Source organism: Cupressus sempervirens, chromosome 11, assembly GCF_028749045.1.
Source record: "Cupressus sempervirens isolate cs-2001-9-10 chromosome 11, ASM2874904v1, whole genome shotgun sequence".
Classification (NCBI taxonomy): Eukaryota; Viridiplantae; Streptophyta; class Pinopsida; order Cupressales; family Cupressaceae; genus Cupressus; species Cupressus sempervirens.
In genome coordinates, this window is record NC_143128.1 from 533,590,134 (window position 1) to 533,712,029 (window position 121,896).

At 34.3% G+C, this 121,896-nt stretch overlaps 1 pseudogene; it reads left to right on the top strand.

The window, feature by feature from the left end:
- Positions 1–57,645: 57,645 nt before the first annotated feature.
- On the top strand, positions 57,646–121,486 carry LOC149530732 (serine/threonine-protein kinase Aurora-2-like; annotated as a pseudogene).
- Positions 121,487–121,896: the final 410 nt, after the last annotated feature.

The window sequence follows — 121,896 nt, forward strand, 5'->3', positions numbered from 1 at the left end:
AATTAATTTTTCTTATGAGTTATTTGAGATAGTCAAAATCTTTTATTTTATCAAGGGTAAAATTTATTCTTTTCAAGAAAATTAAATTTGCCCTAAGAGTGAAAAATATTTTTACAATGAATTTATAAGAGGATATTTTTATTTTTTATTTGTTATTTTTTTACCTTATGATGATTATTGAAAATATTTCTTGAGTTGAGTTTTATAATTTTAGAGTTACCTTTTAATATGCTTTTACTTTATAAAGATAAATATTTAAAAGCATATGTTGAATAAAATGTTGTCGATGTTTATAATCCCTAAAATTGCTTAGTGATGCAAATATACTTTTATTATATCTTTTTAATATTCTTATTTTAATAAAACTATATTATGAGGAAAACTTTCTTTATGCTTTATTTCTCCCTAGGAATAAAAGATTTGGATTAAGTTCTCATAAGGGTTAAATATTTTTTTATCAAAACTAATTTTTCAAATAAATGTATATGAGGTATATGTTATCAACAATGTTTTTTTTATAACCCTAAAATGATATAATATTTAGTTATTCAATATATTTTAATTGCATCACTTTGTATGCAAGATATTATATACATAAAATACAATGATTTAAATACCTTTGGATGAAAAAGATTTTTCAAAGAAGGATTATTTACCAAATATCCAATATCATGCCAAATGAAGGATGAATAGGCACTGGGAGTAACAAGGAATGTCGATCTAGAGATGAACAGGACAAGCAAACAAATTGAAAGAATGATTAAGATGGAAATCAAGGCTCATGAGGTGATCATAGATGCAAACCTACTTGAGGATGATAAATACCATGAGCATATCAAATAATGCAATGATTTTATTGAGGAATCATCATCAGAATCATCTCATTAAACCTTTTCTCTTAAAATCTTATTTTTCTAAATTGATAGTTGTTATTAGTTGGTCAATTAGGATAAATTTGTAAACAAAGGGACACACCTTTTCATTTTGTAACCAATTCGCCGTCTATAATTATAAGGACCAAATTCAGAGAATCATCATAATCATCATCATATATATTCATACATCTATTATATAGAGAAGGTCAATCCTTTTTACATTGGATTGTGTTTTCTGCATGCACTAGCAACACATGTATTTGTGGTGAAAGATTTCAAGTTCAATACAAGGGTTTCCTATGCTCGATTGATCTTGTGATGATATCATTTCTGTCTCATACATTTTGTTTCCTCAGATCAAAATTTAAAGTTTCTTTAATTGAATTTTCAAAGTAAGTTATTTCAATGTTTGTAAAATAGTAATATTGTATTGATTAGTTGATCAATATTGTTGTCTTGCTGGACTATTGAGGAGAGTTAAATTCAATAAGACTTAATACTAAAATTTACTTAAGTATTCAACATTTCATACATCATTAAAGTGATAACAATTTGTCTTGAAGGGATTTATTTTCTATCTCTAAGGGTTACTTTAAATATTGTGAATGATTGATAGAATAATGGAAAAGAGTCCATTGGTTAAGGCATTGATCTTTTGATTATTGTTTTGAGTTTTCATGCTAATTGCAAAAAGGATACATATCAAAGTAACAAAGATCATCGATCCACCATACATTCATTTATCACACCAACAAGTATTTATCAACTTCATAATCAATTTCCTAAACACCCAAGTCCCCCAATTTATTTACTCTAAAAAGCCTCTACAGTGTGAGGTATAGGCCTACCAACCTTGGTTTTGCAGAGCTAGAATTGTAGAGGTTCACATTCATTTGGAGTGGAACTTGTCAATAGGAAAATTTCTATTAGGAGTTCCCATAATTGGATCATCATTCCACAGGAAACCTAATCTGCTAATTTGGGCACCAATAGACTAGTTGTTTGGTCCAACAAGAAGCATAATTGCATATGCAGTAAATAGTAGAAGTAGAGTACATTGTTGGTGTAATGAACTATACTCAAGTTGTTTGGATCACAAAAAATCTTGAAGCAATTAGAGAGAAGATGGAGGAACTAGTGGTTATCAACTGTGACAACACTAGTACAATCATCATATCCAAAAATCTAGTGATACACTCAAATGCAAAGAATATCTCGATAAAGTATCATTTTTTCATAGAGAAAGTGCAAGAAAATGAGGTCGGGTTGGAATATGTACCAACCAAGGAGAAACTAGATAATATATTCATAAAGACTCTTTAAAAGGATACTCTTGAGCATCTGAGAGAGAAGATAGAGGTCTTATCCCTATCAAGCCTAAACAAAGAACAAACAGGCAATCATCAATCTATGATCAAGTAGAAAAGAAATTAAATGATGAATTGATGAATCCAAAGGGACTACTCCATAGAGGGAGAAGTTAGAGAGTGAAGGTTATACACCTTTGAATTCTTGTCAAAGGGGAGAAGTGTTTGAAGAAGCAAAAACCATTAAAGAAAAGAGGGAGAAGTGTGAAGAAGCATAAAAAGAGGGAGCAAGATTTAGAAGAAGCAAAAGCCTGACATAAGGAAGATAAACAAGGAGAAGAAGAGGAATATCACATAGAAGTTGACAAAGATCACTAAACGAAAGTGAGGTCAAAGTGTACTCACAAAGAAGGACTTAGAGTAGTCAAAGTAATGTGGATGCATCATCCGATGGGGAGATGTTGAGGAAATGCAAAGGAGAAGGCACAAGTATGTTGAAGTTAAGAAGGTGAAAATGTCAAAGTGTTTCCATTAATAGAAAAGGGGGATATTGTTGGAATAATTTTCTCAAACCCAGAAGGATGATTGGTGGAATTAGTTATGATGATGTTGTTATTGATATCAATTCACAAGAAGGAACCAATACTATTAGGGAGCAATGACCTCCAAGGAACATTGATCTAATGTGCATGACTCTAGTTCAAAAGGGTGATTAGAGAAAGGTAAAAGAAAAGCACAAAAGAGGTGATAACAAAGGTTATACACTTAGATAGAGCTATATTAAGTGAAGAGAGAATGTGCAAAAGGTTGACAAGTAGAAAGGAAGATAGAGCAGCCAGTGATCATTCAAGATGGAGTGGTCAAGCCATAAAGGAAAACATAAAGTAGGATACCCATGATTGCTATGTCACAAAGAAAGTAGTGGTACACTCATCATTGTACTTAATGGAGATGGAGTTGTCACATCAAGCAATAGTCAAAAGAATTCAAAATTAAATTATTCCTAATGATGCAACACATTAAGAAGACATAAAACTTTTGATTCATGTAAAAACATTCTACATCTAACAAGAGTGATGCACAATAGCAATAGGAAGTCAAGATAGAAGTAGGCTTGAGAATTCAAAGTTTTAATTCAAAAGTTAATGCTCCAAAGAGGAACAAGAGGAGGCTACAAATAGAAATAGAGACGAAAGAGAAAAGGTTAAATTTTTGATTGATTAGCCAAAGAGCCAAGAGAGATGAGCTAAGTGTAATCTCAAAAGAGTGAAGAAAGTGACACGAGGAAGTCACATCTAAGGAGTTAGATAATATGTTGAGGAGAAGCTAGTAAGTGAGAACAACATAAGTCACTAGAAGATATAGCATAGTTCGAGACAAGTCAAAGAGCTATAAAGGGATCTATATCCAAGCTAAGTGAAGTATCTATATTTTAGATAATTCCTTGTTGTTTACTAATACACACAACATTAAATTCCATCGAGGGTGAACCCTAATAGATTCTTTGTACTAAATCCCCTAATAAGGTGACACATTAACTTGTTCTTCAAAGTCCTTTAAGAAAACTTCTCCCAATAGGGAAAGACTTTGACAGGACTTGTCTAAATCCATTAGCCAAGTGACACCTAATAATGTCTTTGCAATATTTTATTAGAGATAAGCTCTTGATCAAGAAAACTTTAGAAGAGTGCAATCTTTGTGAGGATTGACTCACAAATTTTAGTTTTAAACCTAGCATAGTTTCTAAACTGGTTGAGTTATTGCTAGCACTAACATATTACCTAACACTAAGTAAAGCATATGAAGAAAAGTTGAAAATAATAGGATACACTAATTCCCCCCTTCCTCCCATCCCATTATATCAACTTGTGGTTGGACCAACATCACTTGAGTAGTAAGTTATTTTATTTTTAAAAATATATGTTTCTTGAATTTTAAAAAATTGTCTAGGTTTTGTAAAACTCGAGATAGAAAATTATCATCAAATTTAGAGAAACATGACCACATCCAAATATTTACATGATTTTAAGCTAAAAGTTGTGGTTTTTTCTACTAGATTAATATAGTATTTCATTATTAATTAAATCATTTTGATTTAATTATTAAGTCACTTATTATCTCTAGTTTACTTAAGCTAAACTTTAGACATATAGTAATTAATTCTTTTATTAATTATTATCATACAACCTAGGTTAGTTACATTTTAGGGTTTAGATCTCCTTTATAAGGATTCATCTCTCTCTTTTATAAATTATTCATTCAAGGTAACTCAATATACTTTTGATCTAATTTCAATGTCTCCTCTTCCATGGATATACGAATTCAATCCTCTATAGCTTTTGTCTTTTCTTTCTATGCTAGGTGTTTGCATGCAAGTGATTCTTGGGATTTGTGGGTTGAGTTTTCCTCTGTTGAAAACAGATTAATACAAGTATGAGAATGTGTTTCAATCATTGTTTTGTCACCGATGTAAAACTTGCTACTTGCTGGTAAGACAATTGCTTAGATGATTTGAGTAATATCATTTATTTTATTGATGAAGAGGATTTGATAAAATGAGCTAACAAGAGCACCTAAAGGAAAGGTTGAGTTATGGTATGTAAAAGGATTACAAAGATCAATTAAGACAGTGATATTACAGTGCATTGATTATGTACTTAAGGTTGCAAAGGATGAATACACTAATTAAGTTAAGAAGAACAAGTAAAATGAATTAAGTCTACCAAGCTTAACAATCTACATAGTAGGTGCAAGGAAATGTTAGTGTAAGTTGAGCAAAAAATTAATTGGAGCTGAGCAAAGTCAAATTTTAGCGTATTTCGAGTGATACAGTGTAAGCCAAATAAAGTTTAGTTGATGTCGACCATTAGTAAACTTTAGTTCGTGCCAAGTGATTTGATAGTGGATGTCGAGCAACATAATATGTGTCAAGCATTAGAAGCAAGTTAATACTAAGTGACAACATTATAAGAAAAATTGTGAATTCGATGAATCCGAGCTCACAAGTTTGATTTCTTGAATTGTGTGAACTATGTGGAAGATAATCTTGATGAGCTAGTGCCACAGAATTCAAGATGAACTATTTTGAGCCAAATTCAAAGAGGATTGAAGGAGAAGCTTTTTTAAGGGACTGAAATGAAAAGATGGATATTCATTAAATCCTACTTAATCCTACCTAACCCTAAAATGGATGATAGAGGATGTACATCAAAAGATCTAAATTTTCTATTTATAGAGATGGTTAGTTAGAAGCAAAGGTTGTCATGTGCGAGAACCTAAGAAAGACAAGGATTCTAAGGTATTGTTGAACATTCAGTGACCAAAGAGAAGAGACTTCTATTGGAAAGAAAAGCAAGAAGGCTAAAGGGTATGGATGCTTGAAGGGTGAACAAGATATCATAGCTAAAGTGTGTGAAAGCCAAGAAAAATGGAGGACTAAAACAAAGATCTATATTCTACAAGTGTGTTGTAAGCTGTTATCAAATCAAGCCTTACTGTTATTTTCTAATCATTGTACTAGTCTATGGTAAATCCTTTGGATTAAGGTTGACCTAATAGTCATTTGTAAATCCTTAATCCGGTGACATTCCAAGTGAATGATCTGAAGTCCTCTAACAAGGCTCACTCGTAACAGGGTGATTAAAATCCTCTAACCAAGCCACATGTAACAGTGTGCATTGTAACCTTTAATAGGTTTGGCCTTGCACAGGACATCACTTCAGAAGAGTGAGAATTAGTAGCATGTTACTAATGGTTTTTCCCAAATTGGATTTCCATGTAAAATCATTGTGTCAAATGTGTTATTGAATCTGTTATGTTTCATGCTTACATTTCTACAAAGTTGATTTGACTATAACCTACAAGTTTAAGTAATTGTATGATCTAACAGATACATACATGATGAATATATTTTATGGTTATGGGTTCACTAAGCTGTGAAAAGTTTTATTGGTACATCTAGACCTTGGATAACTAATTCACACCGCCCCCCCCCCCCCCCCCCCCCCCAACCCCCATTTATTCTAAAGAATTCCAACATCCTCAACTTCAACATGGTATCAGAGCTTCATAATTTGATGCCTCTGATCTTTATGAGAGGTTTGGCAACAATTTTTTTAAATCTACATTTTTTAGAGGTTTTTTGTTGGATCTTGGGGACTTTTGTTCATATTCACTTTGAGCTCAAATAAACATCATCGCTAAGCTCAGAGCATAAAAAATCCCTCATTTTGATATAAAATATGTCTAGTTTGGATGATGTTGACTTCTAAGGCGAAAACAATTTTGTACCCAAGTTGTATGACTTGGGAATGATTTAAGAGCTAATAACTTTTTATTTTATTTTATATATTTGTAAAAAAAGAGGATATAGATTATTTTTTATGTGACAAAGGTGCATGTCACAAATAAAAAAGTATTATGTAAAAGTGTTTTTTAAGCACTAGTTTTGGGTGAAGAGCACTTTTGTTAGTCAAAGTACTATGCATGTCATTGATGTTTTTGGGCCTCATACTAATGTTTCCATCCTATCCTTGCAAGTTCTACCATCCTATCCATCCTTGGAGGCCCCACCTATGATGTTAGTGCTCCTCTCTTTGACTACTTGCAACTCTCCATGGCCCCACACACGCTTTGTATTATGATGCCTTTTGTTTGGGGTGCATGGGCTTTGCAGCCCTGTAGGCCTTGTCCATATCTATGCTAATAGTGTCAATGTTGGCTCCATCTTGCACCTTAGGCCTGCACTATACTTTTCTCCCCCAATGATAACTCAATCTACATCAGTGCTAGACCCTTTGATCTCCATGTCAACACCACTCACGCATGTCATGTGCCTATCTCTACAATCGCCAACCCCTAAACTTGCCTTAGGTTTTTGCCCATTCCCTACCAACTTTAGCATACATTGTCTCTATTTTTTATGCCCATATTTGGTTTCTCCACCCCATCCTCTTATGCAAGGTCCAAGCTTGCTAACAGGCTGCCTGTCCCTATGGTCTTGACACGTAGCATCATCTGTGATATCCAATGACTAGACCTTTGTTTCAATAGTTTTATCTATTCAATAATGGTTTCCACTATCTTTCAATGGTTTTCACTTTTTATCAAGTCATTTCATGGTGAAAGTAGTTGTTTTTCATTTCCTAAGTTGTTTTGCAATGGATGTTTGGTGGTTTGGCCACATTTTTATGGTGTGTGCATGATTTTTTGGGACTTCCATATGTGGGGCCTGCATTGGATTTTTTCAGGAGATTTTTTTTTCTAGTGAACAAAAATTTTTTTTTGGCCACTGAGATAATTTTTGACTTTGACTATTGATTTTTCATTGAGAGAAAATTTCTCAGTGATTGGAGTATTTTTCTCACATGCATTTATTAGCCACCAAAAATTTTTCCATCACCAACCCATGCTTTCTTATATTCTAGATTTTTTTCAAACACCTTCATTATTTTTCTGGAATATTTTTACCTCGACAACTATTTGACCATCAAATTTGGAGGCATCACTTGCTAAAGTTTATCAACATTCCTATTATCCCTTCTTGCACATATTGGACCTACCTTTTGGTTTTTTGCTCGTATCTTGGGCATACAGACTCCATTTTCTACAAACAAAATATCATCAAAAAGTTGGTTCTAAGCTCCTCACAATAGTATAAATATTTTTTAATTTTTATGTTTTTTAGTGGCATGTTTTGCTTCCAAAGTTAAGAGTTATTTTTTACAGCCTGGAAGACATATCTTGAGCATCTGATCTCCAATTTGGGAATACTTTATATAATTGGAAATCTTGTTTTGTACTCTTTCCATCAATGTTGGTTATTTTTCAAATTCCACTCTAGCTACATTCTATTTAGAGGGATGATTCATCTTGTGTTGTACTAACCTTATATCTCTTCTAATTTTTAATAGCATCTTTTGTAGTATTTTTTTTGCAAATGCACTAATATAAAGTGTCTATTAGATTTCAATATCTAGCACATCGTTGTGTCTTATTGTACACACACTACATTATAAAGTGCCTTGGGAGGGTTACATGTTGACCATTTTTTATGCAGGAGCATCTTGGGCCTTTGAGGAATCTTACATCAACCAAAAATATATCTTGTTTCTCTATACTAACCTATTGTTCATAAAGTAGTTATTTTTGTTGTTGGTGTTGCATAATGAATAGTTAACATGTTTATGAGGACCTATCCTTGATCCCCCTCCTAAGAGCGCAAAATTTGATCTTTTGTATTTCTTGAGTTGTGAACCATTCTTTATGGTCTCTATTTTAGCGTGTTTCCTTCTTGTGAGGCATGTTTTTTTAATTTGGCATGGCTTCTTATGTTAACATAATGTGTTGCAAAGTTAGGAGTTGACTCCTAGGACACATATGGATTCACCTTCAAGTGGGCATTGCCTTATGTTTCATTTAGCATTGGTTTTGGTTTACTCTTCCTAGGTTGGACTTATAAAGTAATTAAATGCTTGACTAGCCGACTTGTGGCTTATTTGGCTATATAAGAAGCTTGGTTAGAGATAGAAGAGGTAGAATAGGATGAGATGATATTGTGAGAAGCATGATAGGATTTGAATTTGGATTCTAACATCATAAATTCATTATATATGGCTAAAACCTAGAAGGCTTCATAGTTGGGCATGTTGATAGATGATCTTTGAAATGGAAAAGTATTTTGAGTATGAAGGTACTCTTGATAATAAAAAGGTTAAGATAGAAGTTAAAAAATTGAAAGGTCATGCATCTCTTTGGTGGGATCATTTTCAAGATGATAGACAAAAGAGAGGGAAGGAAAATATCAATACATGGATGAAAATGCATTGGGAAAGATGAAAAAGAAGTTTCTCCCTGTAGATTACCAAGTTAGTTTGATGAGAAAGATGCAAATTTGAGACAAAAAGACATGAGTGTGAAGGAATATACTAAGGAGTTCTACAAACTAGATATCAAATCTAGACATGTAGATGATGAAGTAGAAAAGGTGGCCAGATACCTAAATGGCCTGAGAATATCAATTCAAGATGAGATCAACTATGTTAAGATGGATAGTGTGGAGGAAGCATATAAATTTTCTTTAAAGGCTAAAGAAAATTTTACAAAGAAATGTGATAAAAGATAGAGAGGAAGAGGTGGTATTTATCAAAGAAGTAGAGGCAAAACTTATGGAGAAAGTAGTAGATCTGACAATATAGTGCAAGATAAAGGATGGAAGGATGAACCTATTGGTAAAAGGGGAAATTACTCTAGAGGAAACTATATTGGTTACGCTAAGAATAACAATAATGGAAAAAGGGAAGAAAGATCTTGGTTTAAGGGTACTTGTTACAAATGTGGAGAAGAAGGTCATAGAGCTTTTGAATGTAATAACTCTAGAAAGAAAGTTGGAGGTAATAGTAGAAATACTTTATCTTTTAAAGAAGTTGATGAAACATCTAATGAACTTGAGAAGGGTGAAAAATTTATGGTGAGAAGAGTCTTATGGAATGAATAAATTGATGAAGAACCTGTTCTAAAAAGAATTTTATTCAAAACCAGATGTAAGATCGTTGAAAAATGTTGCAAGTTAATCATTGCTAGTGGAACATTTGATAACTTGGCATCTGAAGAACTAGTTAAGAAATTTTAGTTGCAAAGGTTGAGACATCCTAATCCATACCGTGTTGCTTGGATCTAGAAGGAGCATAAACTACTCATAACTGAACAATGTCTTGTCAAATTTAAAATTGGAAATTATCATGATGAAGTCTTGTGTGATATTATGCCTATGGATTGTTATCATATTCTTTTGGGTAGACCTTGGTAGTATGATAGAAAAGCTTTGCATGATGCTAGATTGAATTAGTATACTATTTGGGTGAATGGAAAGAAGCAAATATTTCATTACCTTTGGTAGAGAATTTGAGTGAAAGTCACTATACTACAGTCAGAGTATGTTTAGTTGAGGGTAATAAGTTTTCAAGAGAGATTAAATAAAAAAATGTTTTCTATGCTTTGATTCCAAGAAAAACTAAGAAAGAACATTAATTAGAACATGCACTTGAGATTGAACCTTTGCTAACAAAATTTTATGACATCATTTCTGATAATGTTCCTGATGGTTTTCCTCCTATGAGAAGTATAAGTCATTGTATGGATTTGATACATGGAGCCAGTTTTCCTAATAAAGCACCACATAGATTAACACCTGATGAGAATATTGAGCTGAATAGACAAGTGCAAGAATTTCTAGAGAAAGGGTTGATCAGGGAAAGTTTGAGTCTATGTGTTGTACCTATGTTATTACCACCTAAGAAGAATGGGGAATGGAGAATGCACACTAATTCTAGAGACATAAATAAGATAACAATGAAATATATATTTCATTTGCCTAGGATGGATGACATAATGGATAGTTTGAGTGGAGAAAAATATTTTACAAAGATTGATTTGAAAAGTGGATATCACCATATTAGATTCAAAGAAGGAGATGAATGGAAGACTTCTTTTAATACTAATGAAGGTTTTTATGAATGGTTGGTTATGCCCTTTGGTCTAACTAATGCACCTAGTACTTTCATGAGGTTGATGAATGAAGTTTTGAATAAGTTCTTGAGTAATTTTGTGATTGTATACCTTGATGATATTATGATATTTAGTAAAAGTAAGAAAGAGCGCCTTGAATATATCAGAAAAGTAATGCAAAGATTCAAAGAGGAAAATTTGTTGGTTAATTTGAAAGAATGTTCATTTATGAAAGAGGAGATTGTGTACCTTGGTTTTGTAATTTCAGCTGATGGATTGAAGATGGACCCTGTGAAGGTGAGAGTAATTCTTGATTGGCCTACATTTGAGAATATTGGAGAGGTAAGATCATTTCATGGATTGAAAAGTTTTTATAGGAATTTTATTAGGAATTTTAGTTCTATTTGTAATGCTATGACTGAAACTATGAGAGGAGATAAAAGGGATTTCAAATGGACAAATGGAGCACAAAATAGTTTTGAAACATTGAATTGTGAAAGATTGTAGAATTGCCTAGACTTTCTTTGCCTAATTTTAGTAAAGTTTTTCAAGTTGAATGTGATGTTAGTGGAGTGCAATTGAAGTTCTTTTGAGTCAAGAAGGAAGACTTGTAGCTTTCTTTAGTGAGAAATTGAATGATGCTAAGAGAAAATATCCAATTTATGATAAGGAATTCTATGTTATTGTTCAAGCCTTGAAGAAATGGAGACATTATTTGATGCCTAAGGATTTTGTATTGTACACTAACCATAAAGCATTGCAGTATTTGGGAAGTCAAAATAAGTTAAATCAGAGACATATTAAGTGGGTTGAGTTCTTGCAAAAAATTTCCTTTTCATTGAAACATAAGAGTGGAAAATTAAACAAAGTTGTTGATGCATAGAGCCGAAGAAGAAACTTGCTAACAAAGATGAGAGTTGAGGTACTTGGTTTTAATGACTTGAAGTATTTGTAAGAGACTGGTCTAGATTTTGTAGAACCTTGGAAATTTTGTAATGAACAGATAGTGGGCAATAAATGGACTAATTATTTCATACAAGACGATATGTTGTTTAGAGGAATTCAATTATGCATACCTAGAGAATCTATGAGAGAGAACATAATAAAAGAGAAACATAATGGTGGACTTGTTGGAAATTTTGCGATTGATAAGACTGTTAAACTGATTTATGAGAGATACGTTTGGCCACATATTTACAAGGATGTGTAGCAAATGGTTAGAGGTTGTAGAATTTGTTAAGTAGCAAAAGGAACTAGTAAGAATGTGGGATTGTATTTACCTTTACCTGTACCTAATAGACCTTGGGAAGATGTGAGCATGTATTTTATTCTTGGATTACCTATAACTTAGAGAGGTAATGATTTTACTTTTTAGTGGTTGAATTTTTTTCAAAAATGGTACATTTTATACCTTGTAAGAAGACCTCTGATGCATTGCATGTAGCTGAGTTATTTTTCAAGGAAATAATGAGATTACTTGGTTTGCCTAGGACCATTGTTTCAGATAGAGGCACTAAGTTTACTGATTATTTATGGAGAACACTTTGGAAGAAGATGAATATAGAGTTGAAGATTAGTTCTATATTTCACCCTCAGATAGATGGACAAACTAAAGAAGTGAATGTAAGTTTGGGTAACTTACTAAGATGTTTAGTTGGAGATAAGCCTGCTAATTGGGATTTAATCTTGGCACAAGAAGAGTTTGCATACAAAAATTTTGTGAATAGAAGTACTAAGAAAATATCTTTTGAGATTGTTAGCTATATTTCATCTGAAAGGAATCATAAAGTTGAGAAAATTACCTACTGAGATAAGAAGGAGTACTGAAGTTAAGGACTTTGCAATTTTCATAAAGACTTGTCATAAGGAGTTAAAATAAATTTGGAAGATAGTAATCAGAAGTATAAATAGAGAGTTGATAAAAGGAAGAGACGCAAATATTTTGAAGTTGGTGATGAGATTATGATTCATTTGAAGAAGAATAGATTTCTAGTTGGTACCTACAGTAAACTAAAAATGAAGAAGTTTGGACCTTGTTAGATTTTGAAGAAGTTTGATAGTGGAAATGCCTATGAAGTGGATTTACTAGAAGATACAAATATATCACCTGTATTTAACATTACATATATCTCTGAGTACTATGAATTAGAAGATGAGAAAGACATGTACTTGGATTATCCTAGAAAGAAGAAAGAAGACATTGAAAAGATTCTAGATAACAAAGAAAGAATACCAGAGGAAAAGACTACATGGAATACCTAATTCAATGGAAAGATAAACTAGTTGAAGATAGTTCCAGAATTACTCGAGCTGAATTGGATCTTTATGATTCAAGTTAGAACATGAGTAGTACCTGATGTGGACATCAGTTCTTTATTAACCCCAAATGTCTGATGTAGGAGCATCTTGGGCCTTAGTGCAATCTTGCATCAACCAAAAAAATATCTTGTTTTTGTATACCAGTCTATTGTTCATGAAGTAGTGATTGTTTTTTTGGTGTCATGATATGTATGATTAACATGTTGATAAGGACCTATCCTTAATCCTCCTCCTAAGAGCACAAGCCTTGATCTTTTTTCTTTCTTGAGTTGTGAACTATTCTTTATGGTCTTTGTTTTGGCATGTTTCATTCTTGCAAGGTGTGTTGTTTCATTTGGCTCAATTTCTTATGTTAACGTGATGTGTTGCAAAGTTAAGAGCCAACTCCTAGGACATGTGTGGATTCAACTTCAAGTGTGCATTGCCTTATGTTTCATTTAGCATCAGTTTTGGTTTACTCTTCCTAGGTTGGACCTATAATGTAATTAAATACTTGACTATCTAACTTGTGGCTTAGCTAACTATATAAGAATCTTGGTTAGAGATAGAAGAGGTAACAGAGTATGAGATGATATAGTGAGAAGTAGTACAAGATGAAAATTTGGATTCTAACATCATAAATTCATTGTTTATGGATGAAACCCAGAATACCTCACAATTGCACATATTGACAAAGTTCTTTTAATTATTACATCAATATGGCTTCTAATTGTGTAGCCTTATATGGTTCTTGTTCCCATTGTTTCATGTGATATTTATATTGCTTCTGTGTGTAACTTTGAGCAGGGCTTGTTGTATGTTTAAGTTTGAGTGTTTCTACTTGAATATACACTATCCCTACATCAATTTTTGCCATCTTTCTTTGTCAAGTGAGTGTTCCTTCCATGACATAGCCTCATGATGTGTCAATGACATGTTCCTTTGTAGGTGTTTTGTACATCTTCTACACTCTCGATGTTCCTAGTTCTTCTTTCTATAGTAGATTATGCATTTAGCTTCAATGTACTTGTCTTATGTCTTAGCATTATAGTGGGGTTATGTTGATTCTAATATTTTCTTGGTTTAATAGAGTGAGCTATGTATTCAATATGTTTTCCTATGTACTAGGCGGATGTAGTATCTGGATACCTAAGCATTTGGGTGAGATGGATCATTTACCATATGGACATTTTTTCATTACTATTTTTTTGGAGGCTATGAATATATCTTTCATTTTTTATTGATTAGCTCTTCAGACTCAATCTTCTCTATGTGGTCATGTTCTATTCAATGGAGGTTTTAGATCAACAGTTTGACATTGTTTATAGCTCCATGCTTCAGTCATGTTCTTCATGATCATCCTTTTGTTCCTATCTACTAGGACACTCTCTAGTTTGGAGGCTTTTGTAGTCCTTTACTAGTTCTTTTAGCATTATTTCCATCTCTTCTTGGAATAGACTTTTCCCATGTGGTTTTCTCTATTTCTGCACTTTATAGATATTTAGTTGGCTTGGATACCTCACCAGGCCTTATTGTCGAGACCCACATTTACTTTCAGCATTAGTTTCTAGGTTTTTAGCTACTCCCTAAGTTTATCATAAGGGGGGTATTAGAGTAATAAAATATTTCCTTAAATTAATTAAACCATTTTGATTTAATTATTAAGTCACTTAGTATCTCTACTTTACTTAAGCTAAAATTTAGGCATATAATAATTAATTCTTTTATTAATTATTATCATGCAACCTAAGTTAGTTACCTTTTAGGTTTTAGATCTCCTTTTATAAGGATGGATCTCTCTCTTTGTAAATTATTCATTCAAGTTGATTCAATTTACTTTTGATTCAAGCCTCCATAGATTTGCTTCTTTCTTTCTGTGACATGTATTTTCATGCAAGTGATTCTTGGGAGTTGTGGGTTGAGTTTTCCTCAACTTCAACACTATCCTAAGATAATGTCCCAAAATAGTGGTTTTTTATTTGATTCAAAACTTGAAAATTATGTCTAAATGCATATATCTTGTGAATTATTTTTTAATTTTGATTATTTTTAATAAATATGATGATTGTGAAAGGAGATTGATTTTTTTGTTTCATGTGTTAAACTATGTAACCTTGCATTACAAAGAGTTCATATGGTGGTGTATGCCAACTATTAGTAGAGAGAACTATTGAAATACAAACCTAGAGATATGTAAGTGTTGTCATTGATGAATTTGTATTAAGAAATGTTCATGACGACATTAAAGAGATGTGACTCAAAAAAATGCTCTTTTAATCTGCAAACAAGGTTAATATCACTCCAAATGATTCTTGATACATCTCTAATCATTAGTGCAAGACCAACACATTTCTTTTGATTGAAGGATTATCACAACCACAAAAAGGAATGAGCAGGAGTGTTGCACATAGTAAGTTGGAAATGTAAAAAGATTAGGGACTAACAATAAGATATCATGTAAGGAATTTTTCATGTGTACACAAGCATATTAGGATTGTTGTTTTGGCACCCTTGAATGAGAGAGGGGTGATATTAAGATACAACACTAATTACATGACTAGAAAAATAGAGTAAATTGTATAGTCATGGAAAAGTATAATTTGTTTTGTATCTATCATGATTTGTATTAGTTTGTAATTGGGTATGAACACGTTATTATATGACAAATACATGTTGCTATGGTGTTTGATTTTCAAGCACATTATAGGAGGCCAAAAAGACTTATATTAGACAATTAGATGATGTTACATATGTACAATAGTGGAACATGCATATTTTTAGGAAGTGTAGGGTGTTATGTTTATAGTTTATGAGGTGTACACTTGATAGATTATGAACCTACACATTGTTTGGGGACAATATTTTTCTATTGATGTGGTAAGTGAACTAAATGTAGCAAAGGCATATTTAAGGCACTCTTCCTATGTAGGGAAATAGTTACGCCAATTTGAGTTCAACAAAATCGAATGAAATATAAGAAGCTTAATGTATTTTTTCTCCTTATTTTAGTTTCTATTTCTCATTAAATAAATAAAGACACTTAAGTAGAAATTATTAACAATAAATATAAAAGAATTGAGTCATGGAGACGATGTAAAAATATAGTTTATTTGACAAGGGGGAAGAGATAAGAAAACACTAAGCTATCTTAATGTATACTAACATGTTGTGATCTAGATGTTAATTATCACTATATTAGACACTAGAAAATTTGGCACATGGTTACGAAAGATTGATCCTACTACTCTTTGTTTTTTAATATTGTGATCTTTTCCAACTTTTGTGATGGCACCTTTCAGCCCTAAAGATTACATGTATTATAATTTATCTAAAATGATTGTCTAAAATGGGGAATTAGTGTAAACAAACTCCTTTAGTAGTTTGACATGATAGACTTCTTTAAGTCTTAGTCATGCCTCTTGTTTATTGTTCACAAGATTGGCCATGAGATTACTGGAGTATGATTGGATAACGATTGGCATGTTACATTTGTTCTTAAATGTAAATGGGGGTCTAGATTGTATAATGATTCATCTCATTTATCCTACTGCACGTCCTCGTATATGAGAGCATGTACTCCAATTGGAAAAAATAAATTAAAAAAATTGCATGCAAGATGAACAAGAATAACTAGATTTTTGAATTAGATTAACTTGAAAATAAGGGGGATGTGATTGCCCAAGCAAAATTGTTCAAAAACAAGATTGCACTAACAATTTCGTGGTCTGAGAGCCTTTAATCAAATAAACTGTCAAATCTATGGATTTTATAAGGGATTAAGTGAGAGATATAGTGTTGGAATTCTGCCGACCTTTATATCAAGTCAAATTATAAATCAACACATCATAAAACATAACTAAAACAAATGAACTTTTAAACAAAATATATACTTTCCCCCTCTACAATACTGTTCATGAAAAGCTCAAAAACCATAAATTATTCCTCTTTCTTATGCAACCATGATCTAATACTTGTTAAACCCAATCATCATGATTTCAGCTGGATGGATGAGACTAAGATGAAAAGCAAGACGATCAACCATACTTTATGGAACGGATCCACTGTAGAATACAAGGTCTTGTGAGTGGTAAATATCATTTCAATGGAAACTTAAAGAGACAGGCCGTAAAATTAGGGAGCAGTGTGCTATCCTCCGTAGTGTATGTGAGGTGGATACCATGAAAGGTCAAAGAAAGGTAAGAAAACGATGATCACAGTGGGGTCTAGATGTATTGTATTGAAGTCAAATTCACAAGGAAAAAGGTGGTAAAGTGAGTGAGAGAGAATATGGGTGTTGAGGCCGAGGAGTAGAAGGCGAACTACACCCATTGGGAGGGGTCAATCTACTCATGTGGAGGGGTCAAAATACCCATTTGGAGGGGTATATCTGGGTGGTAGTGGGGAGACAGCAGAGCAGTGAAATTTGAAATAAAGTATACGTAGGAATCCAAGGTGAGGAGGAGAACGACAAAAGGGAGGCTTGAAGTGGACAAGCACCTTGAAGCTCATGAATGCTTTGTCTTCCTCGGGAGGAAAAGGAAAGACAAGTAAAACACACAAACCTAAGCCAGGGTTGAACCAGAACATGGACTCATTATGTCAAATAAGGACTATGGGGTCATGGTACGAAAGCTTCACTTAAAGAGTTCCTCAAGTGACTCACACACATCATGCATCAAATAAGTGGAATAAACAGGAAAATTGGGACCATTTTAAGCTGTCAAATGGTGGTTTGCTGCTGCATAAGAACTATTTGCAAAAGCATACCGTAACTAATTATGTATTCTTGACTTAAGTAGGAAACATTACAGAAAACATAATGTTCCTCTTGGGAATCCTCTTTTACCCTACACTTTTTATCTCTACAAAATTCTTACCTTCACAGAATACAATGTTTCTTTTCATTGTTCATGAATAGATTCGTTTTACATAAAATGAAATGAGTATTTTATGTGTTTATTTCGGTGAAAATTATGTGGTCATAAATAAATTCTTTTTACATAAAGTGAGTATTCTATGTATTTATCTTGGTGAAAATTATGTGGTGATATTTTTTTCTTTTATGTTTTGGGTCTATTATGATTATAGTGATCTTTATGTAACTACAAGCATAGGGAAAATATATTTTAACTTAAAGATAGGTACACAATTCAAATTGTTCTTGTTTCTATCTAAATTTATTTCTAGGATCGGTCTTACCTTTTGCTTGTTCATGTTTACCTATGGTTAGATTTTTAGACTTATAAGTAATCTCTACCATTCTCGCACTCACAAAAATGACCACTTTATTCTTGAAATTAATTCAATCACGAAAGTCTCTCTTTTTGAATATTGTGTGTTATCTTAATGTGCGAAAGTGTTTTGTTTGACTCTTAGTATTGGCGTTGAAGGAGAAACCCTAACTCGTTTAATAAGATCTAAGCTATTTATTAAGAAATCATTCAATTTTATCAATATCACAAATATTCTTTATGACTTGCACACATTATCAAGAGTGTTTACTGTGAAATTTTCATTGAACAAGCATAAAAAAAATCTCGATTCTTTGAGTGTGTTGTCCTAGATGGTACATAGTTCTTAGACCAATATTTCTACATGGTTTGCACAACAGAAGTGATTATCCCTTCCACTTGCAAAGCATAAAAAAAACTAGATTTGTTTTTGGTGCAAATATAGGCTAAAAATATCAAGGTTAGGGGGAAAGTACCAAACTATGAAATTGTAGAAATAATGTTATACTCAAATAAGATACAAGATATATGAGATAGGGTGAACCTGCATTTACAAGATTGAATCCATGGTTATAGCAATGACCAAAAGCAACACATAAACCTTTCATTGAATTCAAAGATTTTCTCTAATTTTTGCAGTAGTGAGATACCAAATTATATGATGTAGATGTGGTTAAAGGTTACAAAAATGGGATACTTGACCATCTAATCATAAACACTTACATTGTGCATGGTAAAAATAAACATGCATATATACAAAATATAAGATATTAATTTTTTTAACTTGAGGGGTAAGGTTATAGAAAAATAACGGGAGGCAACCTTAACTTACAATAGTGCTCTCAAGTCCAATACATTCCCACATTCCCATCAACATGCTTAGAATAGTCTTTTTCTTCCTCTAGATATAATCTCATCCTCACTCTAAACCAACTTTCAAACAATATCCATGAAATTTAATGTGGGCTTTTGGATAAAAATTGTATAATTTTTATTTTTAAATTTATTTCTTCTATCTTCATTGCTTTATAAGGCTATGCATCAACTTTCTAAATCATTTTTTTCCTATTTCTGTGAAGGGTCATAAAGTGCAATCCAAAATATTGAAAAGAAAAGAAAACACACACACCTTTTATCCAAAATCTTGCATAAAAATAGCCATCCTTGGTTTTTTGTATTGTCATTTAGAAATAAAAATTTTCCACTCTTTTTCTTTTGTCTCAAAAACCCTTCTTGGTCACTTATATTCAAATTTATCAAATGCATAATTGGTGGTAAGTCTCTACGGATCTATATATACTTTTTTATTTGAATTTTGTAGTATCTTGAACTACTACATTAATGTCTTTGGTTCTTCCCATAGTGCATATACTCAACCACTTTATTATTAGCATCTACACAAATTTATCCTTACACATTTTCTTCAAGATCCACCTCTTGTAATCTCCGACTTCGTGTTTCCTTACACTTGGTCTTTGTCCATGTACATCACTCTCCAATTACTTTATTTTAATTATTTGTGTCCTAGCTAATACACCTCCTTGCTTCTTCTTCTTGCCTTTTTACTCCTATTTTTTGCATCCCATATCTATTTTTGATACTCAATTTTACATTGCTTTATACCTTTATTTTTCTTCTCTTAATGCTTTTCTATGTGCCCATGTCAAAACATGCATTTTCACTCTAGCATGCAAATTGGCTTTTTATATAGAATCTATAAACTACAGGCTTGAGGAATGACTTAGGATACAAATGTATTATTAGTTTACCATCCTAAAATTTTACATGCACAATTTTTATTTTAATAATATCCTAAATAATTTCATTTATTTACATTTTTTATACATTTCAAAAAAGGAATTATTATCCCTATTTTAAAAAGGATCTAGTTATTTTTCATATATATTTTGAAAAGTTCTTATATTCTTGATGTTGGAAAATTGGATATGTTATCATTGATGTCAACATGGAAATTATTTGATGTCAATTTGTTTTTCATGAAGTGTGAATGTTTATCATACATTATAAATGTTTGTTATGCAATTTTACAAGTAATAGGGAATGTTGAGCTAAGCGGTGTAGGAAGGTTACTAAAGATGAGGATTCCGACACCTTGTGGGTTGATAGAAATGTTGTTTATATGGTACATGTCAAGCTTAAGATTCTAACATGATCATCTGGATAAGTTATGGCATCATAGATTAAGACTATTTATTTTATTATTTGACAATGTGATAGAGTAGAAAAGTTTGAGTTCACATAGAAACACATGAGAAGATATATGGTTACATAGTTGGGAATGTGTTAAGGAGATTGCAATATTTCTACCATTAAAGTGGTTTATGCTTCTGAATATGTGAGCTAGTTATAAGTATTTTAGTGGGGATGACAATGTTCTTTAAGGTTTATTGTAAGATGTTAGAAGATTGAGTGATTACAATGTATTTGATTGCTTGTTTGAGATTAATGATGCCTTGGGATGATATGGGATTATGTACCTAATGAGTTGGTAGTTTACATCGATTGAGGTGACCAAGTATAATGAATTTGAAGAATATTTTTATGTTCTAGGATAACACACTAAAATAAGATTGTAAAATAGAATGTGAGATGAGTGCAACTTTTTAGGGTTATGGTTATGATCTGGAGATAATAGAGATGGATCTAAGATATGTTTGGAAAGTACATAGAGATCATGATGATTTATTTTAGCATTAAGAGATGGATGCTTAGAGATTAGGTTTTGATGACCTAACTCTTGATAATTGTGATGATTGAGGGTTTGAATCCATGTGTTGTGCGAGGGATATTGTTTGTATGTGCTAGGGGTTTTTAAGAGTTTTTTTATAGATCCATTTAAGGATGAATTAATTATGATATAAATTCATTATCATTATACATAAAGTATTTTGAGGATGGAAAGATGATAGGCGAGACAATTTTAGGGTAGAGTAGGTGATCGATGAAGCTCTAACAGACAAGTTAACAAAGAATGAGTTCTTCACAATTGCAATGACTTGTAATGAGTCATATTTAATAATATGACATGGATATACATATGGAGATGATTTCATCTATCATAGTGATCAAGATCAAGTATTATGGAGAAGATCCTAGAGGAAGCTCATGATAGGTCAAAACATATTTGAACTATGGCATAGAATATTATGAAAAAATAATGTGATCATGAAAGGTAACTTATGAAAGAAGGTAACATCTAATGGTGATTGGATTTGAGTGGGATATTTGAAATGTCCAATGATAATACAATATGGATTGTATCAAGTTAGTGGAAGCCCAAAAACTAGTATAATAAGTGGAAGAAGAATAGGTTTTGTTGTTGTTGAGCATGATCTAGTTGGTATGTGAAGAAGTGGAGAGTGAAATCCAACCTAACACAAGAAAAGGATGAATAACTAGGGCCAAAGGCTCACCTAGCTATCCAAACCACCCTGCAAGAGTTAACAAAATGGAAGCAAGCACAAAGAACAACAACCAAAGGAGGAAGAAGAGTGAACTACTTTTATTGATTCATAAAAATATCTTCATACATGCCTAGTTGTAAGGCCTTCTAGATTATGACCAAATAAATACATTCACATTCAAAGATCCAACATAAAATTTTCACTTTCCAGTTCTGCTCTATAATCCTTTCAAAAAAAAACTCCCTAACTTTAAGCCTAAACACTCTATATATATTTGCCAAAATGGCTTACAGATCATTCTCGAACATTACATAAGAGGAATGCCAACCCAACAATGGTCTAGACACATCCCAAGAAAAGATCTTAACATAAATATTGCGGTTGATATAAATCTCACAAGTCAGCTCTCAGAAATCACGTCCAAATGTTGACACTCAACACATATAGTAACTTGGTACCAAGTGTTATAGTAACTCAACACCAACTAAGTACTACAATAACTCGACACCAACTAAGTGCTATAGTAACTTGGCACCAACTAAGTGCTACAATAACTTGGCACCAACATGCAGAATGAACAAAATGAGCAGGATAAAAAGGCAACCCAGGATGCTCCTACATCAGACAACTGGGGTTGAAAGAAATGATTTTCCTGAATCATTGAGATGTCACAATCTGAGTTGAATCTAACTCAAATTGAGAAATCCATGAAGAATCTTCAATAGGCCTATTCTTCCACTTCACCAAATATTTATAGTAATCTTTTCCTCTTGTGCTCTTGCGAACTCTGATCCAATATCTGTTTAACTTCTTCAATTTCCTTCTTAGGATAATCTTTTGATACAACAACTTCATCATCTGACTCATGATACTTATACAAATTAGGAATATTAAATATAGGAGATATATTGATGTCATCAGGTCACTCAACTTTGTAAGCATTACCACTATCAAACTTCTACAAGATCTTCCAAGGTCTAAATTTCTTTATCTTTAGTTCACTGTATGTTCGGACAGAAAATCTTCCTTTCTTTAAATGAACCATCACCTCATCACCAACTTGAAAATCATGATGTCTTCTAAACTTATTAGCATTCTCCTTATACTTTTTATTACTTTGTTCCAACCTCAACTTCACTTCCTGATGCAAAGACTCCATAAAATCAACAAATTTTTCTCCTATAGTGCTTCTCTTTTCTTCACCAACAACATCTCTCAAATCTGATATACCTCTAGGTTGCATTCTAGTAACAATCTCAAAAGGTGTTTTCCTTGTACTCCTATTCATAGAATTTTTATATGCAAACTCAGCTTGTGCCAACACTACTTCCCAATTACTTGCCTTATCTCTAACTAAATATCGCAAAAAATTACCCAATCTTTTATTCACAACTTCTTTCTATCCATCTGTCTGTAGATGGAATGTAGAACTAAACTTCAACTCATTATCTATCTTCTTCCACAAAGTCTTCCACAAATAACCAACAAACTTACTATCTCTGTCAGAAATAATACTTCTTGGTAATCCATGCAATCTCACAATCTCTTTAAAGAAAAGTTCAACAACATGCTTTGCATCTGATGTCTGCTTACATGGTATGAAATGAGCCATCTTAGAAAATCTATCCACTACAAAAAAATATGGAATCATACCCCTTCACTATCTTAGGTAATCCAAGAACAAAATCCATACTGATGTCACTCCAAGGTTTCTCAAGAACAGTAATAGGTGTATACAAACCAATATTTTGACCTACTCCTTTTGCAATTTGACAAACTCCACAACTCTTTACAAATTTATGAACATCCTTATACATTTGTGGCCCATAATACTTCTCTTTCAACAAATTCCATGTCTTATCAATTCCAAAATGTCCAGCCAATCCACCACTATGCATTTCCTTAATCAAATTAAACCTGATAGGACTTCTAGGAATACACAACTGAATGTCTTTGAACAACATACCTTCTTGAATGAAAAACTCATCATACTTATGCGATCTGTTAGATTTGGTACTCTGCACTCTCTCCATGCCTTACAAAAATTAGGATCAACATCATACAACTCTTTCATTTCATCAAAACCAAGAACTTCAACTTTCATTTTAGTCAACAAAGAACGTCTTCTACTCAATGCATCAACGACTTTGTTCGTAACTCCACTCTCATGCTTAATAAAAAATGTGAAGCTCTACAAGTGCTCAACCCACTTCATATGTCTCTAATTTAATTTATGTTGACTTCCCAAGTATTGTATAGCTTTATGATCAGTATACAACACAAAATCCTTAGGAATCAAATAATGTCTCCACTTCTTCAATGCTTGAATAATAACATAAAATTCTTGATCATACACATAATACTTCCTTTTGGCATCATTCAACTTTTCACTAAAGAAAGCAATGGGTTTACCTTCTTGACTTAATACAGCTTCTATATCATTACCACTTGTATCACATTCAACTTGAAATACTTTGTTGAAATCAAGCAAAGCCAATACAGGTAATTCAACAACCTTTTGTTTCAAACTCTCAAAACTCTTATCTGCTCCATGTGTCCACTTGAATTCCTTTTTATCTCCCCTCATTGTTTTAGTCATAGCATTACAAACAACACTAAAATATATAAAAACTAGCCAAACCATCAAATGATCTTACCTCACCCACATTCTTAGGTGTAGGCCATTCCAAAATTGCTTTAACCTTCTCAAGATCCATCTTCAATCCATTAGTTGAAATCACAAATCCCAAATACACAATCTCCTCTTGCATAAAAGAACACTTTTTCAGATTAATTAGCAACTTTTCCTCTTTCAACCTCTACAATACTTATCTAATATGCTCAAGATGTTCTTCCTTAGTCTTACTAAATATTAGAATATCATCCAAATAACCAATCATAAACTTACCCAAAAATCTTTTTAGAACTTCATTCATCAACCTCATGAAAGTACTAGGTGCATTAGTCAAACCAAAAGGCATAACCAATCATTCATACAAACCATCTTTTATCTTGAAAGCAGTCTTTCATTCATCACTTTCTCTAATTCTAATCTGATGATAGCCACTCTTCAAATCAATCTTGGTAAAATACTTTGCTCCACTAAAACAATCCATTATGTCATCCATCCTCGGCATATGAAACCTATATTTCACTGTTATCTTGTTAATAGCTCTAGAATCAGTACACATTCTACATTTTCCATTCTTTTTAGGTGCTAATACAACATTTCCAACACATGGACTCGAGCTTTCTCTAATCAAACCTTTCTGCAACAACTCATGCAGTTGTCTTTTAAGTTCTTCATTCTCTATAGGTGTCAATCTATATGGTGCTTTGTTCGTAAAAGTAGCTCTAGGAATCAAATCCATACAATGACTTATACTTCTCATTGGAGGTAAACCATTAGGTATATCCTCTACAATAGTCTCTTTATACTCATTCAGGAATTCAACAATTTCTTTGGGTACTTAGTCAATACTACCAGCTATGCCTTGGTCACCACTAACTAGCACTTGGTTAACACTATTTTCTAGCACTTGGGTACTATTTTTATTTTATTTTTATTTTTTACGAAAAAGGGGTAAAAATTTATTTAGTAAAAGCCAAATTACAAAGCCCTTAGGCCCAATCCACCAAACCAAAACCCAAAAGCCATTAAGTTCTATTCTTTTCCACTAAATGCTCAAAAATCCCCACATAATCAACAGGAAGATCATCCCTATTAGAAATATCCCAACCAGCTCCCTTCTTCGATGCCCATTTTGCCAAGACATCAACTACTCCATTCCATTCCATGGGAATATGAAAAGAGGAGATCTCATACACAAAGCTACTCAAGTGAAGAATCTCTCTAACAAGAGAGGCAATATGCTAGTTACAGTCATCTATTCTCTGGTTACTTATCATGTCCACAACAATCTGAGAGTCTGATTCACACACTATTCTCCTCCATCCAAGAGAGCAAGCCCACTCCATAGCCACCTTAATGGCCAAGGCCTCCATCACATTATTGGAATGAACTCCTTTGTGAACAGAGAATATGAAACAAACCTTGCCATCTGCATCTCTCCCAATCCCCCCCACACCAGCCTATCCAGGATTCCCATGGGAGAAGCCATTAGTGTTAATCTTTAGGACATCATCTGGTGGAGGTCTCCATCTCCCCATCCTATACACTCTTCTTTTTAGTGGCTGAGATCTCTTACTACTTCTAATTCCCAATCCTTTATCCACCAATCCCAAATTCCTAACTATCCTGAAGTCATCAAGATCCACTGGCTCCATCATATCACATTTAGCATAGATAGTCTCCTGAAGCCTACTTAAGATCAACTGCCATAATTTAGTGACTCATAGGCTGGAGTTACAAAAAATCTAACAATTATGCTCCAGCCAAAGATTCCAAAGAATGAAAGAAGGTCCAACAGCCCAAGCCACCTAGAGGAATGAAGTTTTCACAGGGGGTCTACCAAGGCTATCCCAAAACTCAATAAGAGATTCAACATGAATGCATCCATGACACCATGCCTCCCACCAGTTATGCCAGATTTCTCTAGAGAGAGGGCATAAGAAGAATAAATGAGAAACATCCTCTCCACGCAACCTATAGAGGGGATAGAAAGAAGGACCCTGAAACCCTCTTCTCTAGAGGTTATCCCAAGTAAGACACTTTTTTTGAGCAACCAGCCATAGAAAAAAATTACATTTAGGTCTTGAGAACCTATTCCAAACCTTCCGCCACCAGGGAATCTCCTGAATTTCATTACATTGACTATCCAGCTGAGCATACCCCTGGGCCACACTAAAAATACCTTTAGAGTTGGGACCCCAAGCTAGGATGTCTTTGTCCTTAGAAGAGCTACACAACCTAACAGAGAGAAGATTGGTTAGCTCAGCCCGAATCTCCGAGGAGCCCCCCAGGGGCCAATCCTAAGGATCCTTCCAACTATCCACAACCATCAAACCACACCTCTTCATAGTTTTGAAGTGAACTACTTTGGTCCATCCTACAGCTGAAAAAATTTGACATAGAGGCTGAAGGTGTGGATAGCTGGAGAGAATGGGAGGATAGCCATCCCAGGAGTCCTGCCAGAATAACACACATGATCCCTCATTATATATCTAGAAGAGGCCATCCTTGATGAGAGGAGAACCTCTTTTAAGAGTGTCCCAAATAAAGGATCCCTTACCATCTAGCTCTAGTCTAGGAATATCTTGAAGTTCCACTCCTGGCCAAAATTTTAGCCCAATCTCGTTCTTGATTCTTGCACCACCTCCAATATAACTTTGCCGCCAGAGCCTTGACACCAAGAGCCATACATTTAAGGCCTAATCCCCCAACAAACTTAGGAAGGCAAATAGTGTCCCACATGACCAAGCTCCATTTAGAAGAGAGGATATTGCCTGATTAAAGGAATTGTCACGACAGAGCATCAAAATCTTTCATAACTCCAATGGGAGGTGTTTGCACCAGACACCTATAAATGGGAAGAGCCTGAATCACAGTCTTGAGGAGGATGACCCTTCCAGCAAAGGAGAGCCATCTATGAGTCTAGTGACTCACCTTGCTATGAAATTTGTCCAATAGGACTTGCCAATATTCTTTCAGTTGAGTCCCTAGGGCTAGTGGTACTCCAAGATAAATCAAAGGAAGGGATCCAACCTGAAACTTGAGAATTCTAGCAATCCTGACCTGAATCAACTAAGAAGTATTAAAGAAATAAATAGATGATTTACCTTCATTAATTTTCTGTCTAGAAGCTTTCAAATAAGTATCCAAATCATTCTGAAGTTCTTGGCTTCATTAATGGTAGCCAAACCCATCAACCCAATATCATCCACAAATTGGAGGTGTGTGTATGCTGGAATATCATTGTGCCACTTCCACCCTTGAACAAGTCCCTGTTCTGCTTGAGATTTTATAAATCTGCCTAAAACCTCTACCATAATGATAAATAGATATGGAGAGATAGGATCCCCCTGCCGAAGCCCTCGAGAAGTAGAGAATAGATCAGTAGGTTCTCCATTAATAAGAACTAAAAAGGATGTGGAAGTCACACAACTGAGAACCCAATCCACCCATTCCATATCAAATCCAAAAGCAAGAAACACATGACCCAGGAACTTCCAACTAACTCGGTCGTAAGCTTTAGCTAAATCTAGCTTAATAAACATAGCCTTTTTGTTGGACGTGGCCATAGAATGAATAGCCTCCGAAGCAATAACCACTCCATCAATAATTTGTCTACCACCAACATAACCTCCTTGTTCCTCGGATATCAAAGAGGCAAGAAAAGGCTTAAGCCTTTTAGAAATTAATTTTGTGATAATTTTGTACGTGACATTACATAAAGAAATAGGTCTGAATTGATCCAACCTGTTAGCTCCATCAATCTTGTGGATGAGAGTCAAGAAAGTAGCATTCAAAGACTTGAGCATTTGTTTATTTTGATATGATTCCCAAACAACTTCTAGAAGATCAAATTTAATTATCTCCCAAAACTCTTGGAAAAATTCAATGGGAAATCCATTTGGGCTCGGGGCTTTACCTTTCTTCATACCAAATACCACCTTCTCTAGCTCTTCAAGCATAACAGGTTTTAATAGATCTCTATTCATACTGCCAGACACAAGATGAGGAATGCAATCTAAAATAGCCCTTGTCTCCACCAAGGAAACAGGTTCCTCCTTAGAGAAGAGTTGAGAGAAGTAATTAGTGGCCTCTAAAGAAATTGCCTCCTTGAAAAAGAGATGATCTCCAGAAGAAGAAACAAGAGAAGTAATGGAATTTCCAAACTTGCAAGCTTTAATAGAAAAAGAGATGATCTCTAAAAGAAGAAACAAGAGAAGTAATGGAATTTCCAAACTTGCGAGCTTTAACAGTGTTCTGGAAGAAAGCTGTGTTTCTATCTCCCTCCTTCAACCAATCCACCCGAGACTTTTATTTCCAAAATATTTCCTCTCAAAGCTCCCATTCTTCAACCTCCCTCAAATTTGAGGATTCTTCAGACATTAAATCTGAAGTCATTCCTTGGTCCCTGATCTGGTGAGTGACACTGTCCAACCTGGCCTGGGCTCCTCTTAAATGCTCTTGAAGGTTTCCAAAGCACTGTTTATTCCACTATTTCAGCCTAAATTTGACATGTTGAAGCCTCTTCTCAAAGGTGTACATGGAAGTACCATGAGGAGGCCTACCCTCATACCACCAGGCTATTATAAGATCCTGAAGGGAAGGATCCCTCAACCACATTAGCTGAAACTTGAAAGAGGGATTCTTAGAAGTCTTGAAAGGAGTAACAGAGAGCCTAATAGGCCAATGGTCAGAGCCTCTCCAATCAAGAATTTCTAAACTGGTAGACCATCTAATATTCATCCAAAAACAAGATACCAGGAACCTATCAAGCCTTTCAGAGATAGCCTCCAACCCACTCTTTCTGTTATTCTAGGTGAATATATCAGAACTAGGTTTAACATCAATAAGATTCAAAGAACTAATATTATCTCTAAGCATACTAGAAGAAGGACCCAATCGAGAAGTCTCGCCCCTCTTTTCCTCTAGATTAGTAATAGCATTAAAATCTCCAAAAATAATCCAAGGAAGGAAAGGATCTAAAGATCAAACAAATATAATATGTGACCACATAAGAGATTTGCCTACCAATGTTAGATTGTGGTGACTGATCAGGAAAGTACTGTACATACTTCATAATAGTGGGGTTCAAAATTTTTTTTTTGGGAAGTAGCCGACATGGTAGCTGACATATTATGGCCGACATATGGTCGACATGTAATAACCCTAAAGCGGTTTAATACTTGTATAAAAAGGGCTTAGGGTTGGTTATTTTATGTATGTGGTGATACAAAATTGGTTCTTGCGGTGGTATTGAGCTGTAAGGGATTACGGATTGTAATCAAGTTGTAATCACTGGATTGTAATAAAGATCGGACTTGTTGTTTGGTGGACGTAGCCTAGGGATTGGGTGAACCACGTTAAATCTTGGTGCCTTGTGTTCATTTTTGTGTGTTCTATTATTTTCTGTTATTGGTTATATTTGCATGTAGTTTTTATTTTTGTCCGTGGTTTATCCTAACAAGTGGTATCAGAGCAAGGTTGTCTTTCAGTTATCCTCTGTAGGAAAGTCTCACGGTTAAGTGGGAGTCTCACAGTTGAGTGGGAGCAATGGTAGATGAGGGTAAGTTGAGGGTTGACAGGTTTAATGGGTAGAACTTCCAGTTATGGAAGATGCAAATGGAAGACTATTTATATCAGAAGGATTTATGGAAGCCGTTGGAAGGAAAAGCCAAGAATCAGGGAACTATGTCAGAGGTTGAATGGGATCTTTTGGACAGAAAGGCACTCGAAAGCATTTGGTTATGCTTGGCACCATCGGTGGCATTTAATATTGCAAAAGCAAAGACGACAGAAGATTTGATGAAAACCCTAGCGACACTGTATGAAAAGCCCTCCGCTTCAAATAAGGTATTTCTCATGAAGCGTTTATTTAATATGAAAATGGCAGAAGGTGGATCTGTTGCAAATCATTTAAATGAGTTTAATACTATTACTAGTCAATTATCTTCTGTGGGTATCAATTTTGATGAAGAAATTAGGGCTCTCTTGATTTTGTGTTCTTTGCTTGAAAGCTGGAATGGCTTGGTAATGGCAGTGAGTAATTTTGTTCCTGGATCTAGTACCCTAAAATATGATGATGTGATCAGTGTTATTTTAAGTGAGGAAACTTGTAGAAAATCCTCAGGTGGATCTACATCAGGAAGTGCTTTAAATGCACAAAGCAGGGGCAGAATGACTAAAAGAGGAAGTAACTTTGGAAATCGTGGGAAATCAAGAGGAAAGTCAAAGGGGAGGAGGTCTCAATCGAGAGGACCAAATGATTGCTGGTACTGTGGGAAACCAGGGCACAAAAAGAAAGATTGCTGGACTCGAAAGAAAAATGAAGGAGATAAATCAGATGGAGACAAAGAGGCAAATGTGGTAAGTAAAAAATCCGAAGAGGATGCTTTGCTTCTGTCTTTAGAGAGTTTTGATGATTCATGGGTTTTAGATTCTGGTGCTTCTTTTCATGCTACACCTCATAGAGGTTATTTCATTGATTATGTCCAAGGGGATTTTGGGCTTGTTTATTTGGGGGATAATGAACCCTATCAGATTGTTGGAAAGGGAAAAATTAAGATTAAGTTGCAGAATGGGAATCATTGGCTACTACATGAGGTAAGACATGTTCCAAAACTAAGTAGAAATTTAATTTCAGCAGGGCAACTCGGTGATGAGGGTTGTGTAGTTACTTTTAATGATAAAAATTGGAAGGTTTCAAAAGGTTCCCTTGTAGTAGCAAAATGTGTGAAAGTAGGCACCTTATATCTTTGTACAGGTCATATTGTTCCTTCTACTTTGATTGTTTCAGAGAACAATGAATATTTAGGAACAATTACTGCAGTTGAGCAGGGAGAACAAATAGCTGCTGTAGATTCTGATACAGCGCTGTGGCACAATAGACTTGGGCACATGAGTGAGAAAGGTATGAAAGTACTTCATTCAAGGAAAGTTTTACCAGGTCTAAAATGTGTGAATATGGATTTCTGTGAAAGTTGTGTGTATGGAAAACAAAAGAAAGTGAGTTTTGTAAAGACAGGGAAGGAAAACAAAAAGGAGAAATTAGAGCTTGTGCATACAGATGTATGGGGACCGGCTCAGGTATCTTCCCTTGGTGGCTCTCATTATTATGTTACATTTATTGATGACACAACTAGAAAAGTATGGGTTTATTTCCTTAGACAAAAATCTGATGTATTTCAAACTTTTAAGAAATGGAAATGCTTGGTTGAAAATGAGACTGGTAAGAAATTAAAATGTCTCAGATCTGATAATGGTGGTGAGTATTGCAGTCATGAATTTGAAGATTATTGCTCCACTAATGGTATTTGTAGACAAAAAACTGTTCCAAGGACTCCACAGGAAAATGGAGTGGCTGAACGCATGAACAGGACTATAATGGAGCGCGCAAGGAGCATGAGGTTGCATGCTGGGTTGCCCTTACACATGTGGGCGGAGGCTGTCAATACTGCAGTATATTTGATTAATAGAGGTCCCTCTACTCCTTTGGGCTGTGGTATTCCAGAGGAAGCATGGACTGGTAAGAAGGTGAGTTATTCTTTTCTCAAGACCTTCGGTTGTGAAGCTTTTTCTCATATAGACTCTGAAAATAGAACCAAGCTAGAAGCTAAATCAAAGAAATGTGTCTTTGTTGGATATCGCATTAATGAATTTGGCTATAGGCTTTGGGATTTTGAAAATCATAAAATTATAAGAAGCCGGGATGTCATATTCAATGAAAAAGTGTTGTACAAAGATCTGTTGCAGCAACATGAGAAGAAAGAAGATGATTATGTAGTTCTGGATGATACTCCAAAAGCTGATGCTCTAGCCATTCCTCATGATGTGCAACAACTGCAACAACAAATACCACACACACCAGTGAATGTTCGACGGTCAACAAGGCCAATTAGACCTCCACAAAGGTTTTCTCCCTCTTTGTATTCTATTTTACTTACTGATGCTGGTGAACCTGAAAGTTATGATGAAGCTGTGCAGGTGGATACTAAGATTCAGTGGGAGTCTGCAATGAAAGATGAAATGGACTCTTTGCTGAAAAATAAGACCTGGGGTTTGTGCAAGTTGCCTGCAGGTAAAAAAGCTTTACAGAATAAATGGGTTTACAGGTTGAAAGAAGAGGACGGAGGTAAGAAAAGATTTGAGGCCAGGTTAGTTGTAAAAGGATTTACACAGAAAAAGGGAATTGATTTTGATGAGATATTTTCTCCTGTTGTTAAAATGACTTCTATTTGTACTATTTTAAGTCTTGTGGCTACTGAAGATTTGCATTTAGAGCAGATGGATGTTAAAACAGCCTTTCTTCATGGTGATTTGGATGAAGAAATATATATGGCTCAGCCACAGGGTTTTGAGGTCAAAGGTAAGGAGAACTTAGTGTGCAAATTGAAGAAAAGTTTATATGGCTTGAAGCAAGCACCTCGGCAATGGTATCTGAAATTTGACAGTTTTATGCATGAGCATGGATATAATAGGTGTCATTTAGATTACTGTGTTTATTTTAAGAGGTTGGATGATGAGAGCTACATTATTTTATGTTTATATGTTGATGATATGCTTATAGCTGGGTCTAACATGGATCATATTAAGGGGCTAAAATGCCAATTAGCACATGCATTTTCTATGAAGGATTTGGGGGCAGAAAAACAAATCCTTGGTATGAAGATTTGCAGAGATAGGAAGAACATAACATTGATGCTATCTCAAGCTGATTATGTTGAGAAGGTGTTGCAACGTTTCTCTATGGAGAATGCTAAAGCTGTCAGCACACCTTTACCTGGTCATTTGAAATTGACTAAGGAGATGTGTCCCAAGACACAGGAAGAGGAGGATAAGATGTCCAAGGTACCCTATGCTTCAGCTGTAGGAAGTTTGATGTATGCTATGGTATGCACTAGGCCAGATATTGCACATGCAGTGGGAGTCGTTAGCAGGTATATGAGTCATCCAGGATTTGAGCATTGGAATGCTATCAAGTGGATTCTCAGATATTTGAGAGGAACATCAAATAAGTGTTTACACTTTGGGGGCTCTACTACTGATTTACAGGGCTATGTTGACTCAAATTTGGCTGGGGATATTGATACCAGGTGGAGTACTACAGGTTATGTCTTTACTGTTGGTGGGGCAGCCGTGAGCTGGGTTTCTAGGCTACAGAAGATTAATGCTCTCTCCACTACAGAGGCAGAGTATGTTGCTGCTACAGAGGCAGCCAAAGAGATGATATGGCTTCAGTTCTTCTTGGAAGAATTGGGACATCCTCAGATGAATAATTATTTGTTCACAGATAGTCAGAGTGCCATTCATCTTGCTAAGAATTCAGCTCTGCATTCTAAGACCAAACACATACAGTTGCGGTACCATTTCATTCGGTCAGTTTTGGAGGATGGACAGTTAAAGCTGGAGAAGATACATACCAATGAAAATCCAGCAGATATGTTGACAAAGGTTGTAACAAGGGAGAAGCTGAACTCCTCTTCAGCTTCAGTTGGTCTTTTAGACTAAATGTGAATAGAAGAAAAGCAGAGTCCAGGGTGGTTTGATCCAGTGGGAGCCCCATGCGGTAGTTGTATTGCTACAGGATCAATCTCCAAGTGGGAGATTGTTGTTTAGTGTGGAGCCTGATCAGTCCCCAAGTGGGAGATTGTTAGATTATGGTGACTGATCAGGAAAGTACTGTACATACTTCATAAATAGTGGGGTATTTTTTTTTGGGAAGTAGCCGACATGGTAACCGACATATTATGGCCGACATATGGTCGACATGTAATAACCCTAAAGCGGTTTAATACTTGTATAAAAAGGGCTTAGGGTTGGGTATTTTATGTATGTGGTGATACGAAATTGGTTCTTGCGGCGGTATTGAGCTGTAAGGGATTACAGATTGTAATTAGGTTGTAATCACTGGATTGTAATAAAGATTGGACTTGCTGTTTGGTGGACGTAGCCCAGGGATTGGGTGAACCACGTTAAATCTTGGTGCCTTGTGTTCATTTCTGTGTTCTATTATTTTCTATTATTGGTTATATTTGCATGTAGTTTTTATTTCTGTCCGTGGTTTATCCTAACAACCAAATCACTAGGAGCATAAATATTGGAGAACAAGCACCTTTCACCTGTCTCAAAGTGAGAAGCCATAAAAGAGATGGAAGACCTGCTCATAATCCACCATAGGGGAGTCACCTTCTTAGGATTCTAGAGACAAGCAAGACCACCTAAGCTTCCATGAGCACCTACTCCCTACGAGCTACAATGGGGCCATAACTTTGGCCCATAACTATTCAATTCATCAACTGAAAGTTTAGTTTCCTGAATGAAAATAACATCTGGAGAGTGAGAATCTATCAATCTATGAACAACCTTTTGTCTAGGGATACTGTTCAACCCCCTAACATTCTAAGAAATAACAATCATTTATAAGATTGTGAGAAGTGGGAGTCAATGGGCTTCATAAACTCGGCCTCAACCAAAGTCTCACCCATCATCTTAACTTTCTCTTGATCCGTCTTCCTTCCACTCTTAGCAAACTTCTCTGAGGTCCCTTTTTAAAAGGGATTTTGCTGTAAGCCCAATGTGGATGCATCTTTAGAGCCTTTTGTGTTGTTGGTCACTCCTTTATTGCCAGGATGGGTAGAGGCTATGATATTTGGACCGTCACGGGGATGTGACCTACCAGGAATATCACAACTTAACTCCTGAACCAATCCATCTAAACCAACTGGCTGGCCTTGTACTTCCTTAAGAATCTGGGCTAGATTCCCAACTTCTTCTAGCTGGGGTTCCAAAAGAGAACCCTCACCCAGGGATATCTCAACAGGTATACCTTCCTCCTGTATCAAGTTCTCTAGCACATTAAACCTGTTGAAAGTGTCATCACTTTGTCTATTCGTCCAAGTTCTCTTTTGCCCCTTTCCTTTATTATGCAGCTTCACTAAGATAAAACCCTCCTTATCCCCAGAGGGACTAGTTGGCATAGGGGCTTTACCCTTGTCATCCTTAGGGGTCAGCATAGTGGTTTTTGATGATTGAGAAAATTTATTCCGAGGGTATTTGCATTGCAAGTGCCCATACTCATGGCAAATCCTGCATCTGAAGGGTAGAGTCTCATAGTCCAACTATTGAATCCATGAAGAAGGGCCTAAGAATTTTTTCATAGAATGAGGCAGCAAATTAATAAGATCAACCTCCACACAAATTTGTGCATATGAAATTACCTTTCGATCTTGGGTTTGGGTGGCCAACCCAACTAGTTTCCCAAGCAAAAGAGATATCAAATTAAGAATATCCTCTCTCCAAAATTCCAATGGCAGACGTGGAAGCCAAATCCACATAGGGACCCGAGATGGGATCTCCTTATTGGAATTGAATCCAGTGTGCCAGGGTTTGATGAATAGCCCAACTTGGTTAAAGAAGTATGAGCCTCCTTCAAATACTTTGTTCCTGTCTGACATGCTTGAGAAAATAACCATAAAATAGTTGTTAGCCACCAGTAGAATTTCCATATCCCCTTCTGGATTCCAAATCTGATGTGCCCACAATTCCAACATAGGGAGAGAGAGTCAGAGACCCAAAAACTTACATATGAGCGCATGCTTGCTCCAATACTCCACATCTTCTAAAATTTGCTCTGGTTGAATAATCAACACTGGTTGATCATTAGATCTCTCCAAACACCCATTCATCTTCTTAATTTGAATAGAACCTTTTGATGATGCCACGTTCTCTCCAAATGGGATATTGTTCATCTAGCCTTTAGCCCCCCCTTGCATCTGAAAAGATGTATCAGCCATTTCCAAATCATCAAACAAATCTGAGCCCCAGGGGCCTCCGATTGCCCCATGTTCAGACTCAACGACATTATCTCCAAGCTAAAACCTAAAACCAAACCCGCCAGTTCACTTTTGTGCCCCACACACCATAGTAGAAAGAAAACTCCCTCTGTACACCTAACTCCAACCGGCCACGACTCCACCCAAACATCCAAAGCCCTCACTGCAGCTCCCCCACTCCTCCTACATAGACACCCACCCCAAGACACAACCGAATCGTAGAGACAGCCACTCCAGACATAGCAGCGAATGCTCGAGACCAGCAGGCTTAGGGCATGCAGGCCCTAGCCTTGCAGGATGCAAATCCACAGTATAGAGCCATCATTCGATCATTATTCAATTGTTGAAGCATATGACTAACCGACACTTGGGTACTATTGACACAACTTGGTTTCTTTAGAATTATAGCAAAACAAACTTGATTCTTTTTCATTTCCTTTTCAAATTGTTTCCCATTAACCATGTAAATTTTTGCATTAGTACAATTAACCTCATCTTAACTTTCAATCAAAGGCAACAATGTTTGTTTCTTCCCATTTACCCAAAGATTATATTGATTCAATCTTTCGTCATGCACAACACATATATCATATTTCCAAGGTCTACCCAACAAAATATGACAACAATCCATGGGCATAATATCACACAAAACTTCATCAAAGTAATGTCCAATTTTGAACTTCACAAGGCAGTTCTCACTTACCAATATCTTATGCTCATCTTTGATCCATGAAACATGATAAGGTTTGGCATGTTTCAACCTTTACAACTACAACTTTGCAACCAGCTCTTTCGATGCCAAATTTGTAGAACTTCCACTATCAATGATTACCTTGCAGCATTTTTCATTCATCTTACATCTTGTCTTGAAAAGACTTCTCCTTAAAATAGGTTCCTCATCGCTTCCCTTATTACATAAGGTTTTTTTCACCATCATATTTTCTCCAGCCTCAAGTCCACTTGGTGAACCCTCATCATCTCCTTGAATCATAGCATTTCTATCACCTTGCCCACTTTCAGAGGATCTACATTCAAAAGATCTATGTCCCTATTTACCACATCTGGAACAATTACCATGAAGTCCACCTCTAGAATAGGAATTACCTCTTCCTCAGTAAGAATTAGTAACTCCTCAGTAAGAATTACTACTTTTCCATTCAATTTTTCCTTTGTCATCATTCTTCCATTCAAATTTTCCTTTATCTTGCACAAAACTTTTAGATATGCTACCTTCACCATAAGATCTATCTCTACCTCTCTGGAATCTACCACCTCTACCTCTTTTTCTTTGTTCATGCTTCTTTGCTAAGATCTCCTCATCTTTCAAGGCATATTGATATGCTTCTTCAACACTTTCCAACTTCACAAAACTTATTTCATCTTGAATTCTAGATCTCAATCCATTTATGTACCTTGCAATTTTATCAACATCATCATCCACATGTCCAGATTTGATGTCTAATCTATAGAATTCCTTGGTATACTCTTTCACAGTCATGTCCTTTTGTTTCAAATTTTGCATTTTTCTCAACAAGCTAACTTGATAATCAACAGGAGGGAATTTTTTCTTTACCTTGTTCACTATCTTTGGCCAAGTTCTGATCTTCTCCTTTCCTCTTCTTTGTCTATCAGTTTTCAAATGCTCCCACCATAGTGAAGCATGACCTTTCAACCTAGTGACTGCAATCTTCACGCTTCTATTATCAGGAGTGTTTTCATACTCAAAGAACTTCTCCATATCTGAGATCCAATCTAACACAACATCGGTATCCAATTTTCCATCATAAAAAACAACTTCTATAGAAGGCTTTGAATTTTCCCTAGACAACACTCACAACAATGTTTCCTCAGATCTTGATCTTCTTCAAGTTCTAGATTATGGAAGATGTGCTCCTCTCCTCTAGGTTGTCTCCATAGCATCTAATCTAGCTGCAATTTGTCTCAATTGATCCAATATAGCATTATCAACATTATTTCCTCTACCACAAACCATCTTTTCAAATCAGGTTCCTACAAGATTGTAACCCTCTACAAGTTATAGATCAAATCCATAGATCTACCACCCTACAACCAAATCCAAATTAGGGTTCTACATGGTCCAATCTCCACAAGGATGAACCTCAAGCTCTTATACCACCTAATGCAAGAAAAGGATGAATAACTAGGACCAAAGGCTCACCTAGCTATCCAAACCACCCCGCAAGAGTTAACACAACGAAAGCAAACACAAAGAACAACAACCAAAGGAGGAAGAAGAGTGAAATATTTTTATTGATTCATCAAAATATTTTCATACATGTCCAGCTATAAGGCCTTCTGGATTATAGCCAAATATAAATACATTCACATTCAAAGATCTAATAGAAAATTTGCACTTTCCAGTTCTTCTCTGCAATTCTTTCAAAAAAACTCCCTAACTCTAAGCCTAAACACTCTATATATACTTGCCAAAATGGCTTATAGATCATTCTAGAACATTACATAAGAGGAAGGTTGACCCAACAATGGTCTAGACACATCCCAAGAAAAGATCTTAACATAAATATCATGATCAAAATAAATCCTACAAGTTGGCTCACAAAAATCACTTCCAAATATTGACACTCGACACATACAATAACTCAACACCTACTAAGTGCTATAGTAACTTAGCACCAAATAAGTGCTATAGTAACTCGGCACCAACTAAGTGCTACAGTAACTCGGCACCAACATGTAGAATGAACAAAATGAACAGGATAAAAAGGCAACCCAAGATGCTCTTGCATCACAACCATAGAAGAGAGAAGTGATTTGAGAAGGGTAAAAGAGATGAAGAAGATCTTAATAGGAAAAGGGGTGTCATTTCAAAAATCATTATCTTTTTTGTTTCCTAACAGTTACAATAGGTTAAATCCCTTAACCGGGTGGATCCTCAAAAGTCCTCATTGTAAATCCTATAACAAGATTATACTTTAATTTTTGTTTAAATTCCTCTAACAAGGCTACTCCTAACATGGAAAAGCTCTCAATAGGGATATAAGTAAATCCCCTAATAGGGTGACAATTAAATGTTTCCTTGTAAACTTCTGATAGGATGTGCTTCAAAAGAGTTCAAATAATTTGTGGATACTAATCCCCACCATGGTTTTAATCTAAGTTGGGTTTATGCATGACCAAAATATTAGCATCAAATTTGTTGATGATTTCATGTGTTGCATGTTTCATTTGATGATTTAAGTTTGATTACTAGTTGCATGTTTGAAAGGAGAAAAAGTTTTTTGATTTATTGATTTCTAACTCACCATCCCCACCCCCACCTACTAGTAATATAATAACCTAGGACCAACAATTGATATCAGAACTTTGGCCCTTAGTTTTGGTGAAATCTTAACATCTTTAGGAAAAGATCCATGGTCATGAAGAAGGAGGCTCCTAAGTTATCAAGAGAAAACTATCCACTATGGTGTGTAAGGAAGAAGTTATACCTTAGAGGTATAGGAGAGCAATACTAGAATTATGCTTTCAAATGACATATCAATCTGACAAGAATTCTTCATGTGGATCAATTGAGGACACAACAAGAACATAAAGTTGCAAATGATGTCATTGCAAGTACTCTTTTAGATGTAGAATATCTTGATATAGATGCATCTAATGACATGTGGGATGAACTAAATAGAATTAGTGCATAGCCAGACATGTGTTTAGAAAGAAATGGTGAGTATGATGAGACGAGGATGATAGAAAATGTGAACATTGAACAATACAACCAAGGGATCAAGGATGTAATTTCTACTATCAAAGGTGTCAGTGGAATGCTTGTTGAAGATGATGTATTAAGAAAAATTCTAAGAACTCTGAAACCCAAGTATGTTATTAGAGACTCTACCATTCAAGAGGTTAGATCTTTAGGCATTGGCATAGTTACATTGGATTCATTAATAGGCAAGTTAGAAACTTTTGAGCTTAGTAACTTTTATAATAGTATGCCTAAGATAGAAGCTACTTTAGATGCATCTATGGCTCTTACTCCTACAAGAAAGGGAAAATAAATTTATAGTTATGCATTATCTTCTTATGATTTAGATTATTTTTTAAATGAGGAAAGAGAACATGAAGAATTAGATGTGGATTATTTTAATGAATTTTCTCTTATTGTTGGTCATGTGTTGTGAAAAATCACTTTTGATTATCCACTCTTATTCTGGAGATCAAAGTTTTTTCTTCACTTTCTATAGAGTCTTCCTTGAATACAACAAACACAATTTCTTCTTCATATTATCCATTAGACTCATCATCGATAACACCTTCTTCTACAATATAGCATGTCTTCCTATTTTCATTGTATTTCTTTTCCTTATCCTTCCTTCCTTTTTAAAGATAATTTTCATAGAGATGTACAATCTTCCTACAATTAAAGCACTTTAAAGGTGTTTCCTTCAAAATAAGAAACATGAAAGTAGGAAGAGAATTTCCTAATCTAGAGAAACCAAATAATATTATGTGCAAAGAATGCTAGCTTAGAAAGTTAACCAACTCTAGCTTTATCAATAAAAATTATACTTTTGAAGGTATTCTGGACATAGTTCATATAGATCTATATGGTCTCATAGGAACTCACAATTATCATGGAGATAGGTATTTCATGCATTTGTAAATGATTATTCTAAAATAATGCGGGTTTCCTTTTTCAAGTAAAAACCATAAGAATTCTACATGTTCAAAGTCTACAAAGCCATATTTGAAAGGGAAATTGGTACGAAGCTAAAATGCTTGAGATTGGATGGAGGAGTTGAGTTCACTTCACATAAATTCACTACATACAGTGAGGAATATGTCATTATAAGACAAATGTTAGCCCTCAAAACAACACAATAGTATGGAATTGTTGAATGAAGGAACATGTCAATCATTTCCTATGCAATAACTTTGATATTGCAGAAAGGTATAGTTCAAACCTTATGGAGAGAAGTGGCAAGCACTAGAGTCTATACACTGAACTAGGTACAAGGGAAGAAAGGTATAGATAAAAAACCCTGTGAGTTATGGTATGGAAGATCCCCCTACATGAGTTATTTCAAAGTATTTGGGAGTAGATGTTACATAAAAATAGATGACTGCTTAGGTAAGTTCAACTCAAGAGAAGATGAAGGAATATTCCTATGTTATTCCACTAAGAGAAAAACCAACAAATTCTTTAATGAAATAAGAAATATGATGATAGAAAGTGTTAATGTTAATTAAGATTTATGAGTAACCTGAAACATGAATGATGAGCCTTGTAACAAAGAACCAGAATAGTATAGAGGATGTGTCTACATACAATGTATTGAGAATAATGATAAAGAACAATCAATGCTAGAACATAAAAACATATAGGAACTAGTTCAAGTGGTTAAGGAAGCTCCAAGAAAAGAACTAGTGTTACCAAGGTATGTCAAGATTAGTCATATTCTAAATTAGATAATTGGTGATAAAAATGTTAGTTTATTAACTAGAATAAAAGTAAGTGAAATTACATGTTTGTTATCTCAGTTTGAAACAAAGATGGTAAAAGATGCTTTAAAGGAAGAAGACAAGATAATGACCATGAAGGAAGAACCATAACATATTGAAAAGAACCAAACATGGACTCTAGTATCGAGGCCAATGGAAAAGAATGTGATAGGAAAAAAATCAAATTTTAAAATAAGATGGATGAAATATGTGAAGTGGTCATAAACAAAGCAAGGCTAGTTTGAAAAGGCTTACACAAGAGGAAGGACTAGATTATGGAGAGACCTCTGCACATGTAGCAATATTGAAAGGAGTAGATTATTAGTTACATTTTATACTTATAAAGGATTCAAAGTATATTAGATGGATGTCAAGTTAGCATCCTTGAATGGTATATTAGAAGAAGAGGTCTACATAGAAACAACATAAGGGTTTTTTAATTCATAAGGAAAGATGTGGTGTGAAGATTATAGAAGGATTTTTATGGAATAAAAAAAAATCCCAGATCATAGTATGAGAGGTTACATTCATACAGAATCAATATTGGATTCACAAAGATAAGTGATGATAGTAATGTATATATAAAGGTAGAAAGTGAAGACAAGGAACAATTTGCAAAAATCTTTGTTGATGATATTATCTTTGTAGGAAATGTTGTGATGATTACTACATTCTCAAAGGAAATGAAGAAGGAATTTTAAATGTCAATTTCTGATGAGATCAAATTCTTCATATGTTTGCAAATTTACCAACTCAAGGATGACATACATCAATCAGACCAAGTATATCAAGGAAATATTGAAAATACTTGGATTGGAAGATTAAAAACCAGTTGGTAGTCCTATGATTATAGGATACAAGTTACCCAAGGTAGATGATATAAAGATAGTGGATGAGACACTGTATAGATCTATGAACACTAAGCTACAAATGATTGGATATAGCACATGCAATTGGATTAGAAGAAAGGTTTTACTTTAATCTAAAAGAATCACGTTTGATTGCAGCCAAGAGAATCTTCAATTTTTTCAAGGGGATTGAAGAATATGGATTGTGGTATGGACATAAAGGATATCTTTTGTGAAGTGAATTTACTAATGTTGATTGTGCAAGCAATGTGGATGATAGAAAGAGAATAGGTGGTGGTACATTCTTTCCAGGAGAAATACTTGTTTCATGGACAGGTAAGAAACAAAAATGTGTATCTCACTCTATAGATGAAGCAAAATATGTTGTCAATGCAATAAATTATACATAGGTAATCTGAATAAAGAAAACTCTAGAAGGAATTTGGTAAAATGTTGATGAACTCATGATTATCTACTATGATAATACTCAATAAATATTTCAAACAATCCGATGAATTTTAATACCAAGCGCATAGCCATCAAGTATCACTATCTTAGAGAGAAGGTTTAAGAAAAGGAAACAAGGTTGGAATATGTGCTAACTAAGGAAGAGTAGTAGACATATTTAGAAATCCACTACCCAAGGATATGTTTGAGCACCTGATAGGTAGGTTAGGGGTAATTCCCTCACATGAATATTCTAAAAGAAGATGCAAGTTACATCAATTCAAGTGCAATTATTGAACATATTGAAGATTTGAATTGATGTGTGGATGTTACTCCTTTGGAGGAGAAGTTGCAAAATGAAGAGGTATGTACTAAATAAATAGATAATAGTTTAAAAATAGGTAGAAATGTAGTAGATTTGGAGAACATGTAGAAGCAAAAAAAATAAAGCAAAAAAAAGGTACAACCAGAATAAATGAGTGGTGCACACTTACATATTTGGCATTGTTGTCAAAATTAGGAGAGAGTGCAAAAAAGAACATGGGAGAGAATGAAAAAGAAGAAAATATGTAGGTACAAAGTTTGAGATGAAATAAAACAAGAGAACCTATACAAAAAGTGTATAGAGAAGTGTAATAAAAGGGGGAGACTCATAATAGAAAATGATTGGACTAGTCAAACTGAATATAGAATTCAAAATCATGTATATGTTCTATGTGTCTTCATCAATGCCAAAGGAGGATATTGTTGGAATAAGTAATGAATATTGATAGAATAGTTGATGATATGATGATGTGAAGAACAAGAAATGATTTGATTACACAATGATCAATTATTGTGTTTTAGTTGATCTCAACTATTGACCTAGTGTTCTTAGTATATTTCCAAGTATAATTGATTAAATAAAGTTTGAATGTCTTAATGGCTTATAAAAGAATGAGAGGATCAGTGAAGTAATAGTGTATGTACTATGAGAAGTTAGTGACAATGGATATGTGATTTCATTGGTTCATAAAATTCATGATGAATAGAGTGGATCAATCATTAGAGGATGTTCATTGGTTAGTGATAGTGATTTAGTTACGATAGTAACTCATTATCATTAAATGTAAAGTGTTCATGGGATGAAAATATGATAAGTGAGATAATTTTAGGGTAAGATAGGTAACTAGTGAAGATGTAATAGGTATATTAAAAAAGAATGATTTCTTGAGTAATGATTGGTTAACTACAATCAGTGATAGGTGTTACAATTATAATGTGTCAACTGTAATCATATGATATGGATATACATTAGGAGGTGATGCTATCTATCACAATGATTGAAATCAAGTATTATGGAGAAGATTCTAAAGGAAGCTCGTGACATGTCAAAATATGTTTGACCTCCAGCATGGAATACTATGAATTAGTTGTGCAATAATGAAATGTGACTTATGAAAGAAGATAACATCTTATGGAAGTTGGAGTTGGGTGGGATATCTGAATTTCTCAACTGTAATATAGTTAGGGCTTTTTCAAGTCAATGGAGGAAGAAAAAACTAGTATAATAGGTGAAAGAAGGATAGGTTTTATTGTTGTTGATCATGATCTAGTTGGTGTGTGGAGAAGTGAAAAGTATGATCTAGCTAGAGAAAAGAGAAGTAATTTAAGAAAGTTAAAAAAGTTAAAGTGGATTTGAATAGGAAAAGGTATTGTCATTTCACAAATCATTGTTTATTTTGTTCCCTAATAGTTACAATAAGTGAAATCCCATAACTAGTTAGATCCTAGTAGGTCCTTTGATAAGTCCTTTAATAGGATGGCACTTTAATTAGTGTTTAAAGTCCTCGAAAAAGGATACTCCTAATAGGGTAAAGATCCTAATGGGGCTAAGATAAATCCCCTAATAGGGTAGCCCTTAGTCATGTCTTTTAAATTCCTAACATGGTTAAGCTTTTAACAAGTTTTACTTCAGAAGAGTGCAAATAATTTGTGGATGGTAATCCCCACCACATTTTTAATCCAAGTTGGGTTTCCAAATAACCATAATATTAGTATCAAATGTGTGGATAATTTCATATGTTGGATTTTTCATTTGATTATTTAAGTTTGATTATCAGTTAGTTGTTTGAAAGGTGAAAAAGTTGTCTGATTTATTAATTATTGATTCATCCCCCCAAGTAATCTAATAGCTTCGAACTAACAACTTCTAAAAAAGTAGAAAATTGATTTTAATACTTCTTATTGATGAGTGTTTTATGACCATACAACATAGAATAGAGTGTCATAACAATCTATACTCCATCAAAATCGTTATATATGTTAAGATTGCATAGAAGGTCATAAAGGAAACTCCAAGGTCCCAAAGATGAAGTTGTGAGTTTAATGGGAGATAATCTCATTTAGCTTGGTTTATGTTGTTTATGCAATGGGAATTGTGCTACCTCATTTAAAATTTAAAATCTTACTGGTGAATGGTATGGAAATATGAGTGTAACAAATACCTCTAAATTTTACTTGAATCAAAGTACAAATGGGAAATGGGTTTAGAAAGCTAGACTACTACTACTATTTATACTAATGAAAGACAATATTGATGATGTGGTGAGAAAAAATGGGTTCCATATTTTCTAAGTCAACCATGCTTAGGAGGGTACTATTGGAGTTCTTACTAGTAAGGAACATATCAGGTGGGTTTAAACCTAATACCAGGGAAGAATAAGATAGGGACAAGCCTAAGGATCAACTCAGTAGGGCTAAATCTTAGTTCTGGGCCAACATTAATAGAGTCATAATGACTCACTTCACTTTAGGCTTTGTGGGGCCAAGGTGGGAAAACCTTAGGGATTTAATCTTACAAACTTGATACTCTTCTCTTCAAAACTATCCCCTATAGCAGAAATGGTCAATGTTCTTCTATGATTTTCTTATTAACTTCCTGATCCTAGTAGCTAACTATAATCAAAGGGAAAGGAAAAGAAAATAAGTAATGACTAGCACTTCTAATTAATCAATACATAAAATGGTAAATTGATTTGTTTGTTTGTTATGTGTATTCTGAAATTAGGTGAATCATCAATGTGTTCTTGAACTTATTTGATTAGTGTCTTATCCATTGATATAGAGTCAAAACCAGAAAAATTGGACCTATTTAAACAGCCTATAATTAAATTTGTCAACGGTGAGCTCTAAATTTCATTCTTACCATATCCTTCTTATAAATCCTAAACCCTATCAATTACAAAGAGTGATTATCTAATTCTTTGAATCATCAACAATCAGTAAGAGATATACAATTTATATGAATTGCATTAAACTGAATGAAACTTGTTCATTTCAAAATCAAGATTATTGATAAATAAGAAAGGAGATAAAACTCAAAGACACAGATATAGAGAGAATTTTCTTCTTGTATTTGTTTCCTTTGAAAATGCTTACAATACTAATAGAGACTCAAAAATAACTCAAAACTTGACCATTGATCAGTGTTCACTGTATATATTTAAGTATACTAAAAATTGATTACATTTGTATAGCTACAGAAAAAGGGAGATACTATAAAAAAGACATAAGGATAAGAAAATTCTAATGATAGTCAACCCCAACTCCACATCCTAGAAATCCTTAAATAGGATTGCAACAAGCTACAAATGGGAGGAGGACACATGTCAAGAAATGAATGGATGCAAAAAGTGGCAAGACATAAACAAAAAGATATACAAGACATTCCTCGGTGTTCGATCCAAAACAAGAGGTAGTTGAAAAAGTCAGCACGTGAAAATTTATGTCATGTTCTTTGACTTTACTCCCTTTTTTATTTTATTGTCTTCAGCAAGTAATATATCAACTACCTCCTACCAGTAGGGCTTTGATCTCTCCCACCACTTCCCAAACATAGATCTCCCTTTTGGTGGGCCAATCTATAGTTCTAACCTCTTCTAGGTCCCGTGTGGCTTTATTCCACCTAGCATTTGTAATGGATTTAGACTCAACATAAAATTTGTTCAAGTCTATTTCTGCTCTAAATTAGGAATCAATTTATTTATTATAAGGGACATCAGATATGTCTTCAAAAATTGCCACAGTGGCCTCTTCAGTGAAAATGACACCAAAGGAATCAAACCATTCCTGCCAATCCCTCATTGTACTAGTGGCATTCAAGATTGGTGGTATACAAGGCTGAATTTCCTGAGATAAAACTTTCATCTTCCCTTGTATAATTTTAAATTTACCAATGAAGAAGCCAATTAGTTCTTTGACTACCTCTAAGCCCTCCTTCATTGTGATTATCTTATTAGACAAATCTGGATTTTTAGCCATCAATACAATAAGCCTCTCTAAGAACTATGTATATGGCCTTCATAGATTGAATGTGTGTGATAACCATGAAAGTGCCTCATTACAAAATTGATCAAAAATTTGTAAAGAAACATAAAAATTGTGAGCCAGTTATGATATACTCTTCAGAGTTTCAACCCTGTGGCTCATTAAACTTTTAAGGATAGTTGTCCTTATGTCATCTCCTTGATGAGTAGGTGGAGCATCAATGATCATTCTCTTTGATTCTATTATATCCTCTACCTCCAAACCATCTATTTGTGTTGGGGCCTCAATTGTGTCCCTAGCTGGTTGCTCCTAATCTTTTTGTTCTTGGTTTTGTTCTGCAGCAACCACTTGTTCTACATTTACAAGTTTATCTCTGAGAGATGCAACCTTAGCCTCTAATGCTTGGACCTTAGCTTCAAGCTCTTCAATTTTCTCTTTGTATACATGGCTTTTCCTAAGATCATCCTCATAGATCTTCCTCACATCAATGTAATCATGTATAGACTTAGAAATCCTAGTCTCTATCTCCTCTACCTTGTCCTTATTCATGAATGAGAAATGCTTCATGGCCTTTGAGATTTCTGTATCTGAAGTACCTTGCAAAGTCCATACAATCATATTGCCATGTTCTGTGCTTTGCACATCCATCATCTTTGGTTTATTTGATGATGGAGCCATGCTCCAAACTGCCATAGATTTGGTATCTATGTTAAATCTTATTCCTCTCTGTAGTCCATCAGCACCAACAACATACCACTCCTTTGCATAAGGTCTCTTGCCTCCTCTAGAGTCATGATTTCAGTCTTAGGATCATATGCCTATAGCTTCTCAACTAGTTCTAAATTTTTCTCGTCTTATTCTCCTAGTTTCATTTTTAACATCAATTTACTTTGTTTTACCTAATACAAAAAGCTCTTGAACTTAGCTGATTTGATGAATTCATCATGCTCTATGAATTGTTAGGCCTGAATGATCCTATCATCCAGCCTTACTGCTGCTAGTTCTAAATCTATGAGTGTGCTTTCAGTTGCATTAATTATATCTTGAAGATAGCTTTGCCTTAGGTCAAAAAAATACTGACTATTTCTTGGTAAAATTTGTAGAGTCCTTTATTTTACCTTTAAAAGGATATGGACAAATTTTTTTCTTTTGTTCCCTTTTATGACCCATGATGCTCTAGCATGCTCATCTTCCTCTTCTTTATCATCTGGAAATCACAACAGGCTTAGGCTTGTTAGAACATACCCTCTCTTCTTCTCCCATGGGTTCCTCTATCATTTGAGCCATGATTTCAGTATGGTTAGTGACTATCTTCCTAATCCTATGAGGATGGGGGACATCCATATAGAATCCCATGAAATTGGAATCTATTCTCTTCATTCCCTTTCTACCCTTAACACATCATCAAGCTTGGCCAGTTTATCTATTGCCTCCCCCTTTACAAAAATATTAGGAATAACATCCTTATGGGGTAGCTCCTTGGTGTTAGGAAACACATAATTCTTTATCTCTTTAAGTGTGTTCTTCATCCAATTATTAGGATCATACATCTTGTAGGGACCAATTGATAGGTTGTAGTGGTGGAGGAAAGAGTGAATTTGATCTAGGGCCTCTTTCCCAATTGAAAAGTCCCCCACCTTAAAACATCTACATAAGAAAGTTCCTTTATGCACTTTAGGCCCTAGATACTCCCTATTAACCATAAATAATTATCACTTTAATTCAATTATACCCAACATAGGGGGAATAAACTTTGGTAATATGTGGGGTGGCTAGGGACAACCATATACTCTCATTAAGGAAAAAGTTGGAAAAAGGAAGATGGCCCCCCAATTATGATCTAAAATTTTACCCTCAAGGAGCAAGGCTGGTTGCAATAGACTTTTCAAAATTTTAGGTGCCCTAAAGTAACCTGGATTTAACATTCTGATTATCATAGCACTAAAATTATTTAAAAATGAAACATAATCAGAAAAATAGTAATTACTATCCCATACCCATGTCCATAGTTGAATTGGTAGCTCTCCATTTGCATCTGAGGTGTGGTCAATGAAATCATAGCTCATATATGCCACATTTCTATAGAGGATGAGGTGCATCAACAGTGAATAGTGATGGAACTTCAAATATTTTAATTCTCCACTCTGAGCCAGGGAAATGTTTTCCTTCATCACCTCCAAAATGTATTCAACATAATCATACTCCCCCCCATGGTAGGAATATTTCACATCTCTAGCTATGACCATGCACCATATCAGTTCCATCTTTTCCAACTACCTTATGGACACCACATATTGTTTTCACAAAGTAATTCTTGAATTTTTCCAAAGGCATCATCTTCTCCACCTTCTTAGGTTAATCACCCACATTCTTTAGGTCCATAGGGATATGCTATAACATAAAATTCCCTATATAAGCCTTTTTATTTCTTTCAAATTTCTTCTGCAGATCCTCCAAATCTACAGGCTGGCCCATGGCTCCATCCAATCCAAAAGCTTCAATGAATGAAGCACGGTCAAGAGTACAAAGTATGGTTTCATCTCTCCTATGGAAGGATTTGTTGGCCAAATTTTATGATCAAATTAGGGCCTTCATCAAGTCCACGTTCTTTTTCCATAGATTACACTAGGATCTTCTTCTCTTTGTTATGATAAAAATATTTGAAAAGTTCAGAACCCATGAACCCAAGGCATGTAACATCTCTACATAGAGCATATGGGTCCACAAAAGAATGGTTGTTTGTAGTATTAGCATTTTTGGAAGCTGGGAAAAGCTTAATCCATTCTTTCAAAAACCTATTATGTTTTCTTTGTCATGTTTTCCCTCCTTTAGAAGTTGAAGTTTCCACAAACTGCATGTCCAACACTTGAATTTCTTCTACCTCTTTATCAGACATCTTGAAAGTATGTTGGAACATACTATATAAAATCTATTCTTAGGCACTGAAAACAATTATCTACACACACTGAAAAAACTATAATAGCATGGATTTCTTTCTCTCTATGAACAATAAACTATAACTGATCAATAGAATGTCTTTATAGCTGAATGTACATCAGCAACATTCACTTTGCATTGATTTTAAGCATGCTCGAGCCATAAAATTAGCTTATTTTGTCACCTAAGGGGAGCATCGCAATTACTATCCAATAATGCACTTTTTGTTCCATACTTAAATCTCATTGGTTGAGAAGTTTGTTGTCATTTCCAGCTTAGAAAAGTGAATAGCACACGTCATGTCAACTTAGGGTTTATGATCTTACGATCATTAAAGAAGTCAAACCCTTCATAACATCTCAGGTGGGGATCAAAAGCTCTACAATCTTATGGTACCTTGAAATGAGACCCTTATCGCACAATCATAAACCATGGGAAAAACCCTTATGGTTTCATGACACACAAGTTATCATGACATCGGATTTGACCTTTAAATCCTTTATGATCTCACGATAGATGGTTTACATTGAACAGTGTAGCATCTTATTTCAACTCACCTTACCTTAAAATCTTATTATTGTGGTTTATCTATCATTTTGTAACATTGGCAGTTACCTTGCATACCCTTACAATACTACAAGAAACTATTTCCTTCCTTCATCATAGCATTGTTGGCAATATCTTTTAACTTTACAATCTCAAGTACACTCTCCCCATAGCATCGTAGCATTTTAACCATTAACTTGAGATCTTATAATACAATGTTTATCATAAGATCGAAGATCATAATATGCTGCATTAACATATAACTTATGTAGAATAAGTTTCTAGCCCCACCAGTCTAGCTTGGCATCCACCTAGTATACGTTGCACAATTGACCAATCAATATTGGACACCTATCATTCATCTAACATTGTACTACCACTTTGCCTTGTCATTAGCCACCTTATGATCTTATGATCATAAATCTCAACCCATAGCATCATAAACTCAAAATATCTTCTTCACAACCTTATGATACCCATTGCTTCATAGCATCATAGCACCTTTAATCTCACTTTTTGATCTTACGGTTGCCTATAGAATGAATTTTATGTGTCCCTCATGCCATGTGGAAGCTTGTTGCTTTGTCCCATTTTTTAAACACTATGCAATTTCTCTTAGCAAGAAAGCAACATCCATTGATCAATGACATTTATGAGATCACAAAAACCCTCATCCACTTCAGCAGATTCAACCAATCGAAAACTTTTAGTACACTGACTCATTCTAACACATTTCAAATTTGTGGCCCAAGGCTAACCCATACGATCTAATGATTGTCCTTTTATTGTGTCATTAGACACTTCAATTTTTTCATCCATGATCTTACAAAGAAGGATTGGTGTAACATCTTAGAGCTTTACAAAGACCTTCTCACTGTCTCAATTTCCTCCTTGTTGTAGATCGAAAAAATTAAAATTCTTCCTTGTGCTTCATACTTCTATGATACTATGGAAAACTGCTTATTGCCTAGTCGTAACCTTTGTCAAATATCTTTATGATTCCCCAATCACCTATTTTTCGTGACATCATACATCGGGCTTAGAAACTCTTCAAAATGGCATATGATCATATGATACAAAGGGAATCGTAAGATCATGAACTTTATGTTTTTTATCTGTGACACTATGACACATGTATATCTTATGATCGGGGAACCAAAAACACCACTCTACGATCCTCTTCTAACCCTTATGTCATAACATCATAAGAGATGATTTGAAAGACAAATAAACACCTTTTTAAATATAAAACATAGGTTAAGGGCTAGACTTTGATTTTTATGAAATTTCTTGTAAGATCGGATGAGGATATAACCCTAGGGCATTATTTTCCACACTAGGGCAAGGGAAAATATAAATGGATTAGGCCAAAAAATACCATGTTAGGGCCATCCTCTGAAAATAAAAACAAATAACACATGAACCCTAGCATCACAACAAACTTTTAAAATATTTTCACCATAAAATTTTCAATTTTAGTTCAGTGAAAATAGAGGCTACCAGGTACAATCTACAATGAATGCAATTATGATGTTTGAACTATCATTGCTCATAAAAACCATAAGAAATGCAAATAAATGTGTATACATGAAAACCTAACCTATTAGGAGCATGCATAAACAATAAAATGTTAGTTGTACATGTGTTTATCAAGGATTCAAATAAAAAAAAAATACAACTAATCTTATGCTTGAGTTTTACAACATAATACAACTGAAAAGAAAGATCCTCATGCAACCTCAAAGCAGCTCAACAAGGGTGCCCATAAGAGGCCTTGTTGGTGTGCTTAAGTTGGAGGGATATGGATGTGCTCTCCCAAAAACAACTATTGAATGAATCCCATGATTGATAAATGACATTAAAGGATATGAAACTATGCTAAGATGAATGGAGAAAACTTAAAAGTAATGGCTATGGAAACAACCATGCTTGAAAGAATTCAAAGGAATATGAATGTCGATGCAAGTAATCAAACTAATAATGTAAATCTAGAATGATAATGCAATACTAAGATCTAGAATGCAAACAACTACCAAGGGTTAGCTCTAAGCATAAAACTCTAAAATCTCTAAAACTAAACTAACATGATAACAATGCAAATGAGGGAGATGTCAAATGCTTGAGACAAGGGCTCTATTTATAGGTTTGAGAGAGACCTTGGGGAGGTGGCATCTATGTGGCATCCACATAGGTGCCACAAGGGAGACACATGGGCTAAGAAGACAAGCCATGCAAAGGTCAACATAAGCCTTTTTGGTGAAAGTGATGACTCAAGGTTTTCTCACACGTGTGAGAAACCTTGGAGAAAGGAAAGGGGTACAAGTGTGTAAGAGTCTAAGGCTTTTTGAATAAAATAATAAATTAGAAGCTTTCTTGGATCTTGAGTTTCTCACACGTGTGTGAGCAAATACTTAGGAGCTAAATGATGTTTAGAAAGATGTTTAGGATTAGTTAAGTGGGATTAAGCAGTGGGTAGGCTTAGAAGGATGAGAGTGATGGGTGTAGACTAGGTTTTAGGTGGGATTACGATTAAATTAAATAAGATTTAACTTAATAATAGGATTATATAATTTAATAAAGTGGGGGTAATTAAATAAATTAGAATTTATTTAAAAGGTGATTTATGGAGCACAATGTATTAAATAAATTTAATACATTAGAGGGGATGTATTTAAATTAAATTTAAACACATTAGGAAAATTAACCTATTTAATTAAATAAGTAGAAGAATATGACAAATATAATTAATTAATTATAATGTCAAAGGAAATATTAAATGAATTAATATAGCATTTGGGACAATTTTAAGCATCTACAAAATGATCATTAAGTAACTAAAATGAAGTTCCTACAATTAAGTCCAAACTAAATTTTCATTGTTGTTTGCAATCAACAACCAAAAAAATGTATGGACACTTGTTTCACCATCTATTCAAGAACAAAAAAATCTTTTATCATATAATATATCCAACTATTCTAAATTTTATTTCAACTTAAGAAAATCTAACTAAAGAATGTAGGAAACCATGCAATACTGCAAAATTTCATAAGTATTTTCCATGCAAAGAAAATAATGGATATAAAGAAAGTATGGTAGTATATTAGCAACAATTTAACAAAAGAACCAGTTTACAAATGATAAAGCCTTGCCTTTTATAGTAATTCTGAAGGACCTAGATTGATCCAAGGTCAAGGATTGGGATTAAGCCAACAAATCCCCAATGCGACTTCTACGCAAAAGAATTAAATGCTTGTTCAATTACATAAAAAGCACCACCTTGTGGGTCAATGAAAAAATTACATCACTTTTGAGAACTAATGAGAAAAATTGTTATGTAACAATATTAGGTCGAGTCAATATGTACACTTGACATGATCTATTTTGTTGATTTTGTCCATGCGGAACTAGAAGTTTCTAATTGGTTGAAGATGAATGAGTGTCACCTTAGATTGTTTACCTTGTATACTTCATCAATAGATCTTGATACTCAACATTTTTCATATTTGGGTTGATTGTAATGACTCATTCCCAAATTGCTTCATCTTCATGAAGTTTTCATGACCTTGAAACCTTTTTTATCATCATATCGACTTTGAACTTGTTTGTACTTAAAATATTGAAGCCATCTTGACATCATAACCTTGACTTTACACTTTTATATGTGAAGTGTTTCATGTAGTTAAACTTTATATTCAACTTGAATTCCCAAATGAAATTCATTTTTTTATGATTTCCTTCATTGATAAACTTGATCTTGATGTTGCATGACTTTTTTGTTGAATTATATTTGATTGTGAACTTGATTTTAAATTTGCATCTTGATTTTAAACTTGGAAACACCTTGTTTCCTTGTTGAGAAACTTGTAGTGTAATGATACTCATGATCTTTATGATGTCCTTGATGTTGAAATCATCCTCGAATCTAAAACACCAAGATCCTTATCATGTTTTCTTGAGCTTCAAACTAAAGCTTATCCTTTGAGCTCAACCTCCCATTTCACCTTACAAATATTATCATTTGTTATAACTTTTCATTTTATATTACATTTCAACTCAAAAGGTGGTAGTGTGAGGAAATCAAAACTTGTAATGAAAAAATTCTCACTAAAGCATCTAAATTCATAATCTATCTCTAATTCTAGGATAAATGACACATTCAATTGAAAGTAATTTGATCATATACCATATTAAGTTCAAATTTAATATTCAAAAATATACATCACAACCCTTTACAATCCAATGTGTTATGTGCAAGAAAAATTCTAAACTTGAAATTCAAATATGGAAATGTTCAAATTCTATAAGGCCTAATTCATTTTTCATAATTTGAAAATTCATTTGGTAGGTGTCGACAATACTTTTATTTTACTATCAATCTTCTATTACCAATGTGTACCATGTTAAAATGGAAGCACTTGTTATTTAAGATCATTTCGCTCTCCTCCTTTAGTGACCTTATGGACCATGGATGGATTAATGCTCAATCAATTATTTCTCCTATTCTATCTCCCTTCTTCAATTTTCATCTAGGTAGTTTTCGAGACCTTGGGCTAGCTCCTTTTTGGCCAACTCTAGAATAGGTCATCTCATATCAGCATACTTCCTTGAGACTATAGGTTATGAGTCCATTTTAGAATCGAAGTTGAAAATTTGGAAATCGAGTAACCCAATTTTATTTCTTGTTTTTTGCTCCCAATTAAAGCAAGCCTAGGAAACTCATTTTTAGATTTAAGGACAACTCATGATCATATGAATGAACAAGTACAAGCACTTAAGCTATAAAGAATTTGAGGAAGTATTTTTTCATCAAGCACTCAAGGCTTTCAAGATCCAAGGATCCTTTGTAAGCATTTTCTCTACAAGATCTTGTTAGGATTAGCCACGAACATAAATAAAAATTACATGCAAATAAGAAATATCAAAAATTAATAGATCACATAGAAGAGAACACAAGATACAAGGATTTAATGTGGTTCACCCAATCCCTATGCGATGTCTACCAAAAAAAAGTCCATATTAGAATTATTCAGTAATTACAATCTTTCATCCCTTATAGCTCAATACGGCTACAAGAAGCTACACTATCAACATAACTTATGAAATCCATAACCCTAAGCCATTTTATAAAAGCTTTTGTTGCATACAAAATTAGGGCTAGAATAAGTCATCCAATAGACAAATAATAGTTGACACATTTTACAAAAGTGAGTCATTTTTTTCTTCGAAAACCCTCATGGGGGTGTTACCCCTTGACCCCACCCTATACTGTGATAGAGAGCACACCTAGGGCACTACTCTAGGACCTTATAAGGGGTGTTTCCTCTTAACCCCATCTTGGGGGCATGTTGCCCAAGTCTTGGTTCATATCTTTTTCTCTAGAGTTTTGAGTCAAGTCAAGTGTCAATGTCTTGAGTCTGAGTCTAGATTTCCTATAGGATGATCTTTCTTCTTATCATTCTTTTGAGTCAACCTAATGCAAGAATCATATGAGCAATGCATCAGTCCAAAACTAGGTGATTAGGGTTTGGAGGGTTTTTTGTGCATTATCCTGATGAGCAGAAGGTATGGATATTCTGCTAATTCATATTTCCTTGTTCCTGATCATGTCGAAGACAAAGATTCATGTTGAGAAGTAGTTCTTCATGAAAACATTTAAAATCTCTTAGATATTATAACTTCATGGTCAAAGGTCTATATCTAAAGGAAGGGTTCATTTAAAAGAGATCATGGGCATATACAGAGAAAATACAGCATAGAACATTGAAGATTGAGACTAAAAGATTGATATGCAGATCCTCAGAATAAGTTAGAAGCAAGATAAGTTGAATTCAATACAAAGTGAGCACTCAAAAATGTAGAAATGGTGAAAGAACCATGTCAAAGGTGTTATGACTATTTTTGAAATGAAATCAATGGTTAATATTTATTCTGCATGTATACATTGCAAATTTGAAAAGTAAATTGAACTAAAGAATGCATGCTATTGGCCAGTTGAAAAGTCCAAATGCTTACCTGTCAGATTGGATTCCATTCAAATATTAAATGAAAGTTGAATGCCTTTAGCCATCAAATCTTACAAGATCCATGATCATCATTATGTCACTATTAAAAGTTGTTTGATCAATATTCATAGCGACATAATGATAGATCAACACATGTCTCAATGGGCCCATTATATTCCACAGGGTACAGACAGGCTGGCATCAGACTCTCCAGTCAATAAATTATTGCCACATGCTTTCCATAAAGTATATAATTGGAAGGTGGACCTGCACCAGAAATTAAACAAGGAGGTTACAATCCTTTTCACCACCATCAGATCAAAAGAACATCTATGGTCATTGTTATATCATTATGAAAAGATGAACATGTTGTTAGAGTGGGGTTGTCTTTACACCAAAAGACTAATATGTCAATTCCTAATACAACCACTCAACTTATAGTACACATGAGGTGGTTAAGCCCTTGTCACAAATCTCGAGGGGAGCACTGAACAAATTTCCAACAATCTCCCCCTTAGCACTACCTGACAGTTTGAGGATTCAAACCTATGACAAAACTCTGATACCACTTGTTAGAGTGGGGTTGTCATTGCACCAAAAGAGCGATATGTCAATACCCAATACAACCACTCAACTTATAGCATACAGGAGGTGGTTAAGCCCTTGTCACGAATCCTAAGGGGAGCACTGAACAAATTTCCAACACATGTTTTAATCATCATGACAAAGTGATAGAAGGACACATGTCCTATGGGCCATCAAATTTCATGAACCAAAACTAGGTCAATGTCAAATCTTCCAAGCAATGAATTACTACCATCTATCTACCACAACACACCTAGTTGGAAGTGGACCTGCACCATGAAACAAAGAGATTTAATATCATTTTATTACCACTATCAGATCAAAAAAAGATCTACATCTATTGTCATCTCGCTATGTAAAGTTACAAGGAAAATAATCATAATGACATAACAATGGAAAAACACGTATACACAGAGGGACCCGAGGAGGAAGTTACACAGACGGTTTATAATAATTTGATCTTGACCGCTAATTTGAAATCAATGTTGGAAATTCAAAGCTTAGGTGACCATTATAATATGATTTATATTGAATTGGCACCAAGTAGCAGAATATGAAGAATTGAAGGTTTCTATAGGATTTGTGAATTTTCATGAACATGAAAGGTCATAGAGTATTTTTAGGAATATCACAGATTCAAAATCATCAATAGAAGAGATACCATGTGCTCATACCACAAAGAAGATTAGATAATTTCATATTTTATTCTCATTTTCTTTTCTATTATATAACTATTGCTCTGCCAGAATTAAGAAATGATAGAGAACTATAAATGTAATCTCATTTGACAATACAAAGGTTAGCAAACTTGATGGTGAATTGGTATGTAATTCCATTTACCCTATTTTTTTGTCATGTTTTGTTGCCCATGCATGGATTAGTTTTGCATTAAGAGTTGAAGGACAATTATATGTGATCCTATGATAATTAGTTGGATTATATTTCATTTTGATATTTGCAGTAGAAGTGATTCCATTTACTTTCTTCATATATGATTTTTCTTCCTCTCTTCTTCATTTCATATCATGTTCAATAGTTTCATTGGGAATTGAAGGATAGATGTGTATGAATCTATTAGTAGCTTTTTGAATTCCATTTCATTCAACTTTGGTAGTCAAAGAAATTCCATTTTCCCTCATGTACATTTCTTCTTCCATTCTTCTTTCCATTTAGATGGTTAACACCGCATTTAGAATAGAAGAGTCAGAAAATCTCAAGATCATCTATTACAGTCATTCCATTGAGTGTGATAGGTTATTCAAATTTGTCTTGCCTGAATTGTTCGTGCATACAATCAATTTGGTTATCCTTTACTACTGTCAGGTTAGGAGCTTATAATGTTAAAACTTTTGATCTCATAAAAACATATTCATTGCATATCATTGCAAATCATAGGGAGTTGTACCTAATCAATTCAAAGGGAAGTGATATAATATATACATTGACCCCTTTTTTGGTAAAAATCCTTTTGTCTCTCTAAACAATGGGTATCAAAGAGTCAAGATTATAAAATCTTATTGGAGAGCTGTTAAGAATAAGGTGTCTCAACCTTGGATAATTCCTATTCTTATTATTTGTTTTGTAAAATGTATTTTTGAAAATAATATGTAAATGTGAGTGTAACTGTCTAGTTGGCATGTTGATCACTTACATCTGTCGGCATCTTGAAGTGTGTGAAGGAGATCATGGCTGAAATGGTTATGACAGATTCCTATCACGTGTAAGAGCTATTTATGGAATGAGCTATGACAGGTGCAAGAGCATCTTAGGACATGGGGTCTATTTGGGTGACCAAGAATGAGTGGTTGGTGTGTGTAAGAGAATATGCCAAAAATAGGTTGGTATGATGGATTCCCTTACACTTCTCTTTTGATCGCTATTTTTGGCAAATTCTATGACAAGCTGTCATTGGCTATTCAAGGGATGGATGCCCTTTTCTTGGTATTGCATGTACATGTGGCATTATGCATGGTTCTTGGTGGTTGAGCCATGAAAAATGCCCATCTCCTTTGTGGGCATTTTGTTGGGTCTTAAGATGTTCATAAAAGGTAGTATTGCATGTTGTAAATGCAAGAGAGAGGAAGAGGAGAGTGTGCAGGTACTGAGGTGCTGCTGGAGTCTTCTGTTGTCATTGTTGAACTTGCATTGCAAGTGTATTGTAACCTTGTGTCAAAGATAATACATTGTGCAGGTTTTGGAGGGGTGGGGTTGTTAAACTGAAAGGTTTTTCCCCACTGGCGAATCTTTGTGTTATGTGTTTCTTTCTCTGTCTATTTTCTATATGCATGGTTGGCTGCAATATTGTTGTTTACATGATATTGAATCTGTAAGTGTGGAAGATTTTAATAGGATTTGCACCATACTTTCCTTAAGAGATTAGTGTAGGAAGCTGTTTCCGCACTTGAGTTTCCTTACAAGTGGTATCAGAGCTTGATCAACTTTTGATCCTAGTTGTTGGGTAGGGTTTTTTGAGCTAATCTCAAGTTTAGTGGGAGTCCTATGCAAAGCATCCTGAATCTTATTTGCAGATTGAGATGGCAAGTTCATCATATGGAAGAATGGAGGTGGAGAAATTTAATGGCACTAATTTCGAGTTGTGGAAACTCAAGATAGAAGACATGTTGGAAGATCGTGACCTATGGGAAGTGACTTCAAATGCTACAAGACAAGAAACTATAACTCAAGTAGATTAGGATATCAAAGATCGTAAAGCTAAGGGTCTCATGAGACTTTGTTTAATCGATGTAGTCCTTCTGAATGTTCTAGATGAGAAAATTGCATATAGTTTGTGGGAAAGACTTGGGGTTGTGTATCAGGCCAAATCTTTGTTGAACAAGTTGTTCCTGAGGAAGAATTTGTACTCTCTGTGAATGGAGGAAGGTGGATCCTTAACGGATCATTTAAATGCATTTAATCTATTGGCTACACAGTTGACATTAGTTCGTGTCAAGTTAGAAGAGGAGGATTGTTGCTACACACTTTTGTGTTCTTTACTAGATTCATGGGACCATCTTGTGATGGCTCTCAGAAGCATGTTAGTCACTTTCAAAATGGATGATGTGGTGTCTTCCCTACTATCAAAGGAGATGTGGAGAAAGGCTTCCATTTCAAAAAAAGAAGATCTTGCTATTTGTGGGAGATCCACGGAAAGAGAGAAGAAAAATGACAATAAGTCTGACAATAAGGGTAGATCCAAATCTTGTGGGAAGTCAAAGACTTCCAATAAGTCCAAGGAAAAATGTTGGAACTGTGATAAATCTGGGCACTTTTATAAAGATTGCAAAGAGCCAAAGAAGAAGAAGAAAGGTTCAGATTCAGCTTCAGAAAGATCTCAAGAAGATGGCAATGTATTCATCATAGTTTTGGCAGTGCATGCATCTGATGATGTGTGGTTGGTTGACTTGGGTGCATCTTTTCACATGACCTCTCATTGAAATTGGTTCTCAAAATATGAAGAGTTTGATGGTGGAAAGGTGTACTTGGGTGATGATTCTCACCTAAAGATAGTTGGACACGGAAGGGTCACTATCAAATTTCCTAATGGACGAGTAAAGGGAATCAATGGAATTATGCACATTCCAGGTTTGGCATGAAACCTATTATATGTAAGTATGTTGAATGATGTAGGTGTGCAAGTTGTTTTTTCAAAAGAAGGATGCAAGATGATGAGAGGATCGATAGCGCTTGCAAGGGGTACTAGGAGAGGTACCTTATTTCAGCTAGATGGATGTATTCCTCTATGTAATAGTTCTTCATCCTCACCATCTAAATGAGCAGTGAAGAATACTATGGTTATTGGTTCCAATGGCAATGCAAACACTTTGGAAGGTAAGCTTCCTATAGAAAAGACAATGTTGTGGCATTTGAGATTTGGTCACATTGGTGAAAAGGGTCTCAGAACCCTGAAAAATAAAAATCTCGTTGAGGGGTTAAATGATTGCAATCTTGAGTTTGACTTCTGTGAACACTATGTCTATGGTAAACAAAATTGTGTTTAGTTTTACTCTAGTTCTCACAAATCTTCTAATGTTTTGGATCTCATTCATTCTGATGTATTTGGTCTTGTAAAAGTTTCTTCAATCTCCAAGTCTGTATTTTGTGTCTCTTTCATAGATGATTATAGTAGAAGGACATGGATTTATTTCCTTAAAATTAAGACACAAGTCTTTAGTCGATTCAAGGAATTTAAAGCCCTTGTAGATAATCAGACTAGTAAGAAGATTAAGTGTGTGAGAACTAACAATGGTGGTGAGTTTTTCTCAGCAGAGTTTGAACAGTTCTGTAAAGAACAAGGTATCGAGAGGCATAAGACAACTCCTTATACCCCATAGCAAAATGGAGTTGTAGAGAGAGTGAACAGGACACTGATGGAGAAGGCTAGGAGTATGCTTAGTGGAGCTGGTTTAGAACAAAGGTTTTAGGCCGAAGCTGTGGCCACTGCTTGCTATCTAGTTAACAGATCTCCTACATCAGCCCTTGTTGGTAAGACACCCATGGAGGTGTGGTTTGGTAAGAAGCCTTCAATTAGACATCATCGTGAATTTGTTTTTGAAGCTTATGCACATGTTCCAAAGGAGAAAATATCTAAGTTGGAAAATAAAGTTGTTAAATGTATTTTCATTGGGTAAGTGCTGATGTGAAAGGATACAAGCTTTGGGATCCTATGACTAGTAAGGTGTTGTATAGTAGAAATGTTATTTTTAGAGAGCTAACATCTTATCCTATTGTGCTACAACTAGATGAAAAAGAAAAGGAAAAAGATGTTGTTCAGTTGCCTCCTACCCCTGAGAAGACTGAACAGAGAGACCATGTTGCGTCTGATGATGAGGAGAGCTCTAGCAGCTCTGATAGTTCAAAAGAAGAGGAAGAACAACCTCAACCTCAGCCCTTGAGGAGATCCATGAGAGAAAGAAAGCAACCAGAAAGGTTTGGTTATTCTATGTTAGATTCTAGTTGTGCCTTTGCTTTGATTACTAACACTGATGAGCCTAGATCTGTGAAAGAGGCTCTGGGCATGGAAGATGCGGATTCCTAGATTGAGGCTATGGATGATGAGATGGCTTCATTATAGAAAAAAAAAAACTTGGGACCTTGTACCTTTGCCTAAAGGGAGAAAATCTATTGGTTGTAAATGGGTGTTCAAGAAGAAATTATGTGCAGATAGCAGTGTTGAAAGGTACAAAGCTAGATTGGTTGCAAAGGGGTATTTATAGGTAGAGGAAATAGATTATGGTGAAATACTCTCTCCTATTGCAAAGTTGACATCCATTATATTTCTATTATCTCTTGCTGCATCACATGATTTAGAGATAGAACAGATGGATGTGAAGATAACTTTCCTTCATGGTGATTTGGAGGAAGAGATTTATATGTCACAGCCTAAGCACTACATTGTTAAAGGTAAAGAATCCTTAGTTTGTAGATTAAAGAAATCTCTATATGGTTTGAAGCAATATACTAGGATGTGGTACCTTAAGTTTGATGCCTTTGTGTTGTCAATTGGCTTTGTAAGATCGAAATCAGATCATTGTGTTTATTTCAGAGTTGAAAATGATCGCCGCCTTATTGTTTCATTATATGTTGATGTTTGGGAAGGGTAAGGGTATGATTTTTTATTTTAAATCTCAGTTGTCAGCACAGTTTGAGATGAAAGATCTTAGGGCAGCTAGGTACATCTTGGGTATGGAAATCAATAGAGATAGATCTAACAGAAAATTTTGGTTGAGTCAGAGTAAGTATGTGAAGTCTGTGTTGGACAGGTTTAGCATGGCAGATTGTAGACCACTATGTGATTTTATTCCTGTGGGAACAAAGTTATCTGTAGATGATTGTCCAAAATCTCCTAGTGAGATGGAGGACATGAGTAGAGTACCTTACCCTAGTGCAGTTGGTAGTCTTATGTATGCTATGGTCTGTACTAGGCCAGGCATTGCCCAAGCAGTGGGAGTCCTGAGTCAGTTTATGGCTAATCCTGGACGGTTACATTGGGATGTAGTTAAGTGAGTATTTAGATATTTGAGGGTACATCAAATTACTCCATATGTTATCATGGTAACTCTTTTGGATCTCCACATTCAATTTGTATTCATGGGTTTGTGGATTCAGATTGGGTAGGTGATATTGACCGTAGGAGATCCATTAGTGCTTATGTGTTCACTATGTTTGGTGGTGCCATCAATTGGATGAGCAAGTGACAACCTGTGGTTGCTTTATCCACTACAAAAGCTAAGTACATGGCTACTACTCATGCTTGTAAGGAAACCATTTGGCTTAAGAGATTGTGTTTTGATGTTGGTGTTGATGCAGAATAGATTACTATTTGGTGTGGTAGTCAGAGCGCTATTTGACTTGCAAAGAATCCAACTTTCCATGCCAGAACGAAGCACATTGATGTGCACTTTCAATTTGTGAGAGATATGGTGGAAGATGGAAAGGTAAATTTGGAGAAGGTAGATACTATGAAGAATGTTGCAGATGCATTAACGAAACCAGTGGGCACAGAGAAGTTTAGATGGTGTTCAAATTCTATGGGCCTTTTGGCCTATAGCGGTTAGTTCCTATTATGTTCTTGTTGCTCTTACAAGGTGTTTGACAAGTGGGAGAATGTTATGAATAAGGTGTCTCAACCTTGGATAATTCCTATTCTTATTATTTGTTTTGTAAAATGTATTTTTGCAAACAATATGTAAATATGAGTGTACATTTGTAGTTGGCATGTTGATCACTTACATGTGGCGACATCTTGAAGTGTGTGAAGGAGATCATGGCTGAAATGGTTATTATGGATTCCTATGACACGTAAGAACTATTTAAGAAATGAGCTATGATAGGTGTAAGAGCATCTTAGGACATGGGGCCTAATTGGGCAACCAAGAATGAGTGGTTGGTGTGTGTAAGAGAATATGCCAAAAATAGGTTGGTATGACGGATTCCCTTACACTTCTCTTGTGACCGCTATTTTTGGTGGACTCTATGACAAGCTTTCATTGCCTATTCAAGGGATGGATGCCCTTTTCTTGGTATTGCATGTACATGTGGCATTGTGCATGGTTCTTGGTGGTTGAGCCATGAAAAACACCCAACTCCTTTGTGGGCATTTTTTTGGGTCTTAAGATGTTCATAAAAGGCAGTATTGCATGTTGTAAATGAAAGAGAGAGGAAGGTGCTATTGGAGTCTTCTATTGTCATTGTTGAACTTGCATTGCAAGTGTATTGTAACCTTGTGTTGAAGATAATACATTGTGAAAGTTCTGGAGGGGTGGGGTTGTTTTACCGAAAGGTTTTTTCCCACTGGCAAATCTTTGTGTTATGTATTTCTTTCTCTATCTATTTTCTGTATGCATGGTTGGCTGCAATATTGTTGTTTACATGATATTGAATCTATAAGTGTAGAAGATTTTAATAGGATTTGCACCATACTTTCCTTAAGAGATTAGATTAGTGTAGGAAGTTGTTTCCGCAGCTGAGTTTTCTTACAAGAGCAAACTATTAACCAATAGTTTTTGGCGACTCTATTGGGGAGATTTAGATGAAAGTTCTAAAGAATTTTCCTTCATATTAATTTACAATCTAATTTCATATATTTGAGTTGCAAGAAAGGACTTTTGGTAGTTAGGTGTTTGCCATAAGAACTTGATGCCAGTTTTACAGCCTTGACTTGCTAAAGAAAATAAGAAAATTCAAAGTTGAAGACTGGTAAGATAAATTTAAAACACCATTTTCTAAACATTTTATACACTCTGGATTCCAAATATACCAAGAGTGCCAAGGAGAAAGGAAATATTGACCCAATATATGAAGAGCTCAAGAAGGCTAATTTTACTATCCTAGAAGACCTTTGCAGAAGATGAAGAACATGTGCAAGGGAATATGTAACCAAGCAACTCCAAGATACTCTCTTGTCTACAATTGTTCCTCCTAATAGAACATAGAGGATTCAATCTTCTGCTCCTCCTATTACTAGGATTTCCATTCTTTCTGCTTTTGATGCTTTGTTGTTGATTGGTGCAACACTCCCACTTTCTATCACCTTTCAAACAAATAAAATCATTGCACAAGCAGTTATGGCACAACCATGGGGAAATGGTATTGTTCCTCTTTCCCTTGCAACTAATAATGATTTTCCAAGAGCATCAAGGAAGAACTTCCCAAGATTTAATAGTGATGGTAACACCTCTATAGAATAGCACTTAAGTGCTTTTCATAAGGCTTGTGGTGTAGTAAATCCTCAACATGAGGATGTGGCTGTCAAAATGTTTGTTGATACATTGGTGGACAATGTTGCTTATTGGTTCCAAGAGCTACCTGCAGGATGCATCACAAATTGGGATACTATGAAACAAACTTTTGAAGAATATTACAAAAGTACAAAGGATGCACAAGTATTGTTGTTAAAATTGGCACAAATAAAGAAAGAACCATCAGTTTCCATGAGCGATTTTAATGAAAAATTCAATAAGCTCATCAAAAGGATACCTATTGCAAGTGCACCAACATATGATATTAAAAATAATTTCAACATTATCTCTATGCCTCCTAACTTGGGATATCAAATTAGAAGAGAAAATGTAGCAAACTTGCAAGCTGCCTAGATACTAGTCGTAGAAATGAAGGATGACATGACAACATCTGGTAAGTGGAAAAGAGAATTCCAATCTAGAACCATAAGCAATACAACTAGTACTTCTAATAATATAGAGGCTATGCTTCAAAAATTTCCTAATGAGCTCATTTTATTGAAGAAACAAATTAATAGACCTACTCATTCTTTTCATCAACCTCATCAAGAAGGATCTAGATATCCAAATGGAGGTAAAGCATTGCAAATACCACCTATTCAATAGAGATTAGCAATTGAAGGTGCTCCTAAGAGACAAAATATGTGTGATTTTCAATTAAGGGAAGATCATGATGGAGATACATGTGCTGATATAATTAGATATATACAGATGGTGAATAATAAAGAAAAAATAATTGAATATCCTAAAAGTGAGGATGATCATGCTCCTTGTGGCAACTCTGAAAAATTTTCTTGGAGTATGAATCAAATTCTAAAATGGGAGGTGACTCCTTTACAACTCTAAATGGACCTCAATTGACAGTAATGACTAGAGGTCAGAAGAATAGAAATCATATCAACAATTTATTCCCTACCAAAAATAATGCACCACCCAAAAAAATTGATAAAGATAAAGGCATGGTACCTTCAACTTCACAGAAGGAACACAAAGGTAAATCATCTAATTCTTTTGACATAATACAATATTGTGAAGAGACAAGAATTCATATTTCTCCATTGGATTACTTGAAAGCTAATCCTGATCAGTTGAAAAGGTTAGTTGAACATTGTAATAAAGATAAAGAATAGGTTAATATTAATGCTAATGTTGATCATCTCGATAAATATAGTACTAATGGATCTTCTTTGATTGATGACAATTTTGCACTGCCTAAGTTGTTTCAAGAAGAGGACCCATTCTCTTAGGCACATGCCCAAATAAAAAACTAGATCCTTTCTACATTTCTTTTTTCATCAATGAGAATAGGTTGAGTAATTGCATCATAGATTTAGAAGCTTCTAATAATGTAATGCTTTCCTCTGTAGCAAAAGCTTTAGGACTTGCACTAACTAAAACCTCTGGTAGATGTTATTCAGTGGATACAAAACAAGCATCCTTGCTTGGACAAATAAAAGATGCTCAAGTTACCATGGCTTCTTATCCTTCAAAAAGACTTAAACTTACCATCCTAGTAGTGGACATCCCTGCAAGCTATGACATCCTCCTAAGTAGAATTTTTTGTGAAAACATGGGGGGAGAAATAAAACTAGACTGGTCTTGTGCCACTATCCAAGTTGGAGATAAAAAGGTGAAGTTAGAACTAGAAGAAAAGGAAAAATTTACTACCCTAAAATCAAATGACCCTAGATCTCAAATCATGTATCAAGAAATGTAGTTTGGTAATTATATGTTGTTCTCTGACACCCCTAATATTTTAAAAGAACTAGAACAAACTAAAGGTGATTAGTTGTGGGCTCTAGACTTTGATGGAAATTGTGCTAATGTTGGTTCAGGTGTAGGGGTAGTGTTGACATCACCTAGTGGGGAAATGACTTGCTTGGCCTATAAGTTAGATTCCAAAAATACTAATAATATTTTAGAATTTGAAGCTCTTCTCCTTGGAATAATGACAACAATGAAAAAGGAGTCAGGATGCTTAAATCTTAAGGAGATGCAAAGTTGATGGTAAAACAAGTCAAAAATTAATATGTAGTAAAGAACTTAAGATCAAGGAGCTATCATAATAAGGTGTGGGATGAAATTGAGGGTTTTGATGCCTTTCTGAATACATCAATACTTAGAGAATTCAATTCAAGAGTTGATTCTTTGGCAATCTCTGCATCATTACTCTTACCACACCCAGATTTCAAAGATCAGACCTATAAAGTAGAAGTTCTATTTAGGCCTAATGTCCCTGATAATGAAGATTCATGGTAGGTGTTTGAAGATGATAAACACATACTAAATTCATTGAAGGGGGAGATCCTTTTGAATGCTTTTATTTTGAAGAAAGCACTAATGCAAATAGTGATGAGTCAGTGATAGGTGATAAGAAGAAAATAGAGCCTGATATGATTCAATTGAAAGGTAATAATATTTCACTCCATCTAATCTCTTTTAAAAAGAATTTGGTAGGCATAATGCATGCATAAAGATGGAAAGATGTAAGAAAGGAAAAGCATGTGGGGAATATGATGGAATTAATATAGGGAGAGAAGACAGCCCAAACATGATAAACATAGGAAAGTGTTGCACACTAGAGGAGAGGGTAGAGATTAGAAAATTACTTATTGAATTTCAAGATGTATTTTCTTGGAGTTATGAAGACCTAAATAATTTCATGGGTGGAAAGTTCAAACATGAAATCCCTCTTAAACCAGAAGCAACACCACTCAGGTAGAAACAAAGAAACTATAATCCTATAGTTGAAGGAACAATCTTCAAGGAGATTGACAAAATGTTGCAGGCTAGGATTATATATCCTATTCATCATTCTACTTAGGTTGCTAATATTATTCTTGTAAGGAAGAATAATTGAGAAATAAGGATTTGGGTAGATTTCAAGAATCTAAATCAAGCCTCACTCAAAGATAATTTTGCTCTCCCTAATATGGACCATATCTTACAAGTTTTTGCAGGGTAAAAAATGATGTCAATGTTAGATGGAATTTTAGGGTATAATCAAGTTTAGATAGATGAAGCAGATTAGTTTAAAATTGCATTTACCACACCATGGGGTACTTTTTCCTACAATAGAATGCCCTTTGGTCTAATTAATGTAGCTGCAACTTTTTAGCATGGCATGAATTTGGCCTTTGAAGATTTGAAAGATAGAATTATTGTCATAGACCTTGATGATTTGACAGTCTTTTCCAAAAAGAGAGAAGATCATATCAGAGGTCTAGAAAAGGTGTTGCAAAAATGTAAAGATCATGGTATCTCATTGAATCCAAAGAAGTCGATATTTTTGTGTAATAGAAGGCAAGTTGCTTGGTCATATTGTATCCCAAGAAGGAGTGAATATTGATCTGAAAAGAGTTAAATCTATTCAACAATTAAGTCTGCCATTGAGTAAAACTGGAGTGAATTCCTTCTTTGGCCAGGTAAATTTCTTGAGGAGATTTGTGTCTAATTTCTCTGAGATAGTTAAATGCATAGTTGATATGATGAAAGGTAGTAAAACTTTCAAATGAAGTGATGTTGGGAAAAAGGATTTTGAAGATATCAAGGATGCCATTTCCAAATCCCCTGTGCTTATCCATCCTAACTACACTAAAAAATTCATCATTTACTGTTATGCCTTAGAACATACTATGTTAGCCATATTAATGCAAGAAAACAAACAGAGAATACAAGCTCCAATTGCTTTCATGAGTATACCAGTGAAGAATCAAGAATTGAGATATTCACAAATGGAGAAACATACATATACAGTAGTGAGAGCCCTTAAAAATTTTAGGTTTATGTAATGCATTCACATTTAGTCATATATTTGTCAGATCCTATAATAAAAATTATTTTGACACAACAAGATGTTGGTTGCAATAATAAAGGAGTTTGGATAGAAAAAGTCCAATAATATGATATAGAAATTAAGCCAACCAAACTTGTGAGAGGAAATGCACTCTGTAAATCTTTGGCATAAGATCAACAATGCAAAGAAGAAGAAACTCCAAAAGTTCTTATGGTAAGTCTTCAAGATTCTTGGTTCTCAAACATTGCTTATTTTCTGACATATGGTGAATGCCCTGATGCATAAGAATATTCATGATGATTTATGTGATGATAGAACCACACCTAAAAAAGCCATAGGTATTCACCTTTTGAATTAGTCTATGGAGTGGAAGCAAATTTTCCATTGCCTCTAGAACTTGTTGCATGCAGATTAAAGACTGTCATTGAAGAAGATGTTTTCAAAGATGGATTAAAGAAGAGGATCTTGTATCCTACCAAACTACAAGAAGAAAGAGAAGAGATGGTTGATAAGATCACTAAACATCAAGGAAGGATAAAGAAGTTTTTTGGTAAAAAGGCAAGGCCTAGAAAATTCATGGAAGTTGATCTGGTATTACTATGGGACAAGAGATATGAATCAAGAGGTATGCATTCAAAATTTTAATCTTTATGGAAAGGGTCATTTTGGATCATACAAAAAAATCAAAATAACTCTTTCAAATTGGCATATCCCACTAGACAAACCCTACCATATTCTTATAATGGACAGGATTTGAAGTTGTATCAAATGCAAAATTGAAAGCAGGTAACTCCTGCATAGTAGCTAGATAGGTAGGTTTTTCTTTCATGCAATTTGCTTCATTTTAGTTACTTTTTTTCCTAGGTAGTTTGTTGTTGTTTTTCTAGTTTAGTCCATTATTTTTGTTTTCAAGTTTTCACCTTTTGTGTGGAACTAGAGATTGATAGAATTCTTTCAAGGACCATCATGCTTAAATCCCTAGATAGAACCAGTTGTTGCCCAAGTTTTAGTTCATATCCTTTTCTCTAGGGTTTTGAGTCAAGTCAAGTGTTAATTTCATTAGTTTGAGTCTAGATTTCCTATAGGATTCTCTTTCTTCTCATCATTATTTTGAGTCAAGCTAATGTGAGAATCATATGAGCAATGCATCAGTCCAAAGCTAGGTGATTAGGGTTTGGAGGGTTTTTTATGCATTATCCCAATGAGAAGAAGGTCTGGATATTCTGCTAATTCATATTTACTTGTTCCTAATCATGTCAAAGACAAAACTTCATGTTGAGAAGTAGTTCTTCATGAAAATATTTTTAAATCTTTGAAAATTTCTAACTTCATGGTCAAAGGTCTATATCTAAAGCAAGGATACATTTAAAAGAGATCACGAGCATATACAGAGAAAATGTAGTAGAGAGCATTGAAGATTGAGGCCAAAAGATTGATATACAGATCATTAGAATAAGTCAGAAGCAAGATTAGTTGAATTCAATATAGAGTGAGCACTCAAAAATGTAGAAATGGCAAAAGAACTAAGTCAAAGGTGGTATGACTCTTTTTGAAATGAAATCAATGGTTAATGTCTGATCTGCTCGTATACATTGCAAAGTTGAAAATTCAATTCAACGAAAGAATGTATTATTTTCTAGTTGAAAATTCCAAATGCTTACCTGTCAGATTGGGTCCCATTCGAATATTAAATGAAAGTTGAATGCCTTCAGCTGTTAGATCTTACAAGATCCATGATCATTGTTATGTCACTATTAAAAGTTGTTTGATTATTAGTCGTAGTGACATAATAATGGATCAACATGTGTCTTGATGGGCCCATTATATTCCATGGGGTACAAATAGGCTAACATCAGACTCTCTGGTCAATAAAGTACTGCCACTTGCTTTCCATGAAGTATATAATTGGAAGGTGGACTTGCACCGCAAATTAAACAAGGAAGTTACAGTCTTTTTCACCACCACCAAATCAAAAGAAGATCTACAGTCATTGTTATATTGTTATAAAAAGATGAACATGCTTTAATCATGACAAAAAAGTGATAAAAAGGCATGTTTCTTATGTGTCGTCACATTTCATGAAGTAAAACTAGGTTAATGGTAGATCTTCCAAGCAATGAATTACTGTCATCTGTCTGCCACAATGCACCTAGTTGGAAAGTGGACCCACGTTGCGAAACAAAGAGATTTAATATCATTTTATTACCACCATAAGATCATAAAAAGATCTACATCTATCACCATCTAGTCATAGTGGCATAACAATATAAAGACACGTGTATATAGAGGGACCCACAGAGGAACTTACAAAGAAAGTTTATAATAATTTAATCTTGATCATCAATTTGAAATCAATGATGGAAATTCAAAGTTATGGTGACCATTATAATATGAATTATGTTGAATTAGCACCAAATAGTAGAATACAAAGAATTAAAGGTTTTTGCAAGATTTGTGAATTTGCATGAAAATGAAAGCTCATGGAGTATTTTTGAGAATATCACAGATCCAGAATCATCAATAGAAGCGATAGCACATGCTCATATCTTGATGTAGATTGGATAATTTCATGTTTTTTTCTCATTTTCTTTTCTATTATATGATTGTTGCTCTGCTAGAATTAATAAATGATAGAGAACTATAAATGTAATCTCATTTGACAATACAAAGGTTGGAAAACTTGATGGTGAATTGGTCTGTAATTCCATTTACCCTATTTGCTTTCATGTTTTGTTGCCCATGCATAGATTAGTTCTACACTAAGAGTTGAAGGACAATTATATGTGATCTTGTGATAATCAAGTAAATTCCATTTACTTTCTTCATATATGATTTTGCTTCCTCTCTTGTTCATTTCATATCATGTTAGATAGTTTCATTGGGAATTGAAGGATAGATGTATATGAATCTATTTGTAACTTGTTGAATTCCATTTCATTCAAGTCTAGTAGTCAAAGAAATTCCATTTTCTATCATATGCATTTCTTATTCCATTCCTCTTTGCATTTAGATGGTTAACACTACATTTAGAATAGAAGAGTCAAAAAATATCAAGATCATCTATTACAGTCATTCCATTGAGTGTGATGGATTTGAATAACCTATCATTTGATAAGGAGCATATTTCCACTTCCTTGATTGGTAAACATAGCCAATTCCAATGTTTTGGTGCCATGGGTTAATGGCATTAGATGATTCCAAATCTAATCCCCATTGTTGTGCATTAATTCATCCATTTGTGATTTGGTGTCAACTATTTTTCTAATTTACACATTCCATCAAATGGTTTACAAACTTGGCAAATAATTCCACGCAATTTATTTGGCATACATATATAAACATTCTACTTAATGAGACAATATCTAAATGTGAATTTTCTCAAACAATTCGTTGCATTTCATGAGACCCACCATGATTCTCTTCACCTTTTTCAAATTTGACAGTATGTCTAGATAAGTATTGGGAGACCATCTTGGTGATTTTTTTTAAGATCCATGAATTCAGTAGTACATTTGACCCCATTTTTAGACCAAAATTTTTAACCATCTATTAAACTATTTTAGATTGGTCAAAATTTCCAAGGAATTTTTTTTTAAAAAAAATTAAACCATGCTCGTGTTGGTCAAAATTTCAATCAACACGAGCTTCATCATGTTAAAATGTAAAAAGGTCAATTTTCCTAATTCATTGTTATTCGGCCATTGTAAGTAGTGTTTGGTACATGTTTTCTTACTATTTTCTTTATCTTCTCTATGCGCACAATTTTGATGAATTTTGTTGGTTTATGGCCTATTATTTTACGATGAATAGATAACCTTGGTCACTTTTATAACCTTGTCAGTCAGCACGATTTAGCTTTCTTCCATGTTATATGATTTAAGTGTAAGAAGTAGTGCTATTGTATATTCAAGTTAGTCTTAAGATAGGATTTCTAGTTTCTACTTTTGGTTTTCTTTTTTTCTTTTAGTCCCATTGCACATCTATTAAAATTGACAATTTTAGCTAAAAATTGCAAAAAGAGGGTTAATTGCAAAAAAAAGGGTAATGTTCAACATTCACGAAAAAGATTTAGGGATTCACGTATAATTTATTAGGTAATTCATTGAATTTTATGGATTTCATAGCAATACCCTATATAATTTAATGTGTATTCAACTCAAGGGTTTGTAGATTTGGCATTAAGTTTAGATTTGTGGGTTGATGTTTCGTCTATGAATTTGATTGATGGTCTCATGCTTTTACATTAATGGTTTAGCTATATTCTCATCTTGGGAGCGGTATTTTTGGCCATTTTGGTTTTTTCTTTGATGAGGTGGCCTCAAATCTATTACAGGCACCCACGCCAAGTCCCATATGGACTCCCCATGTGCATTTTGCACAATTTTTAGACCCGCAAGCTCCATTCCAATTTTGTTTAAACTCACACATGGGCCTTGGTTCTCCTACTATGTTGTTCAAGGCCCACTCACATGCCCTGATTTGGTGGAGTGATTTGGAGCCATCTAAGTCTTGTACACATGGATTTTATACTTTGGACTCTATGCCTTGTGTTATCTCTCATACAAGCAATCTTGTTTATACTCTCTCAGTGATTATTGGAGGTTACCAATTGTTTGGAGTTTAGTATTCCTTATGATGTAGAGTGTTTTCTTTTGCACTCCCATGTGCACATGTCCTTAGAGGCCATCATCTTTGTTCCTTTCTTGGACTGGGATTTGGGCAAGGCCTTGGGATTGGAGAGCCATATTAGTAATAATATGTTCTTATTGGAGGTTGGTGATGATTGCCTTGTTTATAGTGATGACTATAACATGCTCATTAATGAAGGCATTATTTTGGGGTTGACTATGTCTTTGTCAGCGCACAAATTTTATGGCTTGTTGCATCATGCCACCCCCATTTTTGGTATTGATATCCACATATGTTGTGGGGACAAACCACTCATGGCCTTGGGAAGGCCATGTGGGAGCACTTTTTTGTGGTTCATGCTCTCCTTTTATTGTCATTTTTCTGATTAGTGGTGGGGTTTTTTATAAAATAAATTTATTTCCCATTTAAATTCCCTTGAGCAGTTGGGAATTTGACGATTTCTTGATTCCAAAGAGAAGCAAATTGAAGATTCATTTCCTTCCACTATTCAGACAGCCATCCACTTTGCTTCAGTCCACATAGCCATCGTTTCCAAGGGATATGCAGACTCACCCTGGTGTTTGGATGAGTTGCTTCTCATGCAAGAAAGTGAGGCCAAAATTATCCCCGTGTTCTACCATATCAAATGTTTTGATCTCTGCTACATAGAAATAGGAATATATGTTGAAGCTTTCATTCAATATAAACAAAAGGGCAGATACTTGGAGAAGCTTAACCAGTGGAAGGAAGCCCTTCAATCTCTTTCACTTATAGCAGGGGAAGAGATGAACAGGTAATATTTTTACAATTAATATAGTCTCCTAAATTTCAACAACAAAATCTCCAAACAACATTTTTGCATCTAGCTTTAAATCTTCGGTGGAATCATATTTAGACACAAAGCCAAACATCATAATTATCTTTGTCACATTGAAAAGTCAAAAGAATGACTATAGAAATCAAGGAAAGCCTTACAAATCTCATCAAGATCATGAGACACTCCACCACTAATCTTAATTTCCTCAATCTTCTCCCATTTCTATTTATGTCTGACCAGATTGAAAAAATAGTTGGTTCCTCTATCTCTCTCTTTTAACCAATTCATCCCAACCCTCATTCTTTGCCCTTTACATTTGAAGTTTGGAACCTTTCTGAGCTCCCCTCTAGTCTTTCAAAGCTAATCCTTTATCATAGTATCATTTCTATCATCTTACAAAAAGCCCTCTAATTTTTATAACTTCCCTTGAAATGCCTCCTCTACTTTGTTCCTATCACCCACAAATTAAAACATCTTCTCTCACACCACAAATTGAGAAAGCACTTTATTGCAGACATTAGTCATGAAAGTGGCCATCTTGATAATGTCTACATCATCCTCATCTTTAAGCAAGGAAGAATTCAATTAATTTCTTCCCCCAGCCTTTGGAGCAAACAGAGACACAATTTATACTAATATGAGCATAATAGGGAGTGTTTGAATATGGCAATATTAGCACTCATTTATCAATGGGTGTTTTTTTTCTAGTTTTCATAAAGTTTTTTTAAAGCATTATGGATTCTCCTCTCCTTTTCTATTAATGGTTTTAGTCTCCATTCAATTGTGAGAGAGATTGTCTATCATCAATTTTTATTTTTTCCTTAACACTTCCAACTGAAAAAGAATCCTTTGTTAATTTAGTCTCTATCATACTTAGGTCATTGTTAACTGTGACTATCGTCTTACAATATCCTCATTGTTTTTTACTTTAAAAACATTTTGCAAAGTTTCGGTTAAGTTTCTTATGTACTTTTGTTGTTTTAGTAATAGTGGCCAAGGCCAATTTTTGAGCTTTAAGCCTTTTCTAAGCATTGTCATCATTAGGGGTTTCTTGGTGATTAAACATTTGGGATGTATTTTTCTTGGTGGTGTTAGCTAGGATAGATTCTATTTTATCCTCAAATAATGGATTGGTCAACAAGAAACTATAATAACTTATTGTAGCATCCAAAAATCTATTTTCATTGTCAAAATTATCAATCTTTCCTTCGGTGCTTTTAGTGCTTTTTCTAGTCAGTTGAGGGACTCATAGGTAAAAAATTTAAAGCCTCATTATTAATGTGTATGAGGAAATCTTCATTTTATGTAGTCAGGCTTAAAATATGTAATGTTCGAGGGCTTGAGAAAAGATTCAAAGTATGAATAAATCTTAAAACAAATAAGACTTCTCTCAATATCTAATAGAGTCTAAAAATGTGCACTTGTAAGGCTTGTTTGATTTTCTCTCTTTTGGAATTGGAAATGTGGATGTGATCTCTCAAGATACAAGAATAGAAATCTCCAAGTAATTGTTTACTTGATGATGAATGAAACTAAAAATGCAAGACAATGAAAGATTTGAATATCTCAAGAACTGGTTTAAGGAACTAGTCTCAAGCTCTCAATAATAAAGATGATTCAAAGATTAAAAATGACCATGATAATGGAAGATAAGCTAAAACTAATTCAGTATTATTCTAATGCATAACATCTAGATGAAAATGAAGCTAAGATTTCTAAGATGCTTATAAAATCCTAGAGAGAAAACAACATAATGACAATGCAATTCTAATTGATAAATTTTCTCTTGGCAAGCGTTCTATTTATAGATTTTTGGGTGAAAGTTGGAGGCTTGAATGAGGTTAATGCAATCATTGGATCACAAGGGTATTTGTAGATGACAATGCCCTTCCCTATAATAGCAGTTCTCAAAGCAAGCTATAGAACACATAAAGGAAGTACTATATTAATTGTAGCTTTGTAAAACTAAGTTAGCATTTTCAAATATAAAGGAAAAATTTATATTTAAATTATTCTGCATACATAATCAAATAATCAAATTACTCTGAATACTAAAGAAGATTGGTAAAATGTAATGTGGTCCCCAGAAATTAAAATTAAGCTTACAAATATTGAAACGATTCAATATCTGCTGCAATTGATAATGAACTATAAGCATAAGTTTTTTATTCTTCTTCATCTTGTTGAGAAAAAATGTAAACAAGAGTTCCTTTCATTTCCTCCATTTCATTCCTATCTCCCATTTATTTTTTAAAAAGATGAACTTGAAGCTAATGTTTCAACTATAATGTGGCATGAGCTTGAATATCATAGACTTTTGAGATAAATTTATCGAAGATCAATACAAGGTCTTGAATTATATAACAATAAGACCAATATTAGTTCCTTTCAAGTATCTATGCTAAAGACCACCTATACAAATCAAGAGTCAACTTCAACATCCACTTATTTATCTAAGCCACCTCCTCACTAGAAGTCAACTATGTAGAACCTAGAGTCACAACTTAATATTCAATATTATATGACCTAGGTTTGGAAGTTAAATGATGTTGGAATAAATATCTCTTCCAATTTGGAGCTTCAATCACAAACACAAACACAAAAAATTGCAAAAACTTTTTAGCTTCCACCCAATACTCAGAAAACATAATTACACATCTAAAATCTATCAAAATATGCTAGACAATTTGGGCCTTTTCATTAGCCTTGCCTCTACATAGTAATACTATAACAAAAATCTACAATCACAATCTTTTACAACTACCGACACACCAAAGGTTGAGATAATGATGCTGACATCAATGAAAACCATTACCCTCACATTTTGTCAAAGCTAAACCACCTCACTAATTAAACAATACACTCAAATAATTTTTTTTTCTAATTCTCAAGTTGAAATGGGTAGATGAAGGACTGCATTGGATGATTTATGAACCAGCTGTTAGGAAAATATCCATTAATTCTACATTAGCTTGTATATTTTTCCTCTAGGCTATTTTGATGTTGTGCATTATTTCTCAACCACCTATCTATTAGTTGGGGTTATTTCACCTCATCTAATGACCCTTGTTAAATTGGTGTCAATGATTCTTGTCTTATCATTTTTGGTAATTAACCTTTCTGTACTGCTACAAATCTTTGAGGAGTTCCATATTTGCATGGAACATTTTTCAATCATGACCTTGGTCACATTTATATGGGTCCCTATACTGCCAAGGACTTGATTTTGGAAGAAGGTAGTTGTAAGGGCCCAATATTCTTCCTCAAAACCAGGCTCTAGTTGGCTGCATCTGAATTTTGTTGCTGATGCTTGGCATTGAAAATGTCCTTTGGACTTGTATTTTAACTTGATGGACACATTTAAAAATAACATGGTTAAACTTTCAAGAGAACACACTTGACTTTGCCTTGAATTTTATTTGAAGTAAAAAAACCAAGTATTGTACTAGATTTGGCAATTGAGATCAATGAGTAATATTATTTTCTCCATCTGTATCAAATTTGTGGACATCTTCTAGATAGGCATACATGGTTTATCTCGCACAAACATTATAGTAGTCTTGCATATGTGACTAGGTTAGGTTTTTTACCTTCATCCTCATGTCACATTCATGGTTTTTGTTTATATTTCACTGGCTATAGCATGAGTTTTTTAACTTGATTCTCATTATTGATATGTAGTTAGATTCTTTTAATGATTTTGCTAATGTCCACTCCTCTTTTGAAGCATCTTTTTTTAGGAGGGCTATAGATATTGTGTTTCAAAGAGGCCTCAATCTTGAAGCTGTGAAGAGCACATATGTTACCACTTACATATGAATAATAGTTAAAAGTATTTGTCCTCACAAGACCTCTCAAAGGATGGCTACACAAAAGTTCTCAAGGCTCTATCATATTGACACAAGGGCTAGGTAGATTTCTCAACCCAAATTTAATTTTCTTCAAACTAAAGCAATGTAATTGGGATTATTTCAAACTTTTTCTACATACTGACATGTTGGGCCCTCTATTCCTGTGGGATGATCAAAACCACCAGCTATTTTGCATATGGTGTCTAGGTTCTTGTCAGCACAAATGGCATTAACAATTGGCTAAGGAGGCTATAGAGTGAGCAATGTAGAAGATTAAGGGCGTCCTCAACATCCTATACACATTCTCTAGGTATTTTAATATTATGGTTTGCAATCTGACTACCTCTCTCTATCTCTAGGGTTTATGGTTTCCCCAACTTATGGCTTCTTTTGTACTTATCACATTTTTCTATCATTGGTTCAAGTTTGGGGTTTCCTGCATGTTTGTTTACATGAAATTGCATGTGTACAAAATATTTATGGTTTTCAAAAAAAAAAAAAAAATTCATGTGCAAGAATATATAGGTGGCAAACCTACTATTACAAATGTAGAAAGTATAGGATCAAATGAATGATCTCTAAATTTTTTTGGAGAAAGTATAAAGTATATAGAGAGAAGGCATTCTATACCCAGGTATATGACATCTAGATTTCCTATACCCTCCAAAATAACTTCAAATTTAAATCCTATGTTAGTGATGAAATGTGGTTTATATTTCCACTCATTACAATTTCATGTCTAATTTTTGTCTTTTTTATTATGTTATAAGTTTTCATTTAGCATAATTAGGCTTCTATTTTACATCAGTTTGTTGTATCTCCTCAAATATAGCTTATTCCAATTTGTTATCATCAAAGGATCATTTAGTAACTTAGTGCTTAAGTCATATTTGAGCCTATTGGGCCATCATCCTTTTGATTGTACAATTTTAAAAAAGGGGGTCACCTCTCCCTCCTCTTCTAATATTCTATCATTCCATATTTCTCTTTAATTACACCAAATAATATCAAATATTTTCAAATAGAAATAAACTTGATGAGGCTATAGGCTTGATTGAAGTACAAGTTTTAGATAGATCATTCTTTAATATTAAGGAGTTTATTAATCCATGAAGGGTGTGAAATGAGTACACAAATCTCTTTTTATTAGTTAAAAGGGTAAGAGTTTTGTTATTATAAGAATAAATTGCATCCCTTTTTACTCATGTTTTTCTTACCATTAAATATTATTTGGCTATGTTTAGAATATTGAGATCTCATTGAGTTGGTTATTAGAAATAGAAAACTAACAAGGAATACATATTTCTATTTTTTTTGAGTAATTTTTTTTCATGCTCCTCTACTTCCTTTTACTCTATCATGTATAGTTAAAGAGAATCATTTGTAATACCTTCATTTGAAAAATATGACAGATTGACTAGACAATAAGCAAACATGTCAGCTTGATGTATCTTCAAAGTCTCTTGCATTGATTCACAATTCAAGGGTAAAGGAAAGATGAACAATAAACTTAAGATAAGAATTAATAGAACCTCCTACCTCTTCTCAGGATAATATTTACCTAAGAAGGAGAGTTTGAATTTGAAATGTAGCTATTTTTTAATAAGCTTGAGCATGCTAAAAATTAATTTTTTAGGAAACAATTTGATGACATGAAGCAGCTTGTGGCATAGGTCAGTTACCGTTATGATGTCATATGAGTTCTATAAGTGATACACAAAATCAATAAAACAGAGAGTAGGAGTCTTTTCCAATTTAAGAGGAAGTTCATCAACAATGGGACAGCATCAAAAAACATGATTACTTTGAAGTCAGTTAATAAATGATTAGGAGTCTAGTTTTGGGATTGACACTGACTTGGTCACTTTAGGCTTTGGCATGACAAGTTAAAAACTATATTGAAAGATAAATTATTTTTTCATAATTTTCAATTCAAAATTATATCAGTAATATGAATAAAAAATGCAAATCTTCTCAACAATCTAGAGCAAGTTGAAATTTTTTATTTTTCAATGGACTAGTCATTGTGTTGCACTTAGAAGATAATTCAAGAACTGCTTGTGATACAATGAATTTAACATCATTCATAGATCAAGGATTGATACTGACTTGGTCACTTTAGGCTTCGACAAGATAAGTTAAAAACTATATTTCAAGATAAGTTGGATTTTTATAATTTTCCAATTCAAAATAATATAAGTAATATGAATAAAGAATGCAATTCTTCTTAAAAATCTGTAGCAAGTTACAATTTTTTTAAATTTCAATGGACCAGATGTTGCATTGCACCTAGGAGATACTCAATTAGAGAACTGCTTGTGATACAATATATTTGGCATCATTCATAATTCAAACAATTTGCAGAGAATTTAAAGAAGCTTCTACTAAATAAATAACCACTGATGATGAAGATGAGTGTTGTAAGTTTTTTGTGTTCGGGACTTTTATTTTTAATAATAGGTTGAGCTACTAAAGCAAGGTGAGTCCAAGATTAATAGAGTCTCAAACAAGTTTGACCAGAAGAGGCAAACATTTAGAAGCCTTTGCAAGTTTATGAATTAAGATAGCAAAACTTTGGCTACTGGATTAGCTCAGGTCTTTTCAACTCTACCACAGATTTTAACAGTGTTTCTCTGAGTTTTGGAGATAGGAATATTGGTTTCAAACATCATAATATTTTCTAGATTTGTAGATGGATGTAAGAATAAAATATGAAGATTAATCATTGATTTTTTTGAAAATTCATTACAAAAGCTAATGAAAGAGCCACAATCTATCATTTATTTGCGTCCATACTTTGAATAAAAAAATCTTAAATTTATATGTTGTACTGGTGTACAGCATTTTGGATCGTAGATAGAATCTTAATGCTTTCATCATCTTAATATGGAATTTTACCATTAAGCCAATTTGTTCTATGTTGCCACACCCCAGAAGTTAAATTATGATGAATGACCCACAAACCCTAGGGATGTGTGCTTATTTGACACATGTTTAAGCATGCTACAATTTTCATAGCTAACGCATCTATGAAAATACTTATCATCCAATGTACTGCCTCTTTGTAATATCCTGTGGCGGGATTCTACCAACTTTTCCTAGTTTTACACAAGTATGTAATGCAAGCTTATATTCATCTAACAGTGAAAGCCATCTACATTCTCTGTTGTCATATAGTCACAAATTTTTAAACATGATTAGCTAATAGGCTTTCCTCTACAACCTATCTTACATACATAAGTAGTAAGCCTGACATCAATTGTCTCATACCTACTACCATGGCTTCTAGAAACATTTCATAGCAGTAGACATGTCCTAGGACTTTAGGAAACAAGCCCCCATTGCTCACAATCAGTGAAGTCAATAAATGCAATAAGCACCTTACTTGAGTTTCTAGCATTGAGGATATAAAGGATAAGATTCTATTTGATAGAAATAGGTGTCAAATAATTTATTTTAATAAAATATATTATGCTTGTATTTATCAATAGGTATCTACTATCTGATACACCAAAAGTTTCACATCATCTTGAGAGATTTATTTTCACCAATCAGTACTCAAGTATTTCATTTGACTTAAGCCACTATTTAAAAAGTAAACTTGGCAATAGTACCACATTTTAAATCTTTTTCCTCCAACTTGTCAACAATTTTATAACATTAGCTCTTTCAATTGAGAGTGTAACCAAGAAAGAAATATAATTAAATACTAATTAATCTTATATACAATATGAATAAAAGATATATTCTCCTCATTCTCAAATAAAATCTAATATATGCACACAAGTTTTCCAAATGCTTCGACCTATCCTTTATACTATATACAAAATTACCCTTGTTTTTAATCCTTAATCCAGTGAGAATGATGAAAATAAAAGTTTTAATTTTAGTTTTACAATTTATCTAATATAAACATTATACAATTGCACGTATAATAAATCTTTTCAATTGAAATAAAAGTAAACCTTTGTTCTATTGTAATTTCTTTTTTTTTTTTTTAGATTGTCATGTATCCTAAAATCTACAGATTTTGTATTTCATTTATTATAACTCAGTAGTGTGACTACCTTAAGACTCATTTGTATTGGTCCATGCAGTAGCACATATTCGAAATAGCCTTGAAAAGGTTAAAGAGAGGCCACATATAGGCAAGGTATATCTCCCTATCTAATGAAATATACTTATGTTTAAATGGTGCATGCTATTTGTTTTCCAATTCCTTCCTATTGGAAATTCAGTATTCTAGACTTCACTCTAGGTTTCTCCTCAACTTTTTTTTTGCAATCCATTTTATACATTTGTACTATCATCTTTTTATATAAAACTCACACAAAATCATTGATCAAAAATTAATATGTATTTTTTTGTTATATGCTACCAGCGCAATTGATAGTTGAAAAAAATGCATAAAGAGCTAATTACAAATAGTGAATCAAACTTTGTAGATCGTGTACTAGTTGGATATCATAGATTATTGAATTTTACTTTATTTCACCTATTCTTGTAATTCAATTGAACTTTCTAGTCTGGTTAGAAACATTATTTTCTATTAATATTTCTAAGTGAAGATCTATCACAACATTTGGTGTTTAGAAACTCTACAACAAGCAGATACTGCATTTGCATTATCAGAAGATATTGCATGTACATAGTCAGAAGATATTGAGCACTATATTTCTTTTATTCTAAAAGTACTGGCATCAAATAGAATCTTAAGTTCAAATAAAATTATTACTTTTTGAAATCAGCATTTGTCAAGGCATGTTGCTGATAGCACCTAAGTAACTTTCACCTTGTGACATCTCTTTGAGGCATTTTGCAAATAATTAAGATACATTGTCTATAACTCCACATTTTGCAAACATCTAGGCCTTCTCAAAATTATAGGATCATTTTAGTTACATTTGAAAATATTAATCAAAAATTTCCATATGTGCAGATATAAACATTAACTACAACATGTCCAATTTATTTGCAGATATATTTTCCTATGAAGATAGACCACGCTTGACAATATGAACCCAAAACAAAATAATGAGACAATGGCTGCATTGTGGGCTCAGTTTCAAAGAAAACTTGATAAATTTTATTGTCCTTGCAAAAAGTGTAAGGGCTTGAAGAATCAAAGAATTCTAATCACAATAGCCCAAAGTCATTGTAGGCAACATGGTCATGTTGACGATTTTCCTCCATTACTAAATGTGGATTTCCTACTGGAGGAACATGGAGGTGTGAATATCCAAGCTGAGGATAAGAATCCCATGGAAGAAGATGATAATGTGCCAGAGGACATGATTGAAGAAAATGGTATTGGGGCAAGTGATGAAGAGGCTCACAATGATGCTACTAGTGAATCTGATAATGATGATGAAGATGGTCTTGATATACCTTTACTTGAGAAGGCACATGATCCCTTATATGAAGGCTCCCAAACAACTCTACTCTCAGCTATAGTGTTGTTGGTGAACTTAAAGGTTATGAATGGTATATCCAATGTAGCAATGTCACGTATGCTAAGGTATGCCACTTTTGTCATCTTCAATGTTAGCATACAATTACTATTCATTATATTAACAATGCATATTTGTTGTTGTAGGTTGATTAGTGATTTTTTGTTACCACTATCAAACATTTTGCCTCGTTCATACGGAGAATTATCTACCATTATAAATCAGATTGGAATGAAGTATCATACAATACATGCATGTCCCAATGATCACATTCTATATCATAAACAACATGAATTTGCAACAAAATGCCCTGATTGTCATATTAGTAGATATCAGTCAGATCAAATAACAAAAAAGGTACCTCACAAGGTTCTTTCGTACATTCCCATTTTTTCACGTCTTCAAAAATTATTCAGGTGCGCTAGCTTAGCACAATTTATGGATTAACATGCATGCAATAAAAGTCAAGATGACATTATGTGAATGCCTACTAATGGTTCTACATTTAAAGAGATAGAAGAAACATGGTCACACTTTAAAGAATAACCTCATAATCTGAAGCTTTCATTGGCAGTGGATGGTGTCAATATGATATTTGTTTGCTCAGTGTGGCCTATTTTTGTTATTAACAATAACATTCCTCCGTGGATGTCCATAAAGAGGGAGCACCTAATGTTGTCAATGATTGTACCAAGTATTTTTTCATTTTATCGTTATCTAAATTAATTTATAGCCCAAGTGATTTGTGAGTTAGTTGGGATTTTTTTTAAAAAAGAATGGTCGAACCCATCTTCTTGGATTCATAGAAAGTTGAGGTACTGTTGTGTATACAATCTTGTGAAACATTATTTTCTTGAGCTAAAGGTTCAAATGTTGTGAAATAGATAGTTTGAGTTCAAACAATGCAACAGCTAAATTTTGGCAAGAAATATTAACACTCATCCTTCAGTAATGTCTCCTTTAGAAATTTATCTCTAGAATGAAATTTTCAACCATTAAATGCTTAATTTCTGGTAACTTGCACTAAGTTCCAAACCTCACCTCATTGGTTTTAGATTTTTCCAATGAGTTGATCATGGCCATCTTATCGGTATCCTGGGCTAACACATAACTCAATCCCCATCCAGGTAGACATTGGCAGAAGAAAAGGCAAATCGCATGGAGTTTTAAACATGGCATAATTGGTTTTAGATTTTATCTAACAAGTTATTTTTGTGGGTGAAATTGTAGTGTTAGTGAAAGTTTGAATCTCTTCGTAGAATTCATTGATTCAACCATAGTCAAAATTTTAGCTCACTTTTAGTCTTCAGTTATTGTCAATGCATTTTTGTCTTGACATCTAATCAATTGGACTACATTATGCAAATCCCAAATCTAATGGTAAAATTGGCCAGTGTCTTTTAGTGTTTTTGTGATTCTGTAGGGAATGCTACTTTGAAATCGATTAGGCTCATTAGTTTAAGATTCTCCCTAACAATTTGATCATGGCCATCTTAATTGGTATAGGCTATCACATAACTGAAACTCGATTCCATACCCATGTTGAAATCAACAGAAACTGAAGTTCAAACCTGGCCTCAACCTCAGTGGCTTTAGATTTTTCTAATGAGTTGATCATGGCCATCTTATCAGAATGGGGCCTGGGCTAACACATAACCCTCAATCCCCATTAGCATCCTTGTAGCTTGGATCCCAGTTTGTTTGCTAAAAAAAATGCTTCTAGAAATATGCCTGAGGGGTGCTCCACAACATGACACTAACATCCGTATAGCTTAGATCCTAGCCTTGGGGTTATATTTGCTCTCTTGTATCCATAAAAAATGTTTCTTATATTTTCTTTTATCATAAATAGTGAGATTCCCATTTACAACCAAGGGACATGATAAGTTTAATGCATGATTCCCATTAATAATATGGTAAGAGAAGTAAGATTTTGAATGGCATTTTTTTTTTAGCGAAGGACTATCACTTAATGATTCACCAGCTATTTTCAATTGTGTGAACAAAGAAATTTTTTTGTGGCTTTAAAAGTTCTATTCAAGAACCAGCTCCAACAGTCACAAGTAGAGCACCAATTGCATAGGGAGATTAAAATTTAGAGTCATCTTCGCCACCCAAATATACTTCAATTGTTTGGATACTTTTATGATCAGGTTCATATCCTGCAATGTTCTAATCTTTTTGGTGACATTTAATTTTCATCAAAACCTTCCCTAGTATTTATTTAATTGATTCTTTTATTCATCAATTTATTCAGAGTAGGGTCTATCTTATTCTTGAATATGCTACAAAAGGTGAGCTCTACAAAGAGCTCCAACATTGTAAATGCTTCAGTGAAAGGCGATTAGCTACTGTAAATACAATTGGAAATGGCTTATAATCTACTTTCTTTTTTTACTCTAGAAACTATTGAATCTTTTTTTGTAGAGTACATTGTGTATCTTGCAAAAGCTTTGGTATATTGCCATGAAAAGCATGTCATACACTGGGATATCAAGCCAGAGAACTTGTTAATTGGCATATAGGTAAGTGCCAAGGATGAATATATTTCTAATGATTCTTAGTTTAAACTTACAAGGATGTCTTTCTGATCATTACATTATTAACAAATTCACTTGTCAGGGTGAGCTAAAAATTGTCGATTTTGGTTAGTCTATGCACACTTTTGATAGAAGACGAACAATGTGTGGAACCTTGGACTACTTACCTCCTAAAATGGGTATGTTAGTGTGTAATATTTACTTTTCTCTTCATTTTTTCCTTCTAGATTATTTACATATTTGCAAATGTCTATTCCAGTGGAAAACAAGGAGCATGATTTTGGGGTAGACTTACGGAGTTTAGGGATCTTGTATTATGAGTTTCTTTATGGGGTTCCTCCTTTTAAAGCAAAGGAGCATTCAGACACTTACAAAAGGTCTGAGAAGCCATACTATGTTTTAGTTATTAGTATTTATTTTATTTTATTTTTCAAGCCTTATACTTGAAGGGTTCTTATATTTTCTTATTTCAAGCATGGATTTGATTGTGTGTGTTTTTTAGCATCATCATTTCAGATCACTCTCTGTAATCCATCATCAGGATGAGAGAGTGCAAGATACATGCAAAATGTAAAATCATAGGCAAGGCATGTGAACTATTTTATAGAATGCCTCAAAAAAATATTGACCAACCATTGGTTGAAATTTTGACCAATGCTTAGTAAAAAACCACCAAGTATTGGTCAAAATTTTGACCAATACCCAAAAGTTTTCTACTAGGCATTGGTCAAAATTTTGACCAAAACCTAAAAGTTTTCTACTAGGCATTGGTCAAAATTTTGACCAATACCTGAAAGTTTTCTACGAGGCATTGGCCAAAATTTTGACCAATACCTAAAAGTTTTTTACTAGGCATTGGTCAAAGTTTTTACCAATACCTGCTAGTTTTCAACTAGGCATTGGTCAAAATTTTGACCAATACCTGAAATTTTTCTACTAGGCATTGGTCAAAAAATTTGACCACTATCTATAGTTTTTGACCAACGCCTGGTATAGACTACGCTAGGATTCTAGGATATTTTTGACCAATGTATTGGTCAAAATTTTGACAACTAGTAAGATGGTCAATTTTTCAACAAGAAAAACTTTGACCAATTGGTTGGTCCAAATTTTGACCAATATTGGTCAAAAAATGGGGTCAAATATACTAGTGATTGATGACAACCATATATCTTGCCCGCGGGTGACAATAGTTTGTACACTCACCAATAAACTCTAATATGATCAACCATGCTTGCATTGCATACAACTACTCATAAGTGGACTATGGATTTGATTGATAAATTTTGAATCGATTGTCAAATTGCCAATTACCAATCAATCCTACCACATACTGATGAATCAACTTACTAGATTCCTCTAGCTTTGCATCTCTCTTCAATTTTTTTTGAGTTGCACGTGCATATCTTTGAAAGTCATTTTATAAATTCCCCTTTGTGATGAAATTCCTCATTTGAGAAGCACAAAAAAAATTTCTCACAAAGATTGTGATTTAGCCTCTCACCTGAAAATGCATTTTCTAAATAAAAATTGGAAAGTAGTTATTCTGAAATTTGAGTTTGGGTTGGGATTCTTAAGATTTCTAGGTTAGGATTAGGGTATTCATTTTGGGAAAATTTGACATCCCAACTCCAACTTCTTAACCATAACTTGCTAAAAAAAATTAAGGTTGATAGAGAAGAAAGTTAAGGTTCGTGGAGAGAGAGTGAGGAATGCCAACCTCTCAACCTTAACTCTCTAACCTTAACTTTCTAAATAGTTAAGGTTGATAGAGAGAGAGTAAGTTGGATTTGATGGAGAGAGAAAAATTTGGAGTTGATGAAGAGAGAAAAATTGTATACATTTTTAAACTCTCATCTAGAATTAACCTCACATTTTCAAGTTTTTAGGCATGGTAAAAACATCATGGTAACAAGATCCAATAATTACTCATCAAGACCTTTAAGCAGAAGTTGGGTCAAGTTTTCTACAGTGTCCCAGGAACATATCCTTCTTCCCATAAAGTTCTCAAACACTTTACCACCAAGATGACCTATTTCGAGAGGTTTGAGAAAAATAACATTTTCTATGTTTTCTATCATGATCATAGATTCATAGTCAAAAGTTCATTCACATGTTCATATCCATAATTTTCGGAGAAAAAGGGCATTTTCCTTTGCACGTTTTGAGGTAAGTAGTTTATTATTCATTTCATCTTTTAGTCTAGACCTATTTCCATATTTAATTAGGTTGATTGCATATATTTAGTACCTAGATCTATCTTATACTTCTCATTAAATTTATTAATTCAATTTCACATTTACAATTACACATCTTTAATCAATTTACATTGCATGAAAGAGGACTTTTTGGCATACTTCCTTGATATAATTTGGGTTTAGTATTGGCTTCCCTTAGTCTATAATTTGAGTTTTTTTAATCTAACTTGATTTATATTGAGAATTATGTTTGCAATCCCCTCTTTCCATTGTGTTTAATGTTTAATGCATTAAAAGTGTTGAGTAAATGAATTTACCTCACATAGTTTAACATTAACCTCCATCAATATTTTTCACCAAAAAACCTTGGTGAACCCAGTGTGATATAATTCTTTATTTAATTTTTGAGTTAGATATTGATCTCTTGAAATATTAATTTTTGACTTTGGAGTTATATCCCTTGATCTTCCTTTTTCACTAGGTTTTTACCTTCTTTTAGAAAACATATAGCCCTTTTCGTCTTTAAATTAGAGTGTTCATTTGTGTATTCTTTTCTTTCCATGTCTTGTAGAGTTAGATTTAGCTATCTTGTGAGGTTAGAGATCTCTTTTTATGCTACTTGTTACATTGATATTTGTATGGTTAAATATCATTAGAGATTCCTTTTGTGATATCCCCTTTTATGAATTTGATTGCATTAAGTCCAACCTATAGCACTCATATTAGGAGAAGTTGTAGACTCATCGACACTTTTGATTATGATTCCTCTTTTCTTCCTAAGACCCATGATGCTAGCAACATTTTTTCTCAAGATCTTAATCCTATCATGGAGAATAACTCTTCTCATGCTTACTATGATGAAGGTGAAGTTTCAAGAGTTCAAAAACTTGGCTTGTACAAGAGATCCAAAATGTCGATATTTTTTCCACTATTGAGGCTATTAAGAATATTATTCCTTATTATGACAATATAATTACCATCTTGTGTGGTATATCTCACCTTATTAATACTCATGCTAATTCTATGGAAGAACGTGCTCAAGAGTTAGCATACACTCCTCCTACAATTGTTGAATCTTCCATTCCTAGCATCCCCACTCATGTGTTACCTCTCATGATGACTTCTATAGAAGTCTTTAATTGTCTAAGTATCGATCTTCCTAACCCTACACTTCCCTCGAGTGCCTCTTCTACATTCATACCTTCTTTTTTTTCCTTCATAAAATGTCATTCCTTTTACATATTCCATTCCTCTTCTCATTCCTTCCAATCCTCCACCAACATATTTACATATTCCTTCCAATTCCTACCACAACTTTTTTAGCACAATCAATATGTCTATGCCTACAATTTCATCTTCTAATCCTACCATTAGTATCTTGGTTCAAACTATCACTACTCTACAAAAGTGGCTCAATTAACTCATTCTATGTATGACATCTCTATATGTGAAATTTCTAATCTCCTTTCCTTATACATCCTTTGAATTGTTATCTGGGAACATGTTGAGATACCTTGTCTTGAGACTTATAATGCTATGGCTGATCATGTGATTCATGTTAGGACTTTCTAAATTGTATGTAGTGATTTTGATCATGACTATGGGATCACAGATAAGTTTTGTATGTGTATTCTTAGGGACAAATATCTGCATCTTTACCTCATTATTCTACTGATTCCTTTCAAACACTCACCAACAATTTCAAAACAACATTTGGTCTTTAAATTTTATTGATTTATTTGATGCATTGAAAACAAAATGTTAACAAAAAAGTTAGTGACTTTATTGGAATATTTGTATGCTAAATCTAATCCCATGTCTAATCATGGTATTCAACATATTTTTATTTATAACTTGCAGAAAGACAATAGGGATAAGATTCTCCTTACTGAGTATACTTCCTTCTCACATCTTTGTGTAGTGCTTCACCATTATTAGTTACAAGTGAGCTAACTTGAGAGTGCCACTCCAATGGTTCCTATTAGCATTGATAAAAAGGACATCAGTGTTCATATAAATAAGCTTTCTAATCTTAAAAACTACATACAAATCAATAGGTCAAAAACATAGTTGATGAAAAAGTGGCTACTACATCTAAAGGTATGGCTACATTTTCCTTTATGTATCATCCTAATTGTAATTGCACTAATTTATTTGAACATTTGCATGTGGTTATGTCAAAGTTGACTAATGTTAACATTATTAAACTTTCTCCTATCTATCCTATTGACACTAGCAAACCAATGTCTAAGTCATTTGATCAAAATGATTTTTGTCACTATCCTTGTCAACATGGTCACGACACTCAAAAGTGTTATACTTTGAAGAATATTATCCGAGACCTCATTGATTCCAATGCTATATCTATTGATGCTGAGGATAATAGTATCAATAAATTTGTTGCACCTCCTAATTAGAATTTTCAAATTTACACCAACCCTTTCCCTTCATATCATTAATCAACTCTTTTCTCTTGTGACTAATATGACTTATGATGATAAGGTAGAAGAAGCTAACCATGTGGTTCATCATGTTAATTCTCAACCTCAACCTTCATTTTCACCTTCTCTTCCTATCACCTTGGATCATGCTGATATGTTTGAAGAACATAATGCTCCTCTCTATAATGCTACTAGAATTTCTCATATCCCTTTTGTGGTATTTTAATTGATCCCTCTTCCTTCGTGAATGTCATCACTAAAGAGAATATTTTTAATAATTGATCTCATAAGAATATCTATGACATAGCTGATGTTTGGATTCAAAATTGTAATAGTTATTTTATCACCCTCAAGGTTATATCAATTTTTCTGTGACCCTTTCTAGTAAGGTTGTGCACACTATCTTAGTTATCATTCCTACTTTTGATCAATTACAAGTTAGGATTGATACTTCATGGCTTTCTTCCATACAAGTTGTGTTAAGATAGACTTCTATAGATTCTCATATCCTCAAAATTGTGTTGAGATAGACTTCTATTCAACATTTCTTCCCTCAAATATCCTTGCCTCTTGATCATCTTTATTGATCCTATCATAAATATAAGGTAGATAAGATTCTTGAGATTATCCTTGCTAATTAAGGTTAATACTCCTACAACTATCTTGCCTGCCCCACCTATTCCTCATCCTAAAATTCCTCAACATGTAGTTGTTCCCTCTACAGAATCTATGATAGTTGATCCTAGTCCTTCAAGTTTTTCTCGTTATATCATTTTCAATCAACATGCATGTAAGCATTGCAAGAATTATCAAGCTAAGGCCAAGGTACATGCTCTTGCTTCTCAAACTACCTCTTCATCTCAACCTTTTCCTTCCTTTGATCAATCCATGTTTGAGCATTTGGAGGTAGTTTATCATAATAATAATATGTGAATGGATAAACATGATGATTTTGTTCATATTTTAGATTATATTAATCTTGGTGTGGAAGATTCTCTTGAGGGCAATATTAATTCAAATGAACATTTTAGTGATGATGAATATGAAAACATTGATATGGATTATGATTTTCCTATATGCTTTCTAAATAGTTATCACTCACTCCTAGTGATGCTAACCAGATTCCATGCTTGGATATGGTTGTGGTTCCTACTATGTTATATGTGTACCTATTTAGAGTTTCCTATCTTTCCTTAATGGTACAGAATGGGGGAGGTAGGTGACACAATTGAAGTGGAATTCTCTAGCATGGTATTCTTTGTGTGTATGTGTTGTATTTTTCTCGTATTGTGATCTTTGACATTTTTTTAAAAAAAATTGTTTTAGACGATTCTTGTTTCTCTGTTGGAACAAGATGATAGAGTAATCAAAGATGTCACACACATTTTTCTACTTGTATCTTTGTTCTTCTACATGTTGTTACATGTTATGGTGTATATGTGCTATTGTTTGTGCATGTACCTTTGTGTATTTTTCTTGGATTCTTGCAACATGGTAGCACTGATTCTTTTTTGTCTCTATGTTTTCGACCCAAAAATACTCTTCTTTGTATCTATTATGTATTTTTCTACCATTGTGTTGTAGTTATACTTCCTTTGGAGAATGATGACATTTCATACTTGATATAATATTACATATTATCATATGATCATACTAGCCCCAAAGTTAGTAGATCCCCTTCATGCTCTATTTTTGTCATGTGTTTGTTTCCTTTGAAGTGTTCTCTCTTGGTGGCACTTCATGGTGGGAATTTTTCCAGTGGATGTATGTATGTTTTCATTAAATAATTTTCTCCCATTAAGGATTTTTCAATCACTTTACATGGGGGTACACACTTTGCTCATTTGTTCACACATGCACTTTGATGATTTGGATTGCTCTATCGAACTATTAAGAGTAAATGGGTGTTGGTGTAAATAAGTATTTACTATTTATACTTTATTTAAGTTTACCTAGGATAATGCATATTCATATTACCTAAGTCTACTACATCTATTTATGAGATAAACCTTTGTATTCTTATCCTCTTATTGTTGCACGTGAATTTATGCACAATGGAGGATAATCCACTCGTGGTGGACGTGCTTAATTGTTATGCTTATCTCTTTGCATGAATCCTAGTCATCTTGATTGCTTTTATAATATACAAGGAACTTCTATGATGTATTTATCCAATTTTCTGGTTAATCCATTCTCATTTGATCATATCTTGTCTCTCTTGTGCTATCTCTTAAGCTTCTAGATCTTGGTATTTCATTCTTGCCTTAGGAAAATTCTTACATGTTACCAAAGCTTGAGGTAGAATCTTACATGGTATCAAAGATATAAATAGTTCTTACATGGTATCAAAGTTGAAGGAGCATCCATTGCATAGCCATTGGAGATATTTTTTTTCAGGTCAAGGTTGGAGCTTGTTGGTGCAAATCAAATGTTGGCATCACATTCAAAAGGTCAAAAAGCCCCTAAATGGACTTGTGTTTCATCAAAATCAAACATCTAAAAGAATCATTTGAGTTTTGGAGGTAGAATATGGTGATTCGGAAAAAATAATTACAGAGGTGATTTTCAAACAACGATATCTCCCTCATACGGAATCCTTTTTCTGAGCAATTTTTTTTTTTTGGTTTGGGGTAGAATTTTGTGATCTACACATTACTGCAAGTTGTTTGTAATCTTTATTCCTAAATGTTTCTGAAAATTGTAAATCCCAATTTTTACAACTTTAAAGGCTTTATTTGGGCTCATATGGGCACATATTCAGGTGTTTTATTCTTAAGTACATAATTTTTTATCTACTTTCTAGATCTAGTATCAGTTTGGAATAATTGTTAGTGGACATAGTACTTTCAAAATTTGTTCATTTTTGGCCTATTTTGGCACTTGTAATTAATTAGATCCTTGAGAGATCTTGTGTCTTATCTTTTTGAGTCTGATATAGCTTCATATTTGTTGTTGTAACCATCAAAATTAGAATTCCACTTTGGTTCATTTTGACAAGTGGAAATTGTACATGCACTAAGTATAAAGTGCCAAAACATCTATTTTGGAGGGTGTAGATGCTCAAAAATGGTTTTTCATCTACGATTTCATCTATAGGTTTCAAAATTTGTAGTTTCTAGGTTTTATTCAGACACTATTTCCCCATAGTTTGCACCCAACCTCCCAACTGCATCCTAAAATTACCAATTGCACCCAACTATGTCATGAATGTAGTTAGCACTATCTAGGTGCACTTGGGGGTGTTTTGAGCCATTTTGGCCCTCTGGGGTGCAATCTGCTCTGTCAGAGCACACCTAGTTCACAGAAAACACGCACATCAATTAGAATCTGCATGTACATTTTCTTCTAGAACATGTATTAGATGATTTTTTGTTACTAATGGTCTACTTGCAACATGTGGAAATTGTGGGATGAAGACATGATCATAACAATACTACTAATGCTTGCTTTGTAGGACATTGTTGAACACCATTGTGTGTTTGTCAAAACCATGTGTGTGGATTTCCTAGATTAGATAACACTTCATTTGGTGCTTAAAATGAACTTTTTCTTTTCTACCTATCATGTATATAGTGTTTAAATCCATAGGAGTTACATTGGACGTATCCTCTCCCCTCATCATTCATGGATCTTGGGTGTAAGAGAAATTTGTGTAACTTCTATAAGAGGCCTACCTTGGACCAAGATACTCAATATTGGGTATGCCAGGGGACAACCTCAGAGCAGTAACAGGCCAAAATCCAAGTCAACATTCCAACCACTATATAAAATTTGATTATGGTGAAAGTCGTGTCAGCAGTATTGCTACATGATAGCTCTCCTCCAGTACCCTTGTGGTGCGTCAAACCCCAGTTCTTGGGGTTGGGAGACCTTCTACGAAAGTTTATCATTCACTTTTCTAACAGAATGCCCTTACTAAAAACCATATTTTAGTGGCCAAAATCCTTTTTACCCACTGGCTCAAGGGGTCACCCATGCCCATGAAGACATCCTACATTCTCGCGGTCCTTAGTAGAGGCAACAGTCCCTTGGGAAGTAGATCTTGGTAGCCCTAAGAAGTGAGTGCGCTGTAAAGGGGAGCCTGTGGTGCCAAGATCCTAGGTTTTCTACTCTAGATAAGCGTGGCTAAACTTTTCTTCAAGTAAGAATTCAGTAGATACAGTCCTAAAAGCCTAGGTTGTGGTGTGTTTGTTCACTTTTAACAATAGCTATTCTTGTCATAATGTGTCTTGCATGTGTGTAAAACATAATCAAGATAAAAGCCAACATTCAAATTTACACCTTGGAAACTTGCAAACACTTGTCAAAACATTACACATTGTCAAAACATTTCAACCTTTGTCCAAACTTTACAAACTTTGGTTCAACACATCCAAACCTTAGAAAACATGGCAACTTGTGATCCTAAATGTGCTTGGCAAAACGTAGATATCATTCTTGCATAGACTCCACTTACATTAACCCTAGTCTAAGCCTCATACTTGAATCATATAGATTTCATATTGCACCTTTTAGTACTCATTTATTATTCAGTACCTTTCATATTGCATCCATTTGGGTTTAGTTTACCTCCCTTAGTTTTTTGCATTCCCATCTCAAAATCAATTCTTTGCATCCACCAACTTGCATCTTTGCATACCTAACCATCATCTTGCACACTTTAACCCTCATTTTGGGTATCCTAAGAATAATTTTGAACCTTCATTATATTCTTAACATTTTCCTCTATTTTTTACCTCACTATGGCATCAATATAGAAATCATAGCTTCCAGAATTGCCTTAGTTTTAGCCAAGTTTACCAACTGCGTCCTGAAACTACCAACTATGACCAAACTAGCCCCAACTGCATCATGGACATATTTGGTACTATTTGAGCACACTTGGTGGTTTGAGGACCTATTTTGGGATTCTAGATAACATTTTGAGGCTTTTACAGTGTCCTTAGGTACCTAGTTAGCTCCCCTTGCATTAGCTTGCCCAGATCTGCATTCTACTTCACCTAGTTTTCATTACCTTCACTTAGGACATCATTCCTTAGGTCATAACCTCTATTCTACATCTCCCAACCCATCATAACATCAACCTCAACATCTTAGCTTCCTAGCATATCAACTTGGCAACCATACCCTTCAAAATCAGCAAACATTCATCCTAGTTTACCAACTGTGCCCAGAAACTACCAATTGTGCCCAAACTGGCCCCAACTACATCATAGGCATATTTGGTACTATTGGAGCACACTTGGAACTTTCAAGGCACACTTGGGCACCTGCATGACCATTTTGGGCTTCCAAACAGCACTTTGGAACCCTAAAACTGCATTTAGGAGCCTCTATACCTCCTCATTCTGCACTTGACCCAAAACCGCATCTTGCACCCAAAATCCCATTTTGCATCATAGGAATTGTCCACATTGCATATCCAATCAGCATCATCACCATCTCAAGTCCCCTAGATGTCATTTTGAACCCCAAAACCTTTGAACTTAGTCAAAAATCTAAACAAAAGTATGAACTCTAGAGTTTTACATTGTGTCAACAAATGATGGATCTTGACCATGGTCATTTTATCATTTTCTTTTATATTTTCTTTGGTCAAACACTACCTATTTCAAGTTAGATTTGCCTTTGTCATTTTGATCTTATCATTTTTTGTCCCTTTTTTGGTCAAGATCCAAAGTCTATTGGCATAACATTAAACTCTTAGGTTAATACCTTGTAAAGATTTCACCTAAGTTCAAAACCTTGCATATACCTCTATCATTAGCATAATCATATTCCTAAATGTCATTTTGACTTACCCTAGTTTTACATCCCCTTCACCTTGCATTTATCAACATCCTAGCATCATTTTCACTATCAAACCCTACCAAAGTGTCCATCGATCAAATTGTCTTCTAGATCATTTACCCTCATTTTGCATATCCCAAACGTCATTATCAACCCTTGGAAACCATTCCTTGCATAGTCTACCTTGCATAAATCAACCTTTGGCATCCTTAACAAGTCCAAAATGTAACCCTAATTGTCATTTTGCATACCTTAGAGTCATTTTCATCCCCTCTAGTCAAGCTTCAAAACAGCACCTTGCATTCGCATTTGCATAATATCCCTAGCACATTTGCACTTTGCATGTCAAAACCTAATTCATTTAGCATTTCCTCACATTCCATAACATCCCTAAACACTTAAAAATCCAAAAAACACTCATATCTTGCATACCTACATCTTAGTTATCAAGTTTTGACCTCTTTTACCAACTGCAGCCCTATTTTACCAATTGCACACTTCAAGTGCGCAACTGGTGTTTTCAGGATGCACTTGGTAGTTTTAGGATGCACTTGATAATTAGGTGTTTCATTCTAGGTTCCAAAACCCTAATCTACACTTCCACACCTTGCATTGCATCCCAAGGCCTTAGGAAACACTCTAAATCACTCAACACACTCCAAATTTGCATTTTAGGCACCCTAGCACCTTTGTTTACCCATTACATACCTCCTACTTACCAACTGCTTACTTTTAGGCCTCCAATTATATCATAGGCACACTTGGTACTATCTGAGCATAGTTGATAGTTTAGGTGCACACTTGGGAGGCAGAAAAGTCCATTTAGGTTTTCCCCCATTACATCTGCATTCTTAGGTATCATGCCAACACTTACTAGGAGACAATCAACTCAAAGACTCGAGGAACTTTATCAACCCTTGTTTTCTAAAGCACAAGTACAACCAAAACCCTATCCATGATAGAAGAAGAGCAAGAAGACCCAACAACCATTTTATGAAGACCAAATCAAGGTGTCACAATCTTTACTTGCAGACCCCTTAAACATGTATCTGCAAGATCATCATAATCAAGCTATGACACAACAAACCTTGACCAATGCACCTACCATGAGATTTCCTCCAAACTCCTTTCCCACACATGGGATGGTTCAATGTAGTCCTAACTTTGAACCTATATTCATGTTGATACCACCCGGAGGAGGAAGTGTGCCAGCCACACCCGAAGATGAACAATCACACTCCTTCGAATTCAGCCAACCTAACACAAGTACCTTCCACACTAACACATCAAATATACAAGGTACTGTACACCTCATTTATGAATCTAACACTAATTATGGCATCACTAATGAAGAAATGGCTAGGGCATGTCAAGACAAAAACTTCCATAAAAACTTCAAACTTTTGGCAGCCCAAGAAATTGTCAAATTCAACCCAAATGTGGAAGGACCTAAGTCCAAACATCAAACCAACAGAACCATTGAATACATACAACCCATGATCAATTTGGACTTAGATAAGGGAAAACAACCTTTGGATTTTTCAAACATGATAATGGCACCTATAAGGTCCCATCAAGAATCAACCATCGAAATCCTCCAAAGTACATTTGAACACATCAATGTTAACCCCTTGTTTGATGAAATACCACCAATCCCTAAATACCCAAAAGGTCATTAAGACTTGACCTTAGTCACATGATGCAATAAAAAGATGCATCTAAAAGGACTTGTGCTCTAGGGATGCAAAACATACCTCCTTTGGAGAGAAATCAACAAAGTGCACCTTTGCTCCTAACTCTACCAAGTGTTATGACATCAAATGTTAAGGAGCCTCCCACGAGTACACTATGTGAGACATCAAGTGCAAAAATCCCTATGGACACACAAAGGAAAAGTCTTATTGACATTACACACATTCCCAAAAGGAACACATCTCATGATCAAATCAATATGATGTCACAAGGAGGAACATCTAACACCCAATGATACCAAAGCAACAATACCAACATGATGGTCAACTCACAAGGACTTAGTCAACTCCCATAACAACATCAACCTAACACTTCCAACCCTTAATGAAGTCTACATCCACTTAACACACATTCCACATAACAACACCAACACCAACCACAACAACAACAACCACAAGCGGTACAACCATCCAACGTCCCTAACACACAATCCAACATAAACCCACTTGAATTACATGCAATGTATCAACAACAAATCCAACAACAACAAGCAATGTTTTCTAAACAACAAGAGCAATTCAAGCAATAGTTGGAATATCAAAGACAACTTGAGCAACAAATTGCATACTAGCAACATTTATTGCAACAACAACATGTGCCACAACAACCTCAATAGATACCTCTACAATAACAATCACATACATGGTCTCACATACAAGCAACAGAGGTATCCCAATAGTAACTGCCACACATGGCACAACAACAACACACGGTACATCAATCGCAGTTGATACTACAACAAGTATCACATCAAATATCACAACAAGTACCCTAGCCATAGGGACCTTTCTATCTTTGAGGTACCAACATACCTCCACCACCTGGTGACACATCACCAGACTCATCAGACATAGAAATGTCAGAACCAAGTAGACATAGCTCCCGCCATAGAAAATAGTCTACTCATAGACACAAAAGACTTGAAGGAAAGTCTATCATGCAAAACCCTAATGAAGAGCTATTACAACAATTCAAACAACTTTCCAAACAATTTGAGGCATTGGGAGTCCAAAAGAAATAGGCTTTATATATAGAAAGGGACTTACATCCTAACACATTCGGTAAAAGTCTATATATGCCTCCATTCCAAAAATACTTTGAGGCTCCAAGGTTCAAAAAATACCAAGGAAAAGGCAACCCTGTTGATCATATCAGAGAATTTTTTGCTTCATGTACCAAACTCAGTGATGAGCCCACTTATCTCATGAGATTGTTCCCTCGTTCTCTAGGTGGGCCCACACTTGAATGGTACTCCAAACTTCCTAGTAATATCAAAACATGGTCGAAACTCACAGACAAGTTCATCTCCCACTTTTCCTTTAACATTACAAATGAAGTGACACTTTTTGATTTGTGCTCAACTAAATAGAAGATAGGAGAACCATTTATCACATTCTTACTATGTTGGAGAAGCTTAGTCAGTCGATTCTCACTAGACATTCTTGAAGAACAACAAGTAAACGCGTGCATTGAAAACTTAGTCCCAGACTTAATGTATGAACTCAAAATCAAGAGCCGAAGCACTATTTCTAAACTAATGAAAAAGGGGGCTAGTATTGAAGACGCTCTTATCCGTAAGGGAATCCTCAAGATAAACAAGGAAAACACAAATACTAGTTCCTCTAATGACAAGCCAAAAAATTTCTCCAAAAACAAGAATGTGACTAATGATGGCATTGTGGATGCACAAACAATTAGCACAACATAATCTCAACTGACTTTGAAAGGTGCAAACCCTAAGAATTCACAAACTCGCAATCAAACATCAGCCCCACAACAAAAAATTGAGACTTCTACACAAGACAAACCCTGAAGACACCCTAGAACCAATGATAGGAAATTTACACCATTGGGGATACCTCTTGAGATTGCACTACAATAGTTACTGAGTAATAACTTCCTACAGTTACCCCCGATCAAAGATGAACTATTAACCAAAGTAGATTGGTGGGATGACAAAAAATTATGTGATTACCACCGCACCAAAGGACATAAGACCTCATCATGTTTCCAACTAAAGCATGCAATAAGGGACCTTATTGATGACGGTGTAATCACAATTGATCCATCACTATTAGCATCCAACTCTGACCACACTATATTCAAAGATCCTTTGGGTAATCATGACAAAGAGAAACCCTGAATTTCAAACTCAAAATCACAAGGTAATGTGAATTACAAACGCATCAAATATGACTACACCATCAATTGCTTTAATAAGTCTAATTCTCGCATATCCATATTCACTTTAAATGCTAAAGACCCTCATTGTGCTATCACTACATGCCATACCAAGATCACCATACCTAGAGCTCCATCTAGACCTATTGCTTCTACTAGACTTGCACCCCCTAGTAGACCTGTGGCTCCTACTTCATTTGATTATAGCCTTGTTGAATAGCTTGGCAAGACTCCTACACAAATATCCATCTTTGACCTCCTACATGCATCTCCCCAACATCAGAAGATCTTGGATCAAGTCCTTAAAGAGTTAGTCATCCCAGATAACATTGATGTTGCCCAGTTCCAAGCCATGGTTGGGAACCTATCTACATCACAGCATATCACTTTTTTCCCTCATGATATTCCTAAAGACAAACCCAACCATAATGATCCCCTTTACCTTGAAGTCTTTGTCCATATTGTTAAAGTTAGAGGTGTCTTGATAGATGGAGGAGCAGGGTTGAATATCTGTACAGTTAAAGTAGTCAAAGGTCTAGGTTATTTTGAAAATGACATGGATCCCTCTCGAAGGATCACAATCAAAGCCTATGATGATGGTGAACGTTTCTCTATAGGGGTCATCATCTTACCTATCAGAGTTGGTCCAACTACTGAAGACACATTATTCCATGTCCTAGATATCGAAATGAACTGCAACATGATACTAGGATGCCCTTGGCTTCATGCTATGAAAGTAGTCCCTTCTACATTTCATCAATGTCTGAAGTTTTCCTATGACAACGTGGAGGTTACCATCCCTGGCGATCCAGATCCTTTCCATTTTTGTGCTAATCTAAGAGATGCTACTACATACCAAATCCTAACAAACAATGAAGCACAACCCACAAATTCCTCTAAGTATATGGATGCTGATATACTCCTTAGTAAGGCCAAGTAAAAGATGAAGAATGAAGAAAATGGGTGTGGAGAGTACTTTATGTCTGAAGTCTCTCACATTAGGGAGTCGCCACTTTCTCCCCTATCTTATGGTAAATCATAAATATTGAAGGATCGACACTCTGAGATTGGTACACAAAATGCCACTTCTATCAATGAGTATACATCTATATATATTGAGAAAGAAAAAGTAGACCAAGAACCCGCTTTGATATCTCCTAGCTAGTACGGACTTGGGTTTACTATCATACAGAAACAAGGCTATGATGGCTATAGCGGTCTTGGATCTCAAAAACAAGGAATCATTGAACCTATCACTACAAAAGGATGACCTCCTAGTTTGGGGCTTGAATTTGAACCATTATGAATAGGTCCTCCTAGTACTACAGTACCTACGTGTAAGACCATGGATGTTTTGAATGATGAAAAGGCATCTGAGGATATCCCAGCAGAAACCAACAATCCTCTAGCTTCTGAGCATGACCCCCATGATATAACTGACTCTAATGCCCATATCCATACCTTTAACCAAAACCCATTCAGCACTGATGATGGCATCCCCTCAAGTCATCTCGAACTATTGGATTGGGACCAACGTGGGCCACCAATTTTTGATCGATTCGACAATGATGATGCTCTCACAATAGACTTTGAAATCTATGAAGGCATTATGATTGAAGATCATAAAGAAGCAATTTCTCCTAAAGAGCACACATTGGCATATTTTGGGAAGCCAACTCCACTTTCTAGTTACAAAGCAAAAAGAGAAAATAATAACAAGCATAGATCTCTTGGTGAAAACCGAAAGGCACCATTAGACCATGAAAAATCAAAACCTAAGAAGCTCCCAAGGTTACAAGATGAAAATTATAATTCCATGAATATCAGTGTTCTAGTGTTCAACATGCTGCACAGTCTTTTGGACATCTCTCAATCAGCATTCATATGGAAGGTCATTGGTCTCAACCCTCCCAACCCTCCCTTATATCCAATTGTTTATCCCCAAATCCAGCTACCTAATTTTCCCAACACCCAAGCTCAAATCTTTATCCAATAAGCCTTTGCATATGTCATCATCAGTGACATCCCACATGACATATCTATTGACCCATTTATCCTTAGATGCCTTAATTCGCAAGAGGCAAACACTTTCTTACATATGGTACATGATGGTATATCTTGAGGCCTTTCCAGTGGTTTGATTTTAGCTACAGACTCAGAACAAATCCTGCGTAGTTATGGTCAATCATGGACCCCGAGATTATCAACTAGTAGTAGCAACAACAAATTTCTTATCAACATTCATCAGCAACATTCATGATTCCATCTAAAAGTCCTGAAAAAATATCAAAAAAATAGCAAAATGTCTTGAAAAAAGAAAAGAAAAAAGTGAAAACAGTCATGAAAAAATGGATGCCTTGATGAAAACCTGGTAAACAGGCATCTTGGCACGCAAATTTGAGTCAAGAGAAAAAATTTGTCCAAAAGTAAAAAACCTGGCAAACAGGCACTTTGGGCAAGTACCATGGTGAAAACCTGGCAAACAAGCACCGTGTGTAATCATTTATTGCTCCTCCATCTATCGGGATTCCATCTAGTTTTTCCCCCTCTGTCATTCCTTGATCATATCTTTCATATTGGAAGACATCTTGGTCCCTTATCATGGCTCATGAACTGGTTAATGTCCTTTGTTATCTTGCCTAAGCATCACCAGTCTGTACACACTTTGTCATTGGCCTTTGTATATAGTTTACATCTTGTCGGGGGGCATATTACCTACATGGTGCACAAGTTTGAACTTGAACTGGGGGCACATCCCTAAGAAATTTTTATCAATTGGACCTATCGCATAACGGATTGGAGCTAACACTTGTATATGCTTTTATGATACTGAAAAAAGCACTAAAAATCATAAAATGTCCTAAAGAAATCACTAAAAATCATAAAACGATCCTGAAAAAATCCCTAAACATCATAAAACATCTTGAAAAAAGCACTAAAAATTGTAAAATTTCCTGAAAAAATCAGTCACGCAAAAACATCAAAAATCCCCAAAAACCCTAAAAATCACAAAACCCATCAACAATTTGTAATAAACCTTGTACATATTCATTGTGATAACCACCCCTTTTGTGTACACACTTGCACTTTGCAGACTGAAACCCAAAGCACTACACTTTCAAGATAGTCACACTATTTGAACAACGTAAACCAACAATCAATCCAACATATCACTATGAACCTCTCAACTAAATCCACAAACAGAGCTATCACATCATCAACATGTCAAACACTACCCACACACCTTCAAACATTAAAAAGAAAGTAATAATGGACAATAATAGCTATTGGCTCACATTTTTTAGTGAGTGATTTATTTTTGGCTTTTTTTTTCTTTGATCATGTTCCTATGCCCCTCGATGATATAAACTGATCAATGAGAGTGGCCGAGATGGTTCATGGTCATCCTTTTCTAGTTTTGTCTATCACAATGTACCTTTGAGATTCTAGGGCATGTACATATGCCTCAGGAAGGATAAGGTCATTCTCTATCTACATCGTGCTTGTTTATGGAAAAGGCTTGCATTTGCGCTCTAGCCCTTAATGCCATGATGTGTTGCATTCCATTTGCCATATCAAAATAAAGCTCCATTTGACATATAGTACACTTTATAAAAGAAACAGTCTTTCCATCATACTAACATATCCTCATCTCATTTTTCTTCTTCATCTTGTTCTCCATCACCATGATCATGTCTTTCAATTCACCAAATCATCTTCCTCTTGCATTCATGCATCATCCTGCACTGTTAATCAACCTTCTGTGGCTTTCCACCTAGTCCAACCTCAGTCTGACATTTTTCTAACCATATTTGATCAAATCTGATCGTGTTTGATGATTTCACTCATGTTAGGAAATCTTTCCATCATTTTGGGCATGCATGCACAGTTTTAGGTCATTCCAAGTCCAATCGGGCTGATTTTGGCCCTCGGTGCCTTCTCAACTCGGATTTTCAATCCATCAATTGCGTTGGATTTGTATCTTCATTGAAAATAAAATGAGATATCATTTTCATAATTTTGTTACCTTCTTGGATGGTAACCCAAGAAATTACTCTCGGGCTCCTGATTGACCCCGTTCTGCACTCTAGACCTCATAACTTTCACATTTTAGCTCTGATTTGTGATCCGTCAATTGCTATGGTTTTGTCTTCTTATTGTAAAAAAATTGACTTATCATATGCTTATCTTAGTCAATTTATCAAGGGGGCACCCATATATATCATCCCTACTGGTGCATGTTGTGGCTTTCTCATTAGTTATTCTTTGACACAACACTCTAAATCACATTTTAATCAAAGAGGGGAAAAATGTAGACACTCAAAAATGGTTTGCATCTACAGTTTCATCACTTCTTCCATACTAATTTGTCTCATTTTCTCATTCTACTAACTTTGATCTTTTGGCCAAATTGATCATACTTTATCATTTGTATCCTCTTTCACATCAATTTCATGTCATTTCAAAATCATTTCATATTGATTCAAAACCATTTCATATCAACTCAAAATCACCCCAAATAAACTTAGAATCACTCGAAATCAGTCATAATCATCACAAAGCATATCAAACATCTCAAATCAATCATCATTTATTCATTCCTAGGTATTGTTGTGGCTTTCAGTGCCTTGGAAACTTATCAACCTATAAATCTTATCAATCTGACCTTAGTACTATCATGGCTCTCAGTGCTAGGTCAAACTATCATTCATGTCATCCAATCTTTGACATTGTTGAGGCTTTCAATGTCGAATCATGGCATTATCAACTATTTTAATAATATTGACAATGTTTGTCAATGTTATTATAATCAAACCTTTTCAATCAATTGCAATCCTGTAGCATTTGCAATGTCAGTTAAATGTTACATATCAATCAATTCATGTCATGTGTCCTTGGCATGTTATCAATTTCAATCAATCAATCTAACCATGGCTTTGGTCTACTTGTCATCATCTTATTCGATATCCATTATCATCACATTCTCATCAAAGGATACTGTTACATTTATTTAATCAATTTTGGCCAATCATTTACTAATTTCCTCTTAGGATTAAATAACTCATAGTTTAATCCTATTCTTCTTACTAATTATTCTTCCTAATTATCATCCTAAATTAATTAATTATATTAATTAATTGGTTCATCATCCACAAACCATGGAAATTCACAATTTCCTAAGTCACATTTTCCATCATTAATTCCATTTTTTACTAATTCTTATTTTGTGGAATAAAAGGATTTTTTAATTCAAATATTCCATAGAATATTGACATCATCATGACACTTGGATATGATACCTCATGGATTCTCCTTTGACACTTGGATAAAATATGTCATAATCAAATATTCTTATTCTCTTACGCACATCCATATTTGGCTTATTTGTCATAAATTCTTGGCTTTAAGTGGGCTTGAGGTGTCTTATGACGCATCATAGATTCTCTTCCACATTTAGTCAAAATTGACTGACATGCATCATAGAATCTTATACTTGGAATCTTGTGTCATCTGTGTCATGGATTCTAAAAGGAATCTCTTGCCACATTGCATATTTAAGGGTGAAAAATCCAATGCTCTCATCCTCCATGCCCATTATAAAATGAGTATTCTTCCTCTCATTTCAGGTCCTAATTATGGAGTCCTTAGGTCCTAATTCTTGAGCATTTTTCAAGTCTTTAGCTTTTTAGATTTTCACTCCATCTCTCATGTAAAATCACAACTTCTAGTGTTCTCATAGCATTATCACCATTATCATAGACTTTTCTTCAATTTTGTGTGCACTATAGGAAACTTTGGAGCTACATCATTTGGAGAAGAAGGACATGGGAGCTACAAACAAAAGAGGGAGTTTTAACATTGTTCACTTTCTTTATTAGTTTGTCTTTCATAGTAGACTAGTGGGTGCTAACGTATGATTATTGATTTTTTGATTTACTCCTAGTATGTTATGCATTTAACCTGTTTTCTAGGTCCTACAGGGGATTCTTTCTTTTTTGGCATTTTGGAGAGTGCATTAATTTGTTTTTCATGAGATAAGCACATCATGGGAAAAGTCATGGAATGGACAATCCATCCTACAATTGTATTTTTTACTAGAGATAATTATGCATCATGGGAAAAGGGAATCATTACATATTGTAGATGGATAAAACTCTTGCCTAATCTTTATCGACTTATTCCTAAGCCCAAGTCAAAGTTCAAAAAGTTAGCTTGGTGTGATAGGAATATGCATATAAGGGGATTGATTTCTTATAGCCTTGTTACATCTTTCTTCTATGAATTTGATAGCAAGCTAGAAGGTTTTAAGTGCCTACACACACATTGTCTTATTATTTGGGAACACTTTGGAGATCCTCCTGCTCCTCCATTATTAGAAGATCTAGTTTTAGATTGTCTCCTTCCACTTGATGATGTAGATAACATTCCCTATGATGATCATACCTTGTGGAAGATTCAAACTTTTGATGATATTGAGAGTCTTGATGATCCAAAGACTCAAGTTACAACTACTAATTCTCCTATTGATATTGCATCTACTATTGTTCTTGATAATGCTTTTATTCACACCACCATGGATTCAAGTGATTTGGTGTAATAGGATACTCCTTTTCTTCTAGACTCAATTCCATGGGATGACTACTAGTTGACATATATTGCAGGTTTGTTTGTGGAGTCCTACATTACATATTTGGGAGACACTATTCATGAAATTCTTCTTCTCTTTGGTGAAGTTGTTCCTCCTTCAGGTGTTGTGAGGGAACACTCTAACCCTCATCTCCATTGTCTACTTGATCATTATTTCAAGGTTGACATGATGGTAGATACTTTGATACAACAATTGAAGGAGGTTACTTTCTCTTCAGACGAGACACTTGAGTATTTTTCAGAAGAGTGGCATAGTGTGCATGATTTGGAGAAGGCACCTTTCAGTATTTACATGGTGACTCATGATGCAGTTTCTACATCGAGCATGGAGCATCTACCATAGGTGTAAATTCTATAGTGAAAGGAGCGGGGGGGGGAGGGGGGGGGGGGGGGGAGTGCTACATGGTCTATCTTCCACTTCTTCTCTCTTATGGGGGGGTCCTTTCCTCACATGAGGTCTTCTCGCTCATTTTCTCTTATTGTAGTTATCTCTCTTTTTTTTTTTTTTTTGGGGGGGGGGGGGTTTCCCATGTGGTTTTCCCTCTTTCTCCACTTTATGAGAGATTGCATTGCATTTATATTTCGCACTTGCAACTTGTACATCGGTACCTAACATGACCTAGTAGCTAGGACCCATATAACATTATTATCTATCTTTTGTGATCTTAATTACATTCTCCTAAGTTGCACTTAAGGGGGGTATTGGTGTAAATATGTATTTACTATTTACACTTTACTTAAGTTTACTTAGGATAATACATATTCATATTAGTTATCATGTAGAGACCTAGGGTTTTGCATATTCATATGAGTTATCATTTAGACAACATAGTAGTTTGCACTCTAATTGAGTACATGTTGTCTATTACATCTCTTTATGAGATACACCTTTGCATTCTTATCCTCTTATTGTTGCACATAAATTCATGCACAATGGAGGATAATCCACTCTTGGTGGATGCATTCTTAGTTGATATGCTTATCTCTTTGCATGAATCCTAGTCATCTTGATTGTCTTTATATACAAGGCACTTCTATGATGTATTCATCCAATTTTCTAATTAATCCATTCTCATTTGATCATATTTTCTCTCTCTTGTGCTATCTCTTGAGCTTTTAGATCTTAGCATTCATTCATGCTTTAGTAAAATTCTTACATGGTATGAAAGCTTGAGGCAAATTCTTACATGATATCAGAGCTATACCAAATTCTTACAATTGGGACTTGATCCTTGTTGTTCTTTATGGATATTTCTTTGAACTACAAGTTCTCTAAGAGGCTTGATCCTTGCTTTTGATTCTCTTTGGATTAATAATATTCTAGGAGGCATGGCTATTGTTTGATCCTTCTTTGGACTATTGATAGTCTGGGAAGCATGCTATTCTTTTTGAACCCTTAACAAAAAACACATCCTTATTCCTAGATCATTTTTAATTCTTCTTTTTGGAACACAATTCCCTTGAGGATGAGTATTTTTTATGGATTTTCTAGAATTCCACACACACTTGGTAGACCATTCAATTCATATTTTATGGGTTGAATAGCATGCCACACACACTTGCTAAACCTTTCAATACCATATTTTCTTGTAGCACACCTTCCCTTTTGTGTGGTTCATAATAAGGAATACAAACCTTATTGGGTGAGTTAATTGTGCTCTTTTTCTCTTGTCAATGATGTCTCTCTTGTTTTAATTTTGGATATGATGAAGACTCAAGTCTATCTAAGTGCTTGATGGTTTCTTCATCTCCTTAGTCATGATAAGATCAACTTTTTTTTTCGATCTACTTTATCGTGAGTTTGAAGAAACTCATACTCCTACTAAAGTGGGGGCTAAATGTACTATTTCAAAATGGAATCCCCTATTATTTAATACCTTTTATCTCCTTCCCTTTAGAAACCTTATGGACCATGGATGGATTCACGATCAATCAATTCTTTCTCCTATTATGGCCCACTTCTTGCATTTTCATCTATGCAGTTTCTGAGAGCTTGGAGCTAGCCCTTTTGAGGCCAACCTTGGAATAGGTTGATCCAGACCTAATCCTTGGGGACTTTAGCTCCTAGGAAAATTTAGTCTCAGGGTTGTAAATTTGGAAATTAGGTGACCCAATTAGCTTTCTTTGTTTTTGCACCAAAAAACTAGTATAAAAGGAAGCCTAGACACCTTATTAAAAAATCCAAGGAAAATTCATGATATGTATGCACAAGTATAGGCACTCAAACTCTTAAACATTCAAGAAAGTAGATTTTCATCATGCACTCAAGGCTTTCAAGATTCAAGCATCCTTTGTGAGCATTTCCTCTTCAAGAACTAGTGTTTTGGTATCCATTAAGAGAGGAGAACTACATTGAGGCATTCGTCATCATCTTCATCGATTTACATTTACATTCATTGCTCCATGATGTCATTTTGGTAGATCTATTGCATTTTTCAAGATTTTCTACATCATTACAAATTTAACATTAACAACACATAAGCATTGTTAAAGCCTTGTTAACAAGAGTTTCTTCAAGCAAGGTAAATATTTTTCTTTCTATCTTTCATATTCTACATCTCAATTTCAAGGTTAGTTCCTCAATCTAGGGCTTGATCAAGGAAAGCCCTCATGAAACCAAAACAAAAATCAAGTTTTACTATGTGTGGGAGAAGGATACTCGAATTATGGTTTCAAATCCAAAAACTACTCATCGAGACCTTTTTGAAGAAGTTGGGTCAACTTTGCTACTATTTCCTAGGAACATTTCCATCTTCTTGTAAAGTGTTTGAACACTTTACCAACAAGTCAATATGTTCCTAGAGATTTGAGAAAAATAATATTTTTTGGGTTTTATGTCATGATTGTAGAATCACAATCAGAATTTTAGTCACAAGTTCAAATCCACAATAATCAAAGTGAAAAGGGACATTACCTTTAACATTTTGAGGTACACAATTTATCATTTATTTCACCTTTTAGCCTAGACCTATTTCTATATTTTAATTAGGTTCGATGCATAGATTTAGCATCTCGGTCCATTGTTCACTCCTCATTAACTCAATTAGTTCAATTTCATATTTATAATTACACGTCTTTAAGAATTTTACATTGCATGAAAAAGAACTTCTTGGCATACTTCCTTGATATAATTTGGTTTAATTATTGGTATCCCTTCATGTATTTTGATTTCACTAATATAACTTGATTAATGTTGAGAGTCATGTTTGGAATCCTCTCTTTCTCTTGTATTTAATATTTAATGTGTGAAAAGTGTTAGGTTAATAAATTTTCCTCACTTTTTTTGACATTAAACACCATCAACATATTTTACCAAAGAACAATGTATAATTTTATTTGAGTTCTATTTGAACAACCTACAAGCTAGTAGGATTCGGTAAGTTATTGACATACAATTTAAAAAGTTAGATTTCATATAGGAGTTGGGCTCAAAGTCATGTCTCTTTTGGTGTAAAATGCACCTTTTTTGGCACAAATGGATGTACAAAGAAAAAATCACATGCTCATTAGGAACTTTTACATGTAAATTGTCTTGTTGAGGTCAAGATTGCCATAGTAGTTGGGCACCTTTACATGCACATTGTCTTGTTGAGGTCAGAATTTCCATAGCAGTTGAGCTCAAAGACATGTCTCTTTAGGTTTAAAATCTGCCTTGGTTGGGCCCAAATGAATATACTTAGATAAATGCTCATTGGGTACTTTTACATGTGTATTTCCTTGTTGAGGCCAATGTACATTATCTTGTTGAGATTGGAATTTCCATTATAGTTGGGCACTGTACCATACAATTGTCTTGTTTGAGTTGGAAATTGTAAGGTATTTGGGCACTTTTACATGCATAAATAGAATATTAAAATTAATTTTGGAAAAATTAAATGATGCTTGGAGTGAACTAGAGTGACAATTTCCATCTTTGGAGTTAAAAGTAAAAACATTTGGATCATATTAAAGTGACAGTTCCTATCTTTGGATCTCACCTAGTTTGCATCTGGATTCGATTTTTGTTTTGTTTTTCAACTACTTCATTTCCAACCCACAAAACTTAGATTCTATCTTACAAATTCCAATATTGACCCACACTTTAGCCATCATCTTGTGGTTTTATTTCTATATTGATCTAATGAAGGGGAGGTGACCTAGCATGGAGCCCCAAGAGGGGTTAGAATTCAAACTCTACTTAGCCTCTCCCAAGTTAGGCTCTTAAAAATTAAATATGTGTTGTTTACTTATTTATGTTCAATCTCGACCGCTCCTCCATTTCTTCCTCATCATCCTCATCAAATAGACCTGATTTTCACAACTTCATTATCAACAAGTTGATCTCTCATCTCAATTCTCATTGACAGTTGAGTGATTTGTTAAGAAGTAAATTCCATTGACAACTAAGAGGGGGAGGGGGGTGAATCAATTGTGAGATATTAATTTTAAATCTAAACTTATTAAATCTAGTTCCAATAACCAAAATAATGAGCCACAAAAAGAGATAAACCATGATGACACAATGATTTATTGACTACGGGGGGAACCCTAATGGAAATGGTACTCACAAGATAGTGTACTAATAAATAAGTTCCTCGTGAAAGGATGTGACCCTGTTGGGAGTCAATTACATTGCATTCAATACAAAAATCCTTGTTAAAGGAAAAATCCTTGTTAGTAGACCTAAAACCCTTGTTAAAATTTTCTAACATTGTTAAAGGTTAATATGGAAACAACTAGACCCACTATCTAAATTATTTCAATAACTATGAAGATAAATACTTCAGGATAACATATCCAACAATACAAGATTGACCAATCTACAACTCAATTGCCAATACAATTCCTTTGAAGCTCAATACCATCTACCAAAATTAATCTTTGTGTTGCTCTAATTATCCAACAATCAAACTCGTTTGACTACATACATTACATACATGATATTTTCCAACCAAGGAAACAACTTTCTTTTATACCCTTCCAACTAACCAATTAGGTTATCTTATTAAAGCTTCTCCAATATACAATTAATTACATGGGACCTCACTAAGGAATAGACACCTTCTTAAGCATCATTATAACTATTATATTTAGGTTCCCACATGTTACAATACAATTAACACATTATACAATGAAGATCAATGATTTTCCTTAATTCAGTCAAGTATCAATAAACATATCGCACATTTCACTTCAATGGCCTTTCTAGAATAATCTCTAAGTCTTTCTATCATGAACATGTCTTCAACCACAATCCAAGCTCGTTAACGTTAATTCCAGCTTGTTGATAAGATATATTCAATATGCCAACAACTATCTCTATTAATATTTCTTACACAGTGGTCTACTACCATTTTTCCCCAAATGAACTCCAACTCAGCCAATACTCAACATAAAATCAATTGAATATATATGTGACATCTACAGTCATTTGTAAACATAATCCTAAGCTCGCATATCTTAACTTATTCTCTGCCAACTTCATTGTGCTAATAATCCTCTACGATAGACAAAATCTTTGTTTGTTATGATCTCACAAACATATGTTGTCATCAATGACAAAACCTATCATCAATACAATACATAAATAGCATATCCAAGAGTCAACCAAACCTATATTCCTCAAAATATCCCCCTTTGGCATTAATGAAAACATATGATGAAAAACCATCAATCCTAAACAATTTTCTAAATATCCTCAACATATATAGCCTTTGTAATTTTTAAATATCTTCAACCTATACAATCTCCCTAATAATCTCCCCATCAAGTTCTTCAATATTTTGGCTTGCCATTGAATCTCTCCCCCTTTGTGGGTCTTTAGTTTTTCATTGAATCTCTCCCCTTCTAACATCAATGGAAAAGGTGCCAATATGCCAAATATCAATATGAAGTGCTTACCCTTTGATGAACATTCTCATCAAATCACTTGCATTGGATCAAGTCAAATTGAAACAAAATAAATATGCCAAGTGTCAAAAGACATTTTTTATGTCACACGTCAATCATAAGAACTATAATAGTTTTTCCTATTGTGATCACTCTTCCTAAGGAGCACGACCAAGCATCACTTCCATGTGTAAGAATAGTGTTATGATTGAACTGGACTGACACAGTACTACATCATTCACTCTATATTAGGTAGGGACATCACCTCAAGCATGGCTTTGAGACACTCAAAGGTGTCCATAGCTAATGGTTTTGCAAATATATCTATTATTTGTTCTTTTGTATTCACATATTCCACTATGATCTCTTTCTCTACTTGTTTCTCTCTCATAAAATGATACTAAATTACAATGCATTTAGTCTCTGAATGTAAAATAAGATTCTTTGACATACTCATACTTGTTTTAAAACAATGCATAATAGTAGGTTATGTAAATGCAATACTAATGCCCTTCAACATTTTCTTCATCCAGATAATCTGATCACAATTATTATCTGTTGCAACATATTATTCCTTTGTTGTGGATTGTGAAATACAATCTTGTTTCTTGCTCTATCAAGATACCAATCTTCCACAAAGAAAGAATACTCCACCATTTCTACTTTTTCTGTCATCAACATTACCTGCCCAATTAGCTTTAGTATACGCACACAATGTGAAATCATTAGATCTATCATACCATAAGCCAAAATCTATTATTCCCTTCACATATTTGAATATTCTCTTTACTTTTGCTAGATGTGTCTCTTTAGGATCTACTTCAAATATCACTAGTATCCCAACTACATTAACAATATTTGGCTTTGAATAAGTCAAATATCACAATCCTCCACTCATGGATTTGTATCTTATTTGTACATAGCACTAGGTGATTCATCCTTATTAGACATTTTACATCCAAAAATCATAGGTATTCTAACAGGTTTATAATTCTCCATATCAAATCTCACTAGAAATTATTAAAGATACTTGGTTTGAGATATAAAAATACCATCTTTATTCTATGTTATTTTCAATCATATAAAATACTTCATTTCACCAATCACGAACATCTCAAATTCATTCTTCATTTCATCAAAAAACTTCTCACATGCTTCATCGTTACCTTAAAAAAGAATATCATCAAGAAATACTACAATGATCAATAAGCCCTCTACCTTTATCCTTAGATAGATATTATTTTTTGCATTTCCTTTCTTGAAACCCACACTTAGTAAATGTTTGTCTAATCTAGCATATTGGACTCTAGTTGCTTGATTTAATCTATATAGTGCTTTCTTCGACTTGCATAAAATGTCTATGTCTTCTGTCAATGGAAAACCATAAACCTGACCTCACATCCATCTCATACACTTCAAAACTCTTATTAGATGCATAAGCCAAAAATATTCTTACAACTTCTAGTTTTGCTACAAGAGGAAAATTTTCTTGAAAATCTAGACCTTTTTGTTATGAATAGCCTTTACATATTAACCTTTCTTTCTTCCTCACAACTTCACCGTGTTTTTTATTTTGTTCATGAATACCCATTTGGTGTCAATAATGTTCTTATCTTTGAGTCTAGGGAAATTCCCATGTGTTATTCTTTTCTATTTGTTCAAGTTCCTATTTCATTGCATTAACCCAGAATTTTTCTTTACATGACTCATCAACAATCTTAGGTTCAACTTGTGAAATCAAACAAATTTCTTCTCTTGTCTTGCCCCTTGCCATCACACCTTTGCTAGCATTACCAATGATATGATCTTCAGCACAATTCTTTGCAACATATTTAGGTGCTCTTTTCTCTTCTCTAGTATCTTCCTCAATGTGTGATTGTATATCATTATCCAACTCAAAGAATTTTTTTCTTGTTCTATGTTTTGATTTATCATTGGTTTATAACTTGTAAAAGCTTGATTTGAATTTCCATCTAAATCATAATCACGTGTTCTCTCCTAAACTTGAAATCTTTTATCAATCCTAACATTTGCACTCTCAGCAATCTTCTTCAATTTCATATTGTAACATATATATGCCTTGCTCTTAGTAGAAAAACCAAGAAAGATACCTTCATCACTTCTAGAATAGAACTTCCCTATATCATGTTCTCTTTTGACGTAACACTTGCTTCTAAAAGTTCTAAACTACTTTACTATAGGGGTATGATCAAACCATAACTCATAAGGTGTCTTGCCTATGATCTAAACTTTGTTCATAGTGTATAATGAAGTGATAACTACTTCTCTCCAATGGACATGTGCTACATTGCCCTCAAGCAACATCGCTCTAGTTGCTTTACTTGTTCTATTTCTTCTTTCTATTATTGCATTCCGTTGTGGAGTTGTAGGTGTTGAAACTTGTCTACGAGTTCTATTGTCCTCACAAAAAACATTAAATTGATTAGAAATCAATTCTCCACCTCTTTTAGACCTTAGACATTTGATTCTCATATATTATACATTTTCAACTTTAGCATTGAATATTTTGAATTTGTCAAAATCCTCACATTTCTCCCTTAAAATGCAATCCACATTATTCTTGTATAATCATCATTGAAGATAACAAAATACTTTTCACCATAGAAAGTTATAGTCTTTGTTGGACCACATAGATCTATGTGAACAATTTCCAACTTTTTTGAAGTAGTGAATGTATTGTTAGGAAATGAACTCTTTATTTGTTTAGCCATCACACATTCCTTACACATCATGTTAGAGGGTTTCACAATCTTAGGTAGATCTCTTACAACATTAGAGTTAATCACCTTGGCTATGTTATCAAAATTTATGTGACAAAATATTCTATAACATAACCAACTTTCATCCACTTTTGCAACCAAACAACTGATTTCAGTAAAATTAAACTAAAAAACATTACCTCTAGATCTTGTACATGTGCCAATCAATTTTCCATGCTAGTCCTTGATTGTACATGTCTTCTCACTGAATGGAGAATGATAGACTATCTCAACAAGTTTCCCAACACTCAACAAGTTGTTCTTTAAGCCATCAACAAGATAAACATCTTCAATGTTAGTCTTACCATCACAAGTATTGGATCATTTTTCTTTAATAGGAAAAGTTGCATTGTTACCAACTTTGACTACACCACCTACATAGCTATTGAACTCAATAAGTTTGTCTCTATCACCTATCATGTGATGTGAACATCTACTATCTAGCATCCAATCAAATTTATTTTCCTCAACATGTGATACAAGTGCCTTTGCTTCTTTAACAAGGCTTTCTTCCTTAATAACAAAAAATCCTATCTCATCTTCATCATCACTATCTAAGAAGTTGATTTCCTTAAATTCAGTTTCATCGTCACTTGCATACAAAAAATCCTTAGGAATCTTTGGCTTGTAAGATTTCCTAGGTTTAACTTTCGGTTCTCTCTTTGGACATTTGAAAAAAAAAATGACCAAACTCTTTGCAATGCCAACAAACAAAAGGTGGTTTCTTACCTGTAGGTTCTCTTTTTGCAATCAACGAAACAAGCACATCAATCTTTCTCGCTTTTTTTTTTGAACTTGTAACCAACATTGCATAGTCTCCACTAATGCATGCACTTCTTGTTAGTATCATTTTATCATTATGCACACTACCTTTGAAAGTTGTCTCACGTCTACGCAAAACATTGCTTAATCAACTAGACTCAAAATCTTGCAATTTTCCAATCAAAGTCCCTCTATTGAAATATTCCATAAGAAGGATAACTTCTTCTATAGCATTTACCTTATGATCATAACCAAGAGTTATAGATCTCATTATCTTGTAGCATACCTCATATTTTGTTATAGTTCCTCAAGAACTCTTTATACATGTGGCAATCTCAGTAATCCTTTGAACATCTAACCTGATAGATTCATCTTCTTGCATCTTGGCACTTTCTAACTTAGATTTCCAATTCCATAACTTAGCTTTCTTTGTGTGTACATCACCTTCATATATAATCTTTCTAATCTAGTCCAAATATCATAAGCAAGATTAAGACCCTTTAACTCAACAAATTCTGCTTTAGGAAGTGTGGTGATCAGTGCTTCTCTTGCAATCATATTACACTGAAGATAGTCTCCTCATTTGTATGTGAAAGGTAAATTGATCTCCTTCTTTACATTAAGTTGTCTTTGTAATCAATCAGTAGTGAATTCCCATGCAGATCAAATGTCTTTGCATCTTATCCTTCCAATTGTCAGAGTTTTCTCCAAAAAAATTGGACTCCCCTTATTGTATGTCATGGATCTCCTCAAGTTGCTAAAATTTCTTCTCGAAGAGGACATGATGCTCTAATACCAATTGCTAACAAGTAAAGCTCACACATAACTAGGGCATGTGAACCAATTGTGATATATTAATCTTAATTCTAAACTTATTAAATCTCATTCCAATAACCAAAAAAATGAACCACGACAAGAGTAATTTATACACAATGACATAATGATTTGCTGACCAAGGAAAGTCTTGATCAGAGGGAAAACCTTGGTGGAGATGACACCTACAAGATAGTGTACTAATATATAAGTTCCTTGTGAAAGGATGCGACCTTGTTAGGAGCCAATTATAGTGCATTTAGTACAATAGTCCCTGTTTAAAGACAGATCCCAAATAGGAGACCTTGTTAGAAGGTTCGAACACTATTAAAGGTTAATAGGGAAACAACTAGACCCACTGTCTAAATTTTTCCAACAATTATGAAGATAAATACTTCAGGATAACATATTCAACAACATTGAACTGACCAAACTGCAAATTAATTGCCAATACAATTCATGTGAAGCTCAATAGCATGTACCATCATCAATCTTTGCTTTGATTTGATTATCCAACAATCAAACTTGCATCCTCTGACCACATACATGATGTTTTCCAACCATGGAAATAAATTTCCTTTATACCCTTCCAAATAACCAATTAGTTTGGTCTATTAAAACTTTCTCAATGTACAATTAATTACATAGGACCTTACTAACGCATACATGCCTTCTTAAGCATCATTACAATTATTACATTTAGGTTCCCACATTATACAATAACCAGTAAAATATATCGCATGTTTCACTTCAACAACATTTCTGGAATAATCTCTAAACCTTGCTATCACAAACATAGCATCATGAACATGTCTTCAACCATGATCCAAGCTCGTTGATGTTAATTCGATCTCGTTGATAAGATATAGTAAATATACTAAAAATTGTCTCTGTTAATATTTCCTGCACACTAGTCTACTACCAGTCTTCACCAAATGAACTCTACCTCAGGCAATACTTAACACAAACTCAAATGAACATAGATGTGACACCTATACTCATTTGTGAACATAATCCTAAGCTCGCATAGCTTAACTTATTCTATGTCAACTTCATTGTGTCAATAATCCTCTACAATATATTGAATCTATGTCTGTCATAATCTCATAAACATATGTTGCCATCAATGACAAAACTTGTCATCAATACAACACATAACCAACATATCCAAGTGCCAACCAAACTAGTATTCCTAACATGATTATCATGTTTTTCAATTCACATCACTTCACGAGAAAAACTCCTCAACTTAGCCTCATGTTATAATAAATTCACATTAGTTTCCTCAAGAATTGAATGGCAAGTTCTTATTATCTTTCAAAATGTGAAGAAAGTTTAAAAGTTGGCCAAGGTACAAAGCCCTGCAGTAGGTCGGAATCCAAACTTAGCCCATGTACTTAAAGACATGAAACTACCACTAAACTAAGACTACTAATACATCTACTCTACTGCTAGAGAAAAAAGAGGCAAGCTCCCATTTGCAATGGGGTGAGGGTGTGATAAGTTCATAAGACTACCTAAGAATAAAACAACAATATCACAAGGTGTAGCTATCTTACCACTGTAATTGTTGATTTCTTATGCAGGTTTCCAAATCCCAATTGTCTCTACTATCAGTCTCTACCACTAATAGAGAATTCATTGGAAATTATGGCATGCGGAAGTCTAGGTCTTATTATAATTAAACATTAGAGATCTATTTTCCTTGCCTACCATTTGATAAATTCAAGTAACACGGCTAACAATTAAAGTCATTATGAACTAAAATTTATAATTCCATTTGCTAAGAACATTTTCAAAAAAATGATGTTCTTGGCTCTTAGTTATTACTCTCCCGATCTAAACTAATGTGAGTGAACAAACACCAAATTATTTTGTTTATTATCTTTGTAATGCCCCGCTCGAGAACCCAAGAGAAATAAACCTATTATGTTACTATGGTTACCAATTTTATTATTATTTTTTTAAGTTTAAACAACATCAAGATAACACTAATGTGGAAGCAATATGAACATACACATCAAATACTCATAAGCAATTACATAGACAGTTTCAATTCCTCAAAGGTTCCTTCACATTGAGTTACGTCAGAAGTTTATATTAATCAATTTAAGTCACAAGTACAATGTCTCATGATCACAAAGATATAATAGATACATAATCTCATAAGCAAATGCATAAGTACAACTAATACAATGAAGGTACATCCAATAAATAACATTCATTGCACATGTCGCGAGGTATGTGAGAATAGATAAAATAAATGATAACATGTATACATCAACTGAATAGAAGCCTCTGAGATAAGAATGATAAAGGTAGAACCACATCATTGAACATCCAATAGATGGCAGTGTGAGGGGGGCCCAAATGGTAAGAAGACACTACCTCTCAATCGTGTGGTTACCAAATCAAGCTTCCACTCCCACCGTGTAGGAAAAATAATGAACTACCCACAAATGACTAATCATTCACAAATTATTCCTCAGCAAGGAATCCTAATAGCCAAAACTACCTCAAAAGTAACACATACTACTCAAGAAGATAAGATAATCCAAAAAGAAAGAACACCCAATCCAATATCAACACCGCATAAAAAAACATCATACATACACTAAGAAAAGATCAAATCACCAAAATCATGAGATAAAATCAATGAAAGACATCCAACTCAAGTCAAAAACCACATGTCAAAAGTACATCATCCATGAATCACCAATCACCATCAATGAAAGCAAATAGCCACATTAAATACATCAAATCAATAACAACGCCATTAGAGGTAAATACAAAATCTACGAAACAAAGTGTCATCACATGGTCAAACTACTTGAGTTACCCTGGACTAGTCTCTCAATAGACTATTTAAAGTTAATTTTATCAAAAAAATAGGCTCTAGTGTAATATCATTCTAGTATATTTAGTGATTTCTATCAATATTTAAGAAAATAATGTAGTTCGTAAATTTAATGAGTAAATTGGCATTGTGTCTCTTAATAGACCTCGGGCCCTCAAGCGTTGAGTTACCCTAGACTGGTTACTCTGAACCCTGGACCCTCAACGTGACACATGCGAAACCAGAAAACCCTCTCAAGAAGACAAGGCAAACCAGTCATATTGTCATCTCATTACCATCCTTAGTGTACACAAGCACTCGAGGCATCAACAAGGCAATATCTCTAACTTATCTTTTTAGAGTGTTTCCAAAAATATTAATTACTAGGTTATCACTTATTACATAACTTACAATAGGTTACCCTCCTTTTTTTGCTACTCTCTCCAGCGTAGAAAAGCTAATCCAGACTAAGATAGCGGATGAAAGAGTCAGGCGTGTCTATGAGCTAAACTTGAGGGTCTGCAATCTCCCTCTTCCTTACCTCGAGCCTCTTGCAGCAGGCTACTCCTTCCTTAAAGACCAACTGTATATCACTGACATCTCACTTGATTGTGCCTGGATCAGGCATGACAATACCCTCTTTATCTGGTTCCTTTCACTTGTTGATCGCCTTCGAGCTCTTAGGACAAAGAGGAAACTCTTCTCTCTCCCCATTAAGATTTATCTTGATGAGGATCTCACCAAATCCCAGGCAGCAAAACTTAAGGAGGCTCGGGCTCTTGTTGTAGTTGCCAAACAAGAGGGTAAATGGGCAGTTATCAGAAACTTCAAGGCTATGATTTGAGACACTTTCCCTCCTGGTTGGGAGTTGAGATCAAAGCAGGTCCTACAGGCTACAAACATTTCCTAGGTGGCAACACTTTTGTCATTCTCCGTTCTTCTCTCTCTCTCTCTCTCTCTCTCTCTCTCTCTCTCTCTCTCTCTCAGCTTAGTTCCCTACTCCATGTCAAGTCAAGGTGGCTCTCGCTCGCTTCTTTTGGTTTTTGTTCTTGTTCTTGTTCTTTCGCGAACATCGTTTGGTGTTCTCATGTTTGTTGCTTTCATGGTTGTAAGTTCTCAGTCCTATAGACCTCTGTTGGTCTTTCGTTGGACATTAATAGATTTATCTTATCTTATCTAGACACCCTCTCCTAAGCACATAAAACACAATTGTATCCCATACCACAACGCCCATAATGATCAAACTTAGTTCCT